We start from the raw sequence: 144,179 nt of genomic DNA, 5'->3' as shown, positions 1-144,179 counted from the left end.
ATTCCATTCCACCCATTATCTTATAGACCTCTATCAAATCTCCCCTCAGCCGCCTCTTCAGCCTTTCCTCATAGGGAAGTCATTCCATCCCCTGTATCATCTTTGTCGCCCTTCTCTGCACCTTTTCTAATTCCACTATATCTTTTTTGAGGTGCGGCGACCAGAACTGAACACAATACTCGAGGTGTGGTTGCACCATGGAGTGATACAGCTAGAATCAACTACTCCTGCATAGCATGTCTGTAGGATAATGCTATTGTAGCTAATGCTGCACTTTGCAACCTGAAGCAGGACAGCAAGAGCCTCCTACCTCGGACTTCTGAAGGGGAACTTGCCATAAAGAGTGTGAATCCTGAAGGTAGCAATGACCAAATCAGAAAAACCTTTTTTGTTTCAACTGAGCCCTTTCAATGGCCAAACTTTAAGACCAAAGGGGCATGGATCATCTGAGCACTGGATCTTACTTTTGTAGGCCGTGTACCTGCGGAAGACGGAGAGGATCCCCATCCAGCAACTGAATCTAGTATGTATACCATGGCCTCCAATCTGGTGTTTTGACCCCAGTGCAATACGATTTTTTTGACAAAAGGCCTACCATGTGCCAAGAAGGGAAGACATACAGTAGATATGTCTCCAGCCAGGGCTGCAGTAGGGAAACTGATCCCCATTGAGCCCGTTCTTTCTGATGGCTGAAGAACTTGGGCATTTTGACATTCCTTTTCATCGCCATCAAGTACAGAATCCCGATTAGTCCACTATCACCTGAAAACCCTGGCTGGAAAGTTCCCATTCTCTTGGGTCCAAGGAGTGCCTGCTGAGAAAGTTCACCTCCACACTCAAGGACCCAGCGATGTGAACTGCTGAGAAGCAAAAACATTTTTCTTTGCCCAACTCATGAGGGAATCCGTCTCTGCCGCCAGTGGATGGCTGCAGGTCCCACCTTGCTTATTGATATAAGCTACTGCTGTCGTATTGTCAGACAAAAAGCTCAGACCAGGGCCCCTGCCAAAAAGGGAGTGAGTCACGTAAGGCATTCTGCATTGCCCTGAGCTCCAAACAATTTAATCGACCACTGAAACTCCTGTTCCATCCAGGTGCCTTGTGCCAGATGTAATGAGCTCCCAAATCCAACTTACTGGCGTCCATTGCTACCAACTCCCATTGTGATACTTGAAAAGGAGCTCTGATGGTTAAATTCCTGGGCGACAACCACCACTGAATACTATCTGGTAACCAGCGTCCAAGGAAGTTGAAGGTCATACTTCTGAAACACTGGAGTCTAGCAGCTGAGCAGAGACTCCTGTATTGGCTGCATGAGCTCTTGCCCATGGCACCACTTCCATTGCCACTGTCACTGACCTCAGAATCTGGACGTAGTCCCAGATCCTGCCTGGATTAAGAAGAAAACAAATCCTGTGAACCAGCTTCGATCCCCTGTGTTCCATGAGGAAGATCCTCTCCCTTACTGTGTCGAATAGAATGCACATATACTCCAGCATTAGCAATGGAGTTAGTCTGCCCTTCTTGGCATTGATCGATTGATCACCCAACCCAATGACTGCAGAAGAGAGACAACTGTCGCCACCACCGTGTCCAACTAGGATGATGCATGAATGAGCCAGTCTACATATGGGTGAACCCTGGATTCCCTGGAGCAAAAGGCCACCACCACAACCTTGGTAAACATTCCTGGAGATGAGACGAGACCAAAGGGCAAAGCCTGAACTGGAAGCGACAACTCTAGCGCCAAAAAATGCAGCAGCCATAAAAGTATATGCAAGTATGCCTTCTTGAGATCAAGGGCAGTGAGAAATTCTCCCACTTGAATTAGCATTTCCATGTGAAAGCGGGACACTCGGAGATAGCAGTTTAAACCTTGAGATCTAAGACCAGAGAAAAGGTGCCTTCCTTCTTTAGGACAATGAAGTAGACGGAGTATCTACCTTGTCCCTGTTCAACCTGGGGAACTGAAACAATGGCCCAGAGTGCCAGCAAGAATCTACAGTGGCCTGAATCTCAAATGCCTTGGTTCCCTTTGACAAGGAGACCAAGAAGAAAGGAGCGACCAGGCAGAACGCCAACTTGTAACCTTCTGTAAGAATATCCAGAACCCACTAGTCCAACGTCATTTTGGCCCACACATTCTGGAACTCAAGACATTCTCGCATCATTGTGAAGCTCAGGAGGCATTGGGTGCTCTAGCTGTTTAAGAGGACGACTTCCTGTCCACAAGAAAGACAGGTGTGACTTTTGACCATACTGCTGACGACCAGGCCGGTACCATCTGCAGTCTCAAAATTGAGATCATGCACCCCCTGATGGATGACCAGAGTGGTTTCAATTTAAAATGCACTGGCATGTTCAGCCAAAAATGAAACAAGGCCGAATTTGAATTTCGGCCCGTTTCACTATTGAAACCAAAATTTGGTCTGCCTCTAGAGTGGGGAGAGAAGGGCTGGGAGAGGTTAGAAGAGGATGGGTGTAGGGGTGGTTGGGTAGCCAAGGGGACAATTTTCTATTAGATTACATTGTACTGTCAGCAAAATTCTGTCCCAAATCTTACAACTGTAATGGTGCCACGGATGGCTCTCAGAAGAGACAATAAGACTCTGGTCTTGTTTGTTGACAAAATTTCATGAAACAATACCCCAACAATGAGAAGTAAGAACCGCAGTACAATCAGCACTTGGTACGCTCAGGTAGTGACTGCAATTAGCTCCCCTAAAAAACTAGGATATTAGTCACCAAGTAACAGCACACTTAAAACATATGATGAAATAAACATGGTCAACATCTCACTAGACAAAAAAATACCGAGCAGGGCGAAATAATTCTATTAGCTGCCAAACCTCTGTTGCAGAAAGATCAGCCATGATTACCTCAAAGTTAAGCAGGGAGCTCTGTGTAAGTTAAGCAGGGACTCAGCTTCAGAGCTGGCAGCACTGTATGGACCAAGTCTGCCTCGGTACCTCTGCATTCACAATAAATGCAGCAGTGCAACACTCAGAGGCAGACATGGCACTATCGTGCCTGTTAACAACATGCCTCAGCTTCAGATCAAGCAACACTGAATTTCAACATCTGAGATGTTAACTCCTTGGTTAACTAGGTACCTCAGATGCTGGTACGAGTCTTGCTATGAAAATCAGCACCTGAGCTGGCATCTCTATACCTGCCTATTTCTCTGCCTCAGCTGTTCAGAGCCAATCTAAAGTCAGTGCCCAAGTCGGCATATCCATGATTGGGATTTCCAACACAGAAGCAACTTCTTTTTCAGTAAAGAAACCCCAAGAAAACCCCACAAGGGGAAAGGGGGAGTAAGAGGAAAGGGACAGACTAAGTATTCTAACATTTCTCTTTTTTTGCAGCTTATTTTCTTATGCTGAGAAGCTTAGCTCTACTTTTAACCAGTGACCACTAGTTCAGGATGTCATCTGATCTGATCAGCCCTGGTGTACCGTCACCATCTGCTGGAAACAAATACTGAATATCTGAACCTACATGGTGCCCTTAAGGGTCAATATCGGAGAACTAATTTTCTCTCTGTTGACATTCACTGGTAAATGGACAACCCACAGTTTCTAGATGGTCTAGTGAGGGCACTAAGAAAGCTGTAAATTAAATAAGTAAATGTGTAAGAGTGCATGTGCACATTTTCACTTTCTCTGGAGCAGGATTAAGTATCTGTACAACTGGTGATAGTTCTGGAAGCTTGTTTTCTAAAAAGGACATAAGCACCTATGTTGCTTTTACTTGATATACCACCTTTCTGTGGTTTTTGCAACTACATTCAAAGCGGTTTACACAGTATATACAGGCACTTATTTGTACCTGGGGCAATGGAGAGTTAAGTAACTTGCCCAGAAAATTGATCCTAAAGGGGAAGGGAATGAGATTTGATATACCACCTTTCTGTGTTTTTTTGCAACTACATTCAAAGCAGTTTACAAAGTATATACAGGTACTTATTTGTACCTGAGGCAATGGAGAGTTAAGTAACTTGCCCAGAAAATTGATCCTAAAGGGGAAGGGAATGAGATTTGATATACCACCTTTCTGTGTTTTTTTGCAACTACATTCAAAGCAGTTTACAAAGTATATACAGGTACTTATTTGTACCTGAGGCAATGGAAAGTTAAGCAACTTGCCCCGAATCACAAGGAGCTGCAGTGGGAATCAAACCCAGTTCTTCAGGATCAAAAGTCTGCTGCACTAACCACTAGGCTATTTAATGCAGTGACACACACATGCTATGTAGTAAAATATACAGTCACTGCAAGAATTACACAAAGATTGAAAATTCTGCACATTTCCAATTTTCTTGTGAAGAATTCCCCCATTATAAGGGCTGGCATCTCCCCCTCAAGCAAAGTTACTTACCTGTAGCAGGTATTCTCCGAGGACAGCAGGCTGATTGTTCTCACATGTGGGTCGACGACCACGGCGGCCCAGCAATCGGAAATTTTGCAAGCAAAATAAACAAAAGGTTTTGCCAGAGAGTTCTGGCACACGAATTGCGCATGACTTCTTGCCTGTCACACGAGCGTGTACCTCAGTTTAATGAAAAAGCATAAAAATAAGCAAACAAACAAACAACTCCAAAGGGGATGTGGGCGGGTCTATGAGAACAGCCAGCCTGCTGTCCTCGGAGAATACCTGCTACAGGTATGTATCTTCGCTTTCTCCAAGGACAAGCAGGCTGCTTGTTCTCACATGTGGGGTATCTCTAGCAACCAGGCTCACTCAAAATAATGAACATTGGTCAACTGGGCCTCGCAACGGCAAGGGCATAACAGAGATTGACCTGAAACCATAAAAAACTGAGTGCGCAGCCTGGGACAGAATAAAAAACGGTCTACGGGGGTGGAGTTGGATTCTAAACCCCAAACAGATTCTGCAGCACCGCCTGCCCAAACCGACTGTTGCGTTGGGTATCCTGCTGAAGGTAGTAGTGAGATGTGAATGTGTGGACTGATGACCACGTTGCAGCCTTGCAAATCTCTTCAATGGAGGCTAAGTGAGCCACTAACGTAGCCATGGCTCTAAAATTATGAGCTGTGACATGGCCCTCTAGAGTCAACCCAGCCTGGGCATAAGTGAAGGAAATGCAATCCGCTAGCGAATTGGAGATTGTGCGTTTTCAGATGGTGACTCCCTTCCTGTTGGGATTGAAAGAAAAACAACTGGGCGGACTGTCTGAAGGGCTTTGTCCACTCCATGTAAAAGGCCAATGCTCTCTTGCAATCCAGGGTATGCAAACTGCTTTTGTCAGGGCGGGTATGAGGACGGGGAAAGAACATTGGCAAGACAATTGACTGATTCACATGGAACTCCGACACCAGCTTTGGCAGAAACTTAGGGTGAGTGCAGAGGACTACTCTGCTTTGATGAAATTTGATATAAGGTGCGTGCACTACTAAGAACTGAAGCTCATTGACTATACGAGCTGAAGTAACAGCCACCAAGTAATGACCTTCCAGGTCAAGTACTTCAGATGGCAGGAATTCAGTGGCTCAAAAGGAGCATTCATCAGCTTGGTGAGAACGACGTTGAGATCCCATGACACCGCAGGAGGTTTGACAGGGGGCTTTGACAAAAGCAAACCTCTCATGAAGCGAACTAAAGGCTGTCCATAGATAGGCACTAATCGCACTAAGTTGAACCCTTATGGAGTTGGTCTTGAGACCAGACTCTGATAAGTGTAGAAGGTATTCAAGCAGGGTCTGTGTAGATCAAGAAAGAGGATCTAGGGCCTTGCTGTCACACCAGACGGCAAACATCCCCCATTTGAAAGAGTAACACCTTTTTGTGGAATCTTTCCTGGAAGCAAGACAGACTCGGGAGACACCCTCTGAAAGACCCAAGGAGGCAAATTCTAAGCTCTCAACATCCAGGTAATAAGAGCCAGAGACTGGAGGTTGGGATGTAGAAGCGACCCCTCGTTCTGGGTAATGAGGCTTGGAAAACAATCCAACCAAGCCCCTCCGAAGGGACACCACCTTGTAAGTGGTGGAGGGGCTTCCGTGTTTCAATGACTCAGAGGGCTATGCTGTAGGGTTACCCATATCAGACAGGCCTCTGAGGAGAAACCAGACAAAGAGTGTCCCAACCTGGAGGATCCAAGATGGAGTTGAGGGAGGATGTACGCTAGTTGAGTTCCCGTTTTATACCAGAATGCCTGAAGAAGAGGGCGCGCTCCCCAGAGAATGGGGAAGAGAAAAGGCAAAGCCATGGTGCTGTCCTCCTCAAACACAGCTGAGGTTCCCACCACTTCTCAGTCTATTTTGGAGAGATTCGGGGTCATAACGTCGGGGATATCGGTTCTTGCTTCGGGGAACAGCAAGGCTTTATTGCCGAATTTCAGTGGAGGGAGTGACTTTGAGTCCCCCTGTTGGAACGACCCCTCCAAGACCCGGAAATAGTAATGCTTCGCTATGGAGGTCAATAATGGAAACGCCTGAAGTGGGTTAGGATTTTCACGTGACCCGAGGAGGTCCTGGCGCAGCATCGACTCGGATAATAAACCAACTGGGGTATTGGGGAGAGTGAGCTCTTCCCCCCAAAGATATCTGGAGCGGTTTCTGTGGAGAAATTGGATTTGGTGAAGCCAATAATGTCATAATGGATGTACTATAGGAACTGCAGCAGAATGTGAATAACTCTCTTCCTCAGATGTTTAAAATTTTTCATTATGTGAGTTAAAGATTTTATATTAATACCTATCTAACAAAGTGAAAGTCCAAGATATAAAAATAGAGACATTGATTACGGAAATGACTTCTCTATGAAAATCAGACAATTTGGTAATGAAGAATAGTTATCTTTCTTGTAAAAATTGGAATTTCTGGAGAACCAATTAAGGGAAAAAAAATTTGAGAATGATAAATTTACCTATAATAGCCTATATATCAGCTACTGAATTCTTGAAGAAATATCTCTCTGATACTTTGCTAATACCTTCTGATAGCCACCTTTTGGTGACTAAAATTTATTTCCTTTAAAATCTTTTTTATCAGAGAAAAGAGATGTAAGTTTAACCGACATTTTGGAAAATTCAGAAGTTATAGATAGAGTTATATTATCAGTGACTTTCGTCTTTGATTTAGATGGAACAATGTTTTGAAATTGTATTTCCGATACATGGTTGATAGTTTTTTGGGTTCAAAGATGCATATATTTCCTGACACATCAAGGGAATCGCAGACTGGGAGGTGTGAGGTCTTGGCTTTTAAGCCAGGAATCCTTGCCCTAGGTGGGACCTTCCTAGCGCGATTCCCTTGTAAGTGTTTTATTTCCTTATTACTTATTTGTTTGAACCTAAGAAATTATAAGAGTTTGTGGAAACAGATGAAGAATGCTCTGCAGCAACTTCCTTCAGTTACCACTGTACCGGCTGCAATAACCGATTAACCTTCCTCCCTCAGAAAATGTGAAGTGTAAGATTAACCATTTTGAGTTTTTCTTATTTTCTTTAAGATTGTTTTCCTGATCTTGGATCTTCCAATTGTGGACAATTATGTAAATATATATTGTTGAGAGAAAATGTTTTCCTTTTTATATTAATTTCTGTATTTCCTTACATTTATGTGATAAATGTGAATGTAATTAAGTAAAATGATAAATAAAATAAATAAAAAAGGAAAACAATCCAATCTCCACAGTTCCTCGGAGGACAACTCCAGAAGAAGAGGGAACCAATCTGAAGCGGCCAGAAGGGTGCAACCAGGATCATGGTTCCGCGGTCTTGCTTGAGTTTCAGCAAAGTCTTCCCCACCAGAGGTATGGGAGGATACGAATACAGCAGGCCTGTTCCCCAATGCAGGAGAAAGGCATCTGACACTAGTCTGTCGTGGGCCTGAAGCCTGGAACAGAACTGAGGGACTTTGTGAAAAGACAAAGCCTATGCTCTAGGCTCCTCCTCGGTCTCCAACTTAAAAATGGGATGGCCACTGCCATCTCTCACAAAACTGGTGAGAGTGCCTCTGGTAGAGATTTCAGTCTCTTGAGGAAGAAAGGGATCAGATGGAATTCCATACGATTCGTCCTCTGAGAAATAATGTGGCTCCTCATCTGATTCCCTCCAGCTGTCCCAGACTCCACCATACTCGGGAACAAGTTAACGACTCTATGCCGATCTTGCTCTGGTGGAACGATGTCCACGCTCTGAGGAGCGGCCCTACTCTCAGACTCGAAGACAGTACTGCCTGCCTGAACATCGACTTCAACACTCAACAAGGCACTGGCATCAAAGATCTGGGCAAAGGCATCAATGGAGCCTTGGATAGGACCTGGGGCTGGTCCGGCAATGGTGGTGACCGGGCTGCTCGGCACCACTGAGGGGAAATGCTCCTCTTGGCACTTCTTGGGTGTCAGATGCACTGATGTCCCAGCACTGTGCATCAAGGAAGAACCTGGTTGCAGGACCTGAGGACTGAACCCATCCTGTCATTGCCAGGAAGATCGATGCTTATTATATTTTCAGGCTTCTGATGCAGAGCCTTGATCCCCTGGTGCCAATGAGGACACTGCCTAATCCGTAAGGGTCCTCGGTGTCTGCGTCGGGTCTGATGCTAACTGGTCCTACAGTCTGCTACCAGCGCCCGGTGTCGAAGCAGGTGGAGACCCACTTGATGCAGGTGCACTCCCAATAGATGCCAAAGTTGGAGCAGCCATGGAGGTTGATGCCGCCGGCGCCAAAGAGCCAAAGCCTTGTTCCATTTGAGCAAGTCACACCCACCAAATCCTCACCTACATGTACAAACAGACCACAGAGGGGACAATATCTCAAATCCAAAAAAGAAATAACTACGTGAGGGAGAGAATACAAAATGTGTTCTCTCAGCTCCATGGAAATACAAACACTAGACGGCCCACGCTTATGCACCGGGCAGGAAGGCACCAGTGGACACACGGTGAGACACTGCTAAAACTTTATACTCTACTAGATAATTAGCGTCCGCATCGGGCTCCGTCAGATTACGTCACCCAGATGTAAGAATATGAAGACCTGCTTGTCCTCAGAGACGTTGTATTATACCAATACTTGAGAAAATGATTCAGTGCCTTTTTGGATGATTTTTGTCTTCATATTTACATGTCTTTCAGAAAGACTTCTATCGACTTATAGTTTATTTATTTATTACATTTATAGCCCACTCTTTCCCACATACAGCAGGTCCAGTGCGGCTTACATAGTAAAAGAAAGCATCTTACATGGTAAAGAATACAGTAAAAACAAGGAAATGTAGGAACAGTATTACAAATTGTGATGATCATAACTACTTACATTATGAAAGGCATTACAAAGGACATGTGAAAAGAACGTAATGAACTAGAATAGGGAAGGTAGACAAGGATATGACAGGTGAAAGGGAAGGAGAATGGGAGGGAAATGGTAAAGGATGGAGGGAAGAAGATGAGGGATTGAGTATAACATTGGGGTCACAGTAAGCGTCGACGTCTTAGCAGGAGTATCGTAGGTGATCTGGTGGAATTAAGCTGGTCCATTAGGGTAAACGCTTGAAAAAATGGGACTTTAACATTTTCCTGAAAGGTAAATAGTTATTAATAGCTCAGAGGGGTCTTGGGAGAGCATTCCAAAGTTGACTACCCAGAAAGGAGAAACTGGATGCATAGTATGTTTTGTACTTGACACCTTTGCAGTTTGGGAGGTGTAGATTGAGGTATGTTCGCGATGACATTGTTCTATTTCTAATTGGGAGGTCAATCAGGTTGTTCATATAACTGGGGGATTCTCCTTATATGATCTTATGGATAATTGTATAGACCTTGAAGTATATTCTCTCTTTGATGGGGAGCCAGTGAAGCCTCTCTCGAAGGGGTGAGATGCTTTCAAATCTTTCCAAATATAAGTCTGGCTGCCGTGTTCTGGGCAGTCTGGAGACTTTTCAGGACTTGGGATTTACATCCAAGGAAAACACTGTTGCAATAATCAACCTGAGTGATGACTGTGGATTGAACCAGGTTCTGGAAAGTGTTCAATGGAAGATAGGATTTCACTCGCTTCAGGATCCACATCATATTAAACATTTTCTTTGTGATCAGCTTAGCGTGGTTATCGAAGGATAGATGACTATCTATTGTAACTCCAAGGAACTACTGGAGATGGGGATGATTACATCTGGGGTACTGAGACGAGAGGACTAGGCATTGAGTTTTTTTCTTTATTTAATTTCATCTTAAAGGCATTGGCCCATGAGATCAAGGTGGACATATCAGTAGTGATTTTATCAGATTTCGGATAAATTTGATTTAAAGGGAATAAAAATGGTGACGTCATCAGCATATATAAAGGGATTAAGGCCATGTTTGGCTAATAATCTGGCCAAGGGGATCATCATGATATTGAAAAGTATTGGGGAGAGAGGAGATCCCTGTGGTACTCCGCATTCAGACGACCATGGGGATGATATATTTGTGGTTCCTTTAACTTGATAAGACCTGGTTGTGATGAAGTCTCTTAACCAATTGATAATAATATTACCTCCAATTCCAAGTTTGTTCAAAAGTTTAGCAAGAATGTTATGATCTACCATGTCAAAAGCGCTTGACAAATCAAATTGCAAAAGGAGGATTTTGTTTCCAGTTGTGATTTCCTGTTTCAATTTAGTTATTAGAGTAAGGAGGATCGTTTCTGTGCTGTGGGCAGATCGGAAGCCTGATTGTGACTCGTGAAGGATAAAAAATTTCTGAATATATTCATTTAGTTGTGAGGTCACTCTATTCTCCATTAGTTTAGTGATTAGAGGAATGGAGGCAATTGGACGGTAGTTGGTAACGTCGTTTGAAGATTTCTTTGGATTTCTTGGTATAGGTGTTAATAAAATATTACCATGATAGTTGATTATCAGCCTTATTTTCAAAAGAGAAAGATGCCAATATTTCGACCCAAATCGGGAGATGGGCGTCTTTCTCCCATGGGCGCCCAAATCGGTATAACTGAAAGCAGATTTTGGGCACCGGGCATGTCAGAGGCGTGGTGAAGGCGGGACAGGGGCGTGTTTATCGGCCGAGCAGAGATGGGCACCCTCGGCCGATAATTGGAAAAAAGAAAAACGTTTTTAGCGAAAAGTTGGGTCACTTTTTCTAGACCCTTTTTTCTCACGAACAAGCCCCCCAAAAGTGCCCCAACTGCCCAGATGACCACCGGAGGGAATCGGGGATGACCTCCCCTGACTCCCCCAGTGGTCACTAACCCCCTTCCCACCAAAAAAAAAAAAAAAAAAGTCAAAACTTTTTTTTTCCAGCCTGTATGCCAGCCTCAAATGTCATACCCAGCTCCATCACAGCAGTATGCAGGTCCCTGGAGCAGTTGTTAGTGGGTGCAGTGGACTTCACCCAGGTGGACCCAGGCCCATCCCCCCCTACCTGTTACACTTGTGGTGGTAAATGGGAGCCCTCCAAACCCACTGTACCCACATCTAGGTGCCCCCCCTTCAGCTATAAGGGCTATGGTAATGGTGTAGAGTTGTGGGCAGTGGGCTTTGGGGGGAATTGAGGGGCTCAGCACCCAAAGGAAGGGAGCTATGGACTTGGGAGGTATTTTACTTTTTATTTTTAATTGTTACAAGTGCCCCCTAGGGTGCCCGGTTGGTGTCCTGGCATGTGAGGGGGACCAGTGCACTATGAATCCTGGCCCCTCCCACGACCCAATGCCTTGGATTTGTTCGTTTTTGAGCTGGGCACCTTCGGTTTCCATTATCGCTGAAAAACGAAACCGCCCAGCTCAAATCCGCACACATCCGATGCATTTGCCCGGCACAAACCGTATTATCGAAAAAAAAAAAGATGGGAGCCCATTTTTTTCAAAAATACGGTCTGTCCCGCCCCTTCACGTACCCGTTCTCGGACATAGACGCCCATGGAGATAGGTGTTCGCGTTCGATTATGCCCCTCTATTTGGCCTTCATTTCCTCTGTGGTTTTTGATTTCATATAGGAGGAGCACTTTTACTTTAAAAATTTACCCCTGTGATATTTATACTGCTCAAGGAGAACATCCGAAGCGCTCATCATTAAAATAAGTAACATAATAGATAATAGTGAATATCAGAAAAAGACAGGTACAGCACTCATGGTGCAATAAACATCATCATGACACCACAATATCCCAGTGGGGAACTGTGGGGTAGAGAATGACACGGAAACAGAGCCCGCGTGGATCGGGACAAAGTTTGTCCCAATGTCATGTTCTACTTTGAACAGGACCGTTATTTATGTTTGAGTGATGCAGATATTTTGATTTTTTTGGAGAAACAAGCAAACATGCTGGCCACAACTACCAAAATTTGCATGGGGGATCCCGTACATTCCTACTACCAGCACATCTTCTAAGAAGACAAGTTGCTCATTTTTATTATTGTTTTCCATTTGTGATTTATAAACAGTTGCACAGCATATTCCTTTTTATACTTTAATAAAAAGATTTAAATATAAAATCATAAGTGTTCGAGGCTTCTGCAGATGAGGACAGAACCTGCAGGGATGAAGACACAACCCGCGGGGACAGGGTGTGGATGGGGACAAACTTTGTCCCCGTTTCAGTCTCTATTGTGGGAAAGTACTGAGCACCAACGTTATTTCAAAATTGAGAATTTAAATTTTGTTTGGTATATGTAATTAAATTTAGCAAAAAATGTATAAAGTTATACAACAGTCAAAATATATTTAAGCTCATCAAGATTACTTGAATATTTAAGGTTTATTAGCCCATTAGATATTGACTTCCAGAGCCTGTACGTCTAGCCCCATCTTTGGCCGTTTTCAAGTCCAATCTAAAAGCCCACCTCTTTGACGCTGCTTTTGACTACTGACCACTATTACTTGCCCTGTACCCCACCTCTTTATTTCCCTTACCTCTTAATTGTTCTGTTTACCTGTTTTACTTAGATTGTAAGCTCTTTGAGCAGGGACTGTCTTTTGAATAGAAGTGATAAGTAGTAGTAGTAGCAGTATTGTATACAAGCTCATGAGATTAGGAAGGACATAACTGTCGTCATGTATACTATACCATGTCAGCACTTCACTCAAAGGCATATCTATAACCTAGATGGTCACATTAATATGCAATACTAGAATTTACACATGTGCGCATTTATGCATGTAAATGCTAGTATGGTACCTAAACACTATTCTGCAAATGCCTGCTTAACTTAACTTATTTGGCGTTATTTAGGGAAAGCCAAAGAAGGACTCCAACAGTATTTAACACGGAGAGGAACTTAAGATAAGTCCTTTTAAACAGTTTTTGATTTTGATTTAGAGCACTTGTAGCAGCGAGCACATGTAGCTTTGAGCACTTTTTGCAGTGTGTGTTTGCAATAGCACTATAAAATAGTTACCTAAGGGATTGTCCGATGAGGAGACGCTATGCCACTAGGCTAAAAACAATTATTATTGAATGTGCCGGAAGTGGTGTCTTCTGAGGATTCCCAAACATATTCTAGAGTATATTCATGTTATTGAATCTTCAGATGTTTGGGCTTATGTTATTTTACAAGTACAGAGAACTAATAGAAAATATAGAAGAATTCCTATAGGTACATGGGGTGCATATCATCAGTTCTTTGTCTTTGGTTTGGTGTATTGACAAGTTGAATTTACCAAAGATTCCAATATTTAGGAGATTTTGAGTGGTTTCTGCTTAACTTACACAGCAATCACACTATGCAGAAACAAAGTCCTCATCGTTTACAGTGGCTGGTACACAGCTATGGAATGCACTCAAAGGTCACTTACGTTTATGTAATGTGTTTCAATTTAAGAAGCACCTTAACACAGCTTTTTGTGGAAGAATTCTATTGAGTAATTACTATACTGTCTATCTGATTTAATCTAATGGGTAATAATTGGATTGTTTTGTATTTTGTTATTATATATGTAACTTTGGAAACCACCTAGGTTTTAAGGTGGTATATAAGTTTTAAAATAAATAAAAATAGCATGTATATGTGAGGGGCAGAGTATGGGCAGGACATAGGTGGAGTTCCCACTTACACAAATATTTTATGCATGTCCCTGCCACACTTAGGTGCAAAAGCACTTTCACCAGCTCTGTCTGGAATGTGTGAATGCCTAAACATTAGGCGTGTTGATAGCTGGTCACATTATATAACAAAAAATAGGATCCTAGGTTATGTTCTAGAAAAGGTTCCTACTAAAAGCCCTCCCCCCACCCCCAGGCGCCTAATTGGAGATGCTCAGTTACAGAATTGCCCCCATGTTATTAATTTACTACATACCATGTAAGCCAGGGCAGAGTTCTGTTGCTGCATACTGGCCCACACAAGATCATTCTGTTCCGAGATACATTTCTGTTACACTCTGCTACATACCATGCGAGCTGGAGCCGAATTCTGCCGCTGCACCAATGCATCTTTCCCATCTCCAAGATGTCGCATACGGAGACAGAAACGAGAAGTTGGTCTTCTAGGAACCTTGAAGTGAAAGGCCTGGAAGACAGCAAAATGTGGCATTAAATCCAACTGATGCTGCTATGGGCAAATGAACATGGAATTGCCATTACCCAAAAATTGCAGCACAAGATCAACATCTGGCATTTTCAAAAGAAACACTTAAAAACCTGGAATGGTATGAACTTAAGGCTCTCCTAGTCTGCGCAATTTTGATTCCTGGCACAATGCTATAGACATTAACATAAGCATTGCCATACTGGGACAGACTGAAGATCAATCAGGTCCGATATCCTGTTTCCAACACTGGCCAATCCAGGTCACAAACATCTGACAAGATCCCAAAAAGAGTAAAACAGATTATGCTTCTTATCCTAGAAATAAGCAGTGGATCTTCCCAAGTCCATCTTAATAATGGCTTATGGACTTTAGAAAAGTATCCAAAACCTTTTTTAAACCCTGCTAAGCTAACTGCTTTTACCACATTCTCTGGCAACAAATTCCGGAGTTTAATTACACGTTGAGGTTTTCCCCTCACTTCAATTAAGAATTCTGCTAATATCTCAACCATTCAAATTTCAATATTTTGCCTTTGATATATTCACCGGGGGACTGTTCATGTATCCACCACCTTTTGTGAAGTAGCAGTAGAGCATAGAGAAGTTAAATATTATCTGCTAATTTTCTTTTTAGTTCCACTACATTAGTCAGGAACTTGCAGGTGTGCCCATCAGCCAGCAGGTAGAGACAGAACACAGAAGTGTGCCCTGCCCTATAAAAACAGGTGCGGCTCCAATACTTCAGTATTTTAACAAAGCAATGGAAACCTATGAATATCACAAATACTAGAATGTCTTCATTCCAGAAACTCACTAGTACTTTGTAACCAGAGAAAGAGCTTTAACAAGAAAAAGTGCTTAATTTGTGATGACTCAGACAAACCAGCAAAGAACTGCTTGAATCATGGACAGGCTTCTGGACTGATTTGGTGGGGCTAGAGAAAAGAAAATTAGCAAGATCTAATTTCTCCTTCCTAGCATTCCCCAGAAGTTGTGGATTGTAACATGGGCTTCTTGGCATTTAGCATGTGCTAAGCTTTAGTAAAAGGGCCCCTCAGTGAGCAAACCAGAACCAAAACACCACATATCCGAGTAATGCCAGTGTTGGCTCCTCCAGTACTCAATTGCATAATGTCCACCAAATTGCATCCCCCTTTCCTGCCTACTCTCCCAACCTACCTCACCCCCTCCTGCACAGCCATCCTACCTGCTCCCTTTATTTGTACTTCTATGCCTCATATAGATCCCATAGTTTTCCATACCAAGTTATCCCATGCGGATACTTTTTCCATCTTTTTCTTCAAATTTGTGTAGTATGTCCATTGATGGCAGCTGAACTCTCTTCTAGAATTTTATCAGATTGCCCCTAGCTTCAAGGGATAGTAAAGCCCACTCCCCAAACCCATCTTTTCCCTACTGTAACCCCCCCCCCTCCAAACACGTACATCCATATGTCCAACCATTGATCTGTTGGGCTGTTAAGCGCACCTTCCCAAAATAGAGCCTTCGGGCATATCCTCATATGAATTTCCACATGTACCACATCCTCTCCAGCATTTCCCTTCCCCCAATACCACTTTTCTATCTGGACCTGTGTTGCACATGTCCTATGAAGAGTCTTATACTCCATTTCCTGTAGTTGACCTGAGGTATGTATCCTATCCCATGTCTCCATTGACGGTTTCTTCCCCAAAATTCCCACCCTTTCATTAATGCTGTTTTGCTTCCTTCCAGCTCCAGGAGTTAGAATACCATATTATTTCTAACGAAAAAACTATTAGAAACAGTGAGTTTTCTGAAGTTGGGGGGGGGGGGGGGGGGGTCTATTAATGGAACCACAAAAAAATGGGCTCCAACTCAACAATTCTCTGTGCATTCATACATCGGTGGAGTAAAAGACCTCAGATCTGTAATGCAGTCAAACCTCTTGTTTGTTATGAGGAAAAAGCTGTCTCATCAGATTCAAATTTCAAATCATTGGCCAAAACCTCCACCATAGTTTATGTATACATCTTCATCCTATGATCAAAATTCACTGTATATTGAACCTTCATATTATAATCAAAATTCTTCACAGATTTTATCACACCCATCCTTTACAGACTAAGGTAAAGGGAAGCTTCAGATGGTTTTTAAGAGGACATGTTTGCTGACTAATTTCTCAACCGCAACAGGCACCTCACTGTAATAGATTGGAGGGATCCTAATCAGTTCATACAGGACATTAGATAGGCAAAACCTGCTTCTAGATGGGCTCCAGGACCTGACTAATTCTGTACAATTTCTTGCTGAATCCACTGAAGACCAGGTCTAGTGATGTAAGAGCAACAAACAGAAGTCTGAAGCACCAATGCCACATCATCAAATCTCTATTTAAAGGCCACTTTCACCCTCATTATTAAATTTTGGGTTTTTGCCAGGTTCTTCGGGCCTGGATTGGCCGCTGTCGGAGACAGAGTGCTGGGCTTGATGGACCTTTGGTCTTTTCCCAGCGTGGCGGTGCTTATGTACTTATGGACCTTGTGGTCATGGAGGTCCTCACATGCCATGTCCTCTTCCACAGAAATCATGGTCTCTGTAACTGCTATCAGTGTCCACTTTTGGCTGAAAAAACTTATCCAGAATTAAAAAGGTCCCAGGATCTGCAGGAGTGGCTTCATTTGGGGGGGGGGGGGGGGGGGGGGGAGCGGGAGAGAATTACTGACTGTGTTCTGAGTCTGCTGTAAGTTCTCTGTCTGTTCTAATTTGCCTTATAGCTCCCAGGACCCACAGTATGTTGTGATGGTGCAGCACTTCCCTACTTGGGTAAGCTGGACTGACATGCTTCTCTGTGCACCGAAAGGGCTTATTCCTCCAGCAGCAGCAGCACTAGTGGGACTGGGTGTGTCATGGCCATGCTGGCTGAGGGAATTGAGTACTGTTCAAATTGTGGGCAATGTCATGCCGTGTCTGGCCAGTGTACTTCTGATGATTCTCTGCATCATTGGCAGCACTCCCTGATCTCAGGGACTCTTTTGGCAGGCACTGTTTCTCTGACCTCTGGCTGTGACTTGGCTGTGAGGATTTGTTGATGGGTGCAACCTGCGATGGAGGGCAGAGTCTAAAAACATGGTAATGATGATGTAGTGTGATGCCTGAGCTCCCTCGGAATGCTTGTTCCAGAGATGGCTGAGCCCCTTTGAGAGAATCCCCTTTTTCCCTGGATTGTTCTTCATTTTCCATTTGGCTTATTTGCTCTAGGCAGACCCCCCTCAGGCACCACCTTCTCTTGAGATGTTGACTTCTAAATGTTCCAGGCTGGAACACACAGATTCCAGGAATTTTTGAGTCCTTGTGTTCATTGGATCCCTCTGAGCAGGCATATATCCTTGATTCAAGGTCCTCATCCTAGAGGTTCCCTTAGAGGAAGGTAAATTACCACCGTGGGGGCGGTGTTGGACTACTTCTCTCTCCCTCCTCCAGATTTCAACCCCTTCTTCCACCTCAATCTCACTGTTTTTCCTCCTTTGAAGTCCACTCTATCCGCCTTTTCTCTCCTCTGCCTCTTTGAATAGCGGTCATTTATCGTCCCCCTGATAAGTCCCTTTCATCCTTTCTCAGTGACTGACGCCTGGCTTGCCTTCTTCCATGATCCTTCCTCCCCCTCTCTCATCCTTGGTGACTTTAATATTCCTGTTAACGATCCTTCCAACTCTTATATTTCCAAGTTACTCGCTTTAACATCCTCCTTTAATCTCCAACTATGCTCCACCTCCCCCACTCATCAAAATGGTCACTGTCTTGATCTCATCTTCTCCTCCAACTGTTCACATTCTAGTTTCCTTGCCTCTGATCTTCCCTCCTCTGATCACCATCTTATAACTTTCACACTTAAATCTCCTCCCTCCCAGTCCCCTCCTATCCTATCTAATTTATCTAGGAATCTTCACGATATTGACCCTTCATCTCTATCCTCCCATGTTTCAAACCTCCTCTCTACTGTGGCACCATCCACGTCTGTCAACGAGGCTGTTTCTTCTTAAAACAATATTCTATCCTCTGCCTTAGACACTCTTGCACCTTTGATGACCCGCCCTGTAAGGCGTACAAAACCCCAACCTTGGTTGACTTCTAATATCCGCTACCTACATTCCTGTACCCGCTCCGCCGAACGCCTCTGGCGGAAATCTCGGGCCCTTGCTGATTTCTTACACTTTAAGTTCATGCTGACCTCCTTCCAATCTGCTCTTTTACGTGCCAAACAGGATTATTATATCCAACTGACCAACTCTCTTGGCTCTAATCCTCGACTTCTCTTCACCACATTGAACTCTCTCCTCAAGGTGCCCCCTCCCCCAACTCCCCCTTCATTATCTCCTCAGACCCTTGCTGAATTCTTTCACAACAAGGTTCAAAAGATAAACCTTGCTTTCTCTACCTCACCACCTCTCCCTCCACTAGTCCGTTCCCCTCTCTCTCCTTCCCCTCATTCCCTTTCCTCCTTTCCTGAAGTTACTATTGAGGAAACTACACTTCTCCTTTCTTCCTCAAAATGTACCACCTGTTCCTCTGATCCCATTCCCACCCACCTTCTTAATGCCATCTCTCCTGCTCTTATTCCTTTTATCTGTCACATTCTCAACCTCTCACTTTCCACTGCGACTGTCCCTGCTGCCTTTAAACATGCTGTGGTCACACCTCTCCTTAAGAAGCCTTCACTCGACCCTACTTGTCCCTCTAATTACTGACCCATCTCCCTCCTTCCTTTTCTCTCCAAATTACTTGAGCGTGCTGTCCACCGCCACTGCCTTGATTTTCTCTCCTCACATGCTATTCTTGACCCACTACAATCTGGTTTTCGCCCTCTCCACTCAACCGAAACTGCGCTTACTAAAGTCTCCAATGACCTATTACTGGCTAAATCCAGAGATCAATATTCCATCCTCATTCTTCTTGATCTTTCCGCTGCTTTTGACACTGTCGATCACAGCATACTTCTCGATACCCTGTCCTCACTTGGATTCCAGGGCTCTGTCCTTTCTTGGTTCTCTTCCTACCTCTCCCTCCGCACCTTTAGTGTTCACTCTGGTGGATCCTCTTCTACTTCTATCCCTCTGCCTGTCGGTGTACCTCAGGGTTCTGTTCTTGGTCCCCTCCTCTTTTCTATCTACACTTCTTCCCTTGGTTCATTAATCTCATCCCATGGCTTTTCCTACCATCTCTATGCTGATGACTCCCAAATCTAACCCTGATATCTCACCTTGCATCCAAACCAAAGTTTCAGCATGCTTGTCTGACATTGCTGTCTGGATGTCTCAACGCCACCTGAAATTAAATATGACCAAAACCGAGCTTCTCATTTTCCCCCCCAAACCCACCTCCCCGCTCCCCCCGTTTTCTATTTCTGCTGATGGCTCTCTCATTCTCCCTGTCTCCTCAGCTTTAAACCTTGGGGTCATCTTTGACTCTTCTCTCTCCTTCTCTGCTCATATCCAGCAGATTGCAAAGACCTGTCGTTTCTTTCTTTACAACATCCGTAAAATCCGCCCCTTTCTTTCCGAGCACTCTACCAAAACCCTCATCCGCACCCTTGTCACCTCTCGTTTAGACTAATGCAATCTGCTTCTTGCTGGCCTCCCACTTAGTCACCTCTCCCCTCTCCAGTCGGTTCAAAACTCTGCTGCCCGTCTCGTCTTCCGCCAGGGTCGCTTTACTCATACTACCCCTCTCCTCAAGACCCTTCACTGGCTCCCTATCCGTTTTCGCATCCTGTTCAAACTTCTTCTACTAACCTATAAATGTACTCACTCTGCTGCTCCCCTGTATCTCTCCACACTCGTCCTTCCCTACACCCCTTCCCGTGTACTCCACTCCATGGATAAATCCTTCTTATCTGTTCCCTTCTCCACTACTGCCAACTCCAGACTTCGCGCCTTCTGTTTCGCTGCACCCTACGCCAGGAATAAACTTCCTGAGCCCCTATGTCTTGCCCCATCCTTGGCCACCTTTAAATCTAGACTGAAAGCCCACCTCTTTAACATTGCTTTTGACTCGTAACCACTTGTAACCACTCGCCTCCACCTACCCTCCTCTCTTCCTTCCTGTTCACATTAATTGATTTGATTTGCTTACTTTATTTTTTGTCCATTAGATTGTAAGCTCTTTGAGCAGGGACTGTCTTTCTTCTATGTTTGTGCAGCGCTGCGTATGCCTTGTAGTGCTATAAAAATGCTAAATAGTAGTAATAGTAGTAGAAGGTAATGATTCCTTCGTGTGTAGACCCTTTTTCATAAGGAAGAGCTGCCTGTGCTGATCTTGAAGTTCCTGGAAGCACTGCACCTTTCTTCTCCTGCAGAAAAATGCTTAAGTGCTGAAGTTACACACTGTCATTATAGGGCAGGGCACATTTCTATGTTTTCTATCCCCGCCTGTGTCCACTGACCTGCAACAGCTTGAAACTTCGGGAGCGATCTGGGGGGTGCTAAATAGTATTTGTGCTGTGTGCCTATGGAGAGTAGTTAGTTGTGGTAGGCCAGTTGCAGGGGTGGACAGATATTTATGAGCACAAGGGCTATTTGCAGGATGGTGGGAAAGTTGCAGGAGGTGGAAGAGTAGAAAATGAATGAGGCAGTTTTGAAAGGATGAGTTCACTAACCACTGTTTCACTGCATATAAAACATTTCTCTGCTACAGAAACTAGAAATCCTTCTTCCATAAAAATGCATTGGCCAATTTTTTTTGGGAGGGGGCTTATTTTTTCACAAGCCCTCCCCCCATCTATTAGGCCCATTTTCAAACTCAATGTGTCTTTATACTGGTTTTTCCCACATACCAAGTTTCATCCCACTCTGTTCAATTTTCAGAGAGTTATTTTGCTTCCTGAACAAACAGACACCACCTTTTGTACAATTCCCCCCAACTTCCATTAGGCTGAAAAGACGACGGTATATTGTGAGAAAAAGGATTTCAATAATCAGAAATTTAAAAAAAAAAAAAAAGGGTGGGGAATTCGCTCTGTTTTCTCTCCGGTACCAAAGTATAAAATGCCCTGGTGCAAGCACCTTTTGGAAGATGATTGGCCAGAAGTTTTCCAGTATGAACTGCTTGGGGTGGCTCCTCTAGGCTTCCATTGCCCCTGAACACCCCCCCCCCCCCCTTACCAAAAGATTTTATAAAAGCATTTTTTGCAGGGCCCTAGAAGTCAAGCTATCCAAGTGGCTGCAGCTTGGCCATCAGCATGTGGACTGGACCAACAAATACTCTGACCTCACACCAAATGCCCATTCTTCTTCCTACGGATTTTCCGTTTCTGAAAAGAATCCTGTGAAGAGAAGAGGCCAATCAATCATGGAGAGAGTTGGCTTTCTGTACCTTATCTTCATGACATGGTTTGTGCCACCAAGCTCTGTGGATGAGCTGTTGGGCCAACTAAACATTCTTAAGAGATTCAAGTATAACCCTTCATCAAGTCATCTACCAGAACCTCATTCACAAAGCTCCTTTGAGGATTCATAATGCAACATCTAACTACATTTCATTCTAAAAAGGTATTTTACACTGGAGTTTGGTTTGAGCTTCTTGAGAGAAAAGGCTGTAAAACATACATTCTCCTTGTTTTCCTCCATGTCACTTGTCTGAAAGGCATCAAAATCCTGTGAATCTGAACTGGTCCGCTTCAGAGCCGGACTGCAACCAAGAAGCTTTTGCTGTAATAGTAAAAAGGTGAATCTTTGTCAGTTTCACATTAGTACATGTGACAACAGCTTAAACCTACAGAAATATAGAAAATTGAAGGCAGGATTATTCTAGTTTAGAGCCTTCTTGGGCTAACCCTAGTCCTAAGGAATTAGGAGTATGGATAAGAGCCCATGCCTCTAGAAGCTGGTTAGGGTACTGAAGTAGAACAGAGCCAGCACCTGACATTTGTATATGTTCGTACGCTGAGGAACTTTCAGTGAGAATACTGATCTGACAACTAAACTCAAGCCTGTCCACAATTTGGCACAACAGTGTCAGAATGAAAAAAGTGAAATGGGAAATCATGCTATATTAGGCCAGTTTCCAATTTTTCCTCTATGTACATGCAGGACACTTCTCTTATTGTACCATCTCAATATTTTTGGGTCAACCAACCTAAGTAATCAATTCTTACCTCGGTTGTCCAATTAAAAATTCTTAGCTCATAATAGGTACAAGTAAAATACCCCCCCCCCCCCAGAAAAGTGTGTACTGCAAAATCCAGGAACATTAATGTAGCTTACCACCAGCTCAAATTCTGCATTCATGTTATGTTTTGGGTTTAATGAAAACACAAAAGCAGATCAGAGCTCCTCAACCCATACATAGTCTTTAATCACTGGTCTCACATGGAAATGTAGCAATATATTTCTAATTTTTATAACAAACAGTTCAGTAGCCCAACATTAAGAAACATGAATATCTAAAGTCAATTCTGGAAAATCAAGCAGCTCGAAAATACTCTTTATATTCCAGGACCTAACAAATACTGTGTTTGGTAAAAAAATATCAGGCATAAAACCACTCATCTAGATATTCTATTTATACAATAGAGAGACTTCAAAATATTTTCAAAAATGGAATGCCATGGTAAAAAGTCTACCCTCAGCTTCCTGAGAATGGTATCACAAAGGTTAGTCACCAGTGACACTGAGAGTCACTCACTATTAAAATCTCTTTTAAGATAGAAGTTTGAATTGAATGTTGAGATGGGCAAAATATTGGTTGAGCTTGGGCTCGGGTTCCAGTAGCCCACCCCATTCCACTGTGCAGCCTGACTTAGGAAAAGTTTACTGGGCTGGCACAGTACTCAGATCAATCAAACCCAGGACTTACCGGCAAAGATTTTATTCTTCTTATTGGCAACTTAGTGCTGAAAAAAAGAAGCAACAATTAATCACCAACAGACCTGGGATAAAAACTTTTTCTCTAGAGTGCAGAAGTTTGTACTTCTTGCTAATACTCACCTAATAACTTTCCCAGATTCAAGAACAGCCTTCTCAAAACTGAAAAAGAACACGACAGAGAAAAGCTAAAGTTGGTCAATCATCTCCAAGAAGTGTGCAGCCGCAAGGCAGTACAAGCCGATAAATTGAAAGAGTAATACAAAGCATAGGGTACCAGAGCATGGATTACCAGTTACAGGAAAAGCAACCAGAATGGGATTAATGCAGACCATTAGCATATGAACTTCCCTGTTACTACCCTGTTTTTACTTCATTTAGCTGACAATTTCTGCTTGTACATATTTTCTCATAAAGTTGTTTGCACTATTGCTAACCCTCAGGAGCTACAGCATTACATCTCCCACTGTGGTTTATTTTTTTTCTTCATACCACTTATGATATGGTACCTAGATTTCCTCTAGGAAGTAGGAGCTGTCTCTTCCATTTGCTTCCCTCTTCTTCTGAAGGGGTCCGAAGGAAGGATACAAGGACCCAGATTCTTCTGGGCACTGGACCTGAGGGGCCACATCGACCAGTTGTAAAGATGCCCCCCCCCCCCCACACAAACACACACAACAGGAGGGGGTGATAATCTTCCCAACCTGGCATCCCAGGACCCCAAACTTCTGGTCAGCATCACTAATTTATTAAGCTGGAATATTCACCTGAGATGGCACAACCAAACTGATAACAGTGCACAATAAACGACTGGACAATCAACGAATAAAATACGAATGAATAATTATAGCAATACTTTTAAGCGACTATTAAGACTCAATTTCCTAGAAATGAAGAAAAATTAGCGCATCAAGCTTACTAAATATAACATACTTTGACCTGAGTAAATGGCTACTTAATGGTGGCACTGCAAAACAAAAACATATAGTGTTGTAGAGCACAATTTTCTCTTTCAGATGATACTATTCACAAGCTGATTCAAGCAGACTTTTAATAATTGGCTTTGAACTTTGGTATATTTTTTCCATTTGCGCTGACAGTGCCAACTTTGAAGAGATCCTGCAGGGCGGTTATAGATGCTGGTTAGTTGCAAATCTGACAGTATTATGTCCAGCACAAGTATAATGCTTGTTCAAAATTTCAAGTCCGTATCTTTGTTTGCATGGAAGTTGTTGCGGTCTGAATACTGGTCCAAATATGTTCTGATGAGCCGCAACCAATTTTGATGCACACTTTGAGTCAACTTGTTTGACTGGATTTTGCATCCATAATGTTAAAATGTATTTCATCGGAATTAGCATCAAAAACTGTACAGGATTTGAATTTTTTTAGCCATTCTTATGTGTTTGGATTTTATTAGACCCCAAAAATGACATTTTGGTAAATGTCACATGCTCATGGACTGACAACCTTTCAGAAAAGGGGATCTAGATCTGCAACTATTGCAGTTAAGAGACCTCAAATTTTGGGAAACTTCGTTTAACACCTGATTCGCACAACAGATACAATTTGAACAAAATTGGAGAACATGATGGTGGGAACTTTTTTTAATTTTAGACCACTTGGCATGGAATGACCCCAGATCATTATGTCTGATGGTTTGTTTCTGGGCAGCGGCTCTGAAGTGGCAGCAGCGGGAAGCAGGGTTGCGCTCCTTCCATGTCGCAGCTGTGTGTGGCACTTATTTGATTTTGTTTCCGGTGTGTGGAGCACATGGGAAGTGGAATCATGTTGGGCACTGCTCGCAGCTGCATCACAGGGAGGGAGCACAGCTCAAGAAATAAAGGCAGTGTGCTGTTTATTGTGGGGCCACGTCTTTTGCCCTCATGCTTCCTGCTGCTGCCTCGACACCCGTTAGATTGCTGGGCTTGTATAGCCATCAAAGGACAGGGGAGAGAAAGGGCTGAACAGTAGGGGGATGAGAAAGAGGGAGGAGATGTTGCACTAAAAGGGTAGCGGGAGTGAGACTGAGGGGGAGATACTGGGAATGGTGGAACCAAGTGGGAGAGGCTATGGGGGATTGTTAAGGAGAATGAGTGAGAGGAGGACAGCAAATACAGAGGGTAGAAATGTGATAAGTGAATAGGAAGCAATGGAAGGAGTGAGTTGAGAAATAGGAAAGTTAATAGTACTGCTATCAACTTCTGGAGGAGCCATGAAGCAGAGCAGACGCTGAACAGCGCTGCTCCCTGTTTCCTTCCTTAAAAATCTGCAAATTATCTGAAATCTTCTACCAAATACCCATCCCGTGTGGCTGGCTATCTACTGGAGCTCTTACCTTGTGTGTCCATGCTTCTGAGGGAATTTTCCCAGCACTTATGGCTGTGAAAGTCTTGCGCAAGAGACAAGACAGGAGTCAAACTGTGGAAACCAAGATGGCGCTGCAAGCACCTCCGCCAAGCCCCTCAGTGAGCTCAGAATGGGCTGCGGAAATAATATCTGAAGTGAAAGCAGCTGTAGAGGCTGCTATTGACAAAATTACAACAGTTCTTTGATAAAATTGATAATGTTCATGAGCGCTTACAGAGTGGGCCAGGAACCTGATGAGGTGCAGCAGCAAATTGGTGTGGTGGAGGACCATCTGCATCGGGTGGAGACTAGGCAAGACACTATGGATAAACGGTTTAAGGCCCTGGTGGACAAAAATCGAAGATCTGGAAAACCGGGCTAGATGTAATAACCTGCGCCTGGTGGGCATTCCGGAGAGTGCCCAAGAGGGAAATTTGTTGAACTATTTGGAGACATGGTTTTCACAGTCTGCAATTAGGTGCACGCTCACTGCCTGGGGACTCATGGGTCTGAAGGTTCCAGACCGTGTGTGGTGATCGTAAGGATTCTGAACTTTGCTCACAAGGTGGAAATATTGCTGGCGATATAGGCTGTTAAAACTTTGCAAGTAGACAATCATAAGATTCTGTGTTTTCAAGACGATTCAGTTGCTTTTGCATCCTGCCATCGTGAATTCAGAATCATATGCACTGCATTATATTATATAAAGTGCCAGATCCGCTTTGCACTTCTTTATCTAGGAGGGCTGCACACTCTATGACACTCCTGCAGAGGCACAGGTCTTTTTGGATTCACTCTCTGTGGAAAGCAGCCCGCTCTCTCCATCCACATCAGAATCTGGAGCCTGACTTTATGACTCAGATTAATTAACTTTTTCTATAGCCTCTTATCGGAGGCTTGTAGCATGTGGCCTGGCTATGTGGGCACTATCAAAGGAACTTACTGAGGGACTAATTTTGTTGGCTTGGGACCTGTTTTGTGACCTGGCTAGTGGCAAATTTGCAGTTGTGTTTAGGGCTTGATTGCAGGGTTGTACAGTGAAGAGCTAGGTTTGGGAATGGTATGTTTTGGGGGTGATTGTATGTATGAGCTTTGATTGGAGAGGGGGATTGGTTCACGGGGGAGTCTTTCTCTGGGTGTGTGTTGAGAAGGGGTTGAGGATTTTGGGAGGGGGGCAATTGGGTGGAAAGGTTGTTTTGGGGGAGGGAAACTACTTCAAGTTTGCTTGGGTGGAAGGCTGCGAGTATCATGTGTCTTGCTAGTGACTTAGGTATGATGGGGGGAAACTGGCAGAGGCTGGGCCACTGGGAGACCCTGGGAAATCTGTTCTCCCATTGTGCAGTGGGAACCTCCCTGAGGGTTTGTTCTTGGAATGTGGCAGGTATTAATTCGCCCATTAAGAGGGCAAATATCTTACAGGAGCTAAAGAAAAAGCATGTTCATATTGCCTGTCTTCAGAAAACCCACCTAAACAATAAGATACATCAAAATTGAAGCATAGCTGGGTGGAGAAAATACATTATTCGTCTGGTACTACCCATAGTGCAGAGGTGGCACTCGATCAATAAATCAATAGCATATCACATTCATAAGGTGCTGGTGGGACGGGAGGGTAGATATATGTTGGTCCATTTGACTGTTCAGAGCTGGTCATTTTGATTGTCCATGCCCCTAATGTTTTCGGTCTCACATTAAAGTTGTGACACCATATCTACATTTGCCTCTCTTAGTTCTGGGGGATTTTAATATTGCAGTGGATCCTTCTGTAGATAAGAAGGGTGGAAGGGGCCCTGTTGACCTTAGACCCAGTCTGAGCCTTCAATATAAGTACATAAGTGTTGCTATACTGGGACAGACCGAAGGTCCATCAAGCCCAGTATTCTGTTCCCAACAGTGGACAATCCAGGTCACAAGTACCTGGCAAGATCCCAAAACAGTACAATACATTTTTATACTGCTTATCCTTTAGACAAAGATTTTACCCATATTGCTAAGGCACATTCAGTCATGTATTGCATTGATTATATTTGTGAAATGCACCCATTTCAACAGGGTTAGAGGGGCAAATATAGACCTCCCTTATCAGAGTTGTTCTGCAGGGTGTATTGGATGAAAAGTGTCCCAGACTTTGGCGTTTTCCATCATATTTGTATGTGGATTCTTCCTTTAGATGTTATCTTGTTCAGAAGTGGCAACATTATTTGGTGGATAATGAGCACCGTGCTTTGGACCCCATATTATTTTGGGAAACAGTGAAGGCTGTTTTGTGATGGGAAATCATTGTCTATGTGACTGCTAGGAGACAGAAACAGGCAAAGGAATGGTTGTATTTGGAACGTCAGGTTGACTGATGTAAGAGGGAGTGGATAAGGTGTCCTTCCATGATGGCCAAAGACAATTTACAAGCAGCTAGGGTGACCCTCAATTCTCTAGTTCATGACCAGATCATTAAGTCCCTTCTGTATCATCATAAAATAAGCTATATCGACATGGGAATCAGGCTGGAAGGTTGCTAGCTCACTTAGTACATATCCCTGGGAGGGTCCCCGGTTTTGTAAAGGTATATGTCATAAGGATAAAATTGAGTCTAATAAGGACCATCTGAAATTTTCCCTATATTTTGCTCGCTTTTATCTGAAATCCTCTGTCCCATTTGAAACAATTCAGTCGTATGTCTCTACCTTGGCTTTGCCTAGGATTGATCCACAGGTAGCTGAGCCAATTTCAGCTTTGGAGATCGTTCAGGTCATAAAACAGGCCCCACTGGCGAAGACTCAAGGCCCTGATGGACCAAGTGCTGAATTTTATAAGCTTCTCCAAAATCATGTTTCGTTACCACTGGAGGTATATCTTGGACGAGTTTGTGCTACTGCTGCTTTACCAGCTCATGCAAATCGTTCAATATTGGTATTGCTTAAGCCTGGTCGTGACTCCACTCAGCTGGACTCATTTTTGAAGTGAAGCTAATGGCTAAGATCTTAGCGATTCCAGTGTCAGGCCTGCTGCCAGATCTTATCAGTATCAGGTGGACTTTGTACAATCCCGTCCAGCGGTTTAGAATGTCCGTAAGGTTATGGCGCTATGGAACATTGTGCTACTGAAAGCGTTCCTGCTATCTTAATCAGCCTAGATGCCCAAAAGGCATTTGGCTGTATAAACTGGGACTATTTGTTTCTTTTATTGAATATGGATTTGTGGGGTCCTTTTTTGGACATAAAACATTTGTACACTAATCCTGTTGGAGGTGCTGGTCAACGGGGGACACTCGGATTATTTTCCTTTGGTGCGGGGTACCAAGGGGTGCTCTCCATCACCTTTGCTCTTTGTGCTAACTTTGGAGCCCCTATTGATTGCACAGCGGGCAGACAGAGGCCTTACTATTGGGAGGGAAGATGTAAAGTGTATGTCATTTGCAGATGACATGCCATGCACTCATGGTGTGGTGTCTGGATTGTCTCTCAATCTTAGTAAATTTGAGGCCATGGTCCTAGGAGGGTATCAACATGCTGATTAGGGTGACCAATTTCGGTTGAAGAAGGTGCAGCATAAAATGAAATATTTGGGAGTTTATTTGACCTGTAAGGTGACAGAGGCCACACCGCATTGCTCAAAAAGACTTTGGATGTTTTTGTTTTATGGACACCATTGCCACTGTCCCTAACGGGCCGAATAGCCTTGTATAAAATGGTGCTATTTCCACAATGGTGCTGTCTTACAGACCTTTCCTATGTACCTTACTAACTGGGATGTGGCTCCCTTTCAGAAGAGTTTTAACAAATTTCTCTGGCATAATAAAAAGTCCAGAGTCTCTATCTCAACTCTCTCCCCCCTTTTGAGAAGGGGGGCTTAAAACTGCCTGATTTGAGACGTTATAATGTGGCTTGCATTGTGTGACATCTAGTGGATACTGCACACCCTACACAACTGATTATTGCAGCACACCCTATTTTAAAAACTATGCGCCAAGGTTGGAAATGGATTTGTAAGCAGCTGAAACTTCCCTCTTCCTCCACCATGTTGCTCCCTCTTTGGAGTAATAAAGACTTGGATCCTGATGGGACCATGTTATATTTAAAACGTTGGTCATGTCATGGGTTAACTTATTTTCACAATCTGGTGACAGATGCAGGATCTATGAAGTCCTCTGAACAGCTTCAGGAGGGGAGTCTGTAACCTGGAGACTGGCTCGCTTACAATCAGGTGTGCCACTATGTACGTGAGCTGGATGCTTTTACCTTGAATGAAAACGCTGTAGACTGACTTTCTGAAACTTTGCTCTTATTCCATTCTAAAGCAAGCTTATTCCTTTATCAGACCAGCTTACACAATCTGGCTCCTGCTTTTTTTTTATTTTTTTTTTAATTCTTTATTTGTACGTGCAGTAGATCATGACAATACATCATCAAAGAACCATTTTTTTAACATAATACAATTATCAATCCTAACGTTCAACATGTCTTATAACCGAGGCATCTTGCACCATCGCTTTACCCTCCTCCCCCCTCCCCATCTTCTTTCAGTTACATCCCCCTGTTTTCGGGATTATAATACAGTTATCCTGGTCAGATACGAGTTAGATCTCTTCTATTCTGGAGCACATTTCTCTCATTGTCCCTTGCTGTCACAGCCGAGGCACCACTAGCTGAGGAGCATCAAGCTCTACCCCAGCCTGCAACCTCCATGTTTTATATTTGTCCCATATTTTAAGGAACTGGCTCCTGCTTTTGATTATGACACTTCGACTGATGTTTGGAACAGGACTATTGATGGAAAAACAAGTAATGAGTGACCAGCTGCAGTTGCTCATGAAAACACTTGAAGTGACTTACACATTCATCAGCTTTATAAGTTTTTGCTCTAGTCATACATTTCCCCTCATCGGGCCTTTTTGGCTCAAATTGCAGCAACGGCAGAACGCCCATGTTGTAGAGCTGAGTCAGCTACATTAATGCACATGTTCTGGACCTGCCCCTTAATACTTTTCTAGATGCGAGTGCAGATCCACCTTTCACAAATATTGGGTAAACGCCTACCTCTCTGGGCGGACATTCAACTGTTCTTGAACTTGTTTTGGTTCCTTGGGTCTGAAATTGGGGCCTAATCGTCTGCTCCATAAGGTTTTGGGGGTTTTTTTAGCAAGAAAGACTGATGTGTTGAAGACAGGCTGCAACTCCATTGGTTAATGCTTGGAGGAATGAACTTTTCAATATAATGAAGATGGAGAGACTGGATGCTAGTTGGTGGTCTCCTAGAACCTGGAAATCTTTTCAACGAATTTGGTCCCCAGTGTAGGATTGTTTGCCACACTTTGCTCGTAACTATCTGTTGAATCTATAACTTGGAAGCACTGACTTTGGGGAAAGGAGGAGGATATTAAGGTTCTGTTTTGTTACCATTTGTGGAATAGACTGCCATGAAGAAACATGTACGGTCTGATCTCCTGCAGTGAATGTACTTTTTTTTTGGTGAGGGGGTGTGGGACGAAACTTTGGGAAAAAGTTAAGTACATAAGTAATGCCACACTGCAAAAAGACCAAGGATCCATCGAGCCCAGCATCCTGTCCACGACAGCGGCCAATCCAGGCCAAGGGCACCTGGCAAGCTTCCCAAACATTCTATACATGTTATTCCTGGAATTGTGGATTTTTCCCCAAGTCCATTTAGTAGTGGTTTATGGACGTGTCCTTTAAAAAGGGGTTAGACGGTTTCCTAAACTCTGTCAAGCTAACCGCCTTCACCACGTTCTTTGGCAACGAATTCCAGAGTTTAATTATGTGTTGGGTGAAGAAAAATTCTCTGATTTGTTTTAAATTTACTACACTGTAGTTTCATCGCATGCCCCCTAGTCCTAGTATTTTTGGAAAGCGTGAACAGACGCTTCACATCCACCTGTTCCACTCCACTCATTTTATATCTCTATCATGTCTCCCCTCAGCCATCTCTTCTCCAAGCTGAAAAGCCCTAGTCTCCTTAGTCTTTTCTTCATAGGGAAGTCGTCCCATCCCCGCTATCATTTTAGTCGCCCTTCGCTGCACCTTTTCCAATTCTACTATATCTTTCTTGAGATGCGGCGACCAGAATTGAACACAATACTCAAGGTGCGGTCGCACCATGGAGCGATATAACGGCATTATGACATCCTCACACCTGTTTTCCATACCTTTCCTAATAATACCCAACATTCTATTCGCTTTCCTAGCCGCAGCAGCACACTGAGCAGAAGGTTTCAGTGTATTATCGACGACGACACACCCAGATCCCCATGCTGTATTGTTGTATCTTCTTTTACAGATATTGTTCTTGACATTGTGTGCTTCTAATATAGATACATTAAAAAAAACGTAGTGCTGTCCAATTCATGATTCAACTTGATTTACCAAATTGGTTTTTTTTGGGGGGGTTTTTTTTGGGGGGGGGGGGGGGGGGGGGGGGAAGGAGATAAAAAAAAAAGAAACAAGGCTCACTGCACATACCTTTAAAACTACTGTTCTTAGCTGGCAGTGCGCACAAGCAGCCAGCCCTGATACTCACTGCTCACGCTGGCCATACAGCACTCTCAGTGATGCAACTTCCTGTTCCCACAGAGGCAGGAATATGCCAGAGGGAATGCTGTGGGGCCCATGGGAGCAGTGTATCTGTTGTTGGCTGGCTGCTCTGTTTGAGATGCTGTGAAGAACTGTTCCTTAAATGAAACCGGCAGATAAAAATTTTGGTTGAGGCCTGCAGGAGCAGTGTATTAGTCGTTGGCTGGCTGCTCGGTAAAGAACTGCGCTTAAAATAAACCAGCACATAAAAACTGTGATTGCTGTTATCTAGACGCAGTAGGTAGAATGATCAAATCTAAATATGAAAAGTGTCCATCTATGTTTTGAGTCAGCTTCAACGTGAGCTACGTAAGCATTACCACAGACCTCTGGACCAGTCACACATGGCATAGATGAATTTCATACAATCAATGTGCTGGATATGCACTATGTGCCAGACACACACAGATGACAATATAGCAGATGTCATGGAAAGTGCAGTGAAGAAATGGAAGTTAGAAGGCAAAGTTTTTGCAGTTTGTTACTGATAATGTCACGTCAATGAAAAAGCTGTTGGGAAACATGCAAAAAGGAATCTGTACTGCTCATCGTTGCTACTTCAGACATACATTGCAGTTATGTGTGGAAGATGGGCTGCGGTTTCATTCAGCAATCGATGTCGGCGTTAAGTGCCGTGATACCAGATATTTACTTTAATTTATTGCATTTGTTACACTGCTCAAGCCTACACATAGATATAGAGCAGTTCACACACAGTATCTGGGTACTTTCTGTCCCATATGTTCACTTAGCTACCCTAAGTCAACCTTGAACAAATCTACTTTTATGCTGGTACACAAGGGTGTCAGGTAGATACACGGGGGAACACGGTAAACCACAGGACTGGAAAAGATTTCCAGAGTTTTACCATGGATGCAAACAGCAGTTCCCCGCCCCGCAGGAGTGTTAATAACCCCTGCACCTGCAGTAAGACAGACACCTGCCGTGCCTACCTTTTTACCCTGTTTTTGTTCTGCTCGGCTGCTCCTCCCAGCCTGCACTGTACTGTCCTGTAGTGTAGGCATCCAGGCACACATGCGATGCACGCCATGTTGCGTCCTTCCTGAACTCCTTTCGAGTCCTCCCTGAATTTAGTCGCCTCCCCACCCACGCCACCAGAAGAGAGGACCCCCGATTCCCTCTCTCGAGTCTCCTCTCTTCCTCTTTCATTCCCATTCGCGGAGGACTTGCCAACTTCAACTTCTGGAGCTAGTGTACATGAGCCCAGGCCAAGAGCCGGAAATCGGACCTCGTTTGTGAAGACCACACCACAGAAAGGTGCACCCCTCCCCCCAGCATGCTGGTTCATTAACAAAGGACATCTGTAAATCTCTTCTCCCCCTCCTCTGGTCCCAGACCAGTTTAACCAGCTTTTTTAAAGCTTTAGCTAAATCCTCTCCCTCCCCCTCCCTAGTAGTGTAAGGACTCCCTGTATTCGTGAAGACTTTTTTCTCACCTAGTAAAAGGGCCATTTATAATTTAAAAAAATAATATTAGATTGACTTGAGAGACTTTGTTGGGAGCATTTAACATGCTCTTTCCCTGTGCCTACATTAAAATGGCATGTGGGAACTTGCTCCTTTGTTTTGTGGGATGCAGTGGTATGGTATATTATAAAAATACACTTGCCTTATTTTATTACTACTAAATCAGAGAGGTAATGAGGGAAGGGCTTCCTTCATGCTGAACATAAGTTCAGTCAGTCTAAAACGTGGAAACATTGTCCAGTTCAGCACCCTACTAGCCGCGGCATCAAGTTCATACAAAGTTTATTATGTTCAGTGTAAAATCAAATCTGTTGGCTCAGGCTGTTTGCTATGTGAATGAATGTTCCATCACTGTTTCATTATTGCTTTCTACCAGTACTGCATATATTAAGGACATTTACTTTAAACTTTGTTTTAATTTGTTTATTCAGATCTTACATGCACATGGTTTTGCTTTTTTAAACCCAAAAGTGAATCCTAAGGGTGGTTAAACCATTACAAATAAACTGTGTTGTTTCTGACTGCTTTGTAAGTGGGGCAGGGAGAAAGTGTAGAAGAGGGGATATATCTGCTATTTTTGCTTTATAAATAACAGTTCAGAATATTGTTTGCTCCCTTTTAGACTGTAATAAAAATAGTTAAATATAAAGTCAGTTCTCTGAGACTTCTGTAGATGGGGACAGAGTTCGCTGGGCCAGGGCCAAAAACTTTGTCCCTGCATCATTCTCTAGTGTCAGGATCACATCCACTACGCCTGCAGAAATAATTTTTAGTTACTTAAATACTGTTTGCACTTTGATTACAAAAGTATTAAGATATTTTTGCACACTAAACTCAGATCTAAGGTCAGCATAAGATTGAAAAAATGAAGTCACAGATAACTTAAGGTTCTATCACAATATTCATATAGTGATCATGAGCTCTGGAGATCAGCAAGTCCAGGCTACTCATATTTTGATAAAGGGAAACCTTAGAACTTTCTCTGCTGGATATGAGTGCAAGACATTAATTTAAGGCAGTTGGGTGAGCTACCAACATAAAGCAGCAGTGGCAGCTGAAAATAAATCAAAACCTACGTTTCATTGATGTTTTTCAGATCCAGGGGACAAGGTGAATCCAGTCCAAGACCTAGGAAAGATGAAAATGGATTACTTAGATAATTTTTTCTACCGCCCACCCCCACAACATAGCCTCTAACTGTAACATCTGTTCATTTAAGAAATTAAGAAATATCTTCTCAAGAAGCCCAATGACTATTCCATATGTACTAACAATTATCGTGCCAACCACTGTAAAACACATCATACATCCTTGTAAATGTAATGGAATCAATGTAATATCTAACAATTGTTAAAATGTAAGCCACTTGTTTTTGGATTAACTGTGAGATACAAACATGAATATTAAAAAAAAAATCTTTTCAATATACCTCAAGTTTTTATGATTTTATATTTCAATGGCAGAAGATGTCATAGCACAGTAACTGACATCTAAACTAAGTGCTCACCCCCCCTCCCCCCCCCCAAAAAAAAACAACGCAAGCAGTATGCAAAGCTTAACAGATTTAAAACTGAGCTAAGCAAGCTCCTACTGGAATTAGAGGATGGGTCCGGAGACCTTCATTGGGAAGGAAGGCAGGGGATTGTAAGGAAGATCCTGCATTTCTGCAGGAAAAGAAACAAGACTTCTGAACAGGAGCTACTCTGCCGGCTCTGAACTGATGAAAATCTCAGCCACAGCCTTGACTCACCAGCAAACCGCAACCAAAGTCCTCAGGAAGCCGAGGCACCTTAGTATCTCCCAAACTCAAGTAACTTGTCCAACTTCTCGCCAAACAAAAAAGAGCCTCGAAAGGGAAACTTACTAAGCTTGGACTTAGAAATTACATCAGCTGACCAACCTCAAAGCCAAAGAGATCAATGTGCAGCCACACCTAAGGTCATACACTGAAGAAGCTTGACGCACTGCCATGGCCTACAGAGCAAGAAGCTAGGCCAGGGATCAATATCATCAACCTAAACAATCTACCACCTGCTAGCAATGAGAAAATATCAGAACTTTCTACTGAATACTCTCTACCTTCATTTAAACACCACTATTTGTTTCCATCATTGGCTTCCAGTTGTTTACCATACAGCTCAAGATTCTTAGTCTCACCTTTAGGGCTCTTCATTTTGGTAATCACCTCTTATCCTGCTTCTTTCACTATTCTGTACACCCCACCGAGGCTCCTTTGCTCTCTTAACGACTGCATATCCCATCTACCAGAACGCCTCTCTGGAATCTACTAGAAATAGTGCCTTTTTATTACTCCACCCCTATGGAATCCTCTCCCTTGCCAACTTCGTTTACAGCTTCCTATCCTAAGCTTTGTACTGTGCTTAAGACATATTTGAAAGGGTTTTGGGGGATGCTGTGGACCGACCCACAGTATCACCACCTTCCTAAAGCTTAAACTGATTGTTATTTCACTCCCTAAGTTATGTGACTGGTTACTTTCTTAACCATTACTGTGTTCCTTTCCTTATGTTTATTATTGAATTGTAGAACTCCCCTGTGATGCCCTCAGGAAGGGCGGTATATTAAATTTTAACTAAACCTTCTGCTGGTCAGAAGGGATAACATCCACTAGTTCAGAATAGTACAGCTTCAGACAAGGAATACTGGGGGTCAAGATGTAATTAAAACATTTTATATTACTTTTTCTTTTTTAATGCAATTTGTACCCCTTATGCAGGCTCCATCGTAACATGGAAGTTGATTTTATTTTAATTTAAAGGATATGGTTTCAATTTGATTGACTGCTTATTAAATGTATATATTTTTATATTATACTTTGTCAGTTCCATTTTTTTAAATTTTTATTTTTTTTATTTTGTCTCTTTGGTGAGTTGCCTCTTTTCCAAAAGAGGAAAAGAGAAAGCAGGTGTAGCAAGAGTACCCAATCCAGGTCAAAGGAGATATTTAATGATAAAAGGTGGCTTCTGTTGTTTGGGGGAGGGGGGGGTGGATATCACTTTTGTAAATGCTTATGCCACAAACAAGCCCCTTTCTGGAAAAGTCTCCAGAAGGTACTACTCCAAAAGGTAAAGGGAGATCTAATTCAAGGAGACTTCAAACCTAACTATGAACATGAATTGGATGAGAAGGTTAAGAGGGATCATATCGGTTGGGGTTTGTTTGTTTTTTTTTGGGGGGGGGGGGGGGGGGGGGGAGTTGGTGGAGGTTCAAGTAACTAAAGTGAAATGAAGTTGGGCACTTTGGTAATCTGCAACGTGGCCATGAGGTCCATAAATGGTGTTCCCCAAAGAAGACAAATCAGATGGAACGCCGTCGACGACAGCTCCCATTCCGCCACATCCAAAAGCGCTCGACTGAGAAAATCCGCATGAGTATTATTCTGGCCCGCAACGTGCGCTACTGAAACGCAAAGAGCACGAGCCTGCCCCCACACCATCAGGCAGGATGCCTCCTCTGCTAGAGGACAAACTGTGGGTCCCCCCCTGCCAACTGATGTAGGCCACCGTCGTAGGAGTTGTCTGACAAAACTCAAACCACCTTGCCCTCTAGCAGATCCTGAAAACTGACCAAGGCGTTCACGACCGCCCTCAGTTCCAAGCGATTTATGGACCAAACCGCATCGAGCAGAGTCCAGGTTCTCTGAGCAACACTGTCCATATAAGCACCCCATTCCCAGACTGGCATCCTTCATGACCACCACCCAAGTTGGGGAGGCCAACAGCATGCCCTTCCACAAATCGGACAGAAGGAGCCACCAGGCTAAACTGGTCCTGGCTGTGTCGGTCCAGGACAGACGTCGCTGATAGCCCAGAGAAGTCGGCGACCATCTGCTCAGAAGAAACAACTGTGAGCCTTCGCCCATAGCACCACGTCCAGGGTGGCTGCCATGGAACCCAGGACTTGAACATAATCCCAAATGCGAGGGCGTGGCAGACAAAGGACTGACTTGAGAAATCAATTTGATTCGCTGCCCATCTGGGAGAAACACCTTCCCTAGCTTCGTGTTGAATTGCACCCTGAGATATTCCAGGTTCTGAGTGGGCAGAAGTTGGCTCTGTTGATGATCCAGTCCGACTGTAGGAGTGCCATTATTCGGTCGGTGGCAGCCCGACTCTCCTGTGGTGAATCCGCTTGAAACAACCAATCGTCGAGATAGAAATTTGGGTCCATTCCTTTCTTCCGTAAAAAGGCCACCACCATTACCATGACTTTTGAAAAGGTACGTGGAGCAGTGGCTAGTCTGAAAGGAAGGGCTCGAAACTGGAAGTGCCATGCTAGAACCGCAAATCTGAGAAACTTCTGATGAGGTTACCAAATTGGAATGTGCAAATAAGCTTCCCGCAGGTTGAACTCATCACTGGGAGGTGCAAGTAGTTGCTCCCTGACGCACAAAGGTTCCAAACGGTCGCTTGTCATTGCAAAAGGAAGCTCAGGGTCCTTTCAGTGTTCTCAATTCCAGCAACGAAGAGTGGCCTGGGCGATACTGGTGCACCTCCCAAAATCAGGATTTTGAGGGCCCTTGCCTAGAAGTAGGCTTAGGTTTATCCTCAGTAAGGCGTTGGGACTTGGAATCTCTTGTCCTGAACGACTTTTTCTAAATCCTCTCCAAAACAACAAATTTACCTGAAAAAGGAAACCATATCAGATGTTGCTTGGATGCTATATTGGTAGACCAATGCCAAAATCACAACAGTCGCTGAGAGGACACAGCTAGAGCCAAAAGTTTAGCTGAAGAACAAACCAAGTCATAAAGGGCATCTGCTAAGTAGGCAAGACCTACGTTCATGTAAGAAAATGCAGGAGCCTCAGCCACATCAGCCTCTTGCACCGAACGGAGCCAACTAAGACAGGCTCTAACCGCATAAGAGCTACATACGGAAGCCTGAAGCGCTAAGGAGGCCACCTCAAAGGAGCTTTTTAAAGAAGCTTCCAGACATCTGTCTTGTATGTCCTTCAGCGCTACTCCTCCTTCTACCGGTAAAGTAGTCTTTTTAGTGACAGCCATCATTAGGGCTTCCACTTTAGGAAGAGCAAACTGCTCTGATTGAGCTACCGCAAAAGGATAAAGGGGAAACATGGCCCTGGCCATCTTAAGGGTGCCATCAGGATCTGACCACTGTGCCGAAATTAACTCAATGGCCTCAAGCACCAGAAAAGCCTTCAACGGGCACCTAGTACTGGCTATTTTAGGGTTAGTCTGAGAAGCCGCAACCTCCAGGTCTTCAATATTTAAGGCTTGACAGATTAAAGAGGGTAATTACTCTTTATGAAATAGGCGAACCGCCGAAGGATCATCCGCCTGATCCTGAGAGAGGTCACTCTCCTCCAAATTTTCCATGCCTGCCTGTCTCCAAGATTCCTTTGATGGAGCTATGAGAGAAGGTCGCAGACACGGGAACCAAGGACCCCTTCCTCAGGAACTGAAGACGTCCGTTGTCTCTTAAGTGAAGACCCATCTTCAGGTGTAGCCCCCCCCCCCCCCCCAAGAGACCTCATGACCCCAGGAGCCCACAAAGGCTACTAGAGAAGGAGCTGGGCCAGAAAGGGGGAGGGTCCGTTTAAGTATATATGCTTGATGCATTAGAAGCACAAATTCTGGGGAAAAGAAATCTCCTGAAGCAGAAAGAGCCCACGGAGTCTGTGCAGAAGGAGCCGATGTTTCCAACTCCCCCGAAGGAGCCCCGACTGCAGAAGAAGTAACACTGCCAGGAACCGCTGCTGGAGCCGCTTCAGTGACATTCTTGAAAATGGCGCACAGCCCCTGCGGTTCTGGGCAGAAAAACACATTCTCCAGTGAACTAACAATGCCATCTGCCCCAGAGATATCAATGCAGTCAGTGCTACAAAATCCCGCCACTGAATGTCGTTTCCCGCAGCGGGAACAGCATTTAACTGTCAGACAGGGAGGGATCATGGATTCATCTGCTGTGACTAAAGGAAAGAAAATTACCAAGGTAAGAACCTAATTTTCCCTTCCTTGTCATCAGACGAATCCATTAAATGATGGGATGTACAAAAGCACTCCCTACATAAGGTGGGAACAGGCCACGCCGCGTGCCAGCACCTGCGCTCCAAACTACGCATCTTGCTTCGGTGCTACATCCAGCCTGTAATGCCACATAAACGAGCTGAGAAGCCCAAGTAGCCGCACAACAGATCTCGAAGAGAAAGGACACCCGTTTCAGCCCACGAGGAGGAAATCACTCTCGTGGAATGCGCCTTAAACGCTTCAGGCGGAGACCGTCCTGACAGCAGATACGCAGAAAAAATGACTTCCCTGAGCCAAGGAGCTATAGTGGCCTTAGACGCCAGGCACCCGTGTCGAGGACCTGTCAACTATACAAAAAGTAATCAGAAGTCCTGAAGTCATTTGACATCTGTAGATACTGCAACAGAGCCCTGCGGACATCCAAAAGACGCAACTGCCCAAAGGAATCCGGACAACCTTCCCTAGAGGAGGAGAGCAGAAAAATAGGCTGGTTCAGGTGAAACGCTGACACCACCTTGGGCAGGAAAGAAGGCACTGTACGTACCATTACTCCGGACTCCGAAAACTGTAGAAAAGGATCCTGACAGGAAAACGCCTGAAGCTCAGTGTCACGATTGTGACTTTTCTTGGTTTGTGCTCCTTTCGCTCTCTGGTGGCCAGAACCGGTAGCTGCCATAGACTTTCCAGACTCTCTTCAGTCCTGTCCAGATATTTTAGCGCTCCAGTCTTGCTTGGAAGTTTGGCAGCGAGCCTCACCCTTAGCTGCCTTGAGATTGCTGCAGCTAAGCCTCAGCTGCTGATGGGCTTATTAGCCATCTGGAAACTTTCTGCTTTGCCTTTGCAAACGCCAAAGGTCCAGGTCAGTGTTTGGTGCTGTTAGGAGCACTTCTGTCTGCTTGTTTGAGCTTCCCTGCTTTACCCTTCTGGTGTTGATAGAAGCACTTCTGTCTTGTCCTGTGTCTTACCTGTATGCCTTGTTTTGGTCTGGGTGCCTGTGGGCACTCCTGTTTTGAACTCTAACCCTGTTTCTGTCAAGCTTGTTCTGTATCCTATTCCCTGTCTGAGAACCCCGAATCCTTAGTAGTCCCGAACCCTGTGTTAGTCAAGCTTGTTTAGTATCCTGTGTCTGGTGTGAGAATCCTGTTGGTCTAGTCTGTCTGCAAGCTAGGTCCAGTAAGTCCTGCCAGCCGCCTGCACCTAGGGGCTCAATACCTAGGGAACGGCGGTCAAGCGCAGGTGAAGTATTGTGCAGTCACGCTAGTTCCTATATCCTGCTTGAGAATCCTGTATCCTGTCCAGTCCTAGTTGGTGGGTTTTTGCCTGCTGCTGCCGCTCCCTGTCAGCAGCCCAAGGGCTCACGATTCCAGACTTATCCGTGAGAACCTGACACTCAGATACGCGTCTAGCCGATGTAATGGCCACCAAGAAGACTGTCTTGAGAGTCACATCCTTCTCAGAAGCTCGCCAAAGCGGCTCAAACGGCAAACGCTGGAGAGCCTTCAACACCAGTCCCAGGTTCCAGGCCGGACAAGGCAACCACACGGAAGGAGCCGAAGCGCCCCTCTGAAAAATCGGGCAATGTCCGGATGAGCAGCAAGGGACAAGCCAGAGACTTTCCCTCGGTAGCATGCCAATGCTGCCACTTGCACCCGAAGAGAATTGTAAGCCAGGCCTTTTTGTAAGCCATCCTGCAAAAAGTCCAGGACCAGTGAGACCGTAACCCGCGCGGGTGTGACCTCTTTCGGAACACACAGCACCTCAAAAACTTACGCCATATCCGAGCTTAGGCTGCAGAAGTAGACCGCTTGCGGGCCTGCAAGAGAGTGGAGATGACCTTGTTAGAGTAGTCCTTCTCTCTCAATTGCGCCCTCTCAAGAGCCAGGCCATTAAGACCAAATCGGCAGGGATCCTCCATAGTCACCGGGCCTTGAACCAACAGGTTCAGCACCAGAGGCAAAGGAAGTGGAGCCTCCACCAGCATCCGACAAAGATCAGCATACCACAGACGCCTTGGCCAATCTGCAGCGATGAGAATCACCAATCCTCGGTGCAGTCAAATCCGCAGGAGGACTTGCCCTATCAAGGGCCAAGGAGGGAACACATACAGGAGGCCCGAGGGCCAGGGTTGAGCCAGTGCATCCAACCCCGCCGAGCAAGGATCTCTCCGTCTGCTGAAAAAGTGAGGGACTTTGGAATTTGCACTTGACGCCATAAGATCCATTCCGGGAGTCCCCCATTTGGCACAATCTGAAGAAAAACTTCTGCCAGTTCCCATTCCGCCGGGTCGATTTGATGCCTGCTCAGGAAATCGGCTTGCACTTTGCTCTGACCTGCTATGTGAGCTGCTGACAGAAGCTGCAGGTGGAGCTCGGCCCTGTGGCAAATCTGAGCAGCCTTTGCAGCCAGGGCCCTGCACTGAGTGCCGCCCTGATGATTGATGTAGGCCACCGCTGTCATGTTGTCTGACAGAACCTGGACAGCAAGCCCCTTCAGAGTCTTGTGGAAGGCCAGAAGAGCCTGCAATATCGCACTCAGGTCCAAGCGATTGATAGACCACCCCGCTTCCACAGGTGTCCACAGACACGTCAGTCGGCGTTGATATTCCTGGGACATCAGAGACCCATTGTTGAAGCACAGCAATCTGCAGAGGCCTCATATGCGCTCTCACCCAAGGAACCACCTCCAAGGTGGCCGTCATCAACCCCAGCAGCTGGACAAAGTACCAAGGAGCAGACGGACCTGATTCTGAAGCTTACACCGCCTTTGGTCGGGGAGAAAGACAAACCTCAAGACCGTGTAGAACCGGACCCCCAAATACTTGAGAGACAGAGGGGATCAGGTGACTTTTGGGTATATTGACCACCCAGCCTAGCGCCTGCAGGACTGTAACCACTCTGGCTGTGGCAAGACGACTCTTGGTTGCCAAATCCCCTCTGATGAGCCAGTCGTCGAGGTAAGGGTGAACTCTGATACCCTCTCACCTGAGACAGGCAGCTACGACCACCATTACCTTGGAAAAGGTACAGGGAGCTGTGGCTAGGCCGAAAGGCAAGGCCTGAAACTGGAAATGTTGACCCAACACCACAAACCGGAGAAACCGCTGATGCGGGGGCCAAATAGGAAATATGTGCAAATACGCTTCTTTTAGGTCCAGAGACGTGAGAAACACTCATGGCTGTACCGCCACAATGACGGAGCACAGAGTTTCCATGCGAAAATGAAGCACTCCTAGAGCCTCGTTGACTCTCCGTAAGTCGAGGATCGGTCTCAACGACCCGCCTTTTCGAGGCACCACAAAATAAATGGAGTAGCGGCCGCAGCTGCGTTCGGCAGGAGGCACCGGGATCACCGCTCCGAGGTGCAGCAAGACTTGCAAGGTCTCCTCTACCGCCGCCCGTTTGACAGCAGTGCCGCATCAGGACTCCAAAAACACGTCTCTCACCGGGGCACCGAATTCCAATTGGTAACCTTCTCTGATCAGGTCCAGGACCCACTGATCCAAAGTAATCTTGGTCCACTCCTCGAGAAAGAGGGAAAGATGTCCTCCTACTGCAGGAATTGAGGAGTGGACTGGCGTCCCATCATTGTGGAGGACGCCCCTGACCCGGCCACTGCAGAGCAAAAAGAGTTCCTCTGATGAAAACGGCCACGTTGAGAAAACCCAGCAGAGCGCCCTGGGCGAGGTCTGCGAGCTTCACGGAAGCGAGGTCTGGAAGAGGAGGGAACCACAGGACCCTTGGAAGAAGGCCTCGGCCTATCCTCAGGTAACCACTGGGGCTTAGAGTCTCCTAGGTCTTTAACAATCTTCTCCAAATCCTCTCCAAATAACAGGAGGCCCCGAAAGGATAACCTCACCAGCCTTTGCTTAGAGGCCACGTCAGCCGCCCAATGCCGCAGCCAAAGAAGGCGACGGGCAGAACCCGCCACAGACATCTGCTTAGCCGAAGCTCTGACCAGATCATAAAGGGCGTCAGCCACAAATGACAGGGCCGACTCCATCCGCGGGGCAACCTCAGAGAGGGACCCCGCACCATCTGCTGGCTGATCCACCATCTGTTGTAACCAGGAAAGACAGGCCAGGGCTGCATAGGAACTGCAAATAGACGCCCTTAAGGCAAGGCCCGATATTTCAAAGGACCTCTTCAGCACGGATTCTAGCCACCGGTCCTGCATGTCTTTCAAAGCGACCCCTTCCTCTACTGGGAGAGTGGTCTTTTTAGTCACCGCCGTGACCAATGCGTCCACTTTAGGCATCCCAAAAAGGGCCAAGTGCTCCTCACTCAGAGGGTAAAGCTGACCCATAGCCCTGGCCACTTTCAAAGGCCCATCAGGGTCAGACCATTGAGCTGAAATAAGCTCCTGGATGGAGTCATGCACAGGAAAGACCCGAGTAGGCTTCTTAGTACTCGCCATTCTAAGATTAACAGAGGAGGCATCGCCCTCGGCAGGATCATCAATCGAAAGGGCCTGCAAGGCGTCAGCAATGAGAGCTCGCAGCTCGTCGCAGTGGAAAATCCGAACCGCATTGGGATCATCCGAATCCAGTGGCAAACAGGCACCCTTCCTCTGGATCATCCGTCCATGGGGGCCTGCCAGATCCTTCAGACTCCCCACAGCCTGACCACGGGGGGGGGGGGGGGGGGGGGAGGAGGAGGAGGGAGGAGGAGGGAGATGCGCCACTTTCAGACGGGGAATTTACCCATCTATATTTAGCGTCTTTCCAACACTCAGGGGAGGAAACAACATCTGTAGCCATCCCTGGGCCATCAACACCCGGAGGGAATCCAGAACACAACGCAGTGTCAGACACCTGCGGCAGAGCTCTTTTCAGCATGAAGGCCTTATGCATCAGTAGCACAAACTCAAGGGAGAAAAACTCACCCTGACCCTCCGCCCCTGAATTAGGAGAAACGGAGGTTGGAGCTTCTCTAGCAGCATCGAAATGAGGCATCCCATGCACTCAGACTCCTCCGCCACCACGAGGGTTGAGTCATGTGGCACTTCCAAAATGGCGCCTGCTGCCAGCTCCATCGAGCAGGAACAATCACCGCTCGCCATGCTCGTACTAGCTCGAGCGTCTAAGGAGCACGTACTGCAAAGTCCCGCTGCTGACCTGTGTTTACCACAGCGGGAGCAGCGTTTTAACTCTTTCAGCAGCCATCGCCCGACAGGACGGAAATATAGCAATAAAATGGCGGCTTCACACCAAAACTTACCCCGCTCAGAACGCTGTCCGCGGGAACCTCCCCGGAGGAGCTGGGCACCACTCTCACCTCAGAAGACCGAGTCAATGAGCTCCGGTCAAGCTGCACTGAACCAGAATCTCTGAAGAAAGCCTCAGAACAGCCACGCAGTAAAAGCGCGCTTTTTTTCCCCCCACACTGTGAGGAAAGTTGGAGGCAGGCAGCAACAGAGGGACTCCGGGAGGAGGGGGAATGGGTAAGGCAGGGAAAGGGTGAACCTATATGCCTTTAAAGTGGGCACCACCAGCCACAAAACCCCTGCTCAACTAGCAAAGCACAGGAGCCACCCCAGGCAGAAATCCAGGAGCTGATCAAGCTACGTCCACACCTGCTGGGAAATAGAGAAATACGGAAGGCAGATGGGGCTAGCCGTCCAAGGGTCATTGTGGTTCTTCAGTGTTCTCTGTCTCCACCTGCTGGTAGGCAGATACAACCCATCAGTTACTACTACTACTACTACTTAGCATTTCTATAGCGCTGCTAGGGTTGCTGACAAGGAATAGTGACTTGAGCAGGAGAAAACTGTCAGGTCAAATACATTAAGTGCCCAATTACCACCAAGGCTGGAATCCAGCGCCCTCGGCATTGGTTTGCAGCTAATCTGGGATGCACCCCTCCCAATTTACTTTAGTGCAGTCACTGCTGAGTGCGTTCTTGACAAAAAGGGCCATGTAGCAAGGCTCCTTCCAGAAGCCTGCAATCATGGGTCCTATATTGAACCATTAGGTGTTGCCATTGCACAATGCCCAACTCCTCTGCCCAGGACTAGAGAATGCCACGTGGACCACGGTAACCACAGGGATGGAGACAAATTCTGTCCCCTTGTCATTCTCTACTTTGAAGGCTGTGAATGAACTGGACAGTTATTCATGTTCGAGTGATGCAAAGAGATTTTCATTTTTGGGGGAAAAAATAAAGCGAAGTGCTGGCCACAACTGGCAAAATTTCCACAGCAGATTCTGTACATTCATCAACAGCGTCTATTCTGCAATAACCTGTTCATGTAGTAACAGTTAAAAAAAGAACCAGATCTGTCGGATGGGGTAATGAGAGACTTTACGACACTAAAGAGGAAGTCTGATTTACCAGAATCCGATTATGTTGCATACATACAGGTTAGACATTTCATGACGGGACAGGGGTGGTTGGCATCGGACCCGAGGGAAAAGGAGCTATTGGAAAATATTTGGGTAACCCTGGAAGGTGGGAGGAAAGGAATTTCCAGGTTATATAAATACATTAAGGGAGATAAGATGCTCAAATTGCCCTAAATGACTGCATGGGAACATGATTTAAATATGGAAATGAGTGTGAAGGAGTGGGAGCGGATGTGTTTAGAGGTGAAAAAGGCATCGGTGTGTGTGCCAATTAAAGAAAACGCATACAAAGTTTTAAGTAGATGGTATTACACACCAGACAGGCTAAAGCGAATGTATCCTATGGTATCTAATCGATGCTGGCGTTGTGAAGCAGAAATAGGCAATTTTTTGCATGTCTGGTGGTCGTGTCCTCTTATACAGACTTTTTGGGTGGAAGTTGCTATGCATTTGACACGCCTATTGGACACGCAGTTCCCGGTAGAACCAAAGTGGTGTTTGCTGGGATGGGGAAATAAAAGGGGCCAGAAGTGGCAGAAGCGGCTCAAAAGACTGGGGTTGGCAGCCGCCAAGCTGGAGATAGCAGCCCACTGGAAACAAAGACTGGGCCCTACAATCACAGACTGGACAATGAGAATCAAGAACATTGTGGGCCTAGAACAATTGACTGACAAAAGACAAGGCAGATATAAGCCAGATGCGAAAGAATGGTCTCAAATAGAACGATTATGGAGTAGTGAATTACATGTACAGGTGATTTAGCCAAGATGGAATAAGTTGGGAGCAGGGGAGGGGGATGGGGAGTTGATTTGGGTGGGAGGGTAGGGAGAAAATTATCAAAAAATGATTGTGATTTACAGTTGATGTTGGACTTTGTTTGGAATATCAGAGCAGTCTGTTGGCTGCACTGGCAAGCGTATTTTTCCATTATGTTGTGTTCAATAAACATTTTCAAATTTAAAAAAAAAAAAAAAAAAACCAGATCATCTGGGAAGTCACAAAACCTGAAAACAATATCCCAAATATAATCATTTCACTTTTTTTTTTTTTTTTTTTTTAAATAAAGATGGTCTTTGGTTGTTTACAGAAAAACCACAAATGATTTAGAGAATGGACAGAAGGAATTCCATATAGCTACATGCTCGATATAGAACTGAAGCCGAAAGTTGTTTAAGATATTTAATCGGCTTAACTGCTACCAGCACTTCATCTGAGAAGACATTTCCTATTGCAAGAAGGACTGTGGAAAACAGGAGAACTAGACCAAATCCTGAGATTGATGACTTATTTATCCACAGATTAAAAAATCATAACAGTGCTTCATAAGGCACATTTCTCCCCCAGTAGGGCATACAGAGCGGGTTGTATTTTGTACCCCTGGACATTTTAACAGGGTGGATTAGGATTTCTTGGGGTAGTAGAAGTCAGCTATTGTTGGGATTGGAAGGGTAGAGGAAGGTTATTATAGTTGCTAGTTATTTTGTTTTCTATTTGTGATTTATAATAGTTGAACATAATATTGTTCCTTTTTATACTTTAATAACAAGAATTAAACATAAAATCATAAGTCTTCAAGGCTTCTGCAGACGAGGACAGAGTTCGTAGGGGTGGGCACGGGTACAAACTTTGCCACCGTGTCATTCTCTACCCAGGACTCCTGTATGCTGCTGGCACAGCATCCCAACCACATAGAAGCAATAAAAACCTAAGCTAGGAACTGAATTCAGGTCCTGCAAAAGCATGAGAGCAAAATCTATGTAACATTTTCATGCTTTTAAACAGTTACGTTTGTAATTACTAACCCCATCTCCAACAGGAAGTAATAGCTCGGCCTGAAAACTAAAAGAGTTGAACAATTTTTTAAAAATAATATTTTACTGCCTTTCCAGTTATGTTCTATTTCACAAACCTGCATCCATGGAGTCTGAAGACCCCAATCTCTGGAAAGCAATATCGTGCCTCATTGCTGGCCTCTGCTTAGGAGTTTCATGTGGACTGCAAAGTATTCAAAATGGGACAATTAACAAGACATTACTTAAAAATTGACAATCTTCATTCAGCCTGCAGTGTTTAGACTGACCATAGTAAGTTAGCGAGTGCAACAGGAAAAGATCCTTAAATTGCTGGCAGCAAAATCACTGCATAGAATAAATGAGCTTACGATTCAGTGTGCTCCTCTTCACATACTCTGCAGCTCTGTTTTATCAGATATTAACATACAAAGCAGTCTTACATACCATGGTTGGTTACTGCCTGCAGAAATGTAAGCCCAAGAGAAAGAAAAGCTGCATGCCCATTTGAGAAAAAGCTATTAAGGCTTAGGCCTAAGGAAGGGAGTGCCTGAAAGAGTTACAAAATATTTAATCCAATAAAGGCCCACACCATAAAAATGGAAATAAAAATAAAAGTGAATGCGCAAATGAAGGAAAATACCTCAGAAACAATGCACGTAAGAAATTTTTGTACTCAATGTTGCGACAAAATATTATAGGGGAAAGGGACTTGATATACCACCTGTGTTTTTTTGCAACTACATTCAAATCGGTTTATTATTATTAGCATTTGTATAGCGCTACCAGACGCACGCAGCGCTGAACACCTGATACAAAGAGACAGTCCCTGCTCAAAAGAGCTTACAATCTAAGTAATACAGACAAACAAGACAGTAATGGGTGAGAAGGGAGGAAGGGACAAGGGGAGGGCAATTGTGGCTAGGAGCTAAAAGCAGCAGTGAAAAGGTGGGTTTTCAGCATAGATTTGAAAACAGGTAGAGATGGAGCTAGACGTATAGGTCCAGGATGTCTATTCGAGGCATAAGGTGCCACGAGAGAAAAGGAGCGAAGCCTGGAGTTAGCAGTGAAGGAGAAGGAGGACGACAAGAGAGATTTGTCAAGCGAGCGGAGTTCACGGGGAGGAATGCAGGGAGAGATGAGAGCGGAGAGGTAATGGGGGGCTGCAGAGTGGGTGCATTTAAAGGTCAGTACGAGAAGTTTAAACTGAATGCGGAAGCGGACAGGGAGCCAGTGAAGTGACTTGAGGAGCGGGCTAGTATGGGTATAACGATTCTGGCGGAAAACAAGTCGTGCCACAGAATTTTGGACAGATTGGAGAGGAGAGAGATGGCTGAGCGGAAGACCAGTGAGAAGTAAATTGCAATAGTCCAAGCGAGAGGCAACAAGGGTGTGGATAAGGGTTCTGGCAGCATATTCAGAAAGGAAGGGGTGAATTTTGCTAATGTTGTAGATAAAGAAGCAACAGGTTTTGGCGATCTGTTGAATATGGGCAGAGAAGGAGAGAGAGGAATCAAAGATGACTCCAAGGTTACGAGCCGAGACAGGGAGGATGTGAGTGCCATTAACAGAGACAGAGAAAATGGGGAAGAGGGGAGGTGGGTTTAGGGGAAAAACGAGAAGTTCAGTTTTGGTCATGTTGAGCTTTAGATGGCGTTGAGACATCCAAGCAGCAATGTCAGACAAGCAGGCTGAGATTTTGTCCTGGATCGAGGTTGAGATTTCAGGGGTGGAGATGTAGATCTGAGAGTCATCAGCGTAAAGATGGTACTGGAAGCTATGGGATGAAATCAGGGTACCAAGGGAAGAGGTATAGATGGAGAAGAGGAGGGGTCCAAGGACAGAACCCTGAGGCACACCAACAGAAAGTGGGATGAAAGTTGAAGAGGATCCACCAGAGTGAACACAAAGAACGAAGCGAGAGGTAAGAGGAGAACCAGGAAAGAACAGGGCCCTGGAATCCAAGCGAGGACAGCGTATCCAGAAGTATAGTGTGGTCAACAGTGTCGAAAGCAGCAGATAGGTCAAGAAGGATAAGGATAGAATAGAGACCTCTGGATTTAGCCAGTAGCAGGTCATTAGAGACTTTGGTAAGTGCAGTTTCAGTAGAGTGAAGAAGGCGAAAACCAGATTGAAGTGGGTCAAGAATAGGTTGCAAAGAAATCAATAGAAATCAAACAAAATAAAACATGGAAAAGAAAATAAGATGATACCTTTTTTATTGGACATAACTTAATACATTTCTTGATTAGCTTTCGAAGGTTGCCCTTCTTCGTTATGTCCAATAAAAAAGGTATCATCTTATTTTCTTTTCCATGTTTTATTTTGTTTGATTTCTATTGATAACCTTAAGAGAGGACTAACACGGCTACCACACTCCTCTACTTAGGTTGCAAAGAAAGAAAGTCAAGACAACGGCGGTGAACGACACGTTCCAGTAATTTGTTGCGGAAAGGGAGAAGGGGCGATAGTTGGAGGACCAGGTAGTGTCAAGTGAGGGTTTTTTTTAAAGAGTGGAGTGACCACAGCATGTTTGAAGGCCATAGGAACAGTTGCAGTGGACAGTGAAAGATAAAGGATGTGACAGATGACTGGGATGATAGTAGGAGAGATAGTGTTAAGTAGATAAGTGGGGATGGGATCAGAGGAACAGGTAGTAGATTTAGAGGAGGAAAGAAGAAGGGCAGTTTCATCAATAGACACTTCAGAGAAGGAGGAAAAAGAAGGAAAGGAAGGAGAGTAGGGGATGAGGACTAAGGGAGAGAGAGGTGGGGAGGGTTTGGATGAAAATTCAAGGTTAATCTTATGGATTTTATTGTGGAAGTGCTCAGCTAGTGTCTGAGCAGAAAGATGGGGGAATTGGGGGCGGAGGTACCTTGAGAAGAGAGTTCAGTCTGGCGAAGAGGAATCGAGGGTTGGAGCCACAGGAATTTGTCAATTGGGTGAAGTATACTTAGTATAATCAGGTACTTTATTTGTACCTGGGGCAATGGAAGGTTAAGTGACTTGTCCAATCACAAGGAGCTGCAGTGGGAAATCAAACCTAGTTCCCCAGGATTAAAGTCTGCTGCACTAACCACTAGGCTATTCCTCCACTCCTCCAACAATGTGAAAAATGAGTGCATAAATCAAAAAGCTTTGTAAACTGTCTTCACTTTCAAATTATGTTAAAAAAACTACAGCTTTGGTTTAAATCCCAACAGTATCCCACTTCACTGAAAGCTTCTTTACGGGAAATACCGTGTTTGAACATAATTGACATAACAGACACTTTACCCAGAGCCACAAGCACGGTATTTCCCCCTAAAGAAGCTTTCAGTAAACAGGACCCTGTTGGGATTTAAACCAAGGCTAAGTGTGTTTTTTTTTAAACATAATTTGAAAGCGAAGACAGTTTACAAAGCTTTGATTTATCAACTAAATTTGCACAATGTTGGACATTTTTGGCCTATGATGATATTTCATCTGTTGAGACATTTAATACAAAAATTTCTTACTACTACTACTACTTAGCATTTCTATAGCGCTGCCTCTTACGTCTGCAGACATTGGTTGAGGTCTTTTCCTCCATTTGCACTCATTTATTTCCATTCACATTTTTATGATTTTAGTTTGCACTGTTTTTGTGGACATGACCCTAGTTTTTCATATGTGGTCTTTTCCTCCATTTGTACTCACATTTATTTCAATTCACAATTTTATGATTTCAGTTTGCACTGTTTTTGTGGATGTGACCCTAGATTTTGTTTTGACCTTTTGCAACAAAAACATAACACAATCTATTTCTGTGCCTTATCTACTATAATAAAACTCACTCTCAACATTCTGAGGACACTGACGTCAGTGAAGCCAAGCCACTGACTTCAGTTCCTTCAGGTTTGAAGGTTCGTGGTGGTGAAGCCACCGGGCCCCACCCTCGCGTCAAACGTCATGACATCGAGGGCGGAGCAAACGTTGAGGGTGAGTTTTATTACTGTACTTATGCTCCGCCCTCGCGTCAAAACGCGATGACGTCGAGGGCGGCCCAGGAAAATCGCCACCCACACAGACCTATGACAACGCTAAAAGCGGCAGCGCACGAACCACCTACAACCGCGACGAGCAACGGGGCGGCCCAGGAAAATCGCCACTGTTCTCCGTATGTGATGCGAGTCAACCCCACCCCCCACCCCCCCCAAAAAAAAAGCTAGCGCCTGTTTCATTGCTCTGAGAAACGGGCCTTCTTTCCTAGTATTACATAATCCAAGAAAAAGACCCAATACAGTTCAGCTCATATTTCATTCAGCGGGGGTCATATTAAACCATCTAATTCAATCACATGACATGCCCAGCGCTTATCCTCTTGAACAATGTAACATCTTCTCTAATGTCATTCAATATCAATACATATGTCAACAGTCTTTCTTCATTCGTTCTTATATATAAAGCTATTCTTTTTGTTATATATTTTTTTTAGTACTTTACATAAATTTACAACTATGGACCTCAGCAGCACGAGTACGGCGGCGATTCATATGTCAAGAGACCCGAATACTCTCAACTCTTGACATGCCATTGGCTCTTCATGGGTCCTCTAAATAGTTACAAACATTTTACATCTTACACGGTTTTACTGTTTCACCGTTTCATTAATTCAGTTATTTATTCCTACCAACAGCTTATATGATTTAAAACTTAGTTTTTAGTGTTTGGCAGTAATCTTCGGGACCTCTGGCTGACATGTGGCATGTTTCATAGGAGCTGCGTAAGGGTCAGGTCCACTGGAAATCAATGTAAATATCCAATGTTATATTGTGGGTGTTACTATTTAAAGTTTGAATGATAGTGGCGCCATCTTAAATGTTTGATGATGGCGTCTTTGTTAGTAAGTGGTTCTGATAAAATTTGTAGGGTATGATTTATTTGCTAACATTGTAACATTGTTATTTTTATAACATTGGATATTTACATTGATTTCCAGTGGACCTGACCCTGACGCAGCTCCTGTGAAGCATGCCGCATGTCGGCCAGAGGTCCTGAAGATTACTGCCAAACACTAAAAGCTAAGCTTTAAATCATATAAGCTGTTGGTAGGAATACATAACTGAATTAATGAAACAATGAAACAGTAAAACCGTATAAGATGTAAAATGCTTGTAATTATTTAGAGGATCCATGAAGAGCCAATGGTGTGTCAAGAGTTGAGAGCATTCAGGTCTCTCGACATATGAATTGCCGCCGCACTCATTGTACTGCTGAGGTCCGTAGTTGTAAATTTATTTGATTTATGTAAAGTACTAAAAATATATATATAACAAAAAGAAGAACAGCTATATATATATATATATATATATATATATATATATATATATATATATATATATATATATATATAAAAGAACGTATTAAGACTGTTGACATATGTATTGATATTGAATGACAGAGAAGATGTTACATTATATTACATAATGGCACAGCAGTTTGTCTTACAGAAGCAATAAATGGACAAGGTTGATGTCACTAATGTGCATAGGAAACTTACAACTGAAATATAAAGAGTGACAAGTGGAATGAAATTGCCATGTAGCCTCCAACATTAACAAACTACAACAGCAGAGTGTTACACTAGAAGTCCAGCTATTATGACCCAAAACACCAAGCCTAGAATGGCTTGTCTCATAAGATGCCCAAAACAGAATTATACCCCTTTGACTGTGTCGTTTATTCACCTGATAAAGAGGCAAGCTTAATGATTATGCACAGGCAGTTTCCTAGGGAAACAGCTTCTGGGAAGTAGTAAACAGCAGCTGCAGTCAAAGCAAAAATGATAGGTCCTTAGAGCCCCACGAACAGCAGAGCATGCTCTTACCCACAGGGAGGGAGGACAATCGGGTATACATATAAAGCAATGTCTCAAAGGGAGGGATGGTGTTAGGGCAATTATCAAAATCTTAGCAGAAGCCTAGAGACCTGAAAGTTGAGGGGCACAGGTGGGCACTACTGTAAGAGCTAATGCAGAATTACCCCCCTTCAATATAACTTCCTTTCCCCTCTACCAAAGTATGCAGGCTAGCACCACCTATGTTGATGGACTAATGCCTTTGCACCAGTCCAGCTAAGAGTACCTTAACCAAAAGAAATATTTACAGCACAAAAAAATACCATTAGGTTTTATAAACTACCCCACCCTCTGAAACTGATCTTACATTTATGGGCCATATCACAGAATGGCCTAACCACAGATTTTAGCATTACTGTAAATGAACATATTTCACACACTAAATAAAATTTATGATGGTCTTGTGATAGTGGGAACCCAGCTATTGAAGTCAAAGGAGGCATGTTCTTCAGCCTTTATAAACCACTTCTCTGAAGAATGGTAAAAAAAAAAACATCTTATAAAAAATATAACACATTAAGACATCCATAAATAAAGCATTAATAGAAACTGCACAAAAGAAAATAAAATATGAAACAAAGTGTGGTTACTCAGCAAGTTATAACATTCCTGGGAAGAGGTAACCCAAAGAGCCATGCTTTGCACATCTTTTAAGAGTCACTTACATGACACCAAGTTATGGGGCCTGAATTCCAATAGGACCTGCACAGGAAAATTAAAGGGTCATTTTGGCCGATACCAAGACACAATCTAAAACCTCAAGTAATAAGATCTGGGATGAACAAGTTCTTTAGTGACACAGACTATACCCTTCCAACAGTTCCCACAACAGTACTGTTTATCACCATATATTGAAATGGAGCTTGACTCCATAAAACATGTAAAAAATAAATAAAACCACCACCTGACAGCTCACTGTGTCATAGCTGCAACTAGAGACCAGTCTTCTCCCTTTCCTCCCATCAAGCACACCCAATTAAAGCAACTTTACAGCCAGCAGTCATGCTGCAGCTCATTCAAGAGCTCTGTACAGGTAACATGCACATTAACGCATGCTTCCCCAACTTGGATGGAACATAAGAAAAAACCCAGATCACAAGTTACTGATTACAGCACTGCCACTAGCCCTACAACATAACAAATAATCTTGCCTCTATCAGAATATAACCGGTTCACTTCCTTAAAATGTAAGGTATAGTGGAAAAAAATGATGTCAGAGTACCATGTGACTGGCAGAGTGGAGGAGTAGCCTAGTGGTTAGTGCAGCAGACTTTGATCCTGGGGAACTGGGTTTGATTCCCACTGCAGCTCCTTGTGACTGTGGGCAAGTCACTTAACTCTCCATTGCCCCAGGTACAAAATAAGTACCTGTATATATGTAAACCGCTTTGAATGTAGTTGCAAAATACCACAGAAAGGCAGTATATCAAGTCACATTTCCCTTTCCCTGTTACCACATGCTCTGTCACCTGTTCTGCTCCTAGGCTTACAGTTGTGATAACTTCCACTTCAAGCTATTAGAACACCAACAGAATACAATTTTCCAAATACTGTACTTTTAATTTATTTGTTACATTTGTACCCCGCATTTTCCCACCTATTTGCAGGCTCAATGTGGCTGATAGACTCCGAAGTAAAACAAATAGAAATAATGGTTAAGTTTTGGTAGGAAGGTTCATGTGGTAGGAATTGTGGTGGGATTATAGCCTGATATGTTTGCATCCCATTCATGGGAGTCACTGAACCATGTCTCCGTGATAGCAAGAATATCTAAATCTCCCTCTAACATCAGGGCTTGCAGATCATGAACTTCGTTGGTTAGACTGCGAGCGTTTGTGGTGGTCATTGCTTTCTAGCTACATTTCAGCGCTATTCTCATCTTCTGTATAGTTTTTTGTTTAGTCTCACCACCTACTGTCTTGCTAAGAATTTAATTGCTAAGATTGCTTTCTTTACTACTGTTATATCTTGTCTTTTGCTGGGGGTGACTACCTGAATTGACCTGCTTTCATTTGCCACCCCCACCTTATAGTTTGAATGCCTAGAAACATATTGTCTGAATTTCTCACTAAGGACTCTTAGTCCCTTTCATGTACAGCTTTACAAATACTCTAGTTTGCTATGGCTATAAGAATTATGAAACATTATATACAAATTACAAACTGAATTTTAAAGGTTTTACTAGCTAAATGACAACTGCCCTTTAGAAATCTGTAGGTCCAGGCAACATAAATTGTTCAGTTACTTTTGGCAACTTTTGCGTTCTTGGGTGCTTGGTCATCCAGCTCAACTTGAGAGGTAAAGTGCCATGAATTTTCATGTACAGCTGACCAATACTGTGGCTCATTTTCTCCTTCCCATCCAACTACTGGAGTAGTTCACCAAGAAGCATAGGAGTCAGCTCTGTGGGTGATGGAGCACCAGCACTATTGATCGAACTCCTTGACTGTGTCCACGGAGGGGTTAATTTCTGTTGGGTTTAGTACCCCCAATCATTTAGAAAAGCTGCCTCCTATGCCACGAACAGCAGATGGTATTTGGGGGATCAGAATCCCATAGAGCACTCTTCTGCAGGTAGACAATTATACTACAGCACCTTCTGTCCCTGCCTACCCTTCAAAGTCTTCCACATTAAGCAGACTGGGAACCTATGTCCACCAGATTATAGGAGTATGAAACCCAGTTCAAAAACTGGCATTTTTGAGCACCCTAACAGATAAAATAGACTCCGTATATTTATGCAGATCACCCACTCCCTGACTTGTAACTAGAACTCGGGGAGCGAGACCTCTCCGACTGGACCAACTTCAAATTCAGAAGGAATAATGGAGCTGTACAAAAAGCTCTCTGTACAGAAGACAGAAAAATGCTTCTATACATAGAGGCTAAAGCAATATTTAAGAAATAATCCCCATAAGGAAACGAATCCCAGCTGACTCCCATCATCTCTAAGATCTCTCTCCTCAGGCGCAGTCCAGGGCAGCAGCTGGAACTCAGCCAAAGCCAGACCAAGGTTCATAAATAAACAAGACGAGCTCTGTAGGGAAGAGGACAAGGGACGGATGATGGAGGAGCATAAAAAGGGAGTTACCTGCCCAGCACTTCCAGCCTATCCAAGGTCAGCGTCAGGTTAGTGACTGGGGACAGTACAGATACCTCCCGGTCCCGGGGAAGGTGGGATCTGAAGGTGGACAGCGGGGCCGGGGAGCCCAGGCCGTCAGCGTCACTCCACTTCATGTCCATGGCGGTAACAGCAGCCGGGAGACAGCAGAGGTGCTGCTAAGTAGAAAGCGAGGGATGGATGGAGAGGAGCCGCGGGAAAGGGCCACAGAGCCGACGCGCGCGCGGGGCCACCGCCTACCAATGAGGCAACACAAATCAAAACCCTGCGGGTCACGTGGTGCGTCTGCTGCGGGTGAAGGAGCAGAAGGATCTTTCCTCGCGCCTAACACACGCGCTCAGGCGAGAAAGAAAAGGGGACCCCGCCGCCCCACGCGGTTGACGTGCACGAGAAGGAACGCAGGCGCAAAGCTGAATCCCGCGTATAAAGAAAGCAAGAGGGAGGGAAAACCTACAAAAAAAAACAACACTTCTGCAAACGCAAAACGCCCAAGGAGGTTAGGTAAGATTGGTCAGAATACAAATCACAGTCTGACAAAAATGTCCTACGAGATCGTCGAACCCGTGAAAACAGGACAGCAAATTGCTTCGCTCCCTTAGTACCCTTGACCTTTCCAACACACGCACACTTTCAACAGCGCATTAGTTCTAAACGGGAGACACGGTAGTACTACCACCACTTGCTAACCCCCAACTCCCTTTCATTTGGCATCCAGTGACGTCACGAAAGCTCTCCCGCGATTCACGACTCCCCCCTCTCTCTTAGCACCCGCCCACCTTAGCAACTGCGCCCGAAATCTGGCGCCAAAACCTATGACAGCCAATCAGCGCGCAAATCTCTCTTCCCCCGCCTCTACCGACAGGCAACCGAACCAATAACGGAGAAGCTCTACATAGACTCTAAATGGAGGAACGATGGAAAGTAGCTTATTGGCCAGCAAGAGAAAAACAGAGGAAGCAAAGGAGATTATTTGACATTTTTACAGCTCCCTTTCGTCGTCCACACACTCCTCTTGCAGACGAAAAGGACGCTTGTCCAATTGGTAAATGAAAATCGTGAGGGTCCTGATTTATGTCGACCAATAGAACAAGAGGAAAAATACAGCGAAACGGGGGGGGTTGGAATCAGAGGTGTGACTCTGAAAGACAACAAAGGCGTATTTTGGGAACAAGTCCAAAGTCAGACCCGGGCTGATGTAGCAGCGGGTCACCTGAATCATATATTTCTGGACTATCCATAGATTGTTTCCCATTTCCAGGCTTTAACAATAGAAATATCTTTTTTTTTTTTTTTATTTATCACAGTGGTTTTCATTCATTTTTAAATCGGGGCCACTTGGGATTCTAATGAGCTAAAGGAGAGCTGCCAAATATCTTCCCATACAGAGCTAAAAAAAAATTACCGACTAGTGTGTATCAATTAATGACTAATTCCGAGCTAGGGAGGATACTCTTACATCCACTGCTATACAATTAATAATCCTCTCACTTGTCGTTTACAATAGAGAATATCATTCATGTGCACCCAGAGTGACAACCAGGGAGGGTATTTTTTGGAGTATAAATAAGCCTCTACAACAGTGCTCCCCTGTTTTCGTTAGTTACTGCTTTCAATCAACTGGGGGCCTCCACTCTCATCATGGGCTCCACATCTCCACTTCCTGCTGGTTTTCTCTCTTCTCTTTCTCTTTACTTTTTCTTTTTTTATTATTACTTTTTAACACTTATCTGGGTTAGCTGTGTTGTACACTCTTGAGGGCCACGGCTGACTATGGCCAAAGTTTCAGTCCTTCCTTGGGGTCCTTGGCACGTCTCTCTAAAAAAAATAGAAAACATCTCTTCAAACTCTTGAATTATTTTCCAACTTTACTCATCTCTGTTGTAAACTTCTTCAGTGTGCATCAATGACATCCATCCCCACCAGCGCACCTTCAAATTTCAATGGAGGATGCCTTCAAGGTTGTGAATATTTCCAAATGCGTTTTCTTTTGTCTACTGAGAAATGCGTTGTCCTTCAAACTTGTGCTTCTTCCCCCATACACTTTCCCCTTTCTGTCCTGAGCCAGGGAAGAGAGGCAGAGTAGCAGGCAAAAAAACAACAACACAGAAAGATAATGGGGACTGCCTTTTAGGACCTTGCATTTAAGAACACAATTTTATTCATGAAGGTTTAATGAAGCTTGCTGCCATATTAGTTTGTCCAAAACAATAGCAAACTTGTGAGGTTTTATTAAACCACCTTGGTTTTTAATTGTCTGTTAGGAGGGGATGGGGGGGTGTAAGGGGAGTTGAGAAGTTATTGTAGACTTCAGTGCTGCGCTATCAGATCTAACTCTGTATTATATCACTTGTACACCTATAATACCCCCACACCTGCACTGCAGTGCTGTACTGTATAAAGTCTGCACTTGCTGGTTAGTTCTTCTGTTCAGGGCCGGTGTGTATCGGTGCTCATTCATAGCCCCTCACTGCTCTCTTGCGGGAATCTGTCAATGAGCCTGTATCTTCCTATAATACTATTCTCTCCTGTGCTCTGGATACTCTCACTCCTCCCATTCCCCGTTCTGTAAAACGTACCAAACCCCAGCTTTGGCTGACCTCTAGAATCCGCTATCTACGTTCCTGTGCCTGCTCTGCCGAATGCCTTTGGCTGAAATCCCGTGCCCATGCTGACTTCATATATTTCAAATTCTTGCTGACCTCTTTCCAGTCTGCTCTTTTACTTGCCAAACAGGACTATTACATCCAGTTGACAAATTCTTTTGGCTCAAACCCTCGACGTCTCTTTGCCACACTGAACTGAGTTCTTTCATGATAAGGTTCACAAGATTAAACTTGAATTCTCAACCAGGTCACCTCCACCTCTCCTTCCCTTAGTCCATTCTCTCAATCCCTGCCTCCTTTTCTTCCTTTTCTGAAATTACTGAAGAGGAAACTACACATCTTATTTCCTCCTCGAAACTAACTACCTGTTCCTCTGATCCTATTCCCATCCATCTACTTAACACTATCTCTCCTACTGTCATCCCTTTTATCTTTTATATCCTCAATCTTTCAGTATCCACTGCGACTGTTCCTAATGCCTTCAAAAAAGCCGTAGTCACACCACTCCTTAAAAAACCTTCATTGGACCCTACCTGTCCTTCCAACTATCGCCCCATCTCCCTCCTCCCTTTCCTATCCAAGATACTTGAACGTGCTATTCACCACCATCGCCTTGACTTTCTTTCATCTCAAGCTATTCTTGATCCACTTCAATCTGGCTTTCACCCCCTTCATTCAACTGAAACAGCGCTAGCTAAAGTCTCCAATGATCTGTTCCTGGCCAGATCCAAAGGTCTATCCTCATCCTTCTCGATCTATCTGCTGCTTTTGACACTGTTGATCACAGCCTACTCCTTGATACGCTGTCCTTACTTGGATTTCAGGGCTCTGTGCTTTCCTGGTTTTCTTCTTGTCTCTCCCAGCGTACCTTTAGTATATGCTCTAGTGGATCTTCCTCTACTTCTATCCCACTGTCAGTTGGTGTACCTCAGGGATCTGTCCCGGGACCTCTTCTTTTCTTCATCTATACTTCTTCCCTTGGTACTCTGATCTCATCCCATGGTTTTCAGTATCATCTTTACGCTGATGACTCCCAGATCTACCTCTCCACACCAGAAATCTCAGCCGAAATCCAGGCCAAAGTATCAGCCTGCCTGTCTGACATTGCTGCCTGGATGTCTCAGCACCATCTGAAACTAAACATTACAAGACTGAACTTCTCATCTTTCCCCCTAAACCAACCTCTCCTCCTCCCCCATTCTCTATTTCTTTGGCTAACACTCTCAACCTTCCTGTCTCATCAGCTCGTAACCTTGGGGTCATCTTCGACTCCTCCCTCTCCTTCTCTGCACATATTCAGCAGACTGCTAAATCCTGTCGTTTCTTTCTCTATAATATCACAAAATTCGCCCTTTCCTTTCTGAGCACACTACCAGAACCCTCATCCACACACTTATCACCTCTCGCTTAGACTATTGCAACTTGCTTCTCACAGGTCTCCCACTTAGCCAACTCTCTCCTCTTCAATCTGTTCAAAATTCTGCTGCACAACTAATATTCCGCCAGTGTCGTTATGCTCATATTATCCCTCTCCTCAAGTCACTTCACTGGCTTCCTATCCATTTCCACATACAGTTCAAACTCCTCTTATTGACCTATAAGTGCATTCACTCTGCAGCAACTCAGTACCTCTCCACTCTCATCTCTCCCTACATTCCTCCCCGGGAACTTCGTTCACTGGGTAAATCTCTCTTATCTGCACCCTTCTCCTCCACTGCTAACTCCAGACTCCATTCCTTTTATCGTACTGCACCATATCCCTGGAATAGACTTCCTGAACCAGTACGTCAAGCTCCATCTCTGACCGTCTTCAAATCTAAAATAAAAGCCCACCTTTTTGATGCTGCTTTTAACTCCTAACCCTTATTCACTTGTTCAGAACCCTTATTTTATCATCCTCACTTTAATATTCCCTTATCTCTTGTTTGTCCTGTTTGTCCTAATTAGATTGTAAGCTCTGTCGAGCAGGGACTGTTTCTTCATGTTCAAGTGTACAGCGCTGCATACGTCTAGTAGTGCTTTAGAAATGATAAGTAGTAGTAGTAGTAGATTATCACCCACTGGAACAGAGAATGCCGGAGCACTTGTTTTCCCGCCTACTCACTGTGAGCTCGGGGTAAATTTTATTTTCCTATCATCATTAGGGCTGTTCATCGATTAAAAATAGTAATCTCACGATTAATTGTTGTTAAAAATTTTAATTGCATAAAGTACCACCTCATATTTCCTCCTGTACAGTGCAATATATAAGACAGCAGATGTAAACTCTCCAAAGTGACATATTTCAGTTATTAACTACCTTATTATTCACCTTTGTTGTCTGGTGATTTTATCTTTCGAATTATCTTGTTCACTGTCTCTGGTTCTGCTTTCTTATGCTCTGAACTTTGTTTCCTGGATCTACTGTCTTATTCACTATTTCTTTTTTTTTCTCTCTTCCTGCCCTATATCCATCTTTCACACTCAACTTTCTTCCATTTTTCTTCTTCCTGCTCATATCTATCTAGTTTCCATCTCTTCCCTTCCCTCAATGGGCACCATCTCCTCCTTCCTCTCTTCCCATCCATAGTCACCAACTCCTACTGTCTCTCTTCTCTTCTCTCCCCTTCCTCTTCTCTCCACGGGCACCATGTCCTCTCCTCTTCTTCCTCCTCTCATCTCCTCTCCTCCCTGGGCACCATCTTCTCTTCCTCTCCTTCCCTTCACGGGCACCATCTCATCCTTTTCCTTCCCCATCTCTCCCTGGGCACCATGTCCTCCCATCTCCCTCTTCTCTCTTTCCCAGGCACCATATCCTCCCCTCCCCTCCATGGGCACCATCTCTTCTCCTCTCCCCTCCCCAGGCACTATCTCCTCTCCTAGTGGTTAGTGCAGTGGACTTTGATCCTGGGTAACTGAGTTCGATTCCCACTGCAGCTCCTTGTGACTCTGGGCAAGTCACTTAACCCTCCATTGCCCCTGGTACAAAATAAGTACCTGAATATATGTAAACCGCTTTAAATGTAGTTGCAAAAAAAAATTTAGAAAGGTGGTATATCTAGTCCCATTTCCCTTTCCCCTTTTTGTACCCCCCCCCCCCCACACACACACACACAATTTCTTATATCCCGGATCTCTCACTAGTTCTGCTTCTACCTGCTTCCTATAACCTTGCATTTAACGCTGAAGGCAGGCTGCATCACCATTGGTCGTTCTGTCAGAGGAGGTGGGACGCTACAGAGAGAGAGACTTTGGTCAACGGAGATGCAGCCTGCCTTCAGCATTAAATGCAAGGTCGGAGGAGGCAGGTAGAGGCAACATTAGTAATAGAATGCAGGACTTCCTTGTCACTTGCAGCAGATGAATCCAGGAACTAGTGGGTTAAGTCCGCCTACCAGCAGGTGGAGATAGAGATAAAAGGCAGTGATGCCAGACGGCCAGCTCCTTTCTCAGTTAGTATGTCTCTATCTCAGAAGGTGGTGGATGGCTTTTTCTCCAGCTCCTGGGCCCAAGGCCTCTGAGGGTGCTCCTGGGCCGGTGGCCAGTTTGAGCCGGGGGTGGCGGACTGGTGGTGTCCCCTTTGGCAGCATAAGCAGTTGCTGGGTCCCTGCTGCACCTCAAATTCCCTCTGAACAGGCTTTTGCTGTTCCTTTCCTTCCATGTTTGTTTCTGCCTCCTCACTAAAAAAAAAAAAAAGAGAACCATTGCGACTTCCGGTGACTCCCAATCTGCTGCATCAAGGGCCAGTTCAGATGGAAAATCCCTCCCACTTTGGACTTACGGCCTGGCTATTGAGAGGAGGCAGCTGAGAAAGAAGGGATTTTCAGGACCAGTCATTGCCACTCTTTTGGGGGCACGGAAGCAGTCTACTTCATCAGCGTACGCGCGAGTGTGGAAAGCTTTCTCGGCGTGGTGTGCTTTGCGTGCTGAATCGCCTTTTCGGGTGGACATTACGGTTATTCTGGAGTTCCTTCAGGATGGTCTTCAAAAGGGATTGGCATATAATTCCCTTCGAGTGCAGGTGGCCGCACTAGCTTGTTTTAGGGGCAAATTGGATGGTTCCTCTTTAGCAGCTTACTCTGATGTGGTCTGTTTCCTACGCTGGGCTCTTCGGCTTCCTCTGCGGCAGCCATGCCCGGCGTGGCATTTGAATGTGGTACTGCGAGCCCTCCAGGCCCCACCATTTGAGCCATTGAATAAGGTTTCTGAGAAGGATCTAACACTTAAGACTGTGTTTTTGGTGGCCATTGCTTTGGCTAAGAGGATTTCTGAAATTCAGGCTTTGTCTTCCAGAGATCCTTTTTTGCGGTTTTCTGAAGCAGGGGTGTCGATCCGGACGGTCCCGTATTTTTCTGCCTAAAGTGGTTTCGGCTTTCCATGTCAATCAGGCGGCTTATCTTCCGTCTTTTTGAAGAGAGGATTATCCGGGGGAGTTTGCCTCGCTACGTTTCCTGGACGTGCGGAGAGCCTTGTTTCGGTACTTGCAGATCTCTAACGAGTTTCGACGCTCCGGATCATCTCTTTGTGCTCTTGTCGGGATCGAAAAGAGGTGAGGCGGCTTCTAAGGCTTCCATTGCTCGCTGGATTAGGGAAGCAATTGGAGCGACGTATCTGCTACAAGGGCGGGCATCTCCAGTGGCCCTGAAGACGCATTCTACTCGGGCACAGGCAGCTTCTTGGGCGGAGGCGGAAGCCTTATCTCTGGAAGAGATTTGTCAGGCGGCTACTTGGGTGTCCTGTCATACTTTTGCGAAGCATTACAGGCTAGACGTGTCTGCTCGGGGAGGATGCGAGTTTTGGGGCGGGAGTGTTGGTGCGGGGAGCTTCCTCCTCTGTGGCTGTGATCACTGCCATTGCTGGCTGCAGGGGAGGAGATAACCTGAGGAAACACCCACCCTACTTAAGGAATGCTTTGGTACATCCCACTAGTTCCTGGATTCATCTGCTGCAAGTGACAAGGAAGGTAAAATTATGTCTTACCTGATAATTTTCTTTTCTTTAACGCAGCAGATGAATCTAGGATCCTTCCCTAGTTCAGCCGACGGTTTTTCATTTTCCGCGCAGTGTGGCTATTTTTCCTTTCCGGGTTCTCTTTTGCAGAGTTCAGACAGATATGGGAACATGGAAAGGATTCCGATTTCTGGATCAAGTTGCAGTTATTTCGAAGTTCTTATTTGGTTCTCTGTTTTTCATAGTGAGGATGGTTTCTGGTTGTTATTGGTTTCATATTTTTGGCCTTGGCAAATGCTTACGAATGACATACTAACTGAGGAAAGAGCTGGCTGTCTGGCATCACTGCCTTTAGTTTGTTTATCTCTATCTCCACCTGCTAGCAGGCGGACTTAACCCACTAGTTCCTGGATTAATCTGCTGCATTCAAGGAAAGAAAATTATCAGATAAGACATAATTTTACCTTCTTCACTGGGCCCCCTCTTCTGGACCCCAATGCTGCTGCCCAGAGCCTCTCCTGTCTTGCCCTAGTCCGGAAGTGCCGCGCCTCGTACCTTCGCAGTCACTTCTGGTTCGCGGGTGCGTGGCTGGCTTTGCTTCCCTTGCATTGTAGGGAGCTGCCTCTTTGTCTTGCCACAACAGCAAGGCTGATTCAGCAGCTGGACCATTCAGATCAGGTGAGCAAGTCTGGATGGTTATGGGTGGGTAAAATAGAGCTACTGTTTAACATGCGTTAAAATTAATGCACATTAAAAATTTAACACATTACCATGTTATTAATGCATTAAATGTATAACCCTAATCATTATTGTCATGCCTCTCCCTCCAGTACCTCTATTATACACCTGTTCTTGCTACATCCATAAGCTACACAAGTCGACATGTTTCTATCTATAACTGTGATAAAATAAATAACAATGACAACATGGATGCAGCAGCTGATTGTTTTGGACACACCATGATGGCGGCTGCTGGGGGTACTGGCTTCAGGTTTTAGATGTCATGCCATCTCCTGTTATCAAACGCCTTGGTTTTATTCAAGGAGGTTGGAGAAAGAACAGGAGATGGCAGGAGCATGCTCCGCCTATTATCTGGGCTGAAGTCAGTAGGCAGAGCTTGTCACCCTATTAATTACATTGTTTTGGGTGTACCAAGAGATGGCAGCAGCTGCATTGGAGAGAATGAAAACCTCCTTGGGTGAACCGGCTTCAGATTTGTGATGTCATGCCGTCTCCGTGGAGCAGTCTGCTTGCTTTTTTTTTAAATTGTATTTGCACATGTGTTAAAAGTGCAATGTGCATATATTATATGTGTGTGTTCCACATGTAACAGTAGAGTGTGAAAAAGTTGTTGTGGAACATTTGTTAATAGAATTTGCACTTGTGTATGAAATGAACTATGTGTGTGGGTGGGTGTGTCCTGCACGTAAACGTGCTATGTGCGTGTATTATATGTTTGTGTGTGTGTCCCGCACGTAAACAAAGTTGTCATGGAACCAAAAAAAAAAAAATAAACTCCGTGTGATGCCACATCCATCTTTGGTTTGCTTAATGGCAGGAGAATACCACAAAGCTGTTGGGTTTGTTTTCTTGCTATAAATAAATGCTGAACAAACAATTATACTTGAAACAAATCAAATTAAAGAGAGCCAAATAACTTTAATAAAAGAAAATGTATACTTACAGAGGAAAATAGAAACTTTAGAAAATTTACAAAGGATGAAAACATTGAGACTTATAAATTTTCCTAAAGTTCCAGCAGTGGCTCCTTTAATAACATTCAAAAGATATCTTTCTGAAGTATTAAAAATTACTGAACAATTGTTTCCACCTGTAGCAAGGATTTATTATTTGGCTCCCTATGTTAAGAAACCAAGTGAGCGCATAATACCATCTATGGAAACCCCATTTGAGGAGCTAAATTTGAATTTATCACAAACAATTGAAGATGAACTATGTGGAGTACAACCTGCTACATTAATTATAGACTTTGTTCTACAGCCGGATCGGGACTGGATCTTGAAAACTTTCTTTAAACATAGACATGAAGTCTTTCTGAATTGCAAAGTCAAAGTATTTCCTGATATTGCTAGACAAACTCAGAAAAGATGTCAGTCTTTTTTGAAACTTTGTGATCGTGTATTGTCACAGGGGGGAATTTTCTGGCTTAATTTTCCTTGCAAATGTGTTGTTAAATTTCAATCAATTAAATATGTTTTCTTTGAGAGTGATCAGTTAGCAAAATTCCTGGACTCCAGACAAGAACCAGCCGTAAACTCTCTTGTGCTTCCTCCATTAGTATCTACTCCGTGATAGGATAAGTGGGAACATGCTCTATTCATTTTTTCCTATGTTAACCAATTTTTGAATTGTGCCTTGCCTATAATTGTGGACTTTAGCAGTAATTATCATTTAATAGATTTTCTTTATAAAATATTTTCTTGTATGGTATGATAATACTCCTTTTCTGTACAAGTGTATCTTGTACAATTCATTAAAATTACAAATAAATCAAAAATAAATAAATGCTGCAATAGAAGCCTGTTCTTAACAAATAAGTGTGTGCACCATATGCATTTGTTAGTGCATTGCATGTATTTGCCTTCCATGTGTACTTTGTGGTCACATTCTGGAGCAACAGGAGATATGGATGGAGGTTTCTTTCTACACTTACAGGAGTGTGAAGATAGGGAGCTGAGGGCAGAGGATGAGGAAAGGAGGGAGGTACGGCAGCCACTGATTAGGTCTTGGGATGCCCACTCTCGGTGCTGTGTGTATGGCACTTGGGTGGCCTTGGAAGAAATGTTAGACAAAAAAGTGGTGGATGATTACTGTTTAACCAGAATGGCTATTTATGAGGTTTATTCATTCTCCAACAGTTTGGTCAAATGCAGTACCTGGGCTGGTGAAGCTGCTGACTGCCCTGCAGTTCCTTGCCACGAGAACCTTCCAGCATGTGATATGGGGTAACAACAGTGTGGACCAGTCTACTGCCTGTAGACATTTGACCCAGATACTGTGAGACCTCATCCACACCCTTGTCACCTCTCGTTTAGACTACTGCAATCTGCTTCTTGCTGGCCTCCCACTTAGTCACCTCTCCCCTCTCCAGTCGGTTCAAAACTCTGCTGCCCGTCTCGTCTTCCGCCAGGGTCGCTTTACTCATACTACCCCTCTCCTCAAGACCCTTCACTGGCTCCCTATCCGTTTTCGCATCCTGTTCAAACTTCTTCTACTAACCTATAAATGTACTCACTCTGCTGCTCCCCAGTATCTCTCCACACTCGTCCTTCCCTACACCCCTTCCCGTGCACTCTGCTCCATGGATAAATCCTTCTTATCTGTTCCCTTCTCCACTACTGCCAACTCCAGACTTCGCGCCTTCTGTCTCACTGCACCCTACGCCTGGAATAAACTTCCTGAGCCCCTACGTCTTGCCCCATCCTTGGCCACCTTTAAATCTAGACTGAAAGCCCACCTCTTTAACATTGCTTTTGACTCGTAACCACTTGTAACCACTCGCCTCCACCTCTCGTAACCACCTACTCTCCTCTCTTCCTTCCCGTTCACATTAATTGATTTGATTTGCTTACTTTATTTATTTTTTGTCTATTAGATTGTAAGCTCTTTGAGTAGGGACTGTCTTTCTTCTATGTTTGTGCAGCGCTGCGTACGCCTTGTAGCGCTATAGAAATGCTAAATAGTAGTAGTAGTAGTAGCCCTGAAAAAGCATGCCAGGTAGTATATCAAGTTTCCGGAAGAGGAAGACCAACAGCGAGGGATAAAACGGGACTTTTCCCATGTGCTATTCACCCCCCCCCCCCCCCTCCATTGGACGAAGAAACTTTTTACCTCATTAATGGACAACTGTGTTCTTATATGGGATGGTGAATATGGATGCAAATTGCACAAGAGTGGAATAAGCCAACTACGATGTCCAAGAAGATCAAAGTTTATTCTTCAAAAAGGATTTGCTGACACAACAAACCCAACACGGCCCACCCGTAGCTACGTCCCTGGTGCCACTGCGGATCGCTGCTGCCACTAGCCTGGGCTAGAAATGCTACATTCTGCAGCCTCCCAACTCACAGTGATCACCACTGTCAGTCTGGTCCACTGAGCAACATGGAAAACTGCTTCCTCCTCTGTGGCTGTGTTGTGATCACTGCCATAACCATTGCTTGCTGCAGGGGAGGAGATGACCTGAGGAAACACCCTCGCTTTTTCTCCTGACAGTGTGGTGTGAATTTTTCTACCATTCAACTCCATATCAAAAACTGTGTGCAGCACATCAGTCCCAGGTTTTTCCACTGGTGAAATAACTGAAGATTAAAACATAAAATTCTGTTATGAATATATTTCCCTTGAATCACTTTTAACAATAATGATATGATATTTAGATTTTTTTTTTTAATTGTTCAGCTGTGGATTATAGTGTTCAGTGTGTTATGCACATGAACATTTTCTGTCAGGTATGTCAAAACAGAAGAAAAGGTTGAGAACCATTAAACTAATGGCCAGCAGATTGAACACAAATTATAACATAGTAACATGGTAGATGATGGCATAGTCCATGTATGGTCCATTCATCTGCCCAATGTAGCATATGCTGCATTTGCTTTGATTGTGTTACAAAATTAGCATTCTTGATTCTCTTCTCTCTTTGATGGTGAAGAACAGCCTAAGAGTCAAAAATGTTGTTAGAACATTTATTGGACAATCAAAATATCCACCATACATGTGACCTGACCTGTGTTTTAGCTTACAGTGCCTGTGTCAGGTCACATGCATGCTAGATATATTTGTTTGTCCAATACATTTTCTAACAAGATTTTTGGACTCCTGTGCTGTTCTTCACCCTCCTCTTGGTTGTCACTGCTGAGCCAAAAATGGCTCCTCTGAGGAGACCCTCCTCCTTTCTCCTTTGTATCTGTTCTGTCTTTGCCATTTTCAGAACACAAACCATAGAAGTGTGTCCAGCACTGGCACTACTTCTCAACTATTGGAGTTGCTGTCAAAGCCCATGCCAGCCCATCGAGATCTGGCTTTTTTCATAATCAGGACATAGACCATAGAAGTCTGTCCATCACTGGCCTTAATTATCAACTACTGGAGTTGCCATTAAGTTTTGTTTTGATTCTATTCACTTTCCATATAGGCATCCTTTGTGTTTATCCCACACATTTTTCAAATTACATCACAGTTTTTGTCTCTACCACTTCTCCCGGAGGGCATTCCAGGCATCCACCACCATCTCTGTGAAAATGTATTTCCCGATGTTACTCCTAAGTTGACCCCATGCAACCTCAATTCATGCCTTCTGATTCAGTGGTTCTCAAAACCTGTCCTCAGGGAACACCTGCTAATTGGGGTTTTCAGGCTATCCGTAATGAATATGCATGAGAATGAGGTTTGCATATAATGGAGGTGACAGGCATGTAAATCTGTCTCAGGGATAGCCTGAAAACCCGACTGGTATGTAGATCCCCAGGACAGATTTCAGAACCATTGCTTTAGTTTTACTACTTCCCTCTCTCTGGAAAAATTTGTATATTAATACCTTTTGAGTATTTAAATGTCAGTATCATATCACCCCTCTCCATATCAGCTGAAGTTTCGTATGTCTTTTGGTGCAAACCCCATACCATTTGCGTCGCTTTTCTCTGAACTGCTTCTAGTCTTTTCATATCCTTAGCGAAATATAGCTTCCAAAACTGAACACAGTACTCCAAGTGAGTACTCACCAATGATGTATACAGGTGCAAATTGTATAAAGTTTTTTTTTCATGCAGTGCATAATTAAGCTGTGGAGTCTGTTGCCAGTGGTGATTAACATAGCATGATTCAAAAGTGGATTGGACAAGTTTCTGGAGAAAAAGTCCATAAAAAAACTATTAACCAGGTAGACTTTGGAAGTGAACTATGAGAAACAGATCTACGTTTTGGGATTTGCTGGTTACTTGTGATGAAAACTGGCCACTGTCAGAGACAGGATACTGGATGATGGACCTTGGTCTGGCTCAGTTTGACTTTCCATAATTGCCTCCTGCAGGTATGTCTAACCTCCAATTTCCCGAAGTGTATACTGAGTAGCATAGCTAGATAACATTCCTTGGCCATGTATTTCTCTGAAGCAACTCATGGGAAAGATGATCAGGCTGCACTCGGTAATAGAATTTGAGGTTGGGGAGGGCCATCCAGCCATACTTTCACTGACATCATAGGATAACTAGATTGATCAATGGAGATTTTATTCATCTAGATAAAACTAGAACAATTACTATCTAGCTCTGTAAAAATTAAATGGTGTATATTACAAGGAAGGTGTTGGAACAAATACAACAATTTCAGGAGAATAAAGCACAGTTGCTGATCTGTAACATGTGATCGCTGATGGCAGCAGGATAAATCAGGCACAAGTAGTTGTTTTGACTTGTCTCTCAAACCTAGTTTCTGAGTATGCATGTGCCTTTCTGCATATCACGCCCCTGTGGAAGCACTTCAGTTAATCCATAGCTAACATAAATTCTCTGGTAGGAGGGAAATTCTCTAGATGGGTTAGTTTTGCAAATACTGTGACTGTAATGAATCTCACTCCTAACCCAGGGGTATATGGAACGTGATCTCACTCTCTAAAATTTACTGATAACGCACACCATATAACTTGCATCGTGCCAAAGACTCCTTCCCTCTGGAGTTCAAAAGATGTAACATGTATAGGCAACTTATCCAGCTGTGCTTGGACGTTCTTTTTAAACATGCCTGTGGCACCCAAAACAGTGGGAAGTTCTGTATCTTTTTCTTTGGAGCAATTTCTCCAAATGATTAGTCTTGCATATGGTTTCTCCCCAACTAAGGCTGCTAGCACATGTTCATTCATGGAGACTACAATTCTTTTTTGCAAAAGTAATTATTGAAGGTGGAATACATTAGAACTGGCAGGCTTGAAGCAGTCCAAAAAACTCAGAGAGTTGATGCCACCAAAGCATAAATATTTGTTTTAATATTGCTTGTCCAATGCACTGCCTTTTGAAGCCTGATCCAGGTAATAGTGTTAAGGCAAAATATGCAGCAAGGATGGTGTGTCAGCTCTACAGATGTCTTGTATAGACACTTCTCTTATACTGACATAATCTCAATTTACTACTACTAATCTGGATTCAGACCTGCTTATGGTACAGAAATGGTCCTCGTATCCCTACTAGATGATCTTCACAGAAACCGAGGCAAGGGATTCGCCTCGATGTTAGTACTGCTTGACTTAAGCAGCTTTTGACACTGTGGATTATGATATCATGCTAGCATGACTAACGGAAACAGTTATCAATGGAACAGTACTTGCTTGGTTCAGATCTTACTCATCAGACAGGCAACAATCCATAATGTTTGGCAGCAACTCATCACCACCATGGACACTGACCTGCAGGGTACCACAAGGATCGATATTGTCACCTATTCTGTTCAATATCTGCCACTAGCTGAGCTGATTCGGTCAATGGACACTCATTTCTACATCTATGCGGATGATGTGCATCTATTCAAACCCATTGAGCCTGACTTACCTACAGCCTTGAATAAACTGATTACCTGTCTAACATCAATTCAAGAATGGGCTAAACACAACAAACTTTGCCTGAACCCAAGTAAAACCGAGCTTCTCTGGGTCCCTAACACAAATGGATATATACCTGACATCAAAATCCCTTTTGGGAAGTACGAACTCCTCCTCAAATCATGTCAGGAACCTTGGAATACAGTTAGATTCAACACTTACTATGATTCCCCAAATCCAAGCAACCTTCAAGAGCTGCTTCTACTATTTGCGACAGCTATGCTGCCTCTCTCCAAACATCGAGAAGGTAAATCTTATTGCAGTTGTACATGCCATGATAACATCAAGACTGGATTACTGCAATGCACTATACAATGGTCTGACTACAAAGGGCCTGCACCAGCTCCAGTTGATTCAGAATGCAGCAGCAAGACTCATAGAAGGTTGCAAGTGACGTGACCGTATCACAGCATTTTTGCAAAAACTTCATTGGCTACCAGTACAATACAGGGCTAAATTTAAAACTCTATGTCTGATCTTCAAGGCCCTGAAAGGAAATGGCCCTGAGTACCTGAGAAATAGGCTGATCCTCCACACACCACCAAGGACACTAAGGTTCTCCCAAGGACTTTCACTAACCACACCCTCTCCAAAAGACATTACACAATGTGATACTCGCAAGCGAGCCTTCTCCGGAGTAGCCCCCAAACTCTGGAATGCATTGCCTGAAAGGCTCTGTTTAACACAAGACTATCTGTGGAGGAGTGGCCTAGTGGTTAGGGTGGTGGACTTTGGTCCTGAGGAACTGAGTTTGATTCCCAGCACAGGCAGCTCCTTGTAACTCTGAGCAAGTCACTTAACCCTCCATCGCCTGCCGCATTGAGCCTGCCATGAGTGGGAAAGCGTGGGGTACAAATGTAACAAAAAAAAAAATCTCTACTTCAGGAAGCAGGTGAAAGCTTGGCTCTTCAACCAGGCCTTTAATGGAAGAAGTAACTAACTTGTTAGTCTCACTCACACACACAAGGAGTAACTCAGCTTGGTTTACTGCAGCAGGACATGTTTATCCATTCCTACCCTAGCTGAGATAATATTTAACCATTTCTCTGATCTCATGTGCACCTTTCTTTAAATCAATCACCTTACTTTCTAACTCTTCCTACTTTCTTACCGAACTATATGTTACATCTTTGCTTTACCCTTCACTATCAATTATAATATTCTATTTCATATTGTGTTGACATTGTAAGTAGTATACCATGCCATATTTTGTATTGTTTTTTGACTATTTTAACTGCTGTAATTGTCTATTGCTTATGTTTGATCTATTCTTACTGTACACGCCTTGAGTGAATTCCTTCAAAAAGGAGGTAAATAAATCCTAATAAATAAATAATAATTTCTACAGTGCTACTAGATGTATACAGTGCTGTACACATTATATGTAAGTACATTCTCTGTCCCTAGGGGGCTCACAATGTTAAGTTTTTGAACCTGGGGCAATGGAGGGTTAAGTGACTTGCCCAAAAACACAAGGAGCTGTAGTGGGAATTGAATCCAGGTTGCCAGGATCAAAGCTTGCTGCGCTTACCATTATGCTACTCCTCCACTCCTATGTTTATTTTCTCTTGGATAGAAAGTCTGGTGTGCTGGTAGCAAAATTAAATACAATCCACTACCGAACTGGATATAGCTCTTTTAGCTTCACCCAATCCCAACCAATTTGGATTATGCAGAATAGAGTTGTGTACATTGTTTACTGGTCTCTATACACGTTAGATAAATTGTGATGGCCTTCTTGCAGGGCATGAGGAGCCTTTTCTCTTTAGTGAGAATGTGGTTTAGAATAGAAGACTTGGGAGTTTATTTATTGATTGAGATAAACCAGCGATACCATCTATTGAAAAATAGGATGGTTTTCTAGTATTACTCTGTTTGAAATCAACCTAATTGAAAGCAAGCAAGACATATGGGCTTGAAGCTTACGGACTCTTCTTGCCAAGATGATTGGTATTAGAAAAGCTATTTTTCTGAGAAATACACTTTAAAGAAGATGATTCCATGATGTTTTTTTGTCAATTGTTTTAAATCTAAGTTGGGAATCCCATGAAAACTGGTGACTCTGGAATAGATGGCTGTGAAGGGGTATACAGAACACTGCCTCTCACCCTTAAGAAGGATCCTACAGGTACTGTGAGCCACCTTAAAACCCTTAGCTCCATCCAGGGAGGAAGAGAGATGGGAGGGGTGGAGCTGAAAGCAGGCACTATAAAAGACAGGGCCAGAGTGGGGTTTAGAGGGCCCAGAGGGAAGGAGCGAAGGCTATTGCATACACCTTCACCGCATACCTGTGAACCGGAACCACAACAGCCAGGCAGGCCAAGTTTAACTTGGACTTTGAACCTTTGCATGTTGGATCCAGCCTGAAGCAGGTTGGCTGGTGAAATGTTAAGAACTGTACTGATAACTCTGGGAAGCCAGCCCAGAGCTGAGAGAAAGTATTGCTTTACCAAGAGACTGTAGTGCATGCAGTGGTCCTTCAGGAGCAGGCCACAGAGGACATTCTTCTGTTCAAAGACTAGTTTTGCACTGGAGTTTTCCTTCCCCGTGAACTCAACAGGACACCCTTCCCAATACCTTTAATAAATGTTAATTTTGCTCACTCTAACCTGCTGTGTGGTGTCACTTTATCAGGGCCCCGAGCACAGCTTGCTCACAGTATTATAGTGGCTTAGTATGAAAACCTCTTATAAATCTTGCAGTGTTGGTATATGTTGCAGTTGAAGCCTCACTGATGGTTTCATGGTAAGTCAAAATAGCACTAAGGGGTACCTTAATTGAGGAAGTCTGAAAATCTTACTGGGAAATGTAGAAAAAAAACCTTATGTCGAATAGGGTCTCTCTATAGTCGATGACCTAATGTATGTTACAATCCAATTTATTACTCAGGAACCTTCATGCATTACCATAATGTATTCTTCTTTACCATGTATGTATGCACACGGTATATATATATATATATACCATGACCTGTTCCATATATATTATGTTCCATGTATGTTACCATGTTTGTATGCACCTTAACGCAGTACCATTTATAATTCTGTTACCCGGAAATGGCAACTGCCATTACGGCAAATGTAAGCCACATTGAGCCTGCAAATTGGTGGGAAAATGTGGGATACAAATGCTACAAATAAATAAATAAAATTGATCAACAAGTAAGGGCGTTTGGGTTCCTGTTTTTATAACAAAGAAAGAATCTCTTTAATTTAAAAGCATAAATTCTAGTTGAAGGCTTTCTTGCTGAAATCAAAACATGGTGAATCTGAAGAAGTTACGAGATGCTATCATGTTGTAGTTGACATCTATGCCACCAGAACCAAACATTGTAAGTTGGGATGAAGTAGAATTCTGTGGTTTTGAGTGATCGATTCTGGGAATATCAGCTTTGGCCAATAAGGAACTGGTGTGAGACATTTGTACTTCATTGGAAATGGATGACCTGAAAAAAAAAAAAAAGTAAATTTTGCAACTGCTATGCAGTGAGAAACAGAAACAGGAAAAGCAAAGCCAAACTAAAAAGAAGAAGAAAGGTATGGTGCCAGGTGGTAGTCTAAAAGTAAATCTGAAAGATGATCTGGCAGATTATGGGGGCTATGCGAAGGTTTATGGACACAAATATGAAGACTTTATGTGACTCGCAGCCCTAGAGATTTGGCTAATCTCCCTGCTGTCTCAGGAGCATTCCAAGATGGATCCTCTGGTGTCAAAGGCCTTCTTCTAGTACATCCCAGTAAAAAGATCCTCACTCTGCATCTTCCAGCTGGAAGCAGGTCCTAATGTTGCACTAGCTAAGTGAGCAGTGGCAAGGGCTTCTAGGTGGGGTATGTGCTGCAGCAAGCTTGAGCTGTTCATTTAGATGGCAAAAAGAGCCCTTTGGGAGGGGGGATGTGCTTGCTTGCTTGCTTGTTTGTGTGTGTGTGTTTCCCCCAACCATGTAATTGAAGCATTTGAGGGGAGAAGATATTTTTAAGTTAGAAAGATGTTTGGTGCATAGGGAAAGGAATGGACAGAAGGAAAAAGAGGTGATGATGCCCCTGTTTGTATAAGACTCTGGTGAGACCTCATTTAGAATATTGTGGACAGTTCTGGAGACCACACCCTCAAAAAGATACAAACAGGATGGAGTCAGTCCAGAAGGCGGCTACTAAAATGGTCAGAGGTCTTCATCATAAAGTGTAAAGGGGACAGACTTAAAGATCTTCAATATGTATACTTTGGAAGAAAGGCAGGAGAGGGGAGATATGATAGAGACATTTAAATACCTATGTGGCATGAATGCACAGGAGATGAGTCTCTTTCAATTAAAAGAAGCTCTGGAACAAGGGGGCATAGAATGAATGTGAAAGGGAACAGACTCAGAAGTAACCTGAGAAATACTTCTTCATGGAAAGGGTGGTGAATTCATGGAGCGGCCTCCTGGTGGAAGTAATGGAGATGAAAACAGTATCTGAATTCAAGAGAGCTTGGGACAAGTACATAGGATCTCTAAGGATGTGATAAAGAGAGTAGATGGCATGGATGGACAAACTGGATAGGCATATGGGCTCTGATATTCAGACCGCAGGAGGTAGCTGGGTTGCCTCCTGCAGTCAGTTCTGAGTCTGGATAATCAGTGCTGGGCTGTTTAAAGTGACTGGCGTTGAATGTCCGGTTTATCTTTGGCTGCTAAGAACATAGCCGGACAGGTTGATATTCAGCGCTGGCAGGTTAAATTCATAGTGGCCAAAGATATTCCTGCTATTGATGTGGCCAGATTTGGCCATAAAACTTAGCCAACAATGCACTGAAAATTGGTGAATAGCCGGTTATATCGTGTGATAAAACCGGCTATCCACTAAGCATTAACTGGTGATATTCATCAGGAGGTAGCTGGCTAGCTCCCGCTGAATATCACAAAATAGCTGACTAAAGTACCATCAAACGAGCCAGATGCCGTTCCTAACCGGTTAAATGGTTTGAATATCATATCAGACAGTTGGTCTTTGTCTGCTTACATTTTTCTGTTTCTATGTGCTCTCTCAGTTTCAGTAGAGGTCTGGTATTGGAGGGTAAGTATACAAAAAAATTCCACTTCCATTGTATGGTTAGTGCATGGATATTTTGTTTTGTGCTGGAGTCTTAGAGCAGAAAATGGGAAATTTTGTTTTGAGGCTGAATACGAAAAGATCCATCTGGGAAGTTCCTCATTTTTTTTAAGAGGTTAGTTATCACATTTTTCAGAGACCATTTGTAAGGCTACAACACATGACTGAGCTTGTTTGCCAAGTAATTTTGGTCTCCTAAAATGGCCTCTATAGCTGTTGTTTGCCCTCAAAGACAGAACAGGGATATAGTCTCTCATCTTTCTGAATTTTCTGGTATTTTGATAGTTTTCTCTTCCGACAAAATAATTTTTCAGATTTAGATTGACTTTATACTGAGTTTTTCCATGTTCTGTGAATAATTTCTGGCAACTGAAATCTTTCTCACACTAAGAGCATGTAAAATATGTCTATTTTATACATGTTTCCTGTTGTCCTTGTAGTTCTCGTTTTGACTGAAGGTTTTTCCAGTTTGTACATTTAGATGGTCTCTCTTCTGTGTCAGATCCCTCTGGTAATGTCTTTGCTAGAAAGTCAGGTATGAGTTCACTATCCTGACACTCCTCTGATGGCCTGCACACAGCTAGTACCATGGCTGTGTGATTTGAATAGGCCTTTAATATTTTTACATGAAAGGTACGCTGCTTTCCGTCTTGAGAGTCCATAGATATAACATAGTTTGTATCATTCAGGTGCCATATGACCTTGTAAGGTCCCACCCAGTTAGCCTGAAGTTTATTCTGACAGACTGGGACTAAAACAAGTACTTGCTGGCCCTCATAAAACTCTCTATTTTGGGTCTTACGATCATACCAGGTCTTTTGCTTAGTCTGGGCTGCCTGCTAGTTACCTCTGACAAAGCCACAAGGTCTTCTAATTTCTGGCACATATTGACTACATATTCAATCACAGGAGTGTAAGAAGTATCAACTTTCTCCAATGTTCTCTTATTAGGTCAAGGAGCCCTCTCACCCTTCGGCCATAAAGCAGCTCAAATGGGGAGAAACCAGTAGACTGGGTTCTGCTCAGTGTGCTGCTGTGGCTAAGAAGGCAAATAGAATGTTAGGTATTATTAGGAAAGAAATGGAAAACAAAAATGAGGACAGTATAATGCCCTTGTATTACTCCTTGGTGCGACCGCACCTCGAATATTGTGTTCAATTCTCGTTGCCGCATCTCAAAAAAGATATAGTGGAATTAGAAAAGGTGGAGAGAAGGGTGACGAAAATGATAAAGGGGATGGGACGACTTCCCTATGAGGAAAGCTAAAGCGGCTGGGGCTCTTCAGCTTGGAGAAAAGGCAGCTGAGGGGAGATATGATAGAAGTCTATAAAATAATGAGTGGAGTGGAATGGATGGATGGATGTGAATCGTTTAATCTTTCCAACAATACTAGGACTAGGGGGCATGCGATGAAGCTACAAAATAATACATTTAAAACAAATCAGAGAAAATATTTATTCACTCCACGTGTAATTAAACTCTGGAATTATTGCCAGAGAATGTTGTAAAGGCAGTTAGCTTAGCAGAGTTAAAAAAAAAAAGATTTGGATGACTTCCTAAAGGAAAAGTCCATAGACCATTACTAAATTGGACGGGGAAAATCCACTATTTCTGGGATAAGCAGTATAAAATGTTTTGTACTTTTTTTGGGATCTTGCCAGGTATTTGTGACCTGGATTGGCCACTGTTGGAAACAGGGTACTCGGCTTGATGTACCTTTGGTCTGTCCCAGTATGGCAATACTTATGTACTTATGACTCCTGGGGTACTTCTCTATATGCGAACAGTAGGTAGGGCAAGTACTTTTCCCAGTCTCCTGACTTCACAAAAGTCTTTAACATATGCTTTAATATCCTATTAAATCTGTCCACCAACCCATTAGTTTCAGGGTGGTATGGTGTGGTATGCACAGATTTCATTCCACAGTGTGCCCACAGATTCTGGATCAGCTCAGACATAAATTGTGTCCCTTGGTCTGAGAGTAATTCTTGTGGATATCCTACCCGGGAAAATATTTCTAGCAGGGCAGTGGCAATTTTCTCTGCTTCAGGCTACCGCTTCAGGATATCTGGTAGCAAAGTTCACCACTGTCAGTCTATATCTTTTCCCAGTCTGGCTAAGGACAGCTAGAGACCCCACTATATCCACAGCTGTTTCCATAGGATATAATCTTTACAAGTCTCATTGGTTTGCTGACCAGCCCTCTGCCTCGGGGCTTCCGGGTCAGGGTCAGAGTGTTGTCCTTCCTCAAAAGCATATCTCTGTCCTACATCAGTATCCATATCTGGAATGGTCTCTGCTGGTGACTCCTACAAATCAGGGTCAACAGTCTGATCAATAGGTGTGTAGTTAAGTCAGGCTGTTCCATACTCATGGTCCCGGTCAACTCTGGAACTGGTGGTCCCATTCACCTCTGGAACTGGTGCTGCTGGAAGCACTGGAGTGCCTCCTCCTGCTGCTTGGTCAGCTGGTTCCACCTGAACTGCCTCAGGATCTGGAACTGGAGAGGTGATCTCTGCTGCTTCTGCTTGTTGGGCTGCCTGGGCCTGACTACAGGTCACCACAGCAGAAATGTTGACTCCATTATCAAAGATATTTATTTATTTATTTATTACATTTATACCCCGCACTTTCCCACAGAAGCAGGTACAGTGCGGCTTACATATTAAACAGAATTAATGAATGTTGGTCCCACATAGCATTGGCACGGCATGTTTTTCATTATTCCTACTTCTCTATATCCAGGCTTGGAACACCAATCCAGAAATACTCGAGCAATGGGTACTGTCTCTCTGGATCCATTGGCTAACACTACCTCTGCAGTGCGCCCTAGAAGAATAGCATCTTCTGGCACTAGCTCTGGTTGTAATAAAGTCATGCTAGAGTCAGTGTCCACAAGCCCAGACACCTGGGTCTGATTCACTGTTACTGGGGTGCTGTAGTGTGGTGGAAACCCATCTGCTTCCTTGCTTGATTAATGACCAGTAACTTTCTGTGTTGCAGCAACTGCATGGGCCTCCGTGGGACTGGAGCTACCCACAAAAGCCACTAGCTTTGGTGCAGGAACTGAAAGGCTCTTTAGTGCAGGCTTGGGATTATCTGGACAATCCGCTTTGAAATGTCCTGTATGCCCACACTGGTAACAAGGACATTCATGCCTGAAGTCTTTAGGTTTTTGGGGAACACTGGAGGGTTTGCTGACAGTCTCTGAGGTTGCAGGAATACTTGGCTTAGGGCCCTGGCTGCCCTTAGATCCCGGCTGCCATGGATAAAGACGGTTTCTCTTTGCCAACCAGGGACGGTTAGCCATAAAGATGTCAGACAACTCGGCTGCTTTCTCTGGAGTACGGGGCTGGTGATCTTGAACATGTACCCTCACCTCTGGATGACAATGCAGATGAAACTGCTCCAGGACCATCAGGTTTTGGCAGTCCTCCAGGGTTTTAACCTCAGCTCCAACGAGCCACCACTGATGCTGGTATCTTAGCTGTGCTATCATTTGTCCCCTTTTGCAAAGTCTGGAACTTTAGTCTATAGGTCTAAGGGATAATAGCATAACGGTTTAACAAAGTTTTGCGCACCTCCTCAAACCGGGAGCATGTCTCCATGGACAGTCCTTGGAATGCCTGAAGTGCTCTACCAGTCAGCTTTCTTCCCAGTCTTTCTGAGGAATCTCATTGAGGTGGCAAATTTTTTTCAAAGGCAGTTAGATATCCATCTATGTCACCTTGAGTATCATCAAACTGTGTAAACAAGTTGGGCCCAATCTGGGCTGTGGATCCAGTCTCTAGCCTCAGTGCAGGGGCTAGAGCTTTCGATACGGGCCATTTCCATCTCCAACTTCAGTTTCTGCATCCAGCTCCTCTCACCGCTGTTGCTTTTTCCATTCCTCTCGCTGCTGTTGGTCCAGCCACTGTCGCTGTACTACTACTACTACTATTTAACATTTCGGATCTCAGTTGGTGTGGCATCTAGCCCTGCTAGCCCATGGGCCCCTGTCCACAAGGAGTCTGGTCCCCCTAGGAAAACACTGCACAGGCTGGTCCTGCAGCTCCTCCCTGCTGGGGTCATCCAGTCGCTCCTGTGTTAGGTCAGGCATATTTCCGGTGTCTGAGGGCTGCTACCAGTCGCCATCAGCACGCTGCTAATGTCCTAACACTACCAAAAAAAAAACTGAACAGAAGGACCCTGTTACTGCTGCACTTGTTCACTGTGCTCTGTGTCTGGAGGTTACAGGTAAACTCTGAACCACTCAGTGGATGGTGACCCTCACTCCACACACTGAGCCTGAGAATCCCACCATGCTGCCACCAAAAATGAAGGCCAAAGTCTGTCATGCCTAGCCACTTGTCTGGGGCTAACCCTGTGGCCACTTACAGCACAGCTCAGTCATGCCTGTACCTGAGCATGTGCTCTACACTATCACCCTCCTCTCTCTGACTGGGTCCTAATTGCCTTTGGGAGAGTCTCCTCAAGTTATCCCCAGTGATTTCTAGATTACTGGAGCCATCCCACAGTTCATAGAAAGCACACATAGAGCCAACACGCAAACCACCAGGATTCTTAGTCAGTCCAGACAGAGTCAATAAACTAAAAAAGATTTATTGTAATGAAAAATATTGAACAGTGAACTATAAAAACATATGGAAAATAACAGGCAAATAACAAATAACTGAATAAGGATCAATTATAAAACTATCTAAACATTTTATCACTACCTGGATAGTGCCTGGGAAGTACAGGAAATATAGCTGCACACAAGTTACGGAATATAACTGTTCACAGGGTCTCAGTAAAGAGGTCTTTCTCTACTTCCAAACTGAGACTGGAGAAATATCCAGTATTTCCAGATTGAATTTGAGCTCCTGGGCCAATCAGAGCCCAGAACAACATCTTTTAAAAGTAGCTGGCCACATCACTGCAGGTTACTTCCATCCTGTGTTAAACTAAAGAAGGAACAGTCATTTCTCTGTAACAGCTTTAAACATGCACCACCTGCTAGCCAAACTAGAGAAATACACTTCATGAAATATTCTTATAATTCACATGCTGGAAAAACATTTCGCCACACTCCCACACTCTGGAATGCACTCCCTGAAAAGCTCCACTTAACACAAGACTATCTCTACTTCAGGAGGCAGGTGAAAGCTTGGGTCTTCAACCAGGCCTTTAATGGAAGAAGTGCATATGGAAGAAGTGCATAAGTACATAAGTATTGACATACTGGGACAGACCAAAGGTCCATCAAGCCCAGCATCCTGTATAATCCAGGTCACAAATACCTGGCAAGACCCCCAAAAAAGTACAGAACATTTTATGCTGCTTATCCCACACACTCACACAAGGTCTGACACAGGTTGCACATACTGCAGCAGGACATGTTTATCCACTCCTACCCTTGCTGAGATAACATTTAATCATCTCTCTGACCTTAAGTGCAATTTTCTTTAAATTAGTCACCTTACTTTCTGACTCCTCTTACTCTCTTACCTATCTATATGTTCCATCTTTGCTTATACCCTACGCTATCTATTAAAATGTTTTATTACGTATTGTGTTGACATTGTAAGTAGTATACTATGCCATACTTTTATTGTTATTTGAATATTTTTACTGCTGTAATTTGTCTATTGCTTATGTTTGATATATTCCTACTGTATACCGCCTTGAGTGAATTATTTCAACAAAAGTGGTAAATAAATCCTAATAAATATCCCAGGAATGGGCAAGGCCACAGACAAGTGTCCAGAACCTCCTGGCATGAGAGAGACAAGCTAAGGATTTCAGTACCTGGAAATCCAGAAGAGCCTGTGTGATGCTGCCAAGTGAGCCCCAGGAACCAGTGAACAAGGTCCAAAAGTGGCAACCTCAAAGAACAGAGGAATCCTTGCTCCTGAGACGGGACCAGTGGAGGGGAAGAAGCTGTGCTCCCATGCCAAGAGGAATGTGTAGTTCACCACGCAAAGAAAGGCAAGGAAACTCCATGAGAAGGCAAGAGAAAATATTGCGATGAAGGAAAGGAACCGTGGAGAATTAGAGCCGAGTTGGAGAGGGAGGACCTTGAAGTCAACCCTGTGTGTCAGACACAGGAACTGGAAGTCCGTTCATTCCTGAACTGTAACCATGTGAACTCTCCAAGAGAGAGGCATAGATAGATCAGAATGCCTCCTTGCCAGGACAAACTCGGCGAGATGCAGAATCAGAATATTAGCTTGGGAAACAACTGAAGAAGCTAAAGGAATGACCACTTTCTAGAGAAGAAAGGAGGCTGTCCTAAGGCATGAACAGGCCAGTGGGGAACCTGAAGAAGAACCCCCCAAATAGAGCTATGGCTATGCTCTACAGGCAAGCCAAGAGAAAGATCCCCATCCAGCCATACTCCGTACTTGTACACCGGAGATGACAGGGAGGTATGCCCTTAGAGAAAGAAACAGTAGAAGCCAGGAAACCAATAGCGCTCCATACCAGGAGAGGATAAAATATGAGAGATATATTTCTCCCTGCGTATAGACCCGGGCTACAATCAACCGAGGAACCCGAAGAGGAACCCCAGAAAACAAACCCCTGGAAGCACTCCGTAAGGCAGCACGTGACACGCAGAAGAATAAAACGATGTAGGTCCAAACTCTACGGAGAGGGTATCCCTGCCAAGAGTGATCTGCTCACCATATTCAGGGAAGTAAACGCGCTTTATATGCCTACCCGCAACTGGCCCCATACCCTGAGATGGAGACATGACCAACACGTAGAGATGGGATTGCACCCAAAATGCAGGAGATGGAGCAGAGCTCCACAGGCAGGGATGGAGGAAGATCCCAGATTTAGAAAGGAGTTGTGGACAAAAGTAGAGCTGGAGACGCTTCCCAAAGGAGCCACTCCAAACAAGCACAGAAGGAGATGCATTGTACAGGCAGAACTGAATTGGAGCATAATACAGTTGTGCTCATCATGCAGAGATGGAGGCACACTCAACAGACACAGACAGAGCTGTGCCCCACACACAGATATGGAAATGTGCCCAACCCACAGAAACGGAGTTGTGTTTACATCCAAAAATGGAGCCATGCTTGACATCCAGAGATGGAGCCATGCTCAACATCCAGAGGTGGAGCCACACTTGACATAGAGGTGGAGCTGTGCCCAACATACAGAGGTGGAGGCGCTCCCAACATACAGTGATGGAACCATGCCTGAGTACAGCTATGAAGCCATGCTTGACATACAGAGGTGGAGCCGTGTTTGACATACAGCGAGGGAGCTGAGATCCACACCCACCATGCAGAGATAGAGCTGCACCCAAACTGTAGAGACAGAAGTATGCCCAACACAGAGTTGCACTCCACATAGCTGCACTCCCCATGCAGGGGAGCCACGCTAAACAAGCAGCAAAGGAGTCGTGCTCAACACGCCAAGATGGAGCTGCACAAAACAGGAAGAGATGAAGCTTCATGGAACAGGAAGAGATGGGGCTAGGCCCAACATGCAGAGAAGGAACAATGCTCAACATGTCAATGGAGTAGTGTCCAACATGTTGAGAAGAAGCTGCTGCATTCAACCTACAGAGATGGAGCTGTGCTCAACCTGTAGAGATGGCAGCCGCACTCACCCCATAGAGACAGAGTTATGCTCAAGCTGTGTCCAACTTGCAGAGACAGAGCTGTGCTCAATATGCCAAGATGGAGCTGCGCTTAACTTAAGAGAGAGCGTTGTGCTCAAGCTGCAGAAATGAAACCGTGCTCAACAGACAGAGATGAAACTGAGCCCAGCCTGCAAAGACTGAGCCAAAGGTTACAGGAAGAAAAAAACTAAACAGAACCCGCAGATGGGGAGTGGTGGGTAACCTGGAACCTGACTTTGTGGAATGATGCCAAGGGAGAGGACCGCAAAGATGCTTCCTCCAGAGTACCTGAAAAAGGCAGCCAGCCAACAGCACACAAGGAGGCAACTTGCAAGAAGCAGAACAGGACATCAGTGCAGGACGCCTCTTGTCCATAGAAGTGCACTGTCCAGCCAGCAGGCAAACAGCTGATAACATCCAGCCAACCAACAGCAAGAACAAATTAAGCGCTGCCAGAGGCATAATAAAAACTGCAAAGTCCTGCAGACTACTACTAAGCATCATGCACAATTCCATCTCCAGAGAGGACTGAACCAAGCCAAGCAAGTCGAGCAATCCCGAAGGGCCACATAACACCTCCTGGAAGCAGCTACACACACACACACACTGACCATGGAGGCACAGAAGCTAGGTAAGGGGACCCACTTGGGAGCCCAACCAGAGAGAAAGCAGTAGGCAGCCTACAAGCAGCTTACCTTGCCCAGCGAAGATGAAGATTCCTGAGCGTGCACACCGTTGATAAGGAAGGGGCAGCTGGATTACTGAGCTCAGGGCCATGGAAATATGGGAGCCACATAGCCCCGAAGGCAGCACTGAGGCGGTACCTACGACAAGAGACCGGAGGGTGTACCATTTTTGAATCGAGAACGGCATCACAGCCACCATGGCTCCACTGACAAAAACAGCCAGGAGCTCTACCCAGACCGATCTTGCCATGCAATCCCATTGGACAGCCTCAGAAGATTTCCACTGCACACAACAGGGATGAGTGAAAAGGGCTGAATGAGGCCTGCAACCCTAAAGCAGTGTGCCATAAAAGCACGGGAACTAGTGGCTCCATTGAACCATCATCGCCTGCACTGAAGAAACCGCAGCCAAAAGGAAAAGGAAGTACTGCATGATTCCCAGTTGATAGCTTTGATCTGCTTTTTCTCTTTTTCTTAAATCGCAGGCAGCAGCAGGCCGAGGTTCTGTGGAGAGATAGTGAAAGACAGAATCCTTTGACTATAATAAACGAACACACCCCTGCAGTTTAGAGAAACCACCGGAGGCCGTCTCCACCAACTGAGCCCAGAACTGCCCCATGGGTCCCACAAAGAGTACCGTGGAACAAACCCGGTAAGTCAGAAATGACAAACATAGCCCAAAGGGGCTCCGTGGGAGTAAGAGTCCCACCTAAACAAGGCCATTCTGGCTGTCAGAGTATGACACATGTGAGGAAAACTGGTAAAGAAATAAAAGTTGTATACTTGCTGCGAGTTAAACTGGTCCACCAGGAATCCATTCACCCCTGAACACTCCCCAAGGAAGCCCCAGAGGGCCGGAGTAAATCCGGGGTGGGGGGGAACCTGGCATCACCAGGTATCATCCATAATATACAGAAACAAGAAGGCATCGGCTATAACCCCTTGTTCAACTACAACCTGGCCAGATCAGGGCAGAAGCTGCCAGCCAAGCACCAGACAGGAGCTGCACATCCATCCACAATCCGATAGGAGACAGAGAAAATATTGAACATTCCAGGCTGCACGATACCCTTAAGGGGCGGTTTACTTGGAACTATTTTCTCTGTCTCCTTCCGCTGGTGGATGGACATAATCCATTAGTCTGAACTGGTATGGTGGATGACAAGGAAATTTTTTGATCTGAAGGTGGTATTGCCTTCAAAGGCTAATCAAAAATGTATTTAGTCCAATAAAAAAAAGTATCACCTTATTTGATTTTCTTTGCTTTCTTTCTATTTATTAGCTTTCAAAGTGGATTAATGCAGCTACTACACCACTTCACTCATGTTTGACTCATAAGGTAGTTTACTAGTGTGAATGGCCTTATTTATCTCTTATACCCCTCACTGTACTCTTTGTTCTATTGATTCCCAATGTCTGGTGTTGTCACCTCCTGGTAGAGTTCCTTGTGAGTCTATCCAGCGCTCAGCGTTTTTATCACCCCTAAATTGTGGAATGATCTCCCCATCAACTCTTAGGAAGTTGTCTTTTAAGAAATTTAAGAACACACTTAAAACCTGCCTTTTGAAGCTGCATTTACTTGTGTGCTGCTGGATACTGGTTTGAAAATGGGAGTCCCGCACATTCATTAGCCCTGACTTTATTCTCTGTGTGTACGGTTCTTTAATGAACATGTAATATCGCCTTTCCAATTGTCTAATTGGTGTTCTTTTCCTCACTTAGATATTTCGCCTGTTAATTGCCTTGAATGGCTTACCAGAAAAGTCATTATAAGTAAGTCTTGAAATAACCATAAACATATTTTAATCATGAAATAGAAAATAAAATGACTTTTTCTACCTTTGTTGTCTGGTCATTTTATTTTTCTAATTGTGTTTGTCCAATCTGTGGCTTCTGCTTTCCTCCATCTTCACTTATCTCTCTATATCATTTTTCTCTGTCCTCCTTTTCCTTTCTGCTTTATTTTTCTGCCTCTGTCCACATCTAATTCATTCTTACTATCCAGTCTTCAATTTCCCTATGTTTACTGCATCTATCTAAGCTTTTCATCTCTTTCCCTCACCCTTGCTTTCCTATTCCCCATCTTTCACTAACTCTATCCTCTTCTCCCTTCCATCTAGCATCTCCCCATCCTTCCACCCAGTGTCTCCTCTCCATCGCGTCTTTTTTTTCCCCCTCCTGCATCTACCCTCACATCTTGTTTCTCCCAGACGCTGCTTCCCCAGACCAGTAGCAGCAAAACCACATAAAGCAATTATGGGTCCACAGTCTTCATGTGTGCACTGTTGGCTCTGCAAATTCCTTCCTCCTCCTCCGATATCAACTTCCTGTTCCAGGGTAAGGGACTGGCAGTGCTGGCCATGTGCACCTGAAGACTGCAGCCCCACAACTGCTTAATGTTTTGCTGCTACTGCTGGTCTAGGGAAGCAGTAGGGTTGGTAGCAGGAGGGAGGTGAGGAAGGTCTTATACCAGGCACCATGTACCCTCTGCCGAGGTCTTAGAATAGCCATACTGGATCAGACCATCTACCCCAGTATCCTGCTTCCAACAGTGGTCACTCCAAGTTGCAAGTACCCAGCACAAAACCAATTAGTAGCATCATTCCATGTTACCAATCCCAGGGCAAGCAGTGGCTTCCCCCATGTTTGTCTCAATAAGACTATGGCCTTTTCCTCCAGGAACTTGACTAAACTTTTTTTTTTAAGCCAGAAATGCTAACTGCTGTTACCACATTCTCCAACAGCGAGTTGCAGAGCTTAACTATTCTTTGAGTGAATAAATATTCCTCCTGTTTTAAAAGTATTTCCATGTAATTTCACTGTGTCCCCTGGTCTTGCAAATCCCTTGCGGTACACATGTACTGTGTGTTGAGAACTTATGATCTAGACCTAACAGTCTGCTGATATGGTAAAAGGGGAATGGGAAGAGCAAGGGCTATGAATCAAGTAGCACAGGAATCTGTGGCAACGCAGCCATGCTGTCTGCCTGCAACAGAATGAAAACATCCTAGGAATGAAAAAAACACACCTCCCTATTTTTTTTAAAGCAATCCCAGTTTCAGCTAAAAAAAAAACCCTCCAAAGTTAATTTTATATTTGGAAAGTATTTGTCATATGTATAGTATTGCTTATTAGACTGTTTATTTTATTGAATTTTGTTATGATTTTCTATTGTACCATTTTAAACGTTTAGTTTCAATTGATTAGCTACATGTCATGTTTTATATGAGATTCCTATTTAACACTGCCCAGATGTCAAGAGGGTACAGTGCGGATTATAAAAATTCTTATTAAACCCCCAAATTGGGTTCCCTCTTTGACTGCTTCTTCTTCTCATCAAGGTCTGCAGCCACCAGTTGGATGCTACTTCTAAATGCACATCAGTAGTCCCCAGGATGTCGCAGGAGGAAAGGATGAAGAATAGCAACACCACAGCACATTGTGTATAGGACAAGCGAACTGCACTTTCCAGCCATGTGCCAAAACTGCTTTCCTGCAATATCAGGGCTCCCACCATTTTGTGCAAGAGGCACTTTCATGCATAAGCACTAAGGTCATGAGAACGTTAAGGATAGCCATACTGGGTCTGACCAATGGTCCATCTAGCCCTGTATCCTGTTTCCAACAGTGGCCAAGCCAGGTCACAAGTACCTGGAAGAAACCCAAATAGCGGCAATATTCCCTGCTACAAATCCCAGGGCAAGCTGTTGCTTCCCCATGTCTGTCTCAATAGCAAGACTATAGACCTTTCCTCCAAGAACTTGTCCAAACCTTTTTTAAACCCAGATACACTAACCGTTGTTACCTCATCCTCTGGCAAAGAGTTCTAGAGCTTAACTATTCGTTAACAATATTTCATCCTATTTGTTTTAAAATTATTTCCATGTAACTTCGAGTGACCCCTAGTCTTTGTACTTTTGGAACAAATAAAAAAATCGATTTACTTCTACACCACTCAGGATTTTGTAGACCTCAATCGTATCTCCCCTCATCCGTCTCTTTTCCAAGCTGAAGAGCCCTAACCTCTTTAGCCTTTCCTCATATGAAAGAAGTTCCATCCCCTTTATAATTCTGGTTGCTCTTCTTTGAACCTTTTCTAATTCCGCTAAATTTTTTTGAGATACAGCGACCAAAACTGAACGCAATACTCAAGATGCGGTCACACAATGGGGCGATACAGAGGCATTATAGTATTTTCAGTCTTACTCACCATCCCTTTCCTAATAATTCCTAGCATCCTGTTTGCTTTTTTTGGCCGCTGCTGCACACTGTGCATAAGATTTCAGCGAGCTGACCCCCAAGGTGGACCCTAGCATCGGGTCACTGTGAAAATAGTTTTTTTTTTTTTTTTTGTAGGTAAAAATAATCGTCTCATTTCTAAGAAATCATCCCTCCCAGCAAAACCCCCCATTTTTTAAAGCCCTTTAGGAATAAAACGTTCATAACAGAGTTAGAACTAAAGCACGTGATACATTTCACACCAAATAAATTTCACACAGAGCCATTTAAAGGCAGCACAGTCTGAAGGCATAAAATATATTTTTATTAACATACCATATGAAAGCCAGGAAAAGAAAAGAAATTCCATGAAAAAAAATTAGCCCTGTGGCCTTCACGTTTCCTCTTTGATTGATGTCAGCAAGGAAGGTAGAGGCTACAAGTAAAGATATCCGCACACATTATAGAGTGGGACTTCACAGAAGTCAAAAAAAACATCTCAGGAACACTAACTTACCAATTCTATTTCTTTTTCACTCTCTTAGTGGGTGTTTCCCTGGGAACCCCCCCATCCTTGTGTGCCTGCACGAAGCTGCTCTGCCGTTTCATCCTTGGAGGTGAGGAACTCTGGGATGCTTGGGTAGAGGTTGCCCCATCATCAGATTCAGCAAGCTCAGCTGCAGCCCCTGGCTCTGTGCCCACCGCCGCATCCTGCACAGAACGCTGCGAAGAGTGGAGTTGGGCTATGGCCGCACACAGCCCCTGGCCGACATTTTCAATAGCTCTGGCTATGGCAGCATAGCCTTGGTTATGAGCTAGGAGGAGCTCCTCGTGCTGCTGCACATGGAGCTCAGCCTGGCTGTGGACAAAGCCGACCATGTCATCCACCCTGGAGACCACCTGCTGCACCAGCTCCTGTCTCAGAAGGCTCACCTGGGTCGCCAGAGTCCTCTGTGCCTGTACAGACTGCTGCAGAAGTGGCAGTGTCAGGGGCTCATCATCTACCACAAACCTCCCTCTTGCCCTATGTCTTCTGGGCCATGCTGAGGCAAAAGCCAGGGGGCTTTTCCTACCTCTGAGATTTGGGTGGTTAGTAGGTGAACTCTGATCACCCTCAAGATCTGGATCTCCATGACCCCCATCGCTTGGCATATGCCCAGAAGAGCCCCCACAATCAGGGAGCAAGTGAGACTCCCCCGGGTGGGTTTGGTCATCTGAAAGAAGTACCACACTCTCCACTGCACCCTCCTCCTCACTCTCACTCTTTATCTCGGTCTTGATTTCGTTCTCACATAATCCATCAGTGGCTGGCGCCGAGGGACACCCACCACTTGTGGACGCTCCAGATGGGGATCCTGAACGTTCTAGGCTGTGCTCGGTTTCATGCAGACCCCACGACTGGCGGAGGCCATCAGCTTCCAGTTTGGAGGATGCAACCAGAGAAGATCCTGCAGATAGTACTGTGAAAAAAATTGTGAATAGTTGTTTACCGTTAGTTTACTGGAAGATGCCATGCCCTTATTTTCATTCCTAAAATGATACTTATACAATAAAATAAGGCCTAGTGCAGCCCTTCCATGTTTGTTTTGGACTTTACTGTATTCAAATTACCATCATATGCAGGAGACACCGTTTCTGATGGTAAAGTGAATTCTCTGACAGAACAGAGATTCTTTTTATTAGACTAATCTACACTACTGACAAAAAGTTTGTGAACCCCAAGTTCTCACCATAATACTTTTGTTTAATTTAAAACAGTCTTTTCTTATTCAATAAGAAGAGTTCAAATTAAATGTATCTGCTACTACTACTATCATCCTGTCTACAGTGCTTCTAGATGTATGCAGTACTGTACACATTATATGCAGGTACCTTCTCTGTGCCTACTGGGCTCACAATCTAGTTTTTGAATCTGAGGCAATGGAGGGTTAGGTGACTTGCCCAGGGTCAAAAGGAACTGCAGTTGGAATTAAACCCAGTTCTGCAGGATCTCAACCCACTGCGCCAACCATTAGGCTAGTCCTCTACTCCTGGAACTTCTGTTTCTTGAGGTACAGTAACTTACAGAGAATAAGACTAATTCAGAGTCCGTGTGGCAAGCAAATACTAAGCAAACTCTTATAGTAACATAGTAAATGACGGCAAATAAAGACCTGTACGGTCCATCCAGCCTGCCCAATAAGATAAACTCATTCTACATGGTATGTAATACTTTATATGTATATCCAAGTTTGGTTTGTCCCTGCCTTTCTCAGGGCACAGGGCAATTTTTTGCACTAAGGAAACTCTTAGTTTCCTTAGTGCAAATAATTGCCTAATTACAATCGGTTGCTTAAATAATTAGGTTATCAAGTAAATCAGCTTTCAGTGTAAATCTACACAACTGAATTTGGACATCCTATGCTATAGAAAGCTCTTAAAGGTTTTGCATTTGGTCTTTAATGAGGGAACTTGTGCCATGACTGAAAGAAATTTCAGAGGACCTAGCAAAAAAGAGCTGTTGATGTTTAAAGTTAAAAATCATTTTTAAACATCTGAAGCTCCGTCTACCCATAGTGCACAAATGGAAAAAGCTGGAGTTCAGTGACTGCTCAGAAGCAATCATCCTGCTCAAAATCACCCCAGCAGCTTATTGGTAAGCCATTCATGAACACCAGGTTAACCTCCAAAGACCTGCAAGATTGTTTCACTGCAGGTGAGATGACGGTTCATGTATCAACCATCAGGAAAAGAAAAAACCATGGAAACAGCATGCTTGGGAATATAGTTAAGAAACCACTGCAGCCCCTCTTGAGTTCACCAGAGTAGTATCTGTATGATCCACAAGACTTCTACAATATCATTTTCTGCACAGGTTAAGTGAAAAATGGACCTTTTCAGTTATAACTACAATGTTTTGTTTGGTGACCACCAAACACTGTCTTTGTTCTGCTACCAACATTATATTTTTTATTGTGCTAACCGCCTGTAATCTAGAGCAACTAGTTTTCTGCATGGGTCATGTTTTCTTATAGGATAAATGTTGCATCGGATCCATTCCTTTCTAAGTCATGAAGTCCTTCTCTTCATGTTCTAAAGCATACTGTAATCCTTGAACCCATCAGTCATCTCTGGGACCCTCTGGTTCTTGTTGGGAATCTGCTGTACTCCTCTCTCTCTAAAGCCGTGTTATCCAGCCTAGAAAAAGCAAGTCACACTGCTGCCTTTCCTTTCCTATGTCAGGCCCTAGAAACGCCATGCGTAATTATGCAACAGTCGATTCCTTCAGTTATCGGCTGCTCAAGACTTATGTTTGTATTAAACTACTCAGGAGCCCTTTTACAAAAGCGTGGTAGGCTCTACGAGCATGCAGCACACGCCAAGACTACCACCAGGCTAGCACGCCTCCTGGCAGTAATTTCAGATTTGGCGCACACCTATAACACCAGTACAAATTAATTTTTTTATTTCCTACCACACATGGCGTTTCTGGCATTAATCGGCAATTGGCACACATGTAGCGCGTGAGCCCTGGCTGCTAGATCAATGGGTAGCGTTAAGGGTTCAGGCTGTAAATAGGTGCATGCTGGTTTCAATTTTACTAAATCGCAATAACGTGGTAGTGGGGTTCACTCATTCAATATAGTACTGTAATTACATCATCACTATCTAGTAAGAATGGATAATTTTTTTGTTTAATGGAGGAAAACAGCCTCAAAGTACCAAGGTCTGTGATGGTCCCTTCCGGCACTGAATCAATCCCGTTTGCCGATTACTCGATCTATACAGGGATTTGATATTTATCATAAGCTGAAAAACCTCTTTAGATTCCAGTGTGCATGCAGTATTAGATACGTTTTTCGTTTGAATCTTTACTATCTAACATACTAGCATGCAGTCCATTTCTCGTGCTGATATATCAATTCGCCACAATGAACACAGCTTATAACTCAGCTTGTGTTGTGCTCCCGGATGGGGTCCACGGTTGCCTCATTCAGATCTCCCCTGACCAACGATGGCTAGCATTTCGCTGTGCTGTAGATCAGACTGTAGCTGCTTCAGGGTTAACTGAGCTGGAGCAGCTTTCACAGATCTAAGGAGGTTTTTAAGCCTATGATAAATATCAAATCCCTGTATAGATCGAGCAATCGGGTTTCAATTTTACCACAGGCCCTTTTCCCGGCCCACTGAAAAAAGTCCTTTTCCCCAGCTGCGGTAAAAGCTGGCACCCACACTACCGCAGGCTACTTTTTGCCACAGCTTAGTAAAAGGACCCCTCAGTGCAGTATTCTTGATTTCAACTACAGAGAAACACCGCTTATGTACACACTGTTATTGGGTGGATCTGCTGATGCAAGTTTTATACACGGGACTTGTTTGTACATGGTACAATGTGATAGTCCTTGATGCCTAGGTTTTTTTTTTTGTTTGTTTGTTTTTTTTACCAGTGGCCTCCCACCTGCCTCCAGAATTGTCTTTAAAAAAAAAAAAGTTGCCAAAAAAGCACACACACAACCAGGGTTTTCGGTTGCCTCCCAACTTCTGCTTGAGACATTAAAGCAGTGGACCACCTGAGGGTGCCTTTTTAAATTTTTTTTTATTTTTTAAGTACAGTACACCGATGCCACAGAAGGGGTAGTCTAACCCCCCAGGTCTGGCGCTCCCTACCTTAAAAATGATTTCTCTGCCCAAGTCCTTGGAAGTGATTCACACAGGCCATCTGCCCACACTCAAAGTTTGCTCTTTGATGCACCATCCTTGCAGAAGCAGGAAGTTAGGTCAGAAGGGGGCTGGGCACAACAGAGAGCAGACTCTGGGCTCAGGCAGATAACCTGTGTGAATCACTGCCAAAGACCTGGGTGGAGAAAGGATTCAAGGCCTGGGGCCAGAGGAAGGGGTTGAGGGAGAGAGACAATAAGACACAGTACTAGAGGAGAAAGAGGGGAGGGAGAGAGGAAAAGAAAGGATGACCCTGGAAAGAGGAAAAAAAAAACAGAAAGGCAGAAAAGAAACACTGGGACCAAAACAAATGGAAAAACACAATGCTCAGACAAAAGAATATTTTATTTGGTACTATACAGTATGTACTGTATTGATATAGTACAGTAGTTTGCGGATCCCCCACTCACATGAGTAGCCGACTGTAAATATATAGTAAATTTCATGTGTACAGTATCTACAGTTCCATTTCAAAGTACAGAACAGTACTGTACTCCCAGAACTCCAAAAAGTACACAAGACAATTACAGGTACAACAACCATCTCTGAAAAGTACAGAGCAATGCTCATAATTCCAAAAAGTACAAACTACAGTACTGTACTGAACATCTCTAAAAAGTACAGACAGTATACAGTACTCATAATTCCAAAATGCTGCGCATTCTCCTCAAGTGCATAATTTCAAGTGGTTCGGTGCCATTTTCTTCCATAAACTGTGTGAATATCTTGACGGCGGCGAGAGCTTCACTAGGTGAAACTTTAGGTGTGTGTATCAGAATCTTCATCGGCGTTGTTTGTATCAACATGCTTATACAGTTTCTGCATCTGACAAAAATTCGGTAGTAGGAACTTCTACATCACTAGTCTCCACCCAGTCTAGCCAGTTGTTTTTAATTTCTATAGATGTGTCCATGTTGAACTCTTTAATATGTCAAAGAGATGGGCAGCTTTTTGTTCACCAGTTTGATTTGTTGTAAAGGTATCAGCTTCAGTAAGTCATGCTTCCGAGTCATGTTCATTTTCAGCGTCATCTGCAGTACTGTTGGCTGAACTGGGCTCACTTGGAGGAAAAAAAAAAGCTTCACCAAGGCCTTTCATCCCACGGTTTTCAAATTGACAGTTGCTTACCTTCATCCCATGCCTTTTCAACCACAATTTAACCACTACTAAATGGACTTGGGAAATATCCACAATTCCAGGAATAACATGTATAGAATGTTTGTACGTTTGGGAAGCTTGCTAGGTGCCCTTGGCCTGGATTGGCCGCTGTCGTGGACAGGATGCTGGGCTCGATGGACCCTTGGTCTTTTCCCAGTGTGGCATTACTTATGTACTTATATTTAATTTTTTTAGAAACTCTGGTAGGCTTGGATTTTCTGATGATACCAAGGCTGAAATTATTTCACAATGATAATTTTGTTTGACATTTTAACAGCCAGCATAAATGACCAGTAAAACAAGTCGTCATCCATGCATTTCTGCTGCTTTTGTAGATTACCAGCAATGTTGCTTTATTAAGATGGCTGAAGCATCAAGGATTTTCAAAATGGCCAATCAATGAAGGAGCAAGCTTGTGTATGCCCGTTTTATTGGTGCAAAATAGTAGAGCCATGCTGTAATTTTATTTAATAACCAGCCCTCTTATGAGGTTCATATTTTGACAAAGTGTTACCCGATAACAGTTTTGTAAATAAAGCTGTTTCATCACAATTGTTCATCGGTGTAGCCTTCATTTTCAAGAAGTTTCTTAAGCTTGCTTGAAAACGTGCTGGCAGCAGCTTAATCCATGAATTGGCTTTCCCTAGCTATTGCAACCTGAGAAATTCCATGGCGCTTTTTAAACCTATGTGTATATCCTAGTCTACTAGCTGAAAATGTTTCTTCACCAGTTGAGTGTCCATATTTTTCTGCTTGTGCTTAAAGAACTGGGCCACTAAGAGGGGTTCCTTACTCTCGCAACCCATGTGTGCAATGCTTTTTCTATTGAAGGATTTGTTGCGTAACACACTTGTTTTTGTTTAAGTACCTAAGATGTAGCAATGTTTTTAATAAAGTCTTGAGGTTTCACTTCATTCCCAAGCCAACCCCAGAGCATTGATTCAGAAATATTTAAAATCTTTTGAATCCTTCACCTGGGATTCCCCATTGCATACTCTGTCTGCAGCCACTAAGTTTTCTTCTACAGTATAGCACTTCCTTCCATTACACTTTTCTGTACTCTAGTTTGAAAACAATTGATGGCACTAAAATTTACAGTTGTGTAGCAACCGGAAACTCCACACTGAAGGTACTGTACACATGTACTGCAGAATATTGTACAAATATTGTTCATACTGTAGACTTGCTGTGAATACTGTACTGTAGCAGTAGCAAACTCCAAAGTGCGACTGAGCCCCACAGGTAATGCGACCCGCATGAGGTTCCATGACGTAACCTGCTCGTGGGACAGAAACGGTAGGCACCATTACTGCAAGTTACAGGACAGTACTGGATGAGGTAAGACAACCCCAGAAACAGGTGAGAGGCTGCCAAAAAATCTGGTCGTGTGAGTGCTTATTGGCAACTTTTTGTAAGAGAACGCTGGGGGCAGGCAGGTCACACACACAAAAAAAAAACCTGGCTAGGCGAGTGCTTTTTGATACAGGAATGAAGGATTTAGATTTATAAGGAACTGGACAACATTCAGGGAAAAGAGGGAGCCAAATGGATAGACGCCACCTTAACCAGGATGGAGTTACTAACATTTAAAAAGAGACAGATTAAACTAAAATGGGAGGGGAGGGGGGGAAGCCGACAGTGCCCAGGAGCACATGGTTTGGTGTGGAGTATCCTTGAAGGATACTATTGAAACAGGACATTTAGGGAATCCCAATAGAAAGGTTTCAACAATGGTGAAAGAAAGCCAGGAATGTTTAAGGGAAGAGCAGAGTAAAGGATGCAAATTAGCCCCATCAAGTTCTAAGCAGTTTGTAGATGCAAGGAAAAAGCTAAATAAAGTGTCTCTATATAAATGCCAAAAACCTAAAAAAAAAAAGATGGGAAAGTTAAGAGTTTATAGCACTAAAACAGGAGGTATATATAATAGGCATCGCAGAGACCTGGTGGAAGAAGGACAATCAATGGGATACTGTGTTATTAGGGTACTAATTATATCGCAGTGATAGAGTGGATCAAATTGGAGGGGGGTTGCACTATATGTTAAAGAAGAAATTAAGTCAAAGAAAATAAATATTCTACATGAAACAGAAGGCAGCACGGAATCCTTACGGATAGAAATTCCATGCGTGCAGGGAAAGAGTATACTGGTAGGGCTGTACTACAGTCCGCCAGGACAGAACAAATAGGTGAAGAAATGTTTACAGAAATTAGGAATACTGGCAAATAGGGTAACACTATAATAAAGAGTAATCTCAATTACCTCAATATTGACTGGATAAATGTTACATCAGGGTGCGCTAGGGAGCTAATATTTCTAGATGTAATAAATGACTGCTTCTTGGAGCAAATGGTCCAGGAACTGACAGGAGGGGGAGCTATTTTAGAGCTAGTCCTTAGTGGAATGCAGGGCATAATATGGTGTTGGATATGCTGGGAAATAGTGATCATTGCATGATCAAATTTGAGCTGATATCTACTGTGGCAGCATTTAATTTTCAAAAAGATGACTATGATAAAATGAATAAAATGTTTAAAAAGAAGCTAAGGTTCAGCCACAAAAGATAGGGCTTTAAATTAGGTATGGACACTGTTTAAAAATACCATCTTGGAAGCCCAGACCAGATGTATTCCACGTATTAAAGGTAGAAAGAAGAGCAAACAACAGCCAGCATGGTTAAAAGGTGAAGTAAAAGTGGCTATAAGAATCAAAAGAACATCCTTCAAAGAACGAAAAAAGAATCCAAAGGAAGAGAATAAGAAGCAACATATGTACTGGTACATTAGATGCAAAGCATTGATAAAGAATACTACAAGAATATGAACAGAAACTTGCCATAGAGGCAAAAACTCACATCAACAACTTTTTCAAGACCATTAGATCATCAAGGAGGAAAAGGAGCACTCGGGGATAACAAGGCCATAGCAGGGAAATTGAATAAATTCCTTGCTTCGGTCATCACAGAAGATGTAAGAGATCTACCTGTACCAAAAATGGTTTTCAAGGGTGACATCACAGAGGAATTAAAAGAAATCTCAGTGAATCTGGAAGACATACTGAGCCAGATAAACAAATTAAAGCGTAGTAAATCACCTGGACTGGATGGTATGTACCCTAGGGTACTAAAAGAACTCAAACATGAAATTGCTGATCTGCTATTAGTGATCTGTATACTGTCGTTAAAATTGTTCATAGTACCTGAAGATTGGAGGCTGGCCAATGTAACGCTGATTTTTAAAAAAGGTTCTAGGGGTGATCCGGGAAATTACAGACCATTAACCCTGACTTCAGTGCCAGGCAAAATAGTGGCAACTATTATAAAGACTAGAATTATGGAACATATAGACAAAAATGGTTTAACGATACAGAGTCAGCATGGATTCAGCCAAGGGAAGTCTTGCCTCACCAATTTGCTTTACTTTTTGAAGATGTAACATAGTAACATAGTATATGATGGCAGAGAAAGACCTGTACGGTCCATCCAGTCTGCCCACAAGATAAACTCATATGTGCTACTTTATGTGTATTCCTGACCTTGATTTGTATCTGCCATTTTCAGGGCACAGACTATAGAAATCTGCCCAGCACTAGCCCCGCCTCCCACCACTGGCTCTGCCACCCAATCTCCGCTAAGCTTTTGAGGATCCATTCCTTCTGAACAGGATTCCTTTATGTTTATCCCACGCATTTTTGAATTCCGTTACCATTTTCATTCAACCACCTCCCGCGAGAGGGCATTCCAAGTACCCACCAGTCTCTCTGTGAAAAAAATACTTCCTGGCATTTCTCTTGAGTCTGCCCTCTTTCAATCTCATTTCATGTCCTCTAGTTCTACCGCCTTCCCATCTACGGAAAAGGTTTGTGGATTAATACCTTTCAAATATTTGAACGTCTTTATCATATCACCGCTGTTTCTCCTTTCCTCCAGGGTATACATGTTCAGGTCAGCAAGTCTCTCCTCATACGTCTTGTAACGCAAATCCCATACCATTTTTGTAGCTTTTCTTTGCACCGCTTCAATTCTTTTTACATCCCACCGCCTTGTCACACTGTTTCGTCGCCTTCAGATCCTCAGATACTATCACCCCAAGATCCCTCTCCTCGTCTGTACAAACTCTCACTGCCTAACACATATGTCTCCTGTGGATTTCTACTCCCTAAGTGCATCACTTTGCATTTCTTCGCATTGAATTTTAATTGCCAAACCTTAGACCATTCTTCTAGCTTCTGCAGATCCTTTTTCATGTTTTCCACTCCCTCCTGGGTGTCCACTCTGTTACAAATCTTAGTATCATCCGCAAAAAGGCAAACTTTACCTTCTGTCACGTCTGTGGCCGTGACCACCCTCAGACTTACCTTATTTCTGGGGGTCAGCTTCTAAGCTGGCTTCTGCCTATCCTTTCTGGAGTAGTTTTCCTTCTGTGTACTGGCTGCTTCCAGCATGGCTCTAATTACTCCACTCTACTGCACCTGGGGGTGCTGCCTGAGTTAGCTCTACCTCTGTCTCCAGCCTGGCTCTGTTTGCTCCTCTTTGCTGCACCTAGGTATTCTAAGTCTCTCTATGTTCTGTGTGCGCTCTGCCTGCTCCTTGGTTTGTGCTCCTCTCACCCGCTGGTGGCCAGAGCCAGTGGCTGCCATAGTTTGTCTTGCTGTTCCTACCCATTCCAGACTTTAGCCCAGTCTGCCGTGCTTTCGCCTAGGTGCCTGGGGGCACTTCTGTATCCTGATTCCTGTTGTTCCTGCTTGCCAGTTCCAGTTTTCCTGTAAGCCCTGCCGGCTGCCCGAACCTGAGGGCTCAACCCTCGGGGAACGGTGGCTAAGCGTAGGTGAAGCCTAGGTCCAGTGTGTTCCTGTCCAGCGGGTTCCGGTCCCGTGTGTTCCAGTCCAGTGGGCTCCACTCCAGTGGGTTCCAGTCCGGTGCGTTCCAGTCCTGTGTATTCCAGTGCAGACCTCCAGTCCGGGGTTCCAGTCCAGCCTTGCCTTGTCTCTGCTTTGAAGGTGACCTTGCCTGCCACTGCCGCTCCATGGTAGTGGTCCAAGGGCTCACAAACCCAGTGCTTCCAGGGAAGAAGCCTGACACTTCTAACCCTTCGGCAATGTCACTCACAAATATATTGAACAGAATCGGCCCCAGCACCGATCCCTGAGGCACTCCACTACTCACCTTTCTCTCATCCAAGCAAATTCCATTAACCACCACCCTCTGGCGTCTGTCCGTCAACCAGTTCTTAATCCAGTTCACCACGTCGGGTCCTATCTTCAGCCTGTTAAGTTTATTCAAGAGCCTCCAGTGGGGAACCGTGTCAAAAGCTTTGCTGAAATCTAAGTAGATTACATCTATAGCACGTCCATGATTCAATTCTCTGGTCACCCAGTCAAAGAATTCAATGAGATTCGTTTGGCACGATTTACCTTTGGTAAAACCATGTTGTCTCGGATCTTGCAACTTATTGGCTTCCAGGAAATTCACTATCCTTTCCTTCAGCATCACTTCCATTACTTTTCCAATAACCGAAGTGAGGCTTATCAGCCTGTAGTTTCCAGCTTCTTCCCTATCACCACTTTTGTGAAGAGGGACCACATCTGCTTTTCTCCAATCCCACGGAACCTCTACAGGGATTTATTAAACAAATCTTTACGAGGACCCGCCAGAACCTCTCTGAGCTCCCTCAATATCCTGGGGTGGATCCCGTCCGGTCCCACGGCTTTGTCCACCTTTAGATTTTCAAGTTGTTCATACACACTCTCTTCCGTGAACGGTGCTATATCCACTCCATTCTCATATGTACTTTTGCCAGTCAATCGCGGTCCTTCTCCAGGATTTTCTTCTGTGAAAACAGAACAAAAGTATCTATTTAGCAAATTTGCTTTTTCCTCATCATTATCTACATAGCGGTTCACAACATCTTTCAGTCTCACAATTCCCTTTTTAGTCTTCCTCTTTTCACTAATATACCTGAAGAAATTTTTGTCGCCCCTCTTTACATTTCTAGCCATTTGCTCTTCCGCTTTCGCCAGACATATCTCTCTCTTGGCTTCTTTCAGTTTCATCCGGTATTCCTCTCCGTGTTCCTCTTCTTGAGATTTTCTATATTTCTGGAACGCCAACTCTTTAGCCTTTATTTTCTCAGCCACTTGCTTGGAGAACCATACCAGTTTCCTTTTTCTCTTGCTTTTATTTACTCTCCCTTACATAAAGGTTTGTGGCCATATTTATAGCTTCTTTCAGCCTGGACCACTGTCCTTCCACTTCTCGTACGTCCTCCCAGCCCATCAGCTCCTTCCTCGGGTATTCCCCCATTTTACTAAAGTCAGCATGCTTGAAATCCAGGACTTTGAGTTTTGAGTGGCCGCCCTCCACTTCAGCTGTCATATCAAACTAAACTGTTTGATGGTCACTGCTGCCCAGGTGGGCACCCACTCGGACATTTGACACACTATCCCCATTTGAGCACCAGATCTAGCGTTGCTCCCTCCCTCGTGGGTTCCGTCACCATTTGTCTGAGCACAGCACTTTGAAAAGCATTCACGATCTCTCTACTTCTTTCCAATTCTGCAGATGGAACCTTCCAATCTACATCCGGCAGATTGAAATCTCCCAGCAATAGCATCTCTCTCTTCTTTCCCAACTTCTGAATATCTGCGATCAGATCTTTATCTAGTTCCTCCAATTGTGTCGGAGGTCTGTAGACAACACCCACGTGGATAGAGGTTCTATCATCTCTTTTTAAGATGTGGATAAAGGTGAGCCAGTTAATGTATCGTATCAATATTTTCAGAAAGCTTTTGACAAAGTTCCTCATGAGAGACTCCTGAGAATATTAAAAAGTGATGGGATAGGAGGCAATGTTCTGTTGTGGATTAGGAATTGGCTATTGGACAGAAAACAGAGGGTAGGCTTAAATGGCCATTTTTCTCAATGGAGAAGGGTGAATAGTGGCGTGCCGCAGGGATCTGTACTGGGAAAGGTGATATTTAACATTTATAAGTGATCTGGAAATGGGAACAAGTGAGGTGATTAAATCTGCAGATGACAGAAAACCAAAGTTGTTAAAAAATATGTGGACTGTGATAAATTGCAGGCAGACCGGACATCCAAATGGCAGATTAAATTTAATATGGACAAATGCAAAGTGATGCACACTGGGAAGAATAAGATATAGTGGAAACAGAAAAGGTTCAAAGCGACCAAAATGACTGGAACTACTGCCATTTGAGGAAAGGCTAAAGAGGTTAGGGCTCGGAAAAGACACAGTTGAGGGGAGATATGATTGAAGTATACAAAATCTTGAATGGTGTAGAACTGGTAAAAGCAAATCAATTTTTCACTCTATCAAAAAGTACAAAGACTAGGTTACATGGCAATACTTTAAAAACAAATAGGAGGAAATATTTTTTCACTCAACAATAGTTAAGCTCTGGAACTTCTTGCCAGACGATGTGGTAACAGCAGTTAGCATAGCTGGGTTTAAAAAAGGTTTGGACACATTCCCGGAGGAAAAGTCCATAGTCTGCTATTGAGATAGATACTGCTTGCCCTGGGATTGGTAGCATGGAATGCTGATATTATTTGGGTTTCTGCCAGGTACTTGTGACCTGGATTGGCCACTGTTGGAAACAGGATACTAGGCTAAATGGACTATTGGTCTGACCCAGTATGACTATTCTTATGTTTATGACTTCTGCAAGAGATTTCTGGAGGCAGGCGGGAGGCAGCCAAAAAACCTGGTTGTGTGAGTGCTTCATTGGCACAAGAGGCAGATTCGCTTATACGTGCACCTAAAGTACACAGTTCTAGGGTCTTTGCCTCCCATCTACCACGGATTATCGGTGCTGTACTGCACCTATGGTAAGTAATAGCAGGACATTAAGAAAGTGAGTCTTTTACAATGGATGTTGATGTGCTTTAACTAGCTGTCTAGTAATACTGCCACAATGCATTAGGTGCATAATATAGTTTCCAACTGTCAAGCATGCTTACCATCATTGATAGAACTATGAAGTTCTGTTTTATATAAGAACTGTAGAAGAGAATGTAAGTCTAAATTTGAGCCATACACAGGCCGTATAGCAAGAAACAACTCTTGACATTGAAGTAAATTTACTACAGAATAGCTAAGAAGAAAGTTTGTATTTTGGGCTGTTCGGTCAAAGTGCTGACCTAAACTTTATAAAAATGTTGCGACATGACCTGAAGAGAGCTGTTCATGTAAGGAAGCCCTCAACTGTCACAGAGCTGAAACAGATCTGAATGGAAGAACAGGATAAAATTTCTCCAGGGTGTGATAAGAGACGGTTTAGATGAGCAAATTGGTGCTGCAATTTACTGAATGAAGTGTTCACATAGATAAACATAAACGTTCTTACAGGTGAAACTTTATTTCAAATAAATAATCCAAATATATCATTTTTGTCTAAGTTATTTATTCACTTGCATTATCTATCTTTCTTGGGGTTTAGATTAGAAATCTATTCATGTTTTCAGTACAAACTCTGCTAGAATACAGACTATCCTACAGCTTTCACAAAGTTTTTTGGTGATATATAAAATATTCATAGTAAAAGAGGTATGTGAGCTTTCAGGACCACAGAGGGACCTATGGTCTCAAACCTTCAAATAATGCAGTTCTCTCCAGGACAAATGTTGTCACTAGACTTCTGTATTATTGATTTCAGTTCTATATCCTGTGCACGGTCGGATGAGAGGATGGGATAAGAACAGCTCAAGCTGTGGGATAACACCTTTGCATGATGAGAGATGCCTCCTGCACTTATTATAAAGCACCCATAAATCTCAGACACTGGGGGCAAGGGATTGTTATTTGGTCAACCATTCAAGTCTGATAGTTTTTTCCAGGTCAGGCACTTATAGATGCTGCTCTGCTGATACAGCCACATACAGGAAGATTGGTGTCCACCAACCCTAGGCATTACATAAAGGCAACGTCGAACTCTATGTGCCCTTTAAAAAAAGGATCTTACCATGACCCTCAGTAGCACACAAATTATCTTGCACAAGTTTATGGCTGCACCAAAGAAGGTGCAAATGTGTACGAGTACTCTCTGTGGGTACACACCTTTTACAAAATGCATGCCTGCACTGCAGCTCAGCCCCAGGGAAGTATACTCGCAGGTATTGTTGGGCAGACTGGATGGACCGTGCAGGTCTTTTTCTGCCGTCATCTACTACGTTACTATGTTATGTAAAAACAGGTGTAGTCTTGCCATGTACCTGCTTTAAATTGATGGTCTCCTATTGGCTATCAGGGACGCATCATCAGCATGACGAGTTGAAGAGAAGGGCGAGAAATGACAGCCCTCCCCCCAGCCAAGAAAATAACAAAATCAACGCCAGTGCCTCAGTTTAAGGCACACAGCTTAAGCTGGAGTGACCTAGTGTAGTGGTTCTCAAACCTAGTCCAGAGGCACCCCAGCCAGTCAGGTTTTCAGGATACCCAAAATGACTCCAGGACTAGGTTTGGGAACTACTGACCGAGTAGTTAGAGCAGGGGTTCTCAACTCGGTCCTCAGGACACACCCTACCAGTCAGGTTTCAGGATACCCAAATGAATATTCAAAAGATAAACTTGCATGCACTGCCTCTACTGTGTGCAAACCTCTCTCATGCATATTCATTAACATATTATTATTATTTATTGTACATTTATACCCCACGTTTTCCCCACAGTTGTCCAGGCTCAAAGTGGCTTACAATGCATTAAATAAATACAAATACAAGAAAATTAATTAGAATAGAAGGAACGGGGAAGAAGAAAATAGGGAAGGAGAGGAGAGTCTAAAATGGTCCGTAGGTACGGTGATAGAAAGGACTGCAGGCAATACGTTGAATCCGTGGAGTTGACTGAACAGGCGACCAGATACACCAGGATGATCTTGCACGAAGTAGCTCCTTGACCGTCCACTCCTGCTCCCAGAGCTATCGGTGCAACGACCCATTCATTCGCAGACATCCTCAATGGGAACAGCAGGAGAAACAGAGTGGGAGTTAACCAGACAAGCAGGCCTGTATCGCAGCTTGAGTCGGCAGGGCAGCACATTCCAGGAGGGCCCAACGGTGCAGCTGCAACGACCAATGGCCAGCAACTGACCGAGCAGCAGGCCGAGGACAGCGGGAGACCCACAGCGCTGAAGAAGCCAGTGGCCCGGAGGGACAGACAGAAGGCCGCAATCAGGGGGACAAATGAGCCCCCTGCAACATGCCGGACCCCACCAGGTAATCCAGAGCCAGCCCACATCCACTTGCAGCAGCCACCGCCACACTCCCGATGCAACCTCACCATACCTCCGCCCGATGCTAGAGGCGAGAAGGGGGACAAGAATTTCTCCGCAGTCAACAACAACGCCACAACCGGTAAGATCGGGCCAGACTACAGCCAGAGAACGGGCTGCAGCGGCGATGGCAACAGGAGCCAATGGTTCCTGCATCTGCAGCCATTTTAGAACAATTGGTAACTAAAAAAGAAAAGAGAGCTTAGGAACAGAGATGCATACTCATTAGGGATATCTTCAAAACCAGACTGGTTTGGAATGCTCCGAGGACTGGGTTGAGAACCCCTGTGCTAGAACAATTATTATTATTAGCATTTGTATAGCGCTACCAGACGCAAGAAACCAGGATTCAAGCCCCTTTTCTCCTACAGACACTCCTTGTGAGCTTGGGCAAGACATTTTGGGGGCAATTTTATAACAGAGCCCCTTCAGTTAGGGATCCATGTAATGCACGATAGAAGTGTACTCTATAAACAGACACCTGGGCACCCAGATGGGTGTCATTATAGCAGTGCTTCTCAATCCAGTCCTTCAGGCACATTTAAGTCCTGTCAGGTTTTCAGGATATCCACAATGAATATGAATGAGATAGATCTTCATACCAAGGAGGCAGTTGAGAAGCACTGCATTACAGAACAGTGTTTCTCAAATCCAGTCCTGGAGTACCCCTTGAACTTGATTTGTATACAATACCTCCATTAGAGTGGAGGAGTGGCCTAGTGGTTAGAGTGGTGGACTTTGGTCCTGGGGAACTGGGTTCGATTCCCATGCAGGTACAGGCAGCTCCTTGTGACTCTGGGCAACTCACTTAATCCTCCATTGACCCAGGTACAAATAAGTACCTGTATACAATATGTAAGCCGCATTGAGCCTGCTATGAGTGGGAAAGCGCAGGGTACAAATGTAGGAAAAAAAATTTTATATGCAAACTTTTCATGCATATTCATTGTGAATATCCTGAAAACCCAACTCGCAAGGGGGGTATACTCTAGGACCAGACTTGGGAAACACTGTTATAGAAAACTTGTGTAACCCACTATCATACGGGTGGGCAACCTCGGTCCTCGAGGGTCGCAACCCGGTCAGGTTTTTGGAATTTCCCCAATGAATATGCATGAGCTCTATTTCCATACAACGGAGGAAGTGCACGCAAACAGACCTTGTGCATACCGTGTTTCCCCGAAAATAGGACATCCTCCGAAAGTAAGACCTAGTAGAGGTCTTGCTTAAATTTGAAAATATAAGGCCTCCCCCGAAAATAAGACCTAGCAGGGGAGGCCTTATTTTTCGGGGAAACATCGGGGTCACCTCCCCACCTGAGATCGCCGGCTCCCCCCCTCGATCAGCGGCTCCCCCCGCCCTCAGTCGCTCCCGAAACTAACCTCTTAACCGCTTCCTTTCACCTTCACACTCGCCGCAAGCAGCAGGGCTGGCCACTCCTTCCTTCCGTGTCCCGCCCTCGTCTGACGTTACGTTACGTCAGGCGAGGGCGGGACACGGAAGGAAGGAGTGGCCTGCCCTGCTGCTTGCGGCGAGTGCGAAGATGAATGGTGAAAGGAAGCATTTAAGAGGTTAGTTACTTCCGGGAGCGACTGAGGGCAGGGGGAGCCGCCGATCTCAGGGGGGGGGGGGGGTGACCCCGATGTTTCCCCGAAAAATAAGGCCTCCCCTGAAAATAAGACCTAGCAGGTCTTGGGGAGCAAAATTTAATATAAGACAGTGTCTTATTTTCGGGGAAACACGGTATTCACTGTGGCTATCCTGAAAACCTGACTGGGTTGCAGCCCTCAAGGACCGAGGTCGCTCACCCCTGCTCTAGCAGCACATTTAACATTCAGGCACCTGCCCTTACAACAGCCCCAGACCTGGCCAACAAGCACCTAGATAAGGCAGAATGCATATAATTTACAGTATTCTGAAAGTGACACATGTAACTGAGAACTCAGCCCATGCGTTGCCTACTTAGGATGTTTACATGCATAGGTGCCACTATTCTGTGCATTAAAAACGCTCAAAGGGCACGTAACCGTGGGTTCCTAGTCATATCTTCTGTTACCCACGACGCCTGCCCACTTACAGTATAAGCTCTTTTAGAAAGAGACGTTATCTCACCTGAATGCTTATCACCACTGTGCACAGGGCTTTATTTGTACATAAAAAGGAACTAAGCAAAGAAAAAAGGCACAAAACTGCTTGCACAAAAGCATAAACAAACAGAAAAGCAGAATAAGGTCAAAAAGGTTTATTGGAACAATACCCGACATGGCCACGTTTCGCCCTCAGGCTGCGTCAGGGGTAAAACTAAAAACAAAACAAAATTCATTAAGACCATACATACAAACAATATAAAGTTCTGCTTCCAAAACCAATGTGAAATATACTATGCTAGAAACACATATAGATCATTACCATACATTTAAATGCATATCATGAAAACATGTACAAATCACATATACAATTCTAAAATCACATATATAGTTCCAAAATCACATATATATTGTAACAACCTTTAATAATTAAGATAAATGAGATTAAGAAGTATCTTAATTATTAAAGGTTGTTACAATGCTTACGGTAACTCAAAGAAAAGAAAGATCTTTGTTCATATATGGTCTAAATATTTACAAAATATCTCCCACAAGGCTAGAAGTGCAGTGCTTAACAAATTGGATACGTCCTAGATAGTGAGACATCCAGCAGATATTTGCTCCGGATTTTGGACCGGTTAAGACCTGTAATAGATATTGCTAGTATAATTACCATGAAATCAGGGCCGTGCCGATGCGGTAAGCGGGGTAAGCGCCGCAGGGGGGCGCTATCCTCTGGGGGGCGCCGCCGCTGCGTGCTTACCCTGCCCGCCCTCTTCTCCCCCCCAAGATCCCGTTCCTTTTTTTTTTCTTTTAAATTTACCTTCCTCCGGCAGCGCAGCGTCAGTGAAGGAGGCGGCGCTCCCAGTCCCGACGTCTCTAGCCTTCCCTTGTTCGCTGCTCACTGCCCCGCTTTTGTGCAAGACGTTTTGTGCCTTTTTTCTTTGCTTAGTTCCTTTTTGTGTACAAATAAAGCCCTGTGCACAGTGCACAGCCAGAAGGCGGGGCAGTGAGCAGCGAACAAGGGAAGGCTAGAGACGTCGGGACTGGGAGCGCCGCCTCCTTCACTGACGCTGCGCTGCTGGAGGAAGGTAAATTTAAAAGAAAAAAAAAAGGAAAGGGATCTTGGGGGGGAGAAGAGGGCGGGCAGTTCCTACATGGGAGCGGGAGGGCAGGGGAGAGAAGGGAATCGCTGCCTTGGAGCCAGGCAGGTGCGGGGGGGGAGGGGGGGGGCGCCAACTGGTAGTCTGCAGGGGGGCGCCAGAGACCCTTGGCACGGCCCTGCATAAAATAAGTAGATAAAGGTAAAGGAGTAAAATAAGTAAAGGAGTAAAATAAAGGGGAGGTTGGGGGGGGGGGAAGGGGGAGGAAAGGATGTAAAATAATGATGATGATGTTAGACTAGATGCATATGTACAATTACGACATGACTGAATGTTTACAAAATGTTTGACTTTATTGGTTTCTTTTGACGTGGTACATCATCAATAAAAACCGTTGAAATATAAAGGTTGTTACAATGTATGGTATTGATCTATATGTGTTTCTAGCATAGTATATTTCACATTGGTTTTGGAAGCAGAATGTTATATTATTTGTATGTATGGTCTTATTGAATTTTGTTTTGTTCTTAGTTTTACCCCTGACGCAGCCTGAGGGCGAAACGTGGCCACGTCGGGTATTGTTCCAATAAACCTTTCTGACCTTATTCTGCTTTTCTGTTTGTTTACACAAAAAGGAACTAGAAAGTTTCAAGAACTTTCCAAAATAGATGAGAAGGAAGAGAAACAACAGGTGGGTAATGGAGAAGAGAAATCAGCAGAGAAAAATATGAAGCACATAAGCACCGCCATACTGGGAAAAGCCCATGAAGAAGAAAAAGGACTTTGTAGAAGGGTGCAGGACTCAGGAAACTGGGGAGAAGACAGGCAGGCCAGGGTCAGAAGCAACAGAAGAAGGGGAGAATAGATTAGGGAGCAGAAAGTGTTCTCCGTTTTACTCCAGGCTCAGCTCCCGCCCCTTTCTTCCCTGCAGGCTGGCTGGAAGGGAGGGGCTGGGCCAGAACACCCTTTTTGCTCTGGAATCTGAAAACCAAAAGGTAGCAGAACTGCGTTCCAGGCTGGTCCCCCATAAATTCAGCTCTGATTGCGCAGCTCTACATATCGGCACTATAAAAATGCAAATCATCAAGGCTAATTTAAGACCTTTTGAACCTGTTATGAATTGTGTAGGCAGATAAAATAAATATGCAGTGACTTTCTTTTTTGTTGGTTGCTATTACCTGTTGGCATGGCAGTGTCAATAGAGCACACCCCCTGTAGCATACAGGAGGGCATAGTCTGGCCTGCTATTTGCTCAGCTGGAGTCATGATCGGCTGTACTACTGGCCCACCCCCTGCAGCATTTCGGTTTCTCTCCGCTGCAGCCATCTTCTCCTTGCATCGGCGCTTGAGGTCCCGGTGTCTCTTCTTGCACTCCTCCAGGCTCCGGTTCATGTGGCCCACGGCATTCACAGCTGTAACCACCTCTTGCCATGCAGCCAGTTTGAAGAAGATGGGCCCGCTGCCAAACAGGACCTCCTGGCGTAGTTCTACTTCCTGAGCCAGCACCATGACCTCAGCCCGTGTAAAGTTTGGCTTCCGTTTGGCTTCCTTTGGCCGCATATATTTCATCATCTGTAGGTCGAGAGAGAAAAGTAGGACACACAGTTAGGAGTTACAGATGTTCAGATATGCTTGGAATTATTGTATCAAACAAAACTCGGTGGGGGGGGGGGGGGGGGGGTGGGAGGGGGAGCAGGCAGGCAGTGTGGTGACCAGACAGCAACAATAGCCAAATTCAGAAGGAAAACTGGATGCTTATGGAAGAAGGGACGCTCTGCTTTCTATCTGTCCAGGCTCAGGAGAGGCTTTATGGTAGAAAAGCAAATTAAGATACAAATAGCTAGTGTGTGTTGTAGAACTCTCTTTTTCATTCTACAAAACTGAAAGGTTACAAGTTGAAGACGATTGATGGCTGGACTACTATAAGGAAATACCTATATTAGGGCTGTGCTAAATCCTACTGAAATAAACACTTTATCTGATTTCACATTGCTTCTTTTATTATCTGTTATGTTAAAGCTCAATGTCCATTAATTGTATTCGGCCAAATAGTAAAATATGCTATTTGGACTAGGTTTAGCTGTGGTGGTTGGCAACTTTTTGCTGGCAAAAGCAGTACTGGCCACTAGGTGTATTGAGCTAGGGAGTGGAGCTGTGTCTGAGGCTGATTGGGTGAGGTTGAATGGAACAGTGGAGGAATGAGGGGAGGGGGAGGGCGAAGAATGCTCCGGTGAATGTTTATCAAGTGACAGCTAGTTACTACTATTATTAGTAGTAGATCAACACATGAAGGTTGCCAGCTATTTCTCTGGCTGGATAACACAGCTGCCACCAGATCAGGGGTCGATTACTGATCTGATGTTTACAAACAAGGAGACTGAAGCATTCAGAGACTGCAGAATGCATGCAAAAATGCTACAGTTTCATGTTATGCAAAAGTGTCCTGGGGAAAGGAAAAATCAGACTGGAAATCCTAGTTATTGGAGGAGTGGCCTACTGGTTAGAGCATCCATCTTGACATTCATAGGTGGCCTGTTCAAATCCCACTGCTGCTCCTTGTGATCTTGGGCAAGTCACTTAACCCTCCATTGCCTCAGGTACAAACTTAAGATTGTGAGCCCTCCAGAGACAGAGAAATACCCAGTGTACCTGAATGTAACTCACTATGAGCTACTACTGAAAAGGTGTGAGCAAAATCTAAATAAATAAATAAATAAATATATTATAACTTCAGCTGCCAGAGTTGCACCTCTGATACACTGAGGTACTGTGGGATTTTGCTCTATTTCCTCTACTGCCCTCTAATTTATGTGTTTTAGAGAAATTGAAGAGATGAGTTCCAAAATTGCAGTTGGGTTACAAAACTCCAAGGGAACGGTACAATATAGGGGGTGAAGTGCTTCTGTGTACGAAAGAAAAGGGAAAGGAAAGGGAATGGGACTCGATATACTGCCTTTATGTGGTTTTTATTTTATTTTTTTGCAACTACATTCAAAGCAGTTTACATATATTCAGGTACTTATTTTGTACAGGGGCAATGGAGGGTTAAGTGACTTGACCAGAGTCACAAGGAGCTGCAGTGGGAATCGAACTCAGTTCCCCAGGATCAAAGTCTGCTGCACTAACCACTAGGCTACTCCTCCACTAGCAACATTCCATGTAGAAGCCTGCCCTTGCAGATCAGCAACGCAGCTGCGCAGGCTTCTGTTTCAGTGAGTCTGACGTCCTGCAAGTACACCGCGCAGCCTTCTGTTTCTGTGAGTCTGACGTCCTGCACGTACACAGAAACAGACGCCTGCGCGGCCGCGTTGCTGATCTGCAAGGGCAGGCTTCTACATGGAATGTTGCTAGTGGAATAGCAACATTCCATGTAGAATCTCAAGTAGTAGCAACATTCCATCTAGAATCTCAAATAGGGAAAGGGAAATGGGACTTGATATACCGCCTTTCTGAGGTTATTTGCAACTACATTCAAAGCGGTTTACATATATTCAGGTACTTATTTTGTACCAGGGGCAATGGAGGGTTAAGTGACTTGCCCAGAGTCACAAGGAGCTGCAGTGGGAATTGAACTCAGTTCCCCAGAATCAGAGCCCGCTGCACTAACCACTGGGCTACTCTTCCACTAGTAACACTCCATGTAGAAGCCTGCCCTACATGGGGCAGGACGTCAGACTCACAGAAACAGAAGCCTGTGCAACTGAGTTGCTGATCTCAATGGCAGGCTTCTACATGGAATGCTGCTAGTGGAATACCAACATTCCATCTAGAATCTCCAATAGCAGCAACATTCCATGTAGAATCTCAAATAGGGAAAGGGAAATGGGACTTGATATACCGCCTTTCTGAGGTTATTTGCAACTACATTCAAAGCGGTTTACATATATTCAGGTACTTATTTTGTACCAGGGGCAATGGAGGGTTAAGTGACTTGCCCAGAGTCACAAGGAGCTGCAGTGGGAATCGAACCCAGTTCCCCAGGCTCAAAGTCTGCTGTACTAACCACTAAGCTACTTGAGGGTGATTCTATCTGATGATCTTAAGGTGGCCAAACAGGTAGAAAAGGCTATGGTTTAAGCAAGAAGGATGCTTGGGTGCACAATGAGAGGAATAACCAGCAGTGTCCTTGTATAAGTCTCTGGTGTGGTCCCATTTAGAGTACTGGGTGCAATTCTGGAGACCACATCTACGGAAGGATATAAACAGGATGGAGTCGGTCCAGAGGGCGGCTACAAAATTGGTAAGCAGTCGTGAACATAAAACATATAGGGACAGGTTCATGAACCTCAACAAGTATATGCTGGAAGAGAGGAGAGGGAGAAGGGATGATAGAGATGGCGTTAACGTATAGAAGGTAAGCCTTTTTCAAGTGAAGGAAAACTCTGGAATGAGAGGGCATAGGATGAAGTTAAGAGGAAAGAGGCTTAGGAGGAATCTAAGAAAATACTCTTTCACGGAAAGGGTAGTGGATGTGTGGAATGGCCTCCCAGTGGAGGTTGAGGAGACGAGGACTGTATCAGAATTTAAGAAAGATTTGGACAGGCCTGTGGGATCCCTTAGGAAAAGGAGGAGTTAGTGGTTACTGAGGATGGACAGACTGGATCGTCCACTTGGCCCTTATCTGCCGTCATGTTTCTACGCAAGTACATTATTTTCAAAAATGAGTTCATACCAGAAACCAAGCACCTTTACAGATAACACATAGGATGTGCGAAATTTGCACTAAAAGACATTTATTTGTAAAGTATATAGTATTTAGTGGAAATAAAAGCTTGCATTTATCCAGAGAACGCTTTTCAGACTCACTGCTTCAATTGGTCTTAGAAGTTCCCAGATGTAATAGGGCAAAACTAGGAGAAGTTCATGGTCAGGAAGATAATCCTATTAGCCACAAGTAGATTCAGGATGGCAAGAATCTGCTTTACTAGCAGCACTAGACCAGTATTTCAAGCTGGTCCTGGAATACTTCCAAGCCTGTCTAGTTTTCAGGATGCCCACGATGAAATTTGCCTATATATATATATATATTCACTGTGGATATCCTAGAAAACCAGACTGTCAGGGGTGGGCAATTCCAGCCCCAGATTGAAACACTGGTCTAGACTATACAAACGATCTCCTATTTGCTTCTTATCCCCCCCCCCCCCCACCCAAAAAAAAAAAGAGAATGCAAACCCCAAACTGAAAAGAACAATGTCTGCTTACAGAGAAGACTTAACATTAACCCAAACGCCTCACCTATCTCCAGGTCATCAGATTCACAATTAGAAAGTGCTTCTGAGTTGGCCGGCAGACGTACAGGTTGCAGGGTAACAAACTCCAGGAATACAGAGTAAGTATAGGAGTATTAGAGAGCAGCGAGTTATTGTTTTACCTCATTCTTGTTTTTTTAATGTTTCCTTTTATTCGCCCTTTCCTCTCTGAGCACACCACCCGGACACTCGTCCACTCTCTCATTACCTCTCACCTTGACTACTGCAACCTACTCCTCACTGGCCTCCCACTTAGCCATCTATCCCCCCTTCAATCCGTTCAGAACTCTGCTGCCCGTCTTATCTTCTGTCTGGACCGATATGCTCATATCACCCCTCTCCTCAAGTCACTTCACTGGGTTCCGATCAGGTACCGCATACAGTTCAAGCTTCTCCTACTAACCTACAAATGCACTCGATCTGCAGCCCCTACTTACCTCTCTACCCTCATCTCCCCTTACGTTCCTACCCGAAACCTCCGCTCACAGGACAAATCCCTTCTCTCAGTACCCTTCTCCTCCACCGCCAAATCCAGGCTCCGCCCTTTCTGCCTCACCTCACCCTATGCTTGGAATAAACTCCCCGAGTCCATACGCCAAGCCCCCTCCTTGCCCATCTTCAAATCCTTGCTCAAAGCAAACCTCTTCAATGTCGCTTTCGGCACCTAACCATTGTACCTCTGTCCAGGAAATCTAGACTGCCCTAACTTGACATTTCGTCCTTTAGATTGTAAGGTCCATTGAGAAGGACTGTCCTTCTTTATGAAATTGTACAGCGCTGTGTAATCCTAGTAGCGCTCTAGAAATGTTAAGTAGTAGTAGTTATGTATTTATGGAGGTTTAATCTGTTACCTGCCTAGAGTCATGGGTTAGTATGGGATATTTAAGTCTTTGTAAATAAAATATATTTGGAAAATGCAAAGCAGCTAACTGCCATTGCAAATGGATTCCTGAATGGTTTGAAGTATGAAGGGCAAAAGAGCAGGAAAGACCTACAGAAACTAATCAGGAGAATCAGACTCTATCAAAGGAGAGCCTTCTCTATGCAAGATCATGCTAGTATTTTTCAACGGTTTCTTTTTTTGTTCTCATAAAATGAAAAACAAAACAAAACACCCTGTTACTGAATTTCCACGTTAGCTTGCAGAGTAAGGCAGTAGGATGGATTCTCCAATTGTGAGCAACTTACATAAGGTGGAACGGCCTGAAGCGACTGTGCCGGTTGGGATGCATGGCCAGAGTTTCTCTGATGGATCATCTGAAAATGCAGAAGAATAAGTCACAGAAACACTGAACACATTTTTCAAGAGCAGCAGCAGGCGCATTTCCTTTGGGAGATATCCATAATACAAAAGCAAGCTTTTCTTCCCAGTGGAAAAGAAAGCTTTAGAACAAGGAGTCATGACAGGAGGCTTGGAAGCTGGTAGACTCAGGCGTGAACACAGGAAACTATTTCCTCCAAGAAAAGGGTGATAGAAGCAAAGGATGGCTTCCCTGGGGACAAAATACAGGATGGGAAATTATGAAATTGTGCAAAGGGTCCCAGGCAGCATCAGTCTGGAACATTAAGTTCAGGGAGACTTGGGAAGATAAGAGTAACAACATATGACCTTTGTTCTTCTACCCAACCCAGGAAAATGATGCCCAAATTTATATTCGCCAACTAAAACAAACTAATTTATATTGATAACTTTTCTTTTTATATAATGCTAATCTCAGTCCTGTTTCCTTTCCGAGCACCCTTCCATCTTTCATGTCTTCATATTTTTATTTGCTTATTTGTTTTCTCCATCACTTGTTTGCTTCTCTTCCTGCTCACCTATTCTCTTCCTGTCCCCAAAGGGAGTGTTACATTTGGGAGCACCAGTTGCTTTGATTGTCGCATGCTACATGGAGGGAGGAAATTAACAATGGGTTCTGTTATTATTCACTTTTATTTACGGCAGGGCTGTGGAGTCGGTACACCAAATTTTCGAGTCCGACTCCTATTTTCTTCATGTTTAATTGTGAAGTGCTGCGTACGACTGGTAGCGCTATAGAAATGATTTGTAGTAGTAGTATTGATATTAGGCTTTAAATTTTTTGCTCTGGGTCTAGAGTACTGGTACATAAAAGGGCAAATATACATATATATTTGTAAACATGACTTTAAAAACCCCATTACAATATATGGTAAACTTATTTTGCAGCTCGAGTTGGTACTTTTTTTACCGACTGCAACCAAAATTGCTTCCGACTTGGACTCCACAGCCCTGTTTGTGTGTCTGGGTATTTTAAAGATGTTGTTTGCAAATTTTTATTTTGTACATTGCCTTGGATGGAACATTGGGACTTGTGAAGGTAATTAACACATTTACATAGTTACACAAATAAATCTTTCACCTCTCACCTTCAATGCTGTATTCGTTCAGCCCTTTTCTACCCATTGCTCCTCCTGGGTCTCTCAGCTTCTTGTTAGCCCGGACCTTCCCTAACTTCCTACCTCCCCCTTTTCTCTACCTTCTGCCTTCCCTTCTACCTAGCCTGCCCCAACTTCCACTTCCCTTTCTTAGACTCTCACACCAAACTCCATCTATCTCTTCCTTTAATCTCCACCCCAGCCTCTACATTCTTTAGTCCAGTGTTTCCCAAGTCAGTCCTGGAGTACCCCCCCCCCCCCCTTGCCAATCAGGTTTTTAGGATATCCACAATGAATATGCATGAACTTGATTGGTAGACCCCGTCTCTATTATATGCAAATCTCTTTCATGCATATTCATTGTGGATATCCTGAAAACTTGACTGAAGGGGGTACACCAGGACTAACTTGGGAAACACTGCTTTAGTCTGCCATGCCCCCTCCTTCGTTAGTCTCTTACTCACCTTAACCTCCATGATTTCTCATAGTCCCTGTCCTCCTCCTCTCAGCATAATCCTATATAATAAAACGCACCTCCAACATTCTGAAGCTGACTGCATGGCTGAGGCATTCCTGCTCTCTGTATCCATCTCCTGAATTGACATTACGTACTTCCGGGTTCGTCACAAGCAGAAGTGACCAACCACACGAGGCTTCTCGGCTTCAGAATATTGGAGGTGCATTCCATTAAATAGGATTGGTCAGTTCCTTGAAGCACAGCCAGAGCTCAGCGTCCTGCACAGTAACGCTCAGACACCAGAGAGAGAGGGGGGGGGGGGGCTGACACCAGAGAGAGGGAGGGAGGGGGGGCCTGACACCAGAGAGGGGGGGGAGGTATCTCTGTCACACACACTCTCTCTCTCACAGTCAATTTCTTTGTTTGTCTTTCTTTCTCTCTCACACTCACTGTCTCTCACACAATCTCTCTCACACTGTATCACATTCACTCTCTATGTGTCACACAGTCACTCACACACTCTCTTGGTCTCATACACTCAGTCTCACAGAGAGTCTGTGTCTCACACACACACTCTCTCTCTCTCGCACACACTGTATCTGTGTGAAACACACTTTCTCTCTCTCACACTGTGTCTCACATACACACTTGCACACACTCTCATTCTCACACACACACTCTCTCACAGATACACTCGCATCCAGACTCACTCTCTCTCTCTCTCACACACACACACACACGCACATACACTCTCTCAAACATACATACTCCGAGGAAAACCTTGCTAGCGCCCGTTTCATTTGTGTCAGAAACGGGCCTTTTTTTTTTACTAGTAATGTAATAAATAACGGCAGAAGGAAGACCAAATTGGCCATGGAGCTCATTTTCAAAAGAGAAAAACGTTCAAAAAGTGGCATAAATCTGCATTTGGACGTTTTTCTCACAACCATTTTCAAAACCAATTTTTAGATGCTTTTCTATGAAGTTTGTCAGAAATGCGTTCAAATCACAAGGGGGGGGGGGTGTCAAGGACAGGATCTGGGCATTCCTAACACTTGGATGTTTTTTCAGCCATATTGGAACAAAACAAAACCATCCAGGACTAAAACTAAGACATTTTGAGCTAGACCTGCTTTTATAATAAATAAAGCACAAAAAAGGTGCCCTATATGAGCAGATGACCACTGGATGGAATCAGGGATGACCTCCCCTTAATTCCCCCAGTGGTCACTAACCCCCTCCCACCCGCCAAAAATGGGATGAAAAACATTACTTGCCAGCCTCAGATGTTATACTCAGGTCCATTAGAACAACATGTAGGTCCCTAGAGTAGTCTAGTGGCGGGTGCAGTGTACTGCAGACAGGTGGACCCAGGCCCATACCTCCCCCTACCTGTTACACTTGTGGAGGAAACTGCAAGCCCTTCAAAACTCATCAGAAACCCACTGTACCTACATATAGGTGCCCCCTTCACACGTAAAGCCTATGGTAGTGGTGTACAATTGGGGGTAGTGGGGGTTTTTTTTTTGGGGGGGGGGGGAGGGGGTAGGCTCAGCAGACAAGGGAGCAATGGTGAAATGTGTACCGGGGAGCAATTTTTTAAGTCCACTGAAATGCCCCCTAGGATGTCCTATTGCTTTCCTGGGATGTCTGGAGGACCAGTCTACTAAAAATGCTGCTGGCTCCTCCTATATCCCAATGGCTTGATTTTCTGCATTTTGCACTTCTTTTTTTTTTTTCAAAAATGACCAAGAAAAACAAAACATCCAAATTACAAAACCTCGTTTAAAACAGCATTTTTGAACAACAAAAAAAAAAGATACACGTTTTTCTGTTTTGAAAATGACCTTGTTGGCGTACACAATTACATTATTTCCTATACACAAACTTCAACACCGGCTCCCTTTCCCCATACTAGTTATGTGAACTTTCAACCCTCTTCCTACCACTGCTTCCCATTACTCACAATAAGCTACTACTGAAAAAGGTGTGAACTAAATTCAAATCATAATAATTACCGTCCCAAGCACACCCAGCACCAGCCTCTACTGGTAGGCCATTTGAGGCTAGTCAGTATTCTTTATGGATCTTAAAATTATCATTACCAGATCCAACACCCATATTTTCTTCCTTGTCTTATTACCACATTTTCTAACAATCCACACAGCTGCAAAAACTAGCAAAGTCATTACCCAAATCATCCAACATCCCTCTGCTCATTGTAGCTTGGGTTTTAACCCCAATCCCTTCTTGGAGCTTGCTATGTTTTGCTGTATGTCTGTGAAATATGTATAATTATTATGATTGTGAATTGTTTTGTTTGTGGGTTATAATTTTTTTTTTAATAAATCAGTCAACTGTGATTGGGTCCATTAAGCGCTGCTCTATGCACGTTACCCTGAGCTATCCCTGTGGCCTGTGGTACAAGTAAACATTCTCAGGGTAGAGGCCTTTGGGTTTTGAAGTCTGTTACTGTTTTAAAATACGTCAGATTTCCAATTGTATGATATAGCCATTCAGCTGGCTGGTTCTAGGGCACTAGTTTATAGCAGTGGGGTTGGAAAGAACGGTCTTGGACTTGTTTTATTACAAGGGTAAACTGAACACAAAAGTCCCATGAAGAAATCACAAAACACCAAAAAGTGGGAAATGGAAAAAAAGCCCAACAGGCAATGGGATAAACAAACAAACTTTAATAGAAGGATGCTTGAATAAATGTAATGCAAGGAAACCTGCAAATGCAAAAGGACTTGACACCGCGTTTCGGCACAGATGTGCCTGCCTCAGGAGTCTACAATAAAAAACAGACCCAATAAACATGGCTATAAATATATCATACGTCAATAACCACTTTTTGGTTATTGACGTACGATATATGTTACAAGATATATGTGCCATCTCTCTTCTGCCAACCTGCAGTCCGGGATGCTACACATACCCCCAATTTTATACATGGCAGCCAAAGTTGGGCCCACAAATAAATGCCCAGTTATGCCCATAACACAATCAGCCAATTTATTTATTTATTTTGGTGCATTTGTAGCCCACACTTTCCCACATAAGCAGGCGCAATGTGGCTTACATAAATCAAGAGTATACAATTCAATATAGAGATGGCACAGAAGCAGAATGTGACAGGAGGGGAAGGTACACGGGATGACACGGGGAAATGACAGGGGTGAAGAGCCAACAAGTGGTAAAGAGAGGATGAGCCAGGGGAATAAGCCTTGGCGAATAAGAAGGTCTTCAAGGACTTCTTGAACTGCAATAAATACCAATAATTTATGTTAACGAGCACCAACTGGCACTATTCTGTGAACTGAGCACCTAACTTCTCTCATGCACTGACGTGGGTGGGGCAATGGGCATGTCAGGGGCATTGCAACTATACTTAAACAGATGCATTTACACGCCTATTTACTCTCTTATTACTACCTCATGTATACTATAATGAGCACCAAAGCCATTACATGGGGTTTAAACTTTAGGTGACGGCAAACTTGCTGCTAAGAATGGCATGAAAAAGCCACACCTATGAAGGAATTCTGTAAATAGTGCTAAAAGTTTGACATTAAAAAAAAAAAAAAAAGAAAACCCAGGACGCTAAGCCAATACTTTGTAACGGCAAAGTTCACTGCCAAATCTGCTCTAGTATACTAGCTTAAGCCACAGCCACGTGCCAGACTTTAGGCGTGATCACTTTCACCACGTCTATTGCTGGTGCCTAAAATCAGTGGTTTATTATTTATTTATAGCCCACATTATTCCAATAGATCAGGTTCAATGTAGCTAACACCTTTATTGTGCAATTAACAGTACAAAAAGTGATGCAGGATAGGGGCAGTTTACTTCCAGGTTGCAATATGCGGTGTTTTGAGATCTGGAAAGAGAAGGAAATTGTATGTTTAGCAGATTCACTGCATCAAGATCTTTTGGGCCAATACGGGATCCAGATTAAGGCTTTTATTCATAAGTGTTGCCATACTGGGACAGACAGAAGGTCCATCAAAACCAGCATTATGTTTCCAACAGTGGCTAATCCAGGTTATAAGTACCTGGCAAGTACATTTTATGCTGCTTATCCTAGATATAAGGGAAAGGGAATGGGACTTAATATACCGCCTTTCTGTGGTTTTTCCAACTACATTCAAAGTGGTTTACATATTATATACAGGTACTTATTTGTACCTGGGACAATGGAGGGTTAAGTGACTTGCCCAGAGTCACAAGGAGCTGCAGTGGGAATTGAACCCAGTTCCCCAGGATCAAAGTCTGCTGCACTAACCACTAGGCTATTCCTCCACTCCACTTTTCCAAGTCCATCTGAATAATGGCATATGGACATTTCTTTTAGGAAGATATCCAAAACCTATTTTAAACCACGCTAACTGCTTTTACTACATTCTGTGGCAACAAATTCCAGAGTTTAATTACACGTGGAGTGAAGAAATATTTTCTCCGATTTGTTTTAAATGTATTATTTTGTAGGTCCATTGCGTGCCCCCTAGTCCTAGTATTTTTAGAAAGAGTAAACAAGTGATTCACGTCTACCCGTTCCACTCCACTCACTATTTTATAGATCTCTATCACATCTCCCCTCAGCCGCCTTTTCTCCAATCTGAAGGTCCCTAGCCTCTTTAGCCTTTCCTCATAGGGAAGTTGTCCCATCCCCTTTAACATTTTCGTCACCCTTCTCTGTACCTTTTCTAATTCCACTATATATTTTTTGATATACGCAGACCAGAATTGAACACAATATTCGAGGTGCATCCGCACCATGGAGAAATACAAAGGCATTATAACGTCCTAATTTTTGTTTTCTATTCCTTTCCTAATAATACCCAACATTCTATTTGCTTTCTTAGCCACCACCACACACTGAGCAGAGGGTTTCAACATATCATCAATGATGACACCTAGATCCCTTTCCTGGAACCTTGTATCATGTGGAACCTTGCAACACATAACTATAGTTTGGGTTCCTCTTTCCCACATGCATCACTTTGCACTTGCTCACATTAAACGTCATCTACCATTTGGATGCCCAGATTAGACGTTATGTTCAGGGGGTGAATCTGGCAGCAGATTGACAGGCACCATGTCGTCTCCAGAGTTCGAGCAGGGCAGTTTTCCTGGATGCTATGTGCTTGTTGGATCACCATACAGACCCTGCTGATCTAGCTCATCTCCTCTGTCTTGAATGTATGCAAATCTGAAGCACTATACGCTTCCATCCCCCCCCCCTTATTGGGAGAATCCCAGCTGAGCAAAGGGGGGGGGGGGGAGAAGGGAGTGTTAACAGACTTGGGTATAGGCAGGTGTATCTAGATCTCTGAGCTAGAGCTGCAGTTCAGACTATCCCTCTCTTACTCTTCTGGGATCTTGCAAGGTACTTGTGACCTGGATTGGCCACCCCTGGGAACAGGATACTGGGCTAGATGGACCATCAGTCTGACCCAGTATGGCAACATTTATGTTATGTTCTTAAGGTAATAGTCTATCTTAGCCTGGAAACTGGGGATTAAGCCTCCTTTTGTTTATATTACGCTACCCTCCCGAGGATGGAGAAACCATATTATTTCCAATTATTAGCAGACAAACAGCAAGGGGATTTGTTTATTTTTTAGTTAGCTTCTTATATACCATCTGCAAGCCTTAAAGCTACAGGTACAGTAGGTATTTTTCTGTCCCTGGAGGTAATGGGGAGTTGTCTGCTCAATCTCTGGGGGGCAACCACAGTCCTAAAGGACAATCCAGTCTGGTTTTCAAGATTTCTGCAATGAATATGCATGAGATCTATTTACATACAATAAAGACAGTACATACAAACCAATTTTATACATATTCATTGCAGAAATCTTGAAAACCCAACTGGATTGTGGCCCTTAAGGACCGTGGTTGCCTACCCCTGCTCTTGAAGGAATGTGCTCCTTCAGGAGATCCAATATAATGTCCCGATGGGTCCATATATCTTGTAGCACCAAGCTTATCAAGCAAGGCTTAACCATATCATATACTGCATTAAATATAATAGTGCCAAGGGTTTTGGGGGCCATGTTTTGTGGTCCTGTCCTTTAATTCAATAATTTTGGGCTATGATATTATGCTAACATCTGTGATCAGTACCCAACTACCCCAGAGTGTGAAGATGCTAGTGCTGGGTAGCTGCTGCGTGATGCCTTCTCTCAGAAAAGCCTTCCTCCTAGTGAGGAAGTGTATCTTGTTTCTTAGAGAGACACCCCTTTCATCAGTATCAATGGTAGATCATCCTGTGAGAAATCGATGCTGATGAAAAAGGCTGCAGCTAGGGAACAAAGACAGTTTTTTGTGATACTTATTTAAAGGTATGGGGATTCTACCTGGACTCCCTTTCATACTTAGCCTTTGGTGGATTCTTCCTTAGGCGAGTGGCTTCCCACTGCCGATTTGGGGGGGTGGGGGGGAGGCGGTAATAGTAGGGTAAATAAGATGGGTAGTGGCGATAAATTTAGTTTCTTATGGAAATGTAGATTTCCATGTAGCATACTACAAATCATGCTGCTTATATTTATGAATGTTCAATAAAAAGACTGAGAAAAAAAATATATTAAGTAAAAGGAGAAAATCTTTAAAAAGTAATGTTCTCCATAATGCAACGCTTACTTGAAGGTCAGGGATAACAGATGACGCTAGAGGGGTTTTCAACCCAGTCTTCAGGACACACACAACCAGTCAGGCTTTCAGGATATCCACAATGAATATAAATGAGATAGATTTGCACAGAATGAAGGTAGTGCATGCATATCTGTTCCATTCAAATTCACTGTGGATATCCTGAAAATCTGACTTGCTGCGTGAGTCCCTAGGACTAGGCTGAAAACCCCTTCTCTAGATCAGTGGTTCTCAAATCTGTCCTGAGGGACCACCAGCCCAGCGAGTTGTCAGGATACCTTTAATGAATATCCATGACAGAAATCTGCATTATGGAGGTGACCAGCATACTAATCTGTCTCATGCATATTCATTATAAACATACACACACTCAACTCATTGGGTTACACACTGCTGCACAATGTTCACATGTATCATATATATGCAACTATGTATGAATACAAAAACATGCATCAATGCAAAATCTTTATTATATTCTGCCAACAGTTTACATATTCTTTAATAATTATCCACTCAATCTTGTCATACTCCTCACTCTCAACTACACCATACATCCTATAATAGGTAAAATCTTAAATACTGAATGATACAGTTTGTCCCATACACCTCTGGACTGTCACCCCAATTTCAAGTCCAGTTAGGCTTACGTCAGTCCCTCTACTTGCTGAAACCGAACAGCTAGGTCACATTCTCAAATGCTGGCACGGTCACAAAAGCTGTACAATCCGTGTTCCAATAATTATATCACCCAATCGAAATTAAGATCTTGACTTCAGTACTTAAATAACTTCAATCCTTGCCAAGGGACTCCACACTTTCAACTGACAGCCATGAAGTCCCGGGATCACCAGAGAGTGTGGACAAACTTGTTTAATTGCTCCGTATATTGCTGAATCCAACTATCCTTGGACCAAAGCCACCACTGTAGAATACAGCTCCCATCGCACAGAGACCCTAAGCGAGTCGTGTAGCGCAACATATGCGTCATCAGGGGTCTGTAATCTGAATACAGAGCAAAAGTCTTTGTATCTACAACAATCAAACATACAATATCCCCCGTATCAATATTAAATAAACATGGTAAATAACAGAGATACAAAGACTTTTGCTCTGTATTCAGATTACAGACCCCTGATGACGCATATGTTGCGCTACACGACTCACGTAGGGTCTCTGTGCGATGTATTCTACAGTGGTGGCTTTGGTCCAAGGATAGTTGGATTCAGCAATATACGGAGCAATTAAACAAGTTTGTCCACACTCTCTGGTGATCCCGGGACTTCATGGCTGTCAGTTGAAAGTGTGGAGTCCCTTGGCAAGGACTGAAGTTAATTTAAGTACTGAAGTCAAGATCTGAATTTCGATTGGGTGATATAATTATTGGAACACGGATTGTACAGCTTTTGTGACCGTGCCAGCATTTGAGAATTTGACTTAGCTGTTCGGTTTCAGCAAGTAGAGGGACTGACATAAGCCTAACTGGACTTGAAATTGGGGTGACAGTCCAGAGGTGTATGGGACAAACTGTATCATTCAGTATTTATGATTTTACCTATGATAGGATATATGGTGTACTGATGAGTGGTATTGCGTAGCTGAGAGTGAGGAGTATGAGCAAGAGTGAATGGATAGATGATATAATTATTAAAGATTATGTAAACTGTTGGCAGAATATAATAAAGATTTTGCATTAATGCATTTTTTTGTATTCATACATAGTTGCGTATATATGACACATGCATATTCATTAACGATATCTTGAAAAACCAACTGAATCAGTCTCCTAGGACAGGTTTGAGAACCCCTGCTCTAGATCAGGCTCAGCCAGTCCAGGTTTTACCCACTGTATCCAGAGGTTTGTAGTCCTCCCTTGTTTAGAGAAACTGGAATTACAAGTTCATAAACGCAACTGGGCAAACCCAGAACTGGTTCATCCTGTCCCTTCTGATGACCTTATCCCAGGCACATAAGAACATAAATTGCCATACTGGGTCAGACCAAAAGTCCATCAAGCCCAGCAGTATCCTGTTTCCAACAGTGGCCAATCCAGGTCATGAGAAGAATAAGTCACAGAAACGCTATACACAGCACATGGCTGCTCTCTTATGCCCCCCAGACTTTTAAAGAAGCATTAGTGCCAGATGTGCAGCATTAACACTGAATGAGGTATCCCCACAGCACAAGAAATGAAGCTGAAAGGAGGAAAACAAAGTAACATCGTGAAATATTTCTTCACAGAGAAAGCCATGTTGAAATGCTCTTCCATAGGATAAAGTGTGGATGAAAATGAAAAAGACAGGGGATATACACAGAGGATCGCTGTATGGGAAGAGGATAGAAGTATGAAGTATTCCTACTCAAAGTAAAACATAAATGACACATACAAATAAAAGTAAAGCGAGCAATAGAGGGGGGATAACCTGCATAAATAGCAGGTGCCTCCCTGCCCACCTTTCAGGTCAGACAGGATAGACCATGCTTGTGCTTATCTGCCATTATTTACTATGTTACTACTGAAATAAGGTATTTGGGGGGGACCCCTCCTCCTCCAGTAGTAATGCCAGGTACACTGCAGGGAGATGAACTTGTTCAGCCAACAGTGAATACATTGCGAAAGACCTCATTCAGTGGTAAAGCAGCATATACTGACGAAGGGTATCATCATTCAATGCTAATGCCAGGTACATTGTAGAATTGCTGCCCTTTCAGTCAATGTTGGGCACATTATTGAGGAATGCCTCATTCAATTCTAAACATAGAAAAATGAAGGCAGATAAAATACCAAATGGTCTATTTACTCGGCCATTCATGCCATCTACTACCCCTTCCTCTCTCTTAACAGATTCTATATACTTGTCCTAAACTTGCTTAAATTCAGATACAATTTTCATCTCCACCACCTTCACCGGGAAGCTGTTCCACAAATTCACCACCCTTTCTGTGAAGAAGTACTTCCTCAGGTTACTTCTGAGTCTATCCCCTTTCAGCTTCATCCTATGCCCCCTCATTCCACAGCTTCCTTTCAACTGAAAGGCTTGCTTCCTGTGCATTTATACCACATAGATATTTAAATGTCTTTCTCTTCTCCTGCCTTTCTTCCAAAATATACATATTGAAATTTCTAAGTCTGTCATCATACACTTTATGATAAACACCACTGACCATTTTAGCCCCCCCCCCAGACTCACTCCATTCTGTTTTGTTTTTTTTAAAGGTGCGGCCTCCAAAACTGTACACAGTACTCTAAATGGTAGGAATATTGGAGGAAACTCATCATTTACTGTTAACACTGCTTGTGGATGCCTCGTTTCATGTAAACTGCATTAACAAAAGGTAAGATTTCCCCTACTGTAATTTTAGCAGGTATTATACACAGCACATGCTCTGAAAGCAATGTACTGCAATTGAAGAGATGAGTTCCAAGAAACTGTTCAGTACATTTTTTTCCAAATATGAGTTCACACCAGAATGACTACATTTATATATAGCCAATGTATTACATTTGCATTAAGCAGCGTTTATAACGCACATGATATTCAGGGGAATTTTTTTTTCTTATGTTGGCTTGAATTCTTGGAAATAACTTATTTATCCAGAAATCACCTCTTCAATTACTCTAGTTACACTGCATTTTCAGGCGGCACCAAAATACAGTAACTATGTTTCCAATTGTTCCCCTTTATTTATTCATGTATATTTTTTCTGGATTAGTACACAGAAAATAAGAGTAGGAGCTATCAGTACTCATAACGGCTGTATCATGTTTGGATAATAAAATAACTAAATTAAAGACTGCGAGCTGATCATGACATCTCGTTTGAACTGGAACGGAAGTTTAAAAACATGTCCTCCTCTTGTGCACTATTTGTATTACCTCGGAGGTATCTCCAGCCTATCGCACCCCCCCCCCCCCCCCCCCCCTCTCTAAAGGGAGCACGCATTCGGATCTTCAAGTTTCAATTCGCAGGGCACATGATCCATGCAGAGCAGATCGTGCACTATTTTGGTACCCTCCACTTTTGGAGCGCTAATCTGCGCCCCTCCGCTTCAGCTGCTGGCACACGCGCGAGCCCTTCTTTCCTGAGCAATAAAGCAGCCATGCCTTGGGGGGTGCGGGCGCGCGAGAGCCACAGAGACACGTCACCGAGCCTGCCTGCAGCCGCGCGACTTCCCCTTTAAACGTCCCTACCTGCACGGACCCCCCCTGAGACATTGTCCCGGTGCCAGATCTCGGCTCGCGGCGGTGAGCGGGGAGGAAGAGAGCGCAGCCTCCAGGCCTCTGGCTCTGCGGAGATGAGTTACGAATCGGCTTCGGCCCGGCCGCGGCCGCCTCTTTCTCGAGCTCTTTGTCTCCAGCCCAGGCACCGGAGCCTCAGGAATGCAGCTTCCATGCAGCGGCTGCGGGACACGGACAGAGCGGAAGTGCCGGAGCCGAGCCTAGGATTGGTCGCTTCGGGGCTGCGGGGGCGGGACATCTGAGTGTGCCGGAAGCGCAGAGGTGAGAGCCTGAAAAGGGCGAAAGGAAGGCGGGGGTCTTCATAGTAGAAGCGCAGAGTTTTATAGGGCATCAGAAAATGTCATAGCCATAGTACGGGAGTTAGAATATGATGGGAGCTTTGCAAAGCGATTTCCTGTCAATAGAGACGAAGCCGAACCAGCTTGTGTGAAGAGCAGCATCTTCAAGTGTTGTAAGAAGGAAGAAAAACTACAAGTCCCTGGGGGCTATGGGGCAAACGCTAGGGCTGGCTCGGCCTGTGCCTGATAATCCTGTCTGAATGTGTCTAAAATTGTCTTCGACTCAGACTGGAGAATGAAGCAAATATGTTGGCTTCATACCAAAGACGACTATAAATGACAGCAGATAAAGACCTGATCTATCCAGTCTAAGCAACAGTCACATTCATTGTGGTTACATGATTAAACCTACAGACCAACAATATTATTAACTAATAACATATGTTATAAAATTCAAACTATAAAATTACCTCGCCTTTGCCACAGAGATACAGGACTCTCATTCCTAGCATATGATATCAATCAAGTGTAATATAAAACACAGAAAAGGCAATGCTATACGGCACGCCAAGTTTATGGAGTAGCTGGGATTATACATGTGATTGGCACCATAAATCAGCACTTATACATGTAAGAGCTAGGCATCATTCTATAAAGTATTAGTTGTGTGCATTGCAAGGTGCACATAGGTACATCAACTTAACGCCACCCTTGACATGATGTGAACAGTAATGCCTAAAGGTTGGCATGCCATATTAGATTTGAGCTCTGTTCTACAACAGGTCAGGTGCACCCTAAGATTGTAGAATTGGCATTAAACACACCCCTTTGTGGCACCTTGGTTTAGGTACCATTCTATAGCATTGCTGCCATGTACCTGATCCATCTGCTTTTTCTGAACACCAGAGCTGCCAAGGAGTCCCAATTTTTGAGAGGAAGATTTTAGTACACCCCCCCCCCCCCCAGACCCACCTCACTCTGGCTTGGCTCCACTCACTCTAGGTGGCTCAGCCCCGGCACACCTCAATCCCACAGCCATTCCAGAAAATATTTTATTTACTAGCCTAATACCCTTTTCAATTAGCTTTCAGAGGCCAAAACCTCTTGCCTCAGGTTAGGTCAAGAGAGTATACTGCTGTTGTGGTATCCTCGCCTGAGCTGAGGAAGGAAGTGCTGGTATCTGATTAACTGTACATTTGTCTTTTTAGATTGTAAGCTCTTCGAGCAGGGACTGTCCTTCCATGTTAAATTGTACAGCGCTGCATAACCCTAGTAGCGCTTTAGAAATGTTAAGTAGTAGTAGTAGTAGTAGTCTCTGAAGGCTAATCAAAAATCAGTCCAATACAAAGGTATCACCTTATTTTCTAGTTTGTCTTTTATTTGTATTTATTAACCTTTTAACACAGCTACCACATTACTTTATCCTAAATTAAAAATAAAATTATTTTCTGTACCTTTGTTGTCTGGCCATTTACTTTTTCTAATTGTGTTGGTCCCAGTCTCTTGATTCTGCTTTCCTTCATCTTCTCTTAACTCTCTTACCAGGGTTTCCTGTCCATTTGTCATTTTCTCTCCTTTTTCTTTGTTTTCTTCAATGTATTTTTCTGCCCCTGTCTCTCTCTCGCTGTCCAGATTTCATTAATTCTTACTATCTATTCTTTCATTTCTCTCTTTTTATTTCATCTGCCTATGGCTTCATCTTTTCCTCACTTTTGTTCTCTCCATGCCCCTTCCTCTTATTCTTCAGTCTTTCGCTAAGTGTATCCTCTCCCCCTTTCCATCCAGCATCTCCCCTCTTTCTCTTCCCATCCTTCGTGTCTCCCCCCTCTTTCTCTCTGCATCCTTCCATCCACTGTCTCCTCTTTCTCTCCCTATCCTTCTATTCAGCATCTTCCCTCTTTCGCTCCCTATCCTTCTGTCCAGTGTCTTCCTCTATCTCTTCCTTCTAGCCAGTTCTCTGTTGCTACCTTTTCCATTCAGCATGTCTTCTCTCTCTCACCCCATCCTTCCAGCGTCTTCCCTCTTTCTGCCCCCTCCTTCCAGCATTTTCCCTCTCCCTTCTTTCATCCAGCACTTCTCCGTCTGACCACCTAGGGTCTCTCCCAGTTTCTCCCCAGCAGCTTCTCTCTCCCCTGCCCTTGTCTATGTCCCCTCTTTCTCTCCCCATCTTTCCACTCTTCTCTCTCTCTCTGTACCCCTCTTCCATCCAGCATCCCCACTCTTCTTTCTTTTTCTCCCCTCTGCTGCTCTCTCCATTTATCACCTGCCTCCCTCTCCATGCCCTTTCCCCTTCCTCTATCCTTTCCACCCAGTACCCAGTGTTCACTGGCTGCTGCTTCTCTCGATGAGCAGCACCGGCCACAGCAAAACAAGGAAAGCAAGCGCTGGGCCACAGCAGCCTTCAGGCATGTGCTGTTGGCCATGCCGTCCTCTGCCCCTGCTGACATCAATTTCCCGATCTGGGGGCAGAGGACTGGCAGAGCCGACCGCATGCCTGAAGGCTGCTGTGGACCTGCGCTTGCTTTCCTTCTTTTGCTGCAGCAGATCATCAAGAGAGAAGAAGCGGCAGTGGATCCCCTAGCGCACAGTGTGTGTCTTAGCGGGAGACTTTCCCACTTTGGCGGGAGTCTCCCGCTGAATGTAGGAGACCTGGCAGGTCTGGGACACAGATTGTAGAAGTCTGCCCGTCCCTGGCTTACTTACCAACTACTGGATTTGCCATTGAAGCCCAGTCCAGCTGATCCTGATCTGTCTTGCCCTATATGGGACACAGTCTGTAGAAGTCTACCTGGAACTGGCCTTACTTCTGCACAGCTGAAGTTGACATCAAATTACAACTCTTGCCATAATAACACATCAGCAGCTATGAGGCACCTAATCATAACACCTCTACTCAGGAAATCTAGACTACCCCAACTTGACATTTCGTCCTTTAGATTGTAAGCTCTTCTGAGCAAGGACCGTCCTTAGTTATTAATTTGTACAGCGCTGCGTAACCCTAGTAGCGCTCTAGAAATTTTAAGTAGTAGTAGGTCATATTTTTTTGTTTTGATACCATCCTCTTTCTATTTAGGGATCCTCTGTGTTTATCCCACACATTTTCAAATTCTATTACTGTTTCTTTATCCACCACCTTCACTGGGAGGTATGCCAGACATTCATCACCCTGTCCGTGAAAATTAATTTTCTGATGTTACTCCTAAGTCTTCCATCCTGTAACCTCAGTTCGTGTACTTTAGGTTTACTTCTTTCTCATCTCTGGAAAAGATTTGCTTGTATACTAATATATTTCAAGTATTTAAATGTCTGTATCATATCTCCCCTATATTTCCTTTCCTTTAAAGTATATTTATTCAGGTCTTGTAGTGCTAATGTGGTGATTAGTTGATAAGCTAATTTGCTAATAATTACTCTGGTTAGAGTTTGTGGCTTGTCTCATCTGTTTGGAGTATGATTTTGCCCTAAAGTGGTCCCAAAACAAAGAAAAGGTTCTCATTAAGGTTTTGCTGGCAATATTAGAGAAGAATGCCATACTTTAGAAATATAATAAATTTATTGGTACTATAAAAATATATATGTTATTACGGCAAAGCAATTATAAACTTAGCAACAAAACTTATCAGTACTTGTCAGAATGGTGAGGTAGCAATAGCAATGCAACTAACAATTCCCAATACAGAACTAACAGATAAACAGTAATAACCTAAGGAACCACACGCCATAGGTCCTAACTCACACTTGAAACTTAGCAATGCTTTCTATCTTACCCACTAGACCATAGGAAGTATGATGATACTGTCTCTCATCCTTTGGATACACTTGGAAAAGTCTGTTGCTTTTCCAGTGTGGCAGGTCTCATCTGTCTCTCAGCACCAATCTGATGTTTCACAGATGGCTCCTGAACAAGGTTGTGTAGAGAGGATGCCTTTCTCCACCGTGTCTTCAGTCTGCTTGTAGTAGTAGAAGAATGCTGTCTCAGCAATGAACCTGCAATGCACACATCACTTCTCTAGAACTAGTCGTTGCTGTGGCTAAGATGCTACCCAGTACTGGTTGTTACTCAGTGTGGCTCATACTTATGAGTTCCGGTTCATGAATACCGAGTGTGAGGCACTCATCCCTTTTCTAGAACTACAAACAGGTATAGGCAGTATATACACCTACAGTTAAAGTCTCTTCTCAAACACCTTTTGGTACAAATGCAAACCCCATACAATTTTTGTCTCTGTCCTCTAAACCGCTCCAAAATTGAATAGAATACTCCAAATGGAGCCACCTTAACCCCTCCTTTCTTCTGTTAGTTATGCCTTACTTTCTATGCAGCCTAGCATCCTTCTGGTTATGGCCACCACCTTGAGATCCTCAGATACTATCAGGGCCGCCAAGGTCGGGGGGGCAGGGGGGACAAAATTCCCAGGGCCTCCGGCGCCGAAGTCCCCAGTCTCGCCCGCCCGCCCTCCCTTGGCTCCGTCGACAGCCCCTCTCCGTCCGCCACCAGACCCCCTTCATTCAAATTGGCAGCGCCTCACCTCCGTGTGAAAGCGCAGTGGCAGATCGCCTCCCTTTGAGCCTTCCTCCCTGTGTCCTGCCCTCGTCTGATGTAACTTCCTGTTTCCATGAGGGCGGGACACAGGGAGGGAAGGCCCGAAGGGAGGCGATCTGCTGCTGCGCTTTCACACGGAGATGAGGCACTGCCGATTTGAATGCAGGGGGCCTGGTGGCAGACGGAAGGGGGCTGGGGGTGGGCGGTTGCAGACTGGGGACTGCAGCGCTGGTGGCCTGAGTAGCGATTGTGGGGGGGCGACGGCCTCAGGGGGGCGGTGGTGGCAGCAGCAGGACCCCGGGGGTGGCCTTGCCCCAGGCCCGGCTCAGTCTCTCGGCGGCCCTGGATACTATCACTCCAAGGTCTCTCCTGGTCTGTGCATATCTGCCTATCACCTCCTAGCACATATAGGCCCTTTGGATTTCTACTTCCCAAATGCATCACTCTGCAGGGTGCATTACATTTTAACTGCCAAACAGACCATTCTAATTTTTATAGATCACTTCTCATATTATCTACTCCTTCTGGTTATCCACTTTGTTGTAAATCTTCATGTCATCTGCGAAAAGGCAAACTTTTCCTTCTAATCGTTTGGTAATGTTGCTCACAAAATATATTGGATAGCACGCCACTACTCACCTTTCTTTCTTCATAGTGAATTCCATTTACCACCACCCTCTGTTTTCTGTCAGTCAACCAGTTTCTAATGTAGTCACCACTTTGGGTCCTAACTTCAACTCGCTGAGTTTATCATGAGGAACTGTGACAAAGGCTTTGCAGAAATTCAAGCAGACTATATCTAGCACATGTCCTCAATCCAGTTCTCTGGTCACCCAGTTAAAGAAATCCATTAGGAGGGAAAAAGAGAAATGGTACTTGATATACCGCCTTTCTGTGGTTTGTGCAACTACATTCAAAGCAGTTTACATAGTATATACAGGTACTTATTTGTACCAGGGGCAATGGAGGGTTAAGTGACTCATCCAGAGTCACAAGGAACTGCAGTGGGAATTGAACCCAGTTCCCCAGGAGCAAAGTTTACTGCACAAACCACTAGGCTACTCCTCCACGTTAGATTTGTTTGGCATGATTTTCCTTTGGTTAACCAAGTTGCATTTGATCTTGCAACCCATTGGATTCCAGGAAGTTCACAATCCTTTCGGCACAGCCTCCATTACTTTTCCAACTACCGGTTCTTAGTTTCCCAGGCCTTCTTCTATCACCACTTATGTGAAGAGAGACCACATCCACTCCTCCAGTCCTGTAGAATCTCTTCCTTCTTTAAGGATTTATTAAACAAATCTTTAAGAGGACCCTCCAGAACCTCTCTGAGCTCCCTCAGTATCCTGGGATGGATCTCGTCTGGTCCCATGGCTTTGTTCATTTTCAGTGGCGCTGTCCGATTCAGTTCAGTCCTTTAAGGCTACTGTCAATGAATAGAAAATAACATTAATTTTTCTACCTTAGTTGTCTGGTCTTTTAATTTTTTTGATTGTGTCTCTCGTTTCCACTTTCCTCTGACTTCTCTAAACTCTTTTGCCAGGGTCTCTGTCCATGTCCATCATATAACTCCCCTCTGTGTCCCTGCCATGTTGAGCATCCCCCCCCCCCCCCCACTCTGTATCTTTATTCTTGCCCTGTCCAACTAGACTCCATATCCCTATCCCCTCTCCCCATGTCCAGCATCGCATCTCTATATCCCTATCCCTCCTCGTTCAGCTTCTCCCCTTATTCCTCCTTTCCTCCTGTCTCCGATCCTCTCTTGTCTTTCCTCACCCGACCAGCATCTTCCTTCCTTCTCTCTTGTCCTCCCCTCCCTTTCTACTCAGTGTCTGCCTCCTCTTCCCCTTCTATCCAGTGTCTGCCCTCCTTCTCTCTCTTCCTTCATCCATGGTCTGCTCTCCTCTCCACTTCAGTTCAGTGTCTGCCCTCCTCTCGTCTTTCTATCCAGCATCTGCTCTCCTCTCTCCTTCTTTCTTCCATCTGCCCTCCTCCCCCTCTTCCACGCATCTGCTCTCCTTCTCTTCCCCTTTTATCAAGGGTATATCTTCTATCTGTTCCCCCTGCCATCCAGCCTCTGCCCTCCTTTGTCTCTTATCCATGGACTGCCTCTTTTCCATCCAGCCTCTGCCCTCTTTCTCTCCCCACCTCTTCCATCCACTACTACTATTTAGCATTTCTATAGCGCTACAAGGCATACGCAGCGCTGCACAAACATAGAAGAAAGACAGTCCCTGCTCAAAGAGCTTACAATCTAATAGACAAAAAATAAAGTAATCAAATCAATTAATGTGAACGGGAAGGAAGAGAGGAGGGTAGGTGGAGGCGAGTGGTTACAAGTGGTTACGAGTCAAAAGCAATGATAAAGAGGTGGGCTTTCAGTCTAGATTTAAAGGTGGCCAAGGATGGGGCAAGACGTAGGGGCTCAGGAAGTTTATTCCAGGCGTAGGATGCAGCGAGACAGAAGGCGCGAAGTCTGGAGTTGGCAGTAGTGGAGAAGGGAACAGATAAGGATTTATCCATGGAGCGGAGTGCACGGGAAGGGGTGTAGGGAAGGACGAGTGTGGAGAGATACTGGGGAGCAGCAGAGTGAGTACATTTATAGGTTAGTAGAAGAAGTTTGAACAGGATGCGAAAACGGATAGGGAGCCAGTGAAGGTTCTTGAGGAGAGGGGTAGTATGAGTAAAGCGACCATCTCTGTAACCCCCAATCTGACGTCTGCCTCTTCTCTGTTCCCCCTCTACACTGACACCCCTGCTGCTACTGCTGCTTCTGTAGAGCAGCAGCGGCGGCAAAAGAAGCTAAGCTTACCATGGGGCTGGACTCTCCATTAACATGGCTGCCAGTACCGCTTCCTTGATGTCACTTCCTGTTCTGGGGCAGAACCAGCAGCCTGTGCCAATAGAGAAACAGGTCCTGTGGTGAGTTTATCTTCTTTTGTCACCGCTGCTGCTGAGAGAAGCAGTAGCAGCAACTTGGGTGACAATGGGAGGGAGGGAAGTCCCAAATCAGGACTCCCAATTTTTTGCTAAAAAAAAACCCCGATTCAAATCAATTTGTCCAAAATGAATTGGCAAATAGATTTGAATTGGACAACACTATTGTTCAGTTTTTATACAAACACATTCTTTTGTGAACAGTGCAAAATCGATGTCATTCCCATATATACCTTTGTCATCCAACCAAGGTCCTTCTCCAGGATTTTCTTGTTTAGCACGTTTACTTTTTCCTCATCACTCTCCACATAGCAGTTCTCAGCATCTTTCATTCATATAATTCCATTTTTAGCCTTCCTCCTTTCTCTAATATACCTGAAAAAGTCTTGTCACCTCTCTTTACATCTCTAGCCATTTTTTATTCCACTTGTTCTTTTGCCAGTCATTTTTCTGTCTTTGCTTCTTTGGGTTTTATCCGGTATTCTTTTTGGTGTTCCTGTTTTTGTGTTCTTCTTTATTTCATGAATGCCACCTGTTTACCTGTTATTTTTGTCAACCACTTTTTCTCTTGCTTTTGTTCACTTTCCCAACATAAACATCTGTTGTCATTTTTATGGCTCCATTCAGCTTGGATCACTGTTTTTCAACTTTTCTCATGACTTCTCATCCCATCAGCTGTTTCTTCAGGTACTCCCCCATTGTACTAAAGTCAGCATGTTTGAAATCCAGAACTTTGAGTTTTGTGTGCACTCCCCTTTAGCTCTTTATTAAACCATACTATGTGATGATCACTCCTGCCCAGATGGGCACTCACCCAGACATTAGACACACTTTCTCTATTTGTGAGCACAGGATCCAGTATCACCCTTTTATTTACGAGTATTGTCACCATTAGTCTGAGCAGAGCACTTTGGAAGAAATCCACCGTTTCAACTTCTTTCTGTTAACGAAGATGAGACATTCCAAACTCCATCTGGCAAGTTGAAATCTACCAGCAACAGTACCTCCATTTTCTTTTCCAGATTGTAGATATCTTCAACTAGATCTTTGGCCAGCTTCTCCATTTGAGTTGGAGGTCTGTAGACGACACCCATGTGGATAGAGGTTCCATCTTCTCTTTCTAGGACAATCCATGTTGCTTACTCCGTTCCCCAGGTCCCCTGCAGTTCAGCTACTTTAATACTGTTATTCATATACACCGTTACTCCATCACCTTTTCTGCCAAATCTATCATTCTTAAAAAGATTATAGCCTGGTATTGTTATCTCACATTCGTAGGAGTCACTGAACCATGTCTCCGTGATAGCAGATTTCAGGATCTGGTTACCCTGAGATTGGTGTGGATTGCATGGAGGATAGGGGTTATATGCACAACCTTTTTCTCTTTCCTGCTGAAGGGAATGAATTAGCAAAAGGGCTGTTGCAGAGTTCCTCTACTATCCCAGATTCTTTCTTTTCCAGACCCAACCACAGCACTTTGTCCCTCCTTTCTCCAGGCACAGGCCCCCTCTCTTTAACCTGCTGCTGTAGGACATTCATGGAACCACCCCATTTCCCAAGGTGGCAGTAGTGTGAAGAGGTCGATTGATGCTTCCCCAGCACCTGGTAAGTATTGGTCCATGGAAGGGGTGCTGGTGGTTTAGGGAGTCTCAGGTTGAGGTCCTCCCTGTGAATATATACAGGCTGAATTTTAACTTTCTATTGACCTCCACAAAGAATATTGGAAACTTTAGAGGTGGAGCTCCACTGCGCTAATCTTTTTTGTGGTTGATGCATTGGAAGTAATTGATTATACAACGCAACGTTCATCTTCATGCTAATTATGGGAATATTGGTACAGTGTTTAGATTAGTGGTGGTTTTTTGTGTGCTAAAATCTTTGGTATGTCAAAAATAATCACAGTGCAAAACAAGAGCAGAAATACAACCTGTGCGATAGTCCAGGATGTGCAACGCAGTGCAGGATGACGTGGAGGGACATTTTCGAAAGGGACATCCAAGTTGCGATTTGGACGTCCATGCAAAACAGCGAAATCCAGGGGCGGGAAAACCCATATTTTCAAAAGAAGATGGACATCCATTTTTCATTTTGAAAATACCGTCAGAGACGCCCAAATCTTGAAATTTAGGTCGTCCTTAGAAATGGTCATCCCTCAACTTGGTCGTTTCTGATTTTCGGCGATAATGGAAACCAAGGACGCCCATCTCAGAAACAACCAAATGCAAGTTCTTTGGTCATGGGAGGAGCCAGCATTCATAGTGCACTGATCCCCCTCACATGCCAGGACACCAACCGGGCACCCTAGGGGGCACTGCAGTGGACTTCATAAATTGCTCCCAGGAACATAGCTCCCTTACCTTGTGTGCTGAGCCCCACAAAACCCACTACCCACAACTGTACACCACTACCATAGCCCTTACGGGTGGAAGGGGGGTACAGTGGGTTTTGGAGAGCTCGCTGTTCCCTCCACAAATGTAACAAGTAGGGGGGGTATGGGCCTGGGTCCGCCTGTCTAAAGTGCACTGCAGTACCCACTAAAACTGCTCCAGGGACCTGCATGCGTTGTCATGGACTGGAGTATGACATCTAAGGCTGGCATGACATATTTTTAAATATATTTTTTGAGGGTGGGAGGGGGTTAGTGACCACTGAGGGAGTAACAGGAGGTCATCCCCGATTTCGGGCACCTTTTTGTGCCTTAGTCGTAAGAAAAACACATCCGGGTGAAAACGTCCAAGTGTTCGTCATGGACGTCCTTGTTTTTTTTTGATTATGGGTCAAGGACGTCCAAGTGTTAGGTATGCCCAAGTCCCACCTCCGACACGCTCCCTTGAACTTTGGCCGTCCTTGCGACAGAGTGCAGTTGGAGACGTCCTAAATTGGGTTTTGATTATACCGATTTGGACGTCCCTGGGAAAAGGATGTCCATCTTCCAATTTATGTCGAAAGATGGGCGTCCTTCTCTTTCGAAAATGAGCCCAAAACCGACTTCCAAACCAGAGAAAATCTATTTGAGCACAGTGAGTCACGTCACAGTTCTGGTTAATATAGGGGCCCTTTTAATAAGCCGCATAGAGGTGTATTTTCAAAACACTTAGACTTATAAAGTTCCATAGTAACCTATGGAATTTTGTAAGTCTAAGTGTTTTGAAAATGAGCCCCATAGGTGCCTACGAGCGCCCAATGAGTGTCAATTTGCAGTTTCCGTCTAGCTACCGTGTGGCCCTTGCAGTAATTTCATTTTTGACGCGCGTCCACTAAACGCACTGGAAAATAATTTTTATTTTCTGGCACGCAGCAGAAACTAGGCGGTAATCGTCATTCTACGCGCATAGACGATTACCGCATGGTTAATGTGTGAGACCTTACCGTTAAGTCAATGGCTGGGGCACGTCCATTTTCAGCAAAAATTTTAAAAAGGCCTTTTACAGGCACGCTGAAAAATGGATCTGCGCACACCCAAAACACACGCCTACACTACCGCAACCCATTTTTCGGCGCAACTAAGTAAAAGGGCCCCATAGGGGCTCATTTTCAAAGCACTTAGCCTTACAAAGTTCCATAGTACTATAGGTCTATTGAAGTAGTGTTTCATTATGCAGTCCACTATCTCTTTTATATCATGCTGTCATTTCCATGTCCTGTATACATACAGTATTTTTGGTATTTTTATACAGTGCATTCTTGTGACCCCTGAAGCAGGCATCTGCATCTGCCGAAATACGGACTTGTGTCGCGTCATTCATATTCTGAACATTTCTTCCTGATTTGGAAGTTGCTTTGTTGTCCTCTAGTCCTGCGTTGCACAAAAATAATCACAGCACACAGAAGAACTGACACTAAACTGCTGTGCTGAGATTAGTGCAGTTTTTTTTTTAATTAGGGCCTCAAAATGCTGACTTCCCTCCATTTCCTCTTCTCCCACATCAGCAGGGTGGACACACAGCAGTCATGTATTCCCATTTGCCTGGCTGCTTCATGCCCCCCCCCTTCTCCCTTTACAGAATGGGATGGGCCATTTTGTCCAACACAGTATCAGCAGAGAGCTTGGGGGGGTGGGAGCAGAGACTGGTTTGTTTAGCCCCTAATCTGTTCCACTGCCTGTGCACTCCACAGTTGCAAAGGAAGAGTGAACTGCTGGGAATGAACTACCAAGCGCATAAATATTCACTGTATCCACCCTACTGGCTTATACTACTCAGCCCAAAGCACTGTAAATCATCTTCCTAATGTGTTTCCCCATCCAAGGTCACCTTCAAGATTAAATGGATGACTAATAGGAGCCAGGCAATTCACTAATGTTCTGCAGGCATGCCCTGCCTCCCATCCCCCACAACTCCACCTTTTAATTGTGTAGTAATAATAAACTAGGCAACCAGCACAATTAATGGTGCCCAGAAGAGGGAGGAGAAGCTGCAATTTATATCCTGGCCTTTCCTACTGGGATACCCATATATCAGGGTGACTGGTTATGTTGTTTCTCTTTCACGCCCTGTAAAGAACACAATCCAGGTTAAACAGGTTTATTTTGTTTTTGGTATTTTACTGTACAAGACCTCTTTCTGGATATTTCTGCTTAAAAACAAAAAAGTACCATTAAAACATTTAAAATCTTCAGACAGTAAATCCTGGAACCATAGGAACTGACATTTTCCAAATAATTGGGGGAGCGTGACAGAAGCACACCCTTCCTGGTCAAAAGAATCTTACCCCTGACACTAAAATGCACACACACACGCTCAGTGGAGCCAGCAGAAGGAGACCATCTGCCACCAAGCACCAGAGTATCACATTTGGAATCATGCAGCAGTACTGCATCTTTTGCACTGTGAAACATGACACTCTGATTACCAGCAACAATGGAAGACAATATAGCCCATGGTACCTCTCTTTATTTTGCCTGTTCCATCTTGGGGTACGGGGGGGGGGGGGGGAGTGTATGTGAATGAGAAACAAATAGAAGCTGGCTTCTCAATATCGCTTCAAAATCAAGAAACCGTTTTGAAACTACAAATAATTTTTTTCTATTTTTTAATATGCTGTGCTGGGGAATATCTTTAAATGATAAATAATGAGTGCTCAGTAAAATACAAGTTACTGCCGCTGCCCCTCTTGCTACTGCATCACTTTTTTAAAAATGGCTGCCGAGACTTCCAGTGGTGGCCTTACGAGACTTCTTCTGAGCATATACTTTTTAGAGGAGGCTTAAGTGTCTTGGGTGGCAGAGAAGGGTCAGATGAGATAGGACTCCTTGGCTGACAGTTCCTGTGGGTCCTGCTTCATTTCCCAGGCAAGATCTGAGTCTGACTCTTCAAAGTTATCCTCTTGGCTAGTACGTGGAAAGAGTGTGCTTACTAGAGCATTGGCTCTGCATGGAAGAACGTCGAGGCAGGTGAGTCTCCGAGGCTGGAGAAAGTTTCTCTGCCAATGCTGACACACGTGTTGTTCAGGTTCATGGTGCCCCTGATGGTCGATGCTGAGCCAGCTTGCGGGACCTGTGCCATAACTGTCTCTCCGATGTATCTATGGGCTAAGCTGAGGCTGGTACAAGATTGCATATGCAGTGACCCTGAGAGCTCCTGTTTGAACATGGCCCAGATTTCTTCCTGTAGAGCAGGCGGCATTGCCAGCTTAGAAAGTGGCGCCTGAGGTACAGCCTGTGCAGGCGTAGGAGATCTCGAAGACCTCAGAGGCTCTCATTGAGAAATAAGTTGTAGAGAAAGAGAGCAGTCGCTGCAGCATAGATGCTTCCTGTGCATCGAGGATGTCGATGCAGGGGAGGTGTTAGGAGAATGCCTGGAGGGGAAATGATGGTGATGCTCCTTAGGTTTTTTAATGCTGTAGGTCCCTCGATGCACGCAGCACTGACAAGGAGGACGTAGAGTCCTTATGTGGTCTCTGTACCGAGTCCAATATTGGACATTCTCGATGTTGAATCTGTGCACCGGATGTCGATGCCGACGCCGATTGTTGAATTAGCAATTATTGCATTGACTAAGAATTATTTTGCTTTTAATGGAAGGTTTTATCAGCAGATTAAGGGTACTGCTATGGGTGCAACGTTTGCACTATCCATTGCGAATTTGTATGTTGGTAACTTCGAAGAGAAGTACCTGATAGACAATAGTTTTTCAACTAATATTCAACTTTGGAAGCGCTAAATAGATGACATTTTTTTTTTTTTTTATTTGGAATGGGACAGTCAATAACCTAGAGAGTTTTTTCATCCGGTTAAATACTTTAGATTCGAATCTGAAATTTCAAATGAATTATAAGAAGTGCATTCCATTTTTGGGCATCAACATTAGCATCAAAAACAATACATTTATAACAGACATTTACTGGAAACCTACAGATGTTAGCAAATTTTTAAAATATAATAGTTGTCATAGTTCATCGTTAAAAAAGAAAGAACCTACCATACAGCCAGTTTCTACGTCTACATAGATTGTGCTCTGACCCCCGTACATATTATCTTAGATCTATGGACATGACAAGACGTTTCCAGGAGAAGGGGTATCCACTCAAACATATCAACGAAGGATTTTAGAGGGCATCTGGTTTATCAAGATCTACACTGTTACAACCAGTTAAAAAGAAAAATAATGATAAAATTGTTTGCACTTTACCTTTCAATCACATGTCCAACCCCATTGTGAAAATATTAACAAAACATTGGCACTTGCTACAAGGCGTTTCTTCTTTTACTAATAAAGAACTACTTATAGCATGCAAACGAAAAAAGAATCTTAAGGACATGTTAGTTCCATCAGCTTTACACAATGAGGTTGCAACATTAAGGAATTTACCAGTTGGACATTTTCCCTGTGGATCTTGTTCCGTTTGCAAGGTTAATATGAAAACTACAGTTTTCCATATTCCATTTTCTAATAAAATGATACATCTTAAAGAGTTCTCGAATTGCAAAACAAAAAATGTCATTTATGCATTGCTTTGCCCATGTGGTTTGGTATATATAGGCAAGACTAAGAGAAAATTTAATACTAGAATCATCAAACACAAGAGTGCTTTAAAAAGGAATGCACTAGACAAACCACTAGTGGAACATTCAAGAGATTTAGGACATAAATTTGAAGATTTACTATTTTGCATTTTATTTGTACACAAACAGAATTGGAGAGGAGGACCGATTGATACCCTCCTTTTAAGGAAGGAACAACAATTTATTTTTGAATTACAGACTTTGTATCCCAATGGTTTAAATATGGAAACAGATTTATCTGTATTTCTTTGAAAAATAAGACATGCATTCTTTATCGTATCATTTATTTTTTTATTATTTTTTTTATTTTATTTATTTTCGACTGTTTTTCTGCTGCAGTCCTCTTTTATCTGGTCTTACAATTGCACACTGTTTTACTTAGGGTGACCAGTTTTATCTTATTTTTTAATATTTAATTTTTTATGTTATATTATTTTTTATTTTTATTATTTTTTATATTTTTACACTGAGCAGTATATACACACACACATTGATATTAATTAATATAAAATAAAGGGGAAGGTTAGGATTTACATATTGCCTGATTGCCATTATATGTTTTTATTACCGTGGTGCTGAATTTTCCACCTAATACTAGGGATCATTTTTATATTAATAAATAGATATTTTTACAATGACATTTGGAATTAACAATAACTTATAGATTGTTTGCATGAAGGATCCATTTTTTAATAGTCTGCGAGTTTCTTATACTCTGTGAGTTCCTTTAGTGATGTTTATAACCTTATTTATATTCATTATATGAATTGATCTTTTATTTTGGCACGTTTTTTTCAACTCTGACCCGGTAATGATGTATAAAAGGACTTTATGTAACTTCTGTCGTCTTTTCCAGCATTACTAGCGGTAGCGTCCATTGGTGATTACACAACAGTAAGTATATTTGCAGGTTTTCACACTGTTCCAACTTTGGGCATTTAAATTTGGGTCACATCGTTCACATATATTATGCTTATGCATGCTAGTTTTTTTTTTTTTAATTTATAATGGAGAAAGGTATACAGTATTGCATTTTAAGTAAGACAGATTATTGGAGAATGGATAGTAACATTTTGTCCGATTTATTTAGGGACTTGCAGTATTTGCTGGTTCTTCTTTTATGAATGTTAAAAGTGAGTATTCAATTCTTTAACTTTTATTCATGAGTGTTGTAAGTGAGTATTCAGTTTATTTAGGGACTTGCTGGATTTGCTCTTTTGTGAGCATTCAATTTTTTTAAAATAGTCTAGTTCGTAATCTGTTTAATTTTTATTTTTCATTTTTTCATATTATATATTTACTAGTAAAAAAGGCCCATTTCCAAAACAAATAAAACGGGCGCTAGCATGTGGGTTTTTTTTTTTGTTTTCTTTTTCTGTTTGATATTAAGGGATATATTTTTTTTTAAAAAGGAAAAAGTTTTTTTTTAAAGTTGTAAAGTCTGT

At 43.9% G+C, this 144,179-nt stretch overlaps 2 protein-coding genes and 1 long non-coding RNA gene across 6 annotated transcripts in view; 1 reads left to right on the top strand and 2 right to left on the bottom strand.

Moving 5' to 3' along the window:
• The window catches only part of CDC25A (cell division cycle 25A), a 161,997-nt gene extending 104,961 nt beyond the window's left edge, over nucleotides 1-57,036 (bottom strand). The window contains exons 1-7 of the mRNA XM_030196572.1: nucleotides 56,860-57,036; nucleotides 48,010-48,095; nucleotides 34,827-34,878; nucleotides 23,454-23,492; nucleotides 23,323-23,359; nucleotides 22,074-22,175; nucleotides 14,354-14,470 (exon numbers count right to left, since the gene is read on the bottom strand). Of these exons, the coding sequence (XP_030052432.1) occupies nucleotides 14,354-14,470; nucleotides 22,074-22,175; nucleotides 23,323-23,359; nucleotides 23,454-23,492; nucleotides 34,827-34,878; nucleotides 48,010-48,095; nucleotides 56,860-57,011 (585 nt within the window). The 5' untranslated portion in view covers nucleotides 57,012-57,036. The remainder of the gene's footprint in view (nucleotides 1-14,353; nucleotides 14,471-22,073; nucleotides 22,176-23,322; nucleotides 23,360-23,453; nucleotides 23,493-34,826; nucleotides 34,879-48,009; nucleotides 48,096-56,859) is intronic.
• Nucleotides 57,037-75,220: 18,184 nt separating this feature from the next.
• On the bottom strand, nucleotides 75,221-128,148 carry LOC115465795 (nuclear apoptosis-inducing factor 1-like). 4 transcript variants are annotated; one of them, XM_030196552.1, is made up of 5 exons: nucleotides 127,926-128,148; nucleotides 115,420-115,488; nucleotides 110,158-110,551; nucleotides 90,974-91,105; nucleotides 75,221-75,478 (listed from the first exon to the last, which is right to left on the bottom strand). In XM_030196552.1, the coding sequence occupies exons 1-5, from the start codon at nucleotides 127,947-127,949 to the stop codon at nucleotides 75,342-75,344; spliced, it is 756 nt and encodes a 251-aa protein (XP_030052412.1). In that variant the 5' UTR covers nucleotides 127,950-128,148; the 3' UTR covers nucleotides 75,221-75,341. The 4 variants fall into 4 exon arrangements, with proteins under 4 accessions (XP_030052412.1, XP_030052394.1, XP_030052386.1 ...); XM_030196534.1 differs by having other exon boundaries at nucleotides 75,393-75,478; nucleotides 90,163-91,105; nucleotides 127,926-128,142; XM_030196526.1 differs by lacking the exon at nucleotides 75,221-75,478 and having other exon boundaries at nucleotides 89,950-91,105; nucleotides 127,926-128,142.
• LOC115465815 lies at nucleotides 128,146-143,867 on the top strand. The gene is made up of 3 exons (XR_003941463.1): nucleotides 128,146-128,234; nucleotides 143,591-143,628; nucleotides 143,825-143,867. It is a non-coding gene; the product is annotated as an uncharacterized LOC115465815 (long non-coding RNA).
• The last annotated feature ends 312 nt before the right edge of the window (nucleotides 143,868-144,179 follow it).

Source organism: Microcaecilia unicolor, chromosome 1, assembly GCF_901765095.1.
Source record: "Microcaecilia unicolor chromosome 1, aMicUni1.1, whole genome shotgun sequence".
Lineage (NCBI taxonomy): Eukaryota > Metazoa > Chordata > Amphibia > Gymnophiona > Siphonopidae > Microcaecilia > Microcaecilia unicolor.
This window is presented reverse-complemented; position numbering and strand designations above follow the sequence as displayed.

Excerpts from the sequence above, each read along its gene's own strand:
- LOC115465795 (XM_030196534.1), bottom strand. The coding sequence starts at position 127,949 with ATGTCTCAGGGGGGGTCCGTGCAG. Across the intron at positions 115,489-127,925 it reads CTCAGGGGGGGTCCGTGCAG|ATGATCCATCAGAGAAACTC; the intron begins GTAGGGACGTTT and ends CTGCATTTTCAG. Across the intron at positions 91,106-110,157 it reads TGACACTGCCATGCCAACAG|TACTATCTGCAGGATCTTCT; the intron begins GTAATAGCAACC and ends TTTTTTTCACAG.